This window comes from Idiotropiscis lumnitzeri, chromosome 2 (assembly GCF_059441095.1).
Source record: "Idiotropiscis lumnitzeri isolate Australia: NSW breed Sydney's pygmy pipehorse chromosome 2, RoL_Ilum_1.0, whole genome shotgun sequence".
Lineage (NCBI taxonomy): Eukaryota > Metazoa > Chordata > Actinopteri > Syngnathiformes > Syngnathidae > Idiotropiscis > Idiotropiscis lumnitzeri.
In genome coordinates this window covers 30,812,362-30,956,540 of record NC_142392.1, presented here as the reverse complement: position 1 = coordinate 30,956,540, position 144,179 = coordinate 30,812,362, and the positions used below count along the sequence as shown (strand labels likewise).

Sequence of the window (144,179 nt, the reverse complement as noted above, 5' to 3'; positions counted from 1 at the left end):
AGAGGAGCCAGACTTGACTCACATCAAAAAGGAGGAGGAGGAGGAGGAGATCAACAAGTCACCAGTGAACGTTGTCCATATAAAGACTGACAATGAAAACAAGGATGAGAGTGAGGACAAGGGAGGGGCGGAGCCTCCAAACAACAGCTCAAGTCATCACGTGACAAAAGAAGGTGATGAAGACCACTGGGGGCCATCACAAGCACATAATGAGGACCCATTACCAGACGCTCATGATGATGATGATGATGGGCAAGCCAAAGGTGAAAGGGCACGTCACACTGACAGTTGGGTATGTTCTCACTGTGGGAAATCATTAACTTCAAAATTCTCTTTAAAACTGCACACAAGAACACACAGTGGAGAAAAACCTTTTTCCTGCTCAATTTGTGGAAAATGCTTCTCTCAAAAGGCAAATTTAACAAGTCACGCAAGAACACACAGTGGAGAAAAACCTTTTTCCTGCTCAATTTGTGGAAAATGCTTCTCTCAAAAGGCGAGTTTAACAGAACACACAAGAACACACACTGGAGAAAAGCCTTTTTCCTGCTCAATTTGTGGAAAATGTTTCTCTCAAAAGGCGAGTTTAACAGAACACACAAGAACACACACTGGAGCAAAGCCTTTTTCCTGCTCCGTTTGTGGCAAGAGTTTCTCTCATAAGATAAGTTTAACAAAACACACAACAACACACAGTGGTGAAAAACCTTTTTTCTGCTCCGTTTGTGGAAAGAGTTTCTCTCAAAAGGCAAATTTAACAAGTCACACAAGAATACATAGTGGAGAAAAGCCTTTTTCCTGCTCAATTTGTGGCAAAAGCTTTTCTGGAAAGTCAATTTTAACAGAACACACAAGAATACACAGTGGTGAAAAACCCTTTTCCTGCTCAGTTTGCGGAAAATGTTTCTCTCGAAAGTCACAATTAACAGCGCACTCAAGAATACATACTGGAGAAAAACCTTTTTCCTGCTCAGTTTGTGGTGAAAGCTTTTTTATAAAGGCAAGTTTAACAAGCCACACAAGAAAGCACACTGGAGAAAAACCGTTTTCCTGCTCAGTTTGTGCCAAGAGTTTCTCTCAAAAGTCACATTTACAAAGCCACACAAGAACACACAGTGGAGACAAGCCATTCAGTTGCAGCGTTTGTGCTAAAAAATTATTTTCCAAAAAGGGTGCTGAGAGACACAATTGTGCTGCTGAGAATTGCAGCGATCATTGAAGCTTAAAAAAAGACAACAAAAAACTGAAGGAACTGACTCTTTGTGGTAAGATGAAAATTTTGATTTTGAATAAATTATGATGTATTGAATTTTGCAAAGCTTTTTTATTGACATTAAGCCAATGTGATCATTGCCAGAAGAACCATTGTGTCTGAGTGATGATCTTTTTTTGTTTTTACATCAAGCATTATGAATAAAATTAATTGCCTTTCCCTGGACCAACGTTTTTTAACATGCTTTTCAGTTGTCTTTTTAATCGTACTTAATGGAAAAGGTGTGAGAAGAAACGGTGCTTATGAAATCGGTGCCTTCCACAATCATCAATAAAATCACTTGTTCCACTTGCTCAACTGGCCTGAAAGGGTGAAAAACTGAACTAGAAGTTGAACCAGACAGAGAAACGCAAATCGTCTCAGTTTCTCTCAACGGCAGTTAAGTTGAATATGTTTGTCAAGTTCATATTTGGGAACTGTCAGAGAAGTTTCTGCAAAACAACCAGACATGACTTCTGACTGTACAACTAAATCAACCAGCCAAGATTGTCTTTGTCACTTGCGAGGAGCGGTCCGCCAAACCTCTCAGTGAGAAGGCCCAGAGAAAAGTTATGTTTTCTAGTGTATAATCGAACATCAACCTGCTACAGGGACAACGGATGCAAATTAGCCATTGGCTATAATCTGGCATATTTACAGGAAACTGTTTGATTAATATGCACTGTCCCTGTATACTTTCAAAAAATAAAAACAAATACAAGTACAAAATACAAAGCTTTCCCACTCCTGTGCGGCGTTTTATTGAAGCACAGCAAAGTGTGACCCACGAAATATGTGGTCACAGTTTGGTTCATTTGGGATGCTTGATGTGGTGAAGGGAAATTCATTTTCCAGGTTGATTTGACAGGTGTGCGTGTTTCGAAAGCAGAGGGCAGTAAAGGAACAGCACAGTACCAGCGATGTGATTGTATCTTCACAACAGGCTGCAGTAAAGTGGCGTTGTGTCGTAGTACCTATGAGTTCGCGATTCTGACAAGATCCGTTGAAAAAGAACAATGATCTCCGTTCTCATTATTTTTCCTGCATTTGCAGGATTATTATCTGTCAACACGCCTGCCAACCTGGGGCCTGGAACAAAAGCAATTTGAATATGTAAACTCAAAGAATGGAAAAACATGAACACTTTGACTTTATCACACCCGTCCACACTCTTCCTGTTGTTCGAACGGTTTCAGCTTACAAGACATGCTTGGGTCACACTTCTGTTCAATGCGAGCTAAACGGTTTCCTGTCAAACACGGTTCAAGACGTGCATCTGTTTTGTGGCTTCCTGGTAAGCTGCCAGCATAGTAAAGGATTTGATACGATTGACTACAAGTTAAATGTATTCAGTTGAATGCAATCAAGATATTTACTGACTGGCCTTTAATTCAATGTACAATAAAAGGTCAGAGCAGGCTGTGTGAAATGCATAGGTGGCAGATGTTTTGTACCGGACGAGCCGCACTTCTGAGAACTGGGTGTGCTGACGCAGAAGTTCCAGACATCAAGGACATCAAGGCGCTGTTGTGTGAGATTGGTAAAATGGTGACCGCAAAAGCAGAATAACAGATCCAGTGGCTCATTGGCAGTTGAGCACAAACAACTGCCTTGGCGCGCACATGGGAAGAGCCGACACGCCATCCTGCGGGGAAGACAACCAATAAGAGAAAGCTAAAGTTTGTTGCAGATGACACATAGCAAATAGGAGAGTAGTAGGATGTCTTTGCTTTGTTTGTTGAAATATATAAATGATCCTGGGCAACTCGGGGGGGGGGGCACAGAACGTGCACCGCCGGAGTAGGAGCCTGAGGAGCTCACGAGGGGCCGGCACTAGAGGCGGCAGCAGGCGAGGGGCCGGAAAGGGAGACTGCAGCTGGCGAGGAGTTGGCTGTGGGGGCTGCAGCTGGCGAGGAGACGGCCCGTGGGCCTCATCCCTATCAGTCTGCCGCCATAGGGATTTAGGGGAACGAGAGACACGAGGGACAGAGACTACAGGTGCTGATGAACGTGGTCTACAAAATGTGGGTGGAACTGGACAAGGTGCAGAAAATGATAGTGGATGAGGTGAACAAAGTGGCTGTGAAGAATGTGCCTCAGGGTGTGAAAAGCGGGTGTTCCGATGACTGGTGGCAGTTCCTTTACTTGGGCACCGACATTGACCACCCCGCGGAGGTCCGGGATAGATGGCCAAACGTGTGCCCAAGTAAAGGTCTGATGGGATAGACTCAAAGGAATCAAAAGAAAAAGGTAACAAAAACTAATAGTGGGTAGGAAACTGACTGGGCCTAACAAAATCTGTGTCGCACTGGGAATCTAGAAGGTTGTAAATGTATTCAAAATCAGAATCTACAAAAATGTGGGGAGGTGAAATGGCAGGGTGCTGTGAGTCATAACTAGACGAAGAGGGAGAAACAGGCGTGGAATAAAAAGCACGTGAAGGGTTTGGGGTTGGTCGGCAGGCTGAGGGGGGTACCAGCTAGAGCGGCGACGGCGAACTCGTCGGCGTGTGCTTCCTGCTGGGTCCGTTGTTGGTTCTGTCATGTTGCGCTGGAGGTTGAGGAGGACCCAAACGCAGGGAAGCGAAGAGTGGGAAACTTAAAGCGTATTTATTAAACAAAAACAAAAGGCAAACCTAGAACTTGGAAAAAATAAAATATCAAAAAGTATAAAACAACAGGCACGAACAAAACATAACGATTTGACAAAACTAAACTTGACTGCGAGACAGGTATGAAACCAGGAACATAAACATCAGACAACTACGACAGCGACAGGGACAAGCGACAATGGACCAACAAGAAATGAAAGCAACCAGGGAACTAAATACTAACAAAGTAACAAGACAACGAGGAGCACCTGGACAAGACACAGAGGGTTGGAAGGACCTGATTGGTTAACACAAGGGCTTGGGTAAACGAACACAGGTGGACACAATCGACTTGACGGGACAGAAGACACAGGATCATAAGGACAAAACATGAAACTAAATACTAAACCAAAACCAACCAATACAGAACATGACAATCTGTAATGAACTTGAGAATTGTAATATTAAGACAATTTCTCTCACAATATTATTTTTTTTAATAATGTAATCTTGCAAATATAGCCCCACAATAATTACTACACACATTTTGCAACCATTTAGGCACTGTTTGGGCAAACAGGAAGTAGATTATTTGAGTCGGTTACCCCCCCCCCCTGTGGTGTTTTATTTTGGCGGGGACTGGTTCCTGTGCTCCACCTTATCTGTCTTGTAGGGCTTCACATTTCCGGATGGGCGTGGCTCTTTCCGGAGGCCACACATTCGCACGTGCATGCGATCCTCAAATCAACACTGTTTAAGAGCCAGTCAGACCATCATGCAGGTGCCAGATGATTCCCGCTCTCAAAGTGGTACCTCGGCTTACACTACAGTCCTTACTATTAAGTATTTTGAATATCTACTTCCCTTGTCTTCCCTTTGCTTTCGCCCTCACAGTGCGGACCTCCAGAAGATTCTGGAAGCGCTCCTTTTCCAGCCTCCCTCACCACGCCATTGCTAGGCCGACTCGTCTACCAAAGATCCCTTGGGTCATGTTGGACTTGAGTCACCGTGGAAATGAGAAGTAGTTAGTAAATCAACCTTTAAAAGCCAAACTTACTCCAATGCGTGTTCGTTTTTTTGTACTCAAGAAGAAAAGGGTCAAATAAAGACTCAACAACTGATTAGAGTTCCGATATTTAGTTTCTTCAATTTCTGGAGCTCAGGAAATAGTACAAAGACAGATATCTGGGCGGCTTTTTCTTAATCTCACGAGAAAACTGCACTCGGGCGAGTACAGTCAAAAAATGCGCCCCATCTTTCATCCCAACTTCAGTTTTTATAGGAGTTTTTTATGTCAAGGGTAATGTAGGTTGAATAAGTCATCCTCGCTCCCTCCCACGGCACGGGTCCACGTCCAAGGGAAGGTCCTCCCCAGGTTAGTCATCGTCTGGATAAGTTGATTGCCGTCTGGTCCCGTAGACTGGCATGCCAAGGCTGGCCTTCTCCGGCGGGCCGTCTCTCCGGCTCTCTCTCCGCTGGCATTCTTCTGTAATCTTGTCAGTGTGCATGTGTGCGTGTGTGTGTGCAAGTGTATGTGTGTGTATGTGCATGTGTAGGTGCAGGTGTATGTATCCGTGTCTGTGTGCACGCGCGTGTATGTGCAGGTGTATGTATATGTCTGTGTGTGTGCATGTGTATGTGCATGTGCTCCGATCTCCAATTGTCATGTCTTTCGGAATGTGTTTTTTTATAGCGTCTGTGTGAGTCCTCCAGTGCCCAATTTGGTATGTTTGCATCTCTACAGCCAATGTGGAAAATGTGCTTCGTCATCTTTGTCCGTGAAGTGCTGTGACTGTGAGTGCAGGTCATGGAAATGCCACATGTGCAAGTTTCTCTTACTACTGAAGACTTCAATAAAGTTCACACATTTAAACTAAGTACTCTAAATTTAGCATATGAGGATAATATAATAATAGATCAGTAACCATCAGGACTCCCAACTCCAGTCATTCTCATGACTGGGGCCTCTAGCTTCATTTGATAACTGCTTCTTGTTTAATCAATGTTTAACATACTCTGTAAATATGAACCTGCTAACTTTAATAATCGACATTCTGTCCCGAATGTGTTTAAAATAATGCCAGTAATCGTAATACAATCCTTCACTCATAAATAAATATATTATTCATATATTCATATATTATTCATCCACACATTGTTCTTTTTTTTCTTCCTTTCCTAATTTTTTTGTTCAACTATGCAGATTTTGTATCCAATATGTGCCATAGTTGTTTGCATATGGATATTTTGAAATGTATTTTTAGAAAAAAAACTACCATGGCGCCATGACGAAGACGCAAATGCAGAACTCAGAGTGGTGGCGCTTGCTTATGAGAATAAATAAATAAATAAATAAAACAAACAAAAAACGTTTATAGAAGCATATAGAACTCAAAGGACAATGTTATTGAACCAAACAATGATATTTGAAAACAAAAAAATATTTTGAATCATTACAAAAACAATAAGAGCAGCATGTTAGAATGCAGAAGACCCTTCTATCGACTGTGTTTGAGTCTTCCCGGACGTCGTACTGTTGTAAGATGCGATTGGACAGTAAACAGCCAATCAGAATCAGCCCTAGTGTCCGACTCCTGATTGGTTAATAATTGGGGCATAGTTTGCATTGTAAGCGTAAAAATGTGTTTCGTCCCGGAGAGGAGAGAGAAGCCTGAAGAGTTGCTCTTTTTGTGGAACCCACGCAGAGAGAGTTTGTTGGAGTTGAGCCACAGAGAAATTGAGAATCGTTTAGTTGATGAACCTTAAAAGCCAAACTTACTCCAATGTGTGTTTGTTTTTTGTACTCAAAAAGAAAAGGGTCAAATAAAGACTCAACAACAACTGATTAGAGTTTCCATATTTTAGTTTCTTCGATTTCTGGAGTTCAGGAAATAGTACAAAGACAGATTTTTCTTAATCTGACGAGAAACTGTACTCGGACGAGCACAATCGAAAAATGGCGCGCTGATCTCAGTCCAGCCTCACATTTTATAGGAGGTTTTCTATGTCAAAGGTAATGTAGGTTGAATCGGTTGTCCTTGCTCCTTCGCCCGGTCCACGTTCCACGTCCAAGGCTCACCTTCTCAGGCAGGCGCGTGTCATGTAATGGTGCTAAATTTATATTTGCAACTATGTTGCACCTTTACGGTAACTGAGTGTCACAATTGTCTCGCAGGGGTCTCGCGAGATTGTTCATGCAAGTGGGGAGTTGTTGGAGTGGTATCACCATTAAAACGTGTTACAAGACAAGAGCCTCGTTGCCATCATTTACATGGTGTCAGAAGTGAACTCGAAACAATGGCCAAGTTTAATCCCCCGACGGGTTTCCCCTTTGATAAGCCACGAGAGTGGCCGGACTGGAAGCAGCGATTTGTGAGATTTAGGACCGCCACGAAACTCGACAGAGAAGAGGGCGCGGTGCAGGTGAGCAGCCTGATATACGCCATGGGTAGCGAGTCCGAGAACATCTACAAGTCGTTTACATTCGCCGAAGATGGACACAGAAATGACTTTGAACGAGTACTTGGCAAGTTCGACGACTATTTCGTGCCACGACGGAATGTGATACATGAACGCGCATGCTTCCACCAGCGCGCACAGCGGCCGGGCGAGAAGGCGGAGACTTTCATTCGGGTGTTGTACGAGCTCTCCGAACATTGTGACTTCGGCGCGACCCGAGAGGAGAACATTCGTGACAGGATCGTCGTGGGAATATTGGACAAGGAGGTTTCACGTTAACTGCAGCTGATAAACGACCTAACGCTGGCGCGGACAATTGAGTCAGGCAGTGTGAGGAGGTAACGTCCCAAATTAGCATGCAAGGAGAAGCAGCTGGGATGGTACATGAGGTGACCAATAAATTTAAAAAGCGTACCAAGCAACACTTCAAGCAGAGGGAGAGCTGTTATGGACAATGTGGAAAATGTGCGAAAGCCAAGCATAAAAAGGATGAAATATGTCCTGCGAAGAAATCCACAAGTAACTCGTGCAACAAAGTGTGACATTGGAGCAGAGTGTGTAGGAATAAAAAAGCGGCGGTGAGTGAAGTCACAGAGCAACCGGAGCAACAGCAACCGTATTTCCTTGGGTCAGTGAGAAAAGCAAATGGGACTTCACAGCAATGGGCCGTGAAGTTGTTGCTGGGATCTACACCAGCAGAATTTAAAATTGACACAGGGGGAGACGTGAACGGCATCTGCGAACAGACCTACCATTCGCTCACTCCCAAAACACAATTGCAGCCTGCTGACATTCCACTTGATAGTCGAGGTGGTGAATTGCAGTGCTTAGGTCTGATCCAAAGCACAGTTACCGATAAAGGCAAAACCTACCCTCTCGCAGTTTATGTTATTCGTGGTCGCACGGTGAATAACCTCCTCAGCCGACCAATGTCTGTGAAAATGAACCTGGTGAGGCAAATAGATAAGTTGGAGACCAACAGAGGCCACATACAAGCATACGGTGAACATGGGACTTTAAAGACTGAACCGGTGCGAATACAATTAAAAGACAATGCTCAACCATATGCCGTACACACAGCGCGACGTGTTCCTCTGTCCATGCTGCAAAAGGTGAAAGAAGAGTTACAGAGGATGGAACAAAATGGCATAATAGAGAGGGTTACGCAGCCCACTGACTGGTGTGCACCCATGGTGCCAGTCCTGAAGAAAAGCACAGGAAAAGCCCGCATCTGTGTCGACCTCAAAAGGCTGAATGAGGCTGTTAAACGAGAACGATACATTTTGCCCACAGCTGATGACATCATAGCGAAACTAAGCGGAGCTACAGTCTTTTCTTCCTTGGATGCAGCCAGCGGGTTCTTCCAGAAACCTCTCCATCCAGACTGCTGTAGGCTCACAACATTCATCACTCGTTTTGGCTGCTTCAACTTTAAACGTCTCCCGTTTGGAATTACAAGTACACCAGAGATCTTCCAGAGAAAGATGATGGAGACTCTACAGGGCCTTGAAGGGGTTGAGGTCTTCATGGATGACATCCTGGTGTACGGGGCTACTGAGAAGGAGCATGACGACAACTTGGAGAAGGTGATGCAACGCATCAAGACTGCTGGCCTGAAGCTCAACAAAGATAAGTGTTCAATTAAACAGAGCCAGGTGCGATTTCTTGGACACCTCATCGACAGGTCTGGCATCCGGCCAGACCCAGAGAAGGTGGAAGCTGTACGGCAGTTGTCGCCACCAGGTGATTTGAAAGAGCTGAAGAGGATATTGGGAATGGTCAATTACCTAGGAAGGTATATTCCAAACCTCTCAACGGTGGGTCAGCCAATGCATGAGCTCCTGAGGAATGATGCCGTCTGGACTTGGAGTCACGCTCAACAAGCAGCTTTTGAGAACATTAAGGAATTGCTAACAACTGCACCGGTGCTTGCCTACTACAATGTGGGGATGCCAACTGCTGTGTCGGCTGATGCGAGCAGTTATGGACTGGGTGGTGTGTTACTGCAACTCCATGGAGATCACTGGAAACCTGTAGCTCAGGGGTGTCAAACTCCAGTCCTCGATGGCCGGTGTCCTGCATGTTTTCCATCTCTCCCAGCTGCAACCCACCTGATTCAAATGAGCAGGATACTTATCAGGCTTCTTCAGAGCTTGCTGATGAGCTGATCATTTGAATCAGGTGGGTTGCAGCCGGGAGAGATTGAAAGCATGCAGGAAAGCGGCCCTCCAGGACTGGATCTTGACACCCCTGCTGTAGCTTATTGCTCCCGAAGGCTAAGCGATGCAGAATCTCGCTACGCACAGATAGAAAAGGAAGCATTGGCTGGTGTCTGGGCGTGCGAGAAGTTCAACAGATACCTTAACGGACTGGAACAGTTCAAGTTGGTAACTGATCACAAGCCGCTTGTACCTCTCATCAACAATCGAAGCTTGGATAATGTACCCTTGCGTTGCCAGCGTCTTCTCATGAGACTAATGAGATTCAACCCTATCGCAGAATATGCTCCTGGGAAAACCCTGATTGTTGCGGACGCGCTGTCACGCAGCCCGCTACCTAACGCAAACACTGTAAACGAAACGCATAGCGATGTGGCCTGTTATGTGGCTAGTGTGGTGGAAGGGATCCCGGCTTCTACAGGCAAGTTGGAGGAAATTAGGGTTGCGACAGCCGCTGACCCCAAACTTCAATGTGTTGCAGGACTAATAGAGAGAGGATGGCCTGAGCACATCAGTAAAGTGCCAGTAGTTGCTAGAGCATATGTTCAAGTTAAATCAGAGCTGTCAGTGCACGATGGCCTAATTCTGAGAGGGTGTAGGATTGTTGTGCCACGATCAATGAGAGGGGAAGTACTTCAGAAAGTTCATGAGGGACATCAAGGCCTCATCAAATGTAGACAGAGAGCGGGTTCATCCGTGTGGTGGCCCGGACTTTCATCAGAAATATGCAAGCTCGTGGCATCATGTCAAGTGTGCTACGAAATGAGAAGAAGTCAACAAAAGGAGCCACTCCTATCCACACCGCTTCCGGAGCGACCTTGGAAGAGAGTAGCCATGGACATCTGTGAATTTAAACAACATAACTACCTTGTAATCTCGGATTACTACTCAAGGTTTATTGAAATATTACACCTGCCATCTACAACGAGTGCACAAATAATAAAAGTTTGAAAACCGTTTTCACTAGATTCGGCATTCCAAGTGAGATAGTGAGTGACAATGGTCCCCAGTTTACAAGTGCTGAATTCCAGCAGTTCGCTAAACAGCTCGGCTTCCAACACTACACGTCCAGCCCTCATCATCCAAAAGGAAATGGACATGCAGAAAGAGCAGTGCAGACAGCTAAGAGGATCCTGAAGCAGGAGGACCCTGTCATGGCGCTCATGTGTCATCGAGCTACTCCCTGTTCCACGACAGGCTACAGCCCAGCTGAGCTGTGGATGGGGAGGAAAAATAGAACGACACTTCCAACGCTGGAGGAGAACCTCAAACCTAAGTGGCCCAGCAGGACAGATGTGGAGGAGACAGATAAGAAGGAAAAGGCTAAACAGACTCACTACTTCAACCGTCGCCATGGAGCCAGAACTTTGCCTTCTTTACATCCAGGTGACCAAGTGTTTTCCATATTGGATCACGAGAAGTCATGGTGTTTGCCAGCTGTGGTTTCATGCGAGAGTACAACACCTAGGTCCTTCATCATCCGGACACCACAAGGAGCAGAACTGAGGCGGAACCGCCGTCACCTCAAGCCTGGGCCAGTTCCCCAGTCAGTCCCAGCAGCGTCCGAAGACTACAAGCTGACGGACATCCACCCTGTCAACACCGGCATAGACGACCGGAGCGAGTCGACATCCTCGACTTCCCCACCTACTCAGGTGGTGACCCGTTCTGGACGGGTGTGCAAACCAGTTGACAGACTTGACCTGTGAGACTGAGACTCATGGTCTTTGGCGGGGGGGATACAAAAGAAAAAGGGGAGTAGAAAGGAAAAAAAATACATTGGAGAATTGTATGGAAATTAAGTAGATTGTTGAAGAAAACAGTGGGATTGTTTGTTACCGATGCCAAAATTACTCATGCTGTTGGGATTTGTTTGATTGGTGCATATTTCTGGTTAACTTGATTTCTGAGAGGCATCTTTATTTTATTTTTTTTTTGCATTTTGCAGCCCAGTTGGGGAAATAAATGCTTGTTTTGGTGTTATTGAAAATAACACAAAAGAGGGGCGATGTCATGTAATGATGCTAAATTTATATTTGCGACTGTGTTGCACCTTTACGGTAACTGAGTGTCACAATTGTCTCGCAGGGGTCTCGCGAGATTGTTCATGCAAGTGGGGAGTTGTGGGGAGTGGTAACGCCATTAAAACGCGTTATAAGACAAGAGCCTCGTTGCCATAATTTACAGCGGGAGTCTCTCCGTCTCTCCTTCCCCTGTAATCTTGTCGGTGTGCAGATTGTGTGGTGTATGTTTTCCCAGATCAAATAGTTATGTTTTTTGTTCTTGATCGTGTCCCTGTGACGTCCTCCCCGGCCCAATTTGATATGTTTGTATCTTCTATGGCCTATGTGGAGAATGTGTTTTATCGTATTTGTCCATGAAGTGCTATCTGGTTTGTGATCAGTTTGACCTGAGCAGACTGAATCTGTTTGTTCTGAATGAGTGTGTGGGTCATGAAAATACTATGTGTGCAAGTTTGAGTCCTTACATTTAACCCATAAGACCCCCACCCTACGTTAGAGAAATTTAGCATATGAGAATAATGTTGCGACTATGGTGACAAGCAGTAGCCCTCTAGACTGCCCCGAACCACCTATTCTCCATCTCAAGGCTCCAAACAAGGAAATGTGCATAGCCGTGCGCCTTTACGAGCTGGAAGTGTGCGCTGTTCTGGATAGCGGAGCCCGGAGTGTGCTGCCACTGCACTATTACAACGCCATTCGCCCCGACATGAGGCCCCCTCTGCAGCCCTCAACTGTCGAGACCTTGATCGGTGTAGGCCCTGGAGACGTGCCTGTACTGGGCGAGGCCCAAATACCTGTCGATATCAGCAGCCGTCAAGTGACCATTGATTTTGTTGTAGCAGATATATCTGGAAATGAAGTGCTGCTGGGTCATCCCTTTCTCGTTCGAGCCGAAGCTCGCCTTGACTTTGGCCGTCATCGCATCATCTTGTTTGGCGAAGAAGTGCCCTACTACCTAGCTGAAGCTAGCCCAAAGTCACTTGCCGTGAGAGTATCCAGGTCCGTTGTTGTGGAGCCGGGGCAGGAATATGTCGTGAAGGGCAGTGTGGATCTAGGCGCAGCCACCTTCGGGAACCTGATGCTCAGTCCCACGAAAGGATTCGTCGAAAGCACAAGGTGCTCGTTGCTAGAGTGCTGATCGTTGCCCAGTCTTCCAAAGTGGTCCCCCTTCGACTTTTCAAACCGTGCAACAAAGCTGTGACTGTTAAAGAAGAATCCATTGCTGGGCTCCTCCAGCCAGCCGAAGCCATGCAGCCGTCCAGTGTACCCTCGGTGAAGGACACACTTGTTGGCCCGCCAGTGGTTCCTCTGCACCTGCAAGAGCTCGATGCCCAGAGTTCCCAAGACCTTGATGACCATGAGCAGCTCCAACTTAAGCGTTTGCTGTGCACTTATGGCCACACATTTTCCACAGGGCCTACAGACTTGGGCCGAACCAGCCTTGTCCAGCACGACATTATGACCCGTCATGGTGCTCCAGTCAAACAACCACCAAGGAGAATGGCAGGAGAAAAGCAGCAGCAAGCAGACCAGCAGATCCACGACAGCCTGCAAAGCGGTGTTGCTCAGCGTAGTCACAGTAGCTGGGCCTCACCCATTGTTATGGTGCGTAAAAAGGATGGATGCATCGACTACAGAGCCCTCAACGACCGTACCATCACCGATGCATATCCCCTACCCCGTATCCAGGATACGCTGGACACGCTCTCCACTGCTAAATGGTTCAGCACGTTGGATCTTGCTTCGGGCTACTGCCAAGTGGAGTTGACCCCAAGAGCACGCAAAGACGCCGCTTTTTGTACCAGAAAGGGCCTCTTTGAATGGAATGTCATGCCATTCGACCTTTGCAACGCTCCAGCGACGTTCCAACGGCTGATGGACCGCGTCTTGGCTGGCCTGCAGTGGGAGACCTGCTTGGTCTATTTGGACGACATCATTGTGCTGGCCAGGGACGTGACGGAGATGCTGCAACGGTTGGGCAAGGTGTTTGACCGACTTCAGCACGCGAACTTGAAGCTGAAACCCTCTAAATGCTGCCTCTTTCGACGCAAGGTTGCCTACCTTGGCCACATAGTATCTGAGCACGGTGTGGCCACCGACCCGAGCAAGGTCCAGAAGGTCCAGACGTGGCCCACCCCCACATCAATCCAGGAGGTAAGACGATTCATCGGTCTAGCCTCGTACTATCGTCGGTTTGTAAAAGACTTTGCATCAATAGCCGAGCCCTTGCACAACCTGACTAAGAAGAACGCTCACTTCCAGTGGCATGCAGAGCACCAAGCGGCTTTTGACGAGCTTAAGTGCCGCCTGACTTCAGCCCCAGTCCTTGGATATCCGCTTGACTGCAGTGAAATGATACTGGACACCGATGCGAGTGACACGGGCGTCGGTGCTGTACTGTCGCAGATTCAACAAGGTGTGGAGCGAGTGCTGGCTTATGGCAGTCACAAACTGACGAGAACCGAACAGAACTACTGCACGACGAGACGTGAACTCCTAGCCATTGTGGACTTCACTTCACATTTTCGCCAGTACCTCCTTGGACGACGCTTCAAGGTGCGCACCGACCACAGCAGCCTGCGCTGGCTGACCAGAATGAAAGAGCCAGAAGGGCAGTTGGCTCGGTGGCTCGAAAAACTTGCTGAATACGACTTTGAGATTGTTCACCGCCCAGGGCGTGTGCACGCCAACGCTGATGGCCTCTCCAGAAGGCCCTGTCGCCAGTCCTGTGCCTGCAAAGTGCCAAGTCCTTCCTCGCAACCGACGGGCGTCACACATCGGGCGGTCCAGTGCGAATTGGACTCTGCCCCCGGTTCCCTGTCGCTGAGTCCAGTGGGGGTAGAGGGACGACCATCCACCATGGTGTCGGGTCTAGTGGGGGTAAGTCAAAGCGCCCCTGCACCCGACACACATACTGTAGACCAAGGCAGTCACACCAATGTACACATTGTCAATATGACCGAGAATGTCCATGTGACGAGAACCCCTGATACTGCTTCGTTGTTTCATGGCTGGACAATGGGGGAGCTGAGCCAAGCCCAGGACGCAGACGCTGACATTGCACCAATACGCGCCTGGATGTCAGCCAGCAGTGAGCGCCCCCCTTGGACTACAGTTTCATCATGCAGTCCAGCCGTGAAGACGTACTGGTCCCAATGGAAACGACTCTACTTCAGAGATGATGTTTTGGTCCGTCGTTTCTACTGCCTTGACGACACCCAATTCTACCCGCAAATTCTGCTGCCTCACAATTTACGGCCCGAGGTGATGAAACAGATGCATGACGGTGCCGTGGGTGGACATTTTGGGGTTGAACGGACCGTGGCCAGACTGCAAACCCGATACTACTGGTACCACATGAGGGAGGATGTCACCCTCTGGTGCCGGACCTGTACCAGCTGTGCGTCCAGGGCCCGCCCCGTCAAGAGACCACAAGCCCCAATGGGAACTGTCCGGGTAGGGGCCCCGATGGAGCGCATTGCCTTGGACATTATGGGACCACTTAATGAGACTGAGCGCAGAAACCGGTATGTGCTTGTCATACAAGATTACTTCACGAAATGGACAGAGGCGTTTCCCATTCCTGATGAGCGAGCTGTGACCGTTGCCGAAGTTGTTGCTTCTGAGTGGGTGTGCCGCTACGGCATACCTCATGCACTGCACAGCGATCAGGGACGCAATTTTGAATCTGAAGTATTCCAAAGCATGTGCCGCTTGTTTGGCATTGACAAGACTCACACTACACCATTTAGACCCCAGTCAGATGGCCAGGTTGAACGCTTCAACGCTACTCTCCAGAAGATTCTGGCCTCCACCGCGGAACGTTGCCATTGGGACTGGGACCTTATGGTTCCTTATGCTGTCATGGCCTACAGGGCAACTAAACACAGTTCCACCGGGTTCACTCCAAATTTCATGATGTTCGGCAGAGAAGTGAGCGAACCAGTGGACCTAGTTGCCGGATTGCCACCCGACCCAGACATTCAACCGTCCGTTCCAGAGTACGTCAAACAGCTGCGTGAACGGCTGGAGCTGGCCCATCTGATCACCAGAGAAGCTCTGGGTGAGTCTGTTACGCGTGAAAAAAGACAGTACGACAAAAACTGTTGCCATTCGCAGTACAAGATTGGAGATCCTGTGTGGTACCTTGTAAAAGGTACGCACCACGTCAAGAACAAAGTGAGGAAGTTCCTTCCGTCATATGAAGGGCCATTCTTTGTCCTTGGACAATTGGACGACCTGGTCTACCGTATTCAGAAGAACCCGAGATCCAAGGTGAAAGTTGTTCACCACGATCAACTTAAACATTATCGCAGCCGTGAGCCCCTGGACAACACCTGGGCTTTGGACCGAGCTCAGAGGTGGGCACCTACCGAGGTTCCTCCGCCAGCTGTGGAGGATGGCCCAGCAGACCATGATCTAGGCCTGCGTGATTTGTTCTCAAGCGTGACTGACGATCCTGGCACCATTTCACCATCTGCATCTGACCCCACACCGGTTGTGCTCATTCCATCCTCCCCTTCCCATGGAGACCATGAAAATGGTGGGGGCGCGGTGGGTGAGTCACTCCAGCTGGGCCTGCCAGTCCAACGACCAGGACGTCCCCGCAGGGCACCTGACCGTTATGGTGCCTGGGTGACTTAAATGGTGTGAGGAGCACTTGAATGTTCTAGGCAGTTCTCAGGGCCTTACCTAAATTTTATACAATTTTTCTACTTCGTCCATGTTTGAATGGAAGTTGTTTACATATGCGATTTTTCAATGTGTTTCGCTGTTGAAAAAAAAAAAAACCCTGCCAGTGCTCCGCTTCTGACCTGTCACTGTAAATTGCTTTATCTCAGGAATTCCGCCGGTCGCCTTAAACTGATTACTTAGGAGTGGATTTTCAGCTCCTTCCTCGTGGCGCTTATTTTCACCGTGGTTAATATGTATTTTCTTATATGAACCTATTATTGTTACCAAGCTGTCATTTACCATACCTCGCTTGTATAAGAGAATGATAATCACAACTGTCTTTTGGGCTCCAAGCCTCTTATAGATGTTGTAGGTCAGCTCGTGTTTCTGTGCTGGAGTGGAATTGTTTAAATACCATCCAGAGTGGGGGTAGTGTTGCAAGTATGGTGACAAGCTTGCGTGACGTGTGGGGTGCGCATGCGTGGAGGAGGGAGGGGGCGGATGTTGTTGGAGTGTTGAATGAATGAAAGGAGGAAGTGAAAAATGGAAGAGGGAAGAGCATGAAAACAATAAAGCGAGGCTACAGGTACACCACTGTCTCCCTGCTGGCGTGTTATTATTGATTGGGAGGACTCCGCATTTCGACGACGTGCGCCGATCACGATCCCCGGGCAACTCCGGCCGCGAAGACGGACTCCGCATTCCGACGACGTGCGCCGATCACGATCCCCGGGCAACTCCGGCCTTGGAGACGAATCTCCCCTGCGCCCCCCCGACCACGGTCAGGAGGAAACCGAGCAGGAACGGATAACACAATTGTTTGATGAATAATAAAATTATAATAAATTAAATGACAAATAATATTTTGGCAGTTAAACTGAGATCATTCGCGTTTCTCTTTCTGGTTCTTTTTTTAGTTCAACTTCGAGATCTGTTTTTCACCTTTTCACACAGCGTAATGAAGGCCAGTTGAGCAAGTGGAACAAGTGATTTTATTGATGATTGTAGAAGGCAACGATTTCATAAGCACCGTTTCTTCTCACACATTTTCCATTAACTACGATTAAAAAGACAACTGAAAAGCATAACGTTAACAAATGTTGTTCTAGGCAAAGGCAATTAATTTCATTTATAATGTTTGATGTTAACACACAAAAAAACTCATCATCACTCAGACACAATGGTTCTTCTGGCATGGATCACATTGGCTTAGTGTCAATAAAAGAGCTTTGCAAAATTCAATTTCATCATATTTTATTGAAAATCACATTTACATTGTAGACGCCAAATACAATCCGTTCCAGAATCCTGTTTGAAAAGCGATTTGTTCCAACACCGAATTAAATGCAATAGTTGTACGCACTGTTTATCTTTTTTCGCTACTAGCAGCTTTGTTGCTTGCACTGACCTTCTTAGGAGGCATGATTAGGGGCTAAAATACTTCGCAGCACGTAGCACGTCCGCACGTGACAACAATTGGTCAATTGGCCGCTCAGCATCCCACCCTCGCGTGCGCACTCACGCGTCATACCGGTGTCGTTCCAAAGTTCTATTCCCCCCTGCCAAAATCTGTATCCCCTGTCGCGGGAGCGCGCACGCATTGACTGAAGACGGCGCGATGTTACTACGTTTGTTTTCATTGAAAGGCACGAAGAATGTATGAGTTATTGTTTTTGATTTGCTGGAATTTAAACTAGGGTTTCCATAAAAGTGGTAGTCTTCGTCGGTGTTGTTTTCAGCACACCATTTGATACAATTTAACACGTAAAGTAAGCGTTTGACTGCGCCGAAATCGGGGGGAAATTCCCTGCATTTGCATTAGTTAATCCAAAGGAATTTTGCAATCAATGAAGCGACCATAAGGGAATTTAAGTGATCAAAACACGATGGAAAGGGGAGAGGATGAGTGAAGTGGGCTATATCGTGTTTCCAGCGAGATCAAATTAAGTGGCAAAATACAGATCGGTGGAATCCTGTTAGAGAACGCGTAATTGTATTCCAATTGACTGATTTGTTTATTTTTTATAACCATCGATAGCCGCGTCAAGAGTAGCAAAAGAATAAAAAAATAAATAAAGTCACTCGCGTTCTGAGTCGGACTCGAGGTGCATTCACAGACCACTTACGCAGTAGGAAAGTTACCAGGAGGGACTGATTCTGGCAGCCTCTGCCACAATAAGTACCCCCCCCCTCTACTCACCTGCTTTGATAAATGCAGTAATCAAATTAATGCATATGCAAACAATCACAAACACACATTTACATATTTATTTAAGTGCTAATACTATAACAAATAAATTTCACAAAGTAATAATACTGTATCATAAAACTTTACATACTGTAATAGTGCAGTCCTTATGTAATATTTATGTTGTCCTCAGTATAAATTGTGTCAGTTGTTTTATAATTGGAATTCTATTTCTATGTGTAAGTTTGTTTATTGTTTGATCCTCAGTCGGTTACTTTGTGGCTTTTTGACTTTCTTTGCATGTAGGCTTGATATCAGTCCTGCGACACCTGGACCGAATTGAGTGTGTGGACACACTTGGACTGAAGAACTTCAGGGGGGGACATCCTGAACTGGTTGCCAGCCAATCGCAGGGCACACAGAGGCGAACAACCATTCACGCTCACATTCATACCTCGGGGCAATTTCGAGTGTCCAATCAACCCATTATGCATCTTTTTGGAATGAGGGAGGAAACTGGAGAACGAGTAGGAAACACACACAGTCATGGGGAGAACATGCATACTTACGTTGTCTTATTTTTTCATGGTTCATTATATTTACTTGAGGAACCTATGAATAAATCTTGTTAATCTTTGTGCGATTCATGTATCATGTACTGCCCTCCTGGTAAAATTATCTAGAGGGTGATTGTAAATTTCATTTGGTGTAAGCATCACATTATTTGTCAGGTTTACACGGAAAAAAAACCCTTAAATGTTGTATTCAGTACATGAAGGAAGGGCATATACGGTGCTGGTTTTTTATTAACATGTACATGCCGCACAAAAAAATGTCCCCTCTGGTGGAGAAGCCCCAATACACGTGTGGTGGAACCACCTGTCACACTTGTCACACTGGATCTGGTAAACAAAGAGATATTATTATTAAAATATTTCCTATTTGTCACATGCATTCGTTAACAAGAACTGATGTTGTTACCCAAATCTGGTCTGGGTCATGGTCAACTTCCCCGCAAAAATGACATATTGGAATAGGGGGTACTTATTGTGGCAGAGGCTGCCAGAATCAGTCACCCCTGGTAACTTTCCTACTGCGTAAGTGGTCAGTGAATGCACCTCGAGTCCGACGCAGAACGCGAGTGACTTTATTTATTTTTTTATTCTTTTGCTACTCTTGACGCGGCTATCGGTGGTTATAAAAAATATAAACAAATCAGTCAATTGGAATAAAATTGCGTGTTCTCTAACAGGATACCACCTATCTGTATTTTGCCACTTAATTTGATCTCGCTGGAAACACGATCGCCCACTTAACTCATCCTCTCCCCTTTTCATCGTGTTTTGATCACTGAAATTCCTTTATGGTAGCTTCATTGATTGCGAAATTTCTTTGGATTAACTAATGCAAATGCAGGTAATTCCCCCCGAGCCAAACGCTTACTCTACGTGTTGAATTGTAGCGAATGGTGTGCTGAAAACCGCACCGACTAAGACTACCACTTTTATGGAAACCCTAGTTTAAATGACAGCAAATCAAAAACACAAATTCATACATTCTTCGTGCCTTTCAATGAAAACAAACGTAGTAACATCCAGTCCAGGATAGGGCAAAATTTTGTTGGATTGTTTAGACGTTTCCATGTAATATGGCACCACAGCAGTGATACTTGAAGTTAATGTCAGTTAAGTGGGGAAGTTGCGCTGTTTTCATGAAAAATTACTCACTTAATGCGAGGGTAGGTCCTCCGTAGGGGGATGCGAGAGTTACATTCGGGACAAAATTTACTTGTCAGGAACTGTCCTCACTTGAGGCCGAGGCCAGACTTACAGACCAGCATGATGGTCATCGGCTGAATGGGGACACCTCAGGTGAGATTGGCCGTGCCGTGCATCAGATATTTCTGGCCCCGTTGGGGCCGATGTTGCTGTATCTTTCAGGTGGGGAGCGGAGGAGACAGGCCTGGTCTATGTGGCCAGGACGAGACGTGAATGGAGTGAGCCTTCCGGAAGTGACCCGTCCAATAATGTCGACATTACACAGCTGTTCCAGTGGGCCGTCCTCATGGGCGTGCCCCTTCCGGGTGCAGACATCATGCGAAACAGTCCATCAATGAAAAAATGCTAAATCGGTCTAAGTAGAGCACATTTTGTACATAATTTTGCACAACATCAGAAAAGGAAAATATGGGAGTGGATTAAGGAGCGTTACTAAAAATTGTTGTACTTGCAGGTTAAGGAGGCCAAGAGAGATAAAAAAAAAAAAAAAAAAAGGTTTAATTTGGTATCTGCGTTATTATAGTTTAAATGGTTACTATTTCATTTGGGTTGCTTTAAATATTTGTCAAAAAACAGTCAAAATTAGAGCGTTAGCTCGAGGCTTAAATTGTAATCTCTAAACACAATTAGATATTTGAACTCAGTGAACTAAATTTTATTTAATTCAGGAATGATTTGCCCATGTTGCGAAGCCAGATTCTAGTGTTGTGCCATATTAGCTGGATATCATTAGGACATTAGTGCGAACCAACACTGCTTGTGGTGATTATCAGCAAAACTAAATTTATACGTTGGAGAATTGTTTCTGGGGCCAATGCCTGTGAGGATGACACGGTCTAGATTATATTCGAAGAAAGCTATTGCAACAGTCTGGGAATTGAAATAGATATAATATTTGGTGGGTTTACGTTAATTAAAATATATTATTCAAGTGACTGATACAAGCTTCACAAACAAATTGAAAAAGGTGATTGAATACAATTAATTAGGGTATTATTGCGATTATTTAGCATGCATTTTTTGAAGGATTGTATAACGATTGCTGGCATTATTGTAAACACTTACGGGACAGAAGGTCAAATATTTAATTTAGCAGGTTCATATTTACTAAATATGTTAAACATTAATTAAACAGAAAGCATTTATCAAATGAAAATACGGTGCAGTTAGATACAAAAGGTTGTAAGTGGTTCTATTACACACAACTTCAACCCGCACCGGAGTTCTTTCCCCGATATGGTGAGCCTGAAGGTTGACCGCCCGGACGGGCAGGTCAAGAGAGGGGGAGATACTGACCAATTGAAACACATACAAATCAAACATAAAAATGGACACGGCTGTCCTTTTCCTTATTATTTCTGAATGATAGGCTTGCTTTCTACGCTTTTAGTATGTTTGCTTCTAATCTATGAGACTGTTTTTTAGACAGACGGAGGGGAGACAAAAATTGTGATGTTACAGTACCACTGCAACCAGACGGTCATGTACGAGGAACGGGAGGACAGCTCGGATAGGTTGACAGACGCACAGGTGATATTGTTTTATAAAATTTGTGACCAAGACCCCGAGGTTGGTATATATGCGGAATTATTCAATCACACAATTTTACGTGTTTGAAGTTGAATGGAGCAGGACACACAATTGGACAAATACCGTGGGATTGGTGTGAAACGAATGTGTCTCTTCCAGCAGGACCCCCGCTTTCCCGTGCAGACGTCTGGTTGTGTTATGGTGGAAAATTTCTATACGACAGGCTGCCGACCAATGCCTCTGGCAGGTGTGCCCTGGTGACTTTAATTATGCCGGTGAGTGTGACACCTGTAGATTTGGACCAGTTAAATTGGGATCAATTAGAGGCGGTACATAAACAATTGTCAAAAACCTTATTAATAATGTTTCAAAATAGGATTGCTTTAGATAGGTTATTGGCTGAAAAACAAGGAGTGTGCGGGATATTTCGGGATCAATGTTGTAGTTTCATCCCAAACAACACGGCACCGGATGGGCGTCTCACCAAGGCATTGGAAGGTTTGCAAACTTTGAACAAAAAGATGAAAGAACATTCAGGTGTAGATTCGGAAATGAGGTCAGGATGGTTGAATGTCTTTGGTAAATGGAAAGGTCTGATTAGCTCTATATTAATCTCAGTGGCAGTATTTACAGCTATTATGGTGCTTTGCGGATGTTGTTGTATACCTTGTATCAGATCTCTTACAGTCAAAACCCTCGAGCGCACCTTGGGCCCGTTGCGACCGGGTGGCAAGTACATGATGATACCCGTGTCGGACCCACAGCCGGTTCCTCTGGCAGCCAGCAGGTCCATGGGGTTCAGCGGAGTAAGTGGTAATGGCCTCAGTTGTCTGAGGCCATGAGAGGGAATACAATTTTAGATATCATTCTACATTTTTTACTGTTATTATTTTTCTATTATTATTTTGGCGGGGGTGATGGCCTCAGTTCGCTGAGGCCATGAGAGGGATTAAAGGATTTTATAAGCTTGACTACAAGTGACATGTATTCAGTTTAATGCAATAAAGATATATACTGATTGGGCTTTAAATCAATGCATGAGAAAAGGTCAGGCCAGGCTGTGTGAAATGCATGGGTGGCAGATGTTTTGTGCAGGATGAGCCGCACGTCGGAGAACTGAGTGTGCAGACGCGAAGGGTCCCGGACTTCGATCAAGGCCACCCGTCTGTTGTTGTGTGAGATGGTCACACGGTCGACCGTGAGAGCAGAATAACAGATCCAGTGGTTCATCGGCAGTGGAGCGCACAAACAACTGCCATGGCGCGCACCGTGGGAAGAGCCGACACGTCACCTTGCGGGCAGAAGACGTCCACCAAGAGAAAGCTAAAGTTAACTGCAGATGACACATAGCCAATAGTAGAATAGTAGGATATCTTTGTTTTGTTTGCTGAAATGTATAAATGATCCTGGGCAACTTAGGGGGGGCGTTGTTTTTTCCTGTTGGTTGCTGTAACCGGGCCTCTCAGACTTTGTACTAGATCTCCTGTTAAGAATAAATCCGCTCCCGTGTGAAGTTGCCGGCATCCTGGTCATCTTTCTCTCAAAACGAGCGCGCATAATTGTTGGATGAATGGAGCTTGTGTTTGGTTAACCATTAATGGAGTCAGATAATTAATTCGAACTATTTTGGTAAACTTTTGGTACATTTAAAGTTAAAAACTCCAACAACACACACAGACATATACTTACACCTGCACATACACATGCTCATACACGCACAGACACTTGGACATACACAAGCGCACACCGACAAGATTACAGAGGAATGCCTGCGAGGAGAGAGACGGAGAGACTGCCCGCCGGAGAAGGCCAGCCTTGGCGTGCCAGTCTACGGGACCAGACAGGAATCGACCATCATCAACTACCCAGACGATGACTAACCTGGGCAGGACCTTCCCTTGGACGTGGAGCCGTGCCGTGGGAGGGAGCGAGGACGACTGATTCAACCGATTCAACCTACATTACCCTTGACATAAAAAACTCCTATAAAAACTGAAGCTGGGCTGAAAGATGGCGCACATTTTTCGACTGTGCTCGCCAAGTGCAGTTTCTCGTGAGATGAAGAAAAGGCCGCCCAGATATCTGTCTTTGTACTATTTCCTGAACTCCAGAAATTGAAGAAACTAAATATCGGAACTCTAATCTTTATTTGACCCTTTTCTTCTTGAGCACAAAAAACGAACACGCATTGCAGGAAGTTTGGCTTTTAAAGGTTGATTTACTAACTAGTTCTCATTTCCACGGTGACTCAACTCCAACAATAACATGCCAAATATTTGTCATCTCATCAATATTTGCACAACAGAGTACTGAGTTTCGAGATCCTCACTATAACTGTTCTCAAAATTATATTTCTTCTCAATTTAGCTTAGTTAAGGGATATTTTATTGACAATCTAACATCAGTACACTCAGACAAAAATATAATGGTGGTTGGGGGGCGCGAATCTTTTTCTTCTTGGTAGGGGCGGGCGTGAAATACTTGAGAACCACTGTTAGTATATGCAGACATTATATTCATGCAGCCCGAGTGAACCACAGCATTGTTGCAAGTTTGGTCGGAGAAACGTAAACGTCCCACTGCTGGAGCAGCAGCGGCTTCTCCGGACAAAGGCGGAAGTGACGTAAGAGCTGACTCGCCAATGTGGCGTTAATTTAGTTATTTAGTTATTTTTTTTCTATCAACCGAATTAAAATATTATATAAAATATATATTAAAATAGAACAGCCTAGTGTAAAAACAAACACAGAGGCAAAGAAATATATTTGAAAAAATACGTGTTTAAATCATGACGTCATAAGCAAGCGCGCAGCTTCCGAAGGACCTCGACCAGATCCACCGACTCCTCCACACCGGAACAAAAGCAGTCCACCGCTAAATTCTTCTGATTTAGTGTGGAACTGACTGTAATTTTCTCATAGGATGTCCAGTGCTACTCTAAAGGACTACGACATAATTCGTTAAGCCTTTGTGTCCCGATAACTTCATCTTTGCGCGTTGATGCTTTTTGGCGTAGTTAGCTTAGCTTGCGAGCTAGCTAGCCGCTAACGAAAAGAGGCACATGACTCATCGCCAAACAGAGATCAAGTGCGGATTTTTTGGAATTATCATTTGAAAATGTGTGCAAGAACGACACCCAAGTGCAAAGAGGAACTTTGTGGAATAAAAGAAGAGAACGAGCAACATCTTCAACTGCTGGACGAAGTTTGCAACCAGCCTCGTGCTGTGCCACTCAAAGCAGGTTTGTACACGAGTGGGTTGATCTGAATCAGAATGACTCGACCAAACCAAATGTGTGTTCGTCTTTTTGTGTCCTGCAGACGTCAGTGAAAAATATTTCTGTTCTGTGAAAGAGGAGCCAGACTTGACTCACATCAAAAAGGGGGAAGAGGAGGAGATCAACAAGTCACCACTGAACGTTTTCCCAATAAAGAGTGAAGATGAAAACAAGGGTGAGTGTGAGGACAACAGAGGGACGGAGCCTCCAAGCAACAGCTCTATTCATCACATGACAACAGAAGGTGATGCAAACCACTGGGGGCCATCACAAGCACATAGTGAGGACACATTATCAGACGATGATGATGATGATGATGATGATGGGCAAGCCAAAACTGAAAGGGCATGTCACACTGACTCATTAACCTCAAAGTTGTCTTTAAAACGACACACAAGAAACCACGGTCAAGAAAAACCTCTTTTTTGCTCAATTTGTGGCAACATTTTCTCTCGAAAGTTTCATTTGACAATTCACACAAGAACACAACGTGGAGAAACATCTTTTTGCTGCTCAGTTTGTGGCAAAAGCTTTTCTTTAAAGTCAAATTTAAAAACACATACACGATTACACACTGGAGAAAAACCTTTTTCATGCTCAGTTTGTGGAAAATGCTTCTCTCAAAAGGCAAGTTTAACAGAACACACAAGAACACACAGTGGCGAAAAAACTTTTTCCTGCTCAGTTTGTGGCAAAAGCTTTTCTTTAAAGTCAAATTTGACAAGTCACATAAAAACACATACTGGAGAAAAAAACGTTTCCTGCTCAGTTTGTGGCAAAAGCTTTTCTTTAAAGTCAAATTTAACAAGTCACATAAAAACACACACTGGAGAAAAACGTTTTTCATGCTCAGTTTGTGGCAAGAGTTTCTCTCAAAAGTCAAGTTTAACAGAACATATAAGAACGCACTGTGGAGAAAAAAACCTTCGCCTGCTCAGTTTGTGGCAAAGGATTCTCTCTAAAATCAACTTTAACAAAACATAGAAGAATACACAGTGGAGAAAAACCTTTTTCCTGCTCAGTTTGTGGAAAATGCTTCTCTGTAAAGTCAACGTTAACAAGCCACACAAGAACTCACAGAGGAGAAAAACCTTTTTCCTGCTCAGTTTGTGGTAAAAGCTTCTCTCAAAACTCAACGTTAACAAGCCACACAAGAACACACAGTGGAGAAAAACCTTTTTCCTGCTCAGTTTGTGGAAAATGCTTCTCTGTCAAGTCAACGTTAACAAGCCACACAAAAACACACAGTGGAGAAAAACCCTTTTCGTGCTCAGTTTGTGGCAAAAGTTTCTCTGATAAGTCAAGTTTAACAAAACACACAACAACACATACTGGAGAAAAACCTTTTTCCTGCTTGGTTTGTGGTGAAAGCTTTTCTATAAAGGCAAGTTTAATAAGCCACACAAGAAAGCACACTGGAGAAAAACCTTTTTCCTGCTCAGTTTGTGGTAGACGCTTCTCTGTAAAGTCACATTTACAAATGCACACAAGAACACACAGTGGAGAAAAACCTTTTTCATGCTCAGTTTGTGGCAAGAGTTTCTCTCAAAAGTCGAATTTAACAAGCCATACAAGAACACAGTCGAGACAAGCCATTCAGTTGCAGCGTTTGTGCTAAAGATTTCGCCACTAAACGGCAGGCTGAGAGACACAATTGTGATGGTGACAAAAGCAGCGATGCTTGAAGCTTAAAAAATGACAAAAAAAAACTGAAGGAACCGACTCTTTGTGGTAAGATGTGAATGTGATTTTCAATAAAATATGATGAAATTGAATTTTGCAAAGATCTTTTATTGACACAAAGCCAATGTGATCAGTGCCAGAAGAACCAACGTGTCTGAGTGATGAGTTTTTTTGTGTGTTAACATCAAACATTATAAATGAAATTAATTGCCTTTGCCTAGAACAACATTTGTTAACATTATGCTTTTCAGTTGTCTTTTTAATCGTATTTAATGGAAAAGGTGTGAGAAGAAACTGTGCTTATGAAATCGGTGCCTTCCACAATCATCAATAAAATCACTTGTTCCACTTGCTCAACTGGCCTTCATTTCGCTGTGTGAAAAGGTGAAAAACATAACTAGAAGTTGAACTATAGAAAGAACCAGAAAGAAACGCGAATAGTCCCGGTTTCTCTCAAAGGTTTTGATTTGTCAGGAGTTGGCAACTTTATGGCGACTGGAGTCAGCGCTGGTTTTCTCGCTGTGTTTGGCTGGCTCGTATATGAATGGTCCATTGAACAAAACTCAAACTCTTCGAATATACCCTCACATACATTTAATATTTCACTTTCTGAATAAATTTCTGACTTGCTAAAAACACTTTCTAGGTTGAGCTCTATCAAGTGTTTGGGGTTTGTTGCTAAGCAGAATCTCACTTTGGAAAAACTATCATTTTGTCAAACATACCAAATATTTTTTTTCATGCTATATTATATTTTTTATACATTGGATTATTTATATAATGAAATTGGAAACCACATACAGACTTAATTAAATTAATAAGAAATATAGAAACATTTTATAAATATTGAACTAATTGAGAAGAGTCCTAATCTTGAAATAAATATTGAATTATAAAAAATACTTATATATTAAATAAATTAAATTACCCGACCCCGGATGAGCGGCAGAAAATGGCTGGATGGATGGAATAATTTAAAATGCATACATATTCAAATGAACAAATTTGTTCAGAAATATTCAAGAGTTAAATAAAAAGGTTTAAATTAATATTTATATAATTTCACATATTAAAATAATTGAATAAATATTGTAGTATTACATAAGCAAGCTTAAATATACATTGAAATAAATAAAAAAAAGTTGTGTATTTTTAAATGGCCTAATATAGATATGGGAAGTAATTCTCTTTATGAAACTATGAAGGGACTGGAGCTCACAGTCGTGACCAGTCTTGGTTCTGAAGTTCCGATGTAACCAGATACTGCCCTGAGAGAAAATAGGCCTGAGCATTGTTTATGGTGGGGGCAATTCTCTCGCCAGGTCAGTGACCTTCCAGCATATGAGAGTAATTTAAGGTGGTCACGAGTAGACTGGTCGTATCAACGGGGAGACGCATCTGCTCTCCCTCTGGGGGACTTTTGGAGGGAAATCCCAAAGACGAGCGGGATGGGAATGCATATGCAACAAGGGAAAATTAGAAATTCATGTCCTATTTGGGCATTCCGTATAACAAGGGAATGTCTGAGAGGGGGCTCGCACGTTTTTGGGGAGACTTCTTTTGACATCAGCATGTGACGAGAATAAAATCTTTCTTCTTTCTTTTGTTCTTTTCCATCACCAATCCAGCCTTGCTCGGCTGCCTCTCCTGAAGGCAGCAAGGACCCACACTTCAAAGACAAAATATACTACATATTGAAAGAAAAATAATACTCAAATATTGAAATAAGTATAGAATTTAATGAATAAGCAACAAAAAATATATACCTCCTGGAAAATATCATTATTTTCAACATTTGTCAAAGCACAACATTTCGATCAGATTGAGTTCTTGCTTGCACATTCTTCAACAATCTAAATTTTTTTACTTTTAATTTTTAAGTTACTTCAGTGCATGTCACACCTGAGCCTTCAGTGAAGTCCTACTTTCTCCTTCTTGAATGAATCCCCATCAAAACACCATCATTTATGACACCACGGCTGGACAAATAATATACAGAAACACACTTACGCACCACTGAGTGAGTGTAGACGCCAAATAGGGGTCAAATGTATGTGTGTATGACCTTTGTTGAGCACTGTGTGGCGCTCTGACTGATTATATAAAACGGAAGTGGAAGAAAGTGTGCTCAGGTACGGACTTAAAGGGCATACAGGTTTTTGACGGCTTGGGCGGAGCGTGTACAACTTTATGGATCGTGTTTTAGATTGATTTTAAGATTGACGATTGATAAATAAACCTAACCTTTTAACAAGCTACTCATGGACTCTTTGTTGAATAGCAAAGCAATCACAGGTAACAAAGCCGCCAGCGCGTCAAGCCAAGCCAATCTAGGCGAACAAGCAGTCAATACCTCACTAGCCTACTAGTATACTGGCTAGTACACTGTCAAAAACCTGCCCAAACACAAACTGTGTTGGAGAAAACGACGGATCAGTTGGAGTAACGCAGACGGCGTGGGACGATCGGGGAAGCCGGTGTGTGGAGGAGCAGCTGGGGTTGATCGACTTCGCAGGCAGCCGTGATGGTTGCTATCATGGCTGATCCAGATGAGTGCTGCTGACCACCGAGTGGATTGGAGCACCGACGCCATCGTGTGGATTTACAATTAAGGCGCCCAACGAGAGGTATATGTAGCGCTACACTGTCGATGGCCAATTGTGTGCACACTTAAAAAAATTAAAAAATCCAATGCATTGGTAACGCTGCGTGCGTTAAAATTACTTCGAACGTCGCGGTTCTACAAATTGCGCTGGATCACGTGACTCACTGACCAACCTTCGCGTGATCACCTGAGCTGAACTTTGCGTTGCGTTTACTGCCAGCACGTACAATGGAAGCCTGTGCAGCGGACATGGACACAAATAATGAAAATGAAGTACTTAATGATTCGGGAACTCAAAAACGTATTGTTAAATTAACAGAAAAGGGTTTGGTTGATAAACTTGAAAGGTTACAAAACAATAGGAAATGTAAACTTAACAATGTAAGTAAAATTAGAAGCGATTTGAATGCATTCATGTCTCATGGTGATAAAACCAAGGTGATAAATGGTCTTGATGAGTTGAAAGGGTTGTGTGTTGATGCTAAAAATGTACATGATTCAATGATGGGTTTGTTGTCTGTTGAAGAGGGTGAAAAGCACGAAATATGGTTTCAAGCCAAAATGATCCCAAACAATGAGTGTTTTTCAAGGGTCAATCTATGGCTTTCTCAAGGTTCAACACAAATACAAGAAATCATAAAAGAAACCGATAAAGGTTATGCTAATGATGAAATCTCTCCTGAAGATAGTGTGTCAAACGTGAGCAGCAGGGTTAGCAAAAAAAGTACCAAGTCCTCTGCTTCATCTGCTAAACTAAAGGCAGCAGCGGAAAGAGCTGCAGTGCTGGCTCGTGTGAAAATATTGGAACAACGACATGCTATTGAAGAAGAAGAAGCAAAACTAAGGAGAAGAATGGAGATGCTTAATTTGGAGGCGGAACTGGTGGCATTTGAAGCGCGGATGGACATTTATAATGCCATTGAAGAGGGCCAGTCTCAAGCGCAGTCAACTGTAAAGAAAAATGGAGCAATGAATGGACAAGGTTTAAACCCCACAGTCCAAGAGTTTAAACCTCATCATGATGATATGGAAACAGCACAACAAAAGGAGAGATTCAGGATGCCACAAATGGAAAACAAAACAACGAATGTGAGGCCAAAGAAATTGATTGCATCAAATATAAAGCAACAGCATAACCTCCTGGAACAAAGGAAATGGAACACAAATCAGGAGCACCCTTTGGTGGAGCAAGATGGAAAAGCAATGGAAGTAAAGGTACGGTCAACACAAAGTGATGCGCAAGCTCATTCATCAACCACTTCACAGGTTCCTGCAGACCTTTTGACCATTATGAGTAGACAAACTGAGATTACAGCAGCCTTAATGAACCAACAGCGTTCAATGACACTTCCACCAAGAGACATTCCAATATTTGATGGTGATCCATTGCACTACAGAACTTTCATTAAAGCATTTGAGTAAGGAGTGGAAAGTAAAGCAGCCGCAGCAGACAGTTTGTATTATTTGGAGCAATACACCCGAGGGCAACCTCAGGAACTTGTGCGAAGTTGTCAACACATGGCTTCAGATCGTGGTTATGCCGTGGCCAAGGCTTTGCTCCAGGATCATTTTGGAAATCCTTACAAAACGGCCACTGCATACATTAGTCAGGCTCTGTCATGGCAAGCAATAAAAACAGATGACACAAAGGCACTGCACAGTTACTCCTTTTTTCTCCGCGGCTGCTGTAACATCATGGAGGAGCTGGAGTATGTGCAGGAACTGGACATGCCTGCGAACTTGAGGGCAATCTTGGCCAAGTTGCCCTATAAATTACGAGAACATTGGCGTGGCAAGGCTCATGACATCATGGAATCAACAGGATACAGAGCTGGATTTGCTGACTTGGCACAGTTCATAGAGCGGCACGTAAGAATTCTTTCGGACCCCTTCTTTGGAGATCTGCATGATTACAGCCCTAACTCAACATCAATAGGTCAAGGCAGGTCATATGCGGGCAGTAGAGTGAAGGGGAACGTGGTGGCCAGTACCGTGACTGAGACAGATCCTCCCAAGGTTAAGCAGCCACACTCCTTCGAAGACTATGAAAATGGCCGTTGTATTTTTTGCTCACTGGAACATTTGCTGGAAAATTGTAAGCAGTTTGGAAGAAAGAAACACATGGACAAGCTGTTTATTTTGAAGAAAAGAGGTTTATGTTTTGGCTGCCTTCGTCATGGACATGTTAGCCGTGACTGTGATATGAGATTGAAATGCGACATTTGCAAGCAAAATCATCCAACAGTGTTGCACATAAATAGACAGGCAAGTGCTCCTCAACAAGAGTTGGAAACACCAGAGCTTATTCCCATTTCTCACACGACTTGTGGACATACAGGGGCCGGCAATTGTCGCACCATGTTGTCAGTGCTGCCTGTTAAAGTAAAAGCTGCCAAAGGTGACTGTGTGATCTTAACATATGCATTCTTGGATCCAGGCAGCACCGGAACATTTTGTTCTGAACAACTGATGAATCGCTTGAACCTCTCTGGAAAGAGAACCCAAGTCCTGCTACGAACAATAGGTCAAACAAAGATGAGTCATGCCTTTTCACTTTTTAATCTCGAGGTGGCCGGCCTGGAAAGCTCTCAGTTCCATCCACTGCCGGAAGTGCTTACACAGGCGCAAATGCCAGTCACTACAGACGATATGGTAACATCTCAAGACCTCCGTAAATGGCCGTATTTGTCAGGTATACAGGTACCGTCCATTCAAGCCAAGGTTGACCTGTTGATCGGGATCAATGCACCCAAGCTATTGGAGCCATGGGAAGTTATTAATAGTCAAGGTAATGGTCCGTATGCTGTCAAAACTGCGCTCGGCTGGGTGGTTAATGGCCCACTGGATGGGAATAGTAGGATGGAAGCTTCTGTCGTATCTGTGAATAGAATTGGTGTCAGCAGGCTGGAGGAGCTGCTAATGAACCAGTATAATCATGATTTCTGCGAGAAGCTCATGGAAAGCCAGGGAATGTCAAGAGAAGACCAGCAGTCTCTCAATATAATGGAAACATCTGCCAAGTTACAGGATGGAAAGTATACGATGAACTTACCTTTCAAGAAGAAAGATGTCTTCTTGCCAAACAATTTTGCTGTGGCCCAACAACGGTTACAAGGTTTGAAGAAGAAATTTAAGTTTATTCAGCAATTCCATCAAGAATATGTGAAGTACATGACTAATATAATCACTTGCAATTATGCAGAACAAGTACCTGATGATCAAAGAGACCTTGATTCAGGAAGAGTTTGGTATATTCCCCATCATGGTGTCCATCATCCCAGAAAGGGAACACTGCGTGTCGTGTCTGACTGCGGTGCCACGTTTAAGGGCTTGTCCCTGAATACGGAGCTGCTGCAAGGGTCCCTTCTCACAAGCACGTTGATGGGCGTCCTCATGAGGTTTAGACAACAGCCAACAGCCTTCATGGGAGACATTCAAGCTATGTTCCATCAAGTCTGTGTGCCAGAGGAGGATCGGGACTTTCTACGTTTTTTGTGGTGGCCTAATGGAGACACAACACAACAACCAGTCCCTTACAGAATGATGGTGCATTTATTTGGAGCCATCTCATCACCAAGTTGCGCAGCTTATGCTCTGAGAAGAATGGCTCAAGACAATCAGTCTAAGTGCCTACCGGTTGTTATAGAAGCTGTTCAACAGAACTTTTATGTTGATGATTGTATGAAGAGCACAGCCACTGTCACCGAAGCTATCCAGCTGATACAGGGCCTCATTGCTCTCTGTCAACAAGGAGGCTTTGCTTTGGAAAAGTGGATTTGCAACAGTCATGTTGTTTTGCAAGCCATCTCTGAAGAATGGAGAGCCAAAGAGCTGAAGATGTTGGATTTGGACCGTGACAAGCTTCTAGGAGAAAGAGCGCTTGGTCTTCAGTGGTGTGTGGAGACGGAGGCTTTCGTCTTTGGATCGGAAATAAAGCATCGGGCTCTGACCAGACGTGGGATGCTATCAGTCAACAGTTCTGTTTACGACCCACTGGGGTTCCTGGCGCCAGTGGCCCTTCAGGCCAAAATAATGCAACAGGAGCTGTGTAGAAGGGGCTGCAGTTAGGATGATCCTTTGCCACAAGTTATTTTAAAGCGATGGAGAAGGTGGTTGGAGGACTTGGGCCAGCTAGCTACATTTAAAGTTGACCGGTGTATTAGACCAGCTGGGTTTGGAGCTGTAAAGCAGGCACAATTACATAATTTTTCTGACGCCAGCGAAGGAGGCTATGGAACTGTCACATATGTTCGTTTAGTGAGTGACGAAAACCAAATTCACATCTCTTTTCTCCTTGGTAGTGATTGGTCCAGCGACACTGAGGAGTCGATGCGCGCGCCGAGCTTCCAGGGCAAACCCCGTGTCGGTGCGCGTACCGCTTTAAGAAAGTCACGTGACCACTGCCGGAATGGTGTTGACACAGCGGTCGCGCGCCAAACTGTGTTCATAAGGAAGCGCTTCTGTCAACAGGATGGACGCTCAAAACAAGCATCGAGTTATTGGCACGTTACTTTGCATTAAATATCCGCAAGATGGAAGACGTCACTGTTGATGCGCACTCGGAGGTGCAGCGCTATATGTCAGCAGGACACGTTGCACGTACGGAAGACTCGCTCTTACACTGGAAGTCCATGGAGGCAACGTTCCCTCACCTATTTATATCAGCCACACAGGCGTTGTGCACACCGGCCTCTTCAGTGTCTTGTGAGAGGATCTTCTCAAATGCGGGGGAAATTGCCTCAAAAAAAGAAATAGACTGAATAACAAAACGCTGGAGAAACTATTTTTTTTAATAAAAATCTTGAATTACAATGAGTACATTGTCATTCACAACACTTTTACTTGGGCATTCAGACAGATGTTCACTTAATTTATCAACTGCGTCTCGAATATCAAAGATTTTTTGATGAAATTGCGTGTATGTAAAAATAATGTGAAAGAAAATGCCTAATCAGAATCAGAAATCCCTTTGTCATTGTACTCAAGTGTGCAACGAGATTCGAGAGCTCCCCTCTCCAGTGCAATACAACAATAATTCAGTTAAATATATAAATTAGATAAATGAGAGAATAATTAGTGTGATGGAAAGTAATACGAAATAGGATATATAAAAACAGATCCCGTCGCTAATCAATGGAATTGGATCAAATTAGTTTGACAGATCAGTGTCAGATGACCCTGTCAAATGTTTCCTGCAAGTCCACCAGGTGTCAGTATTCAGCAACACAGTGTCAACACAGTGTCAATACATTGTGTCACTGTGTTGAAACGATACAGGATGCCTCATCTACCCATCACTATTGGTTAGAGTCATTGTTAATGATAGCGATTGTCAATGGTGTAATGTTCTGCCTTCTATTTTATAAGAAGTCACGCAGGAACAGTGATGCTGCAAGCTTGTCTCTTTATTAACTGGTCCGCATTCTCGTCTCCGTGCATACTCACTTGTTCGTCTGGTAACCACAACACACATAACAGGCAATACTGCCAACTAGTGACCAATGATATAACTGCTATCATTACATCTCCCTTTCAAACGTTAAACAATGCCTATGCCTTTTTATTTATTTATTTAAATATATATTTTTATATTATTATTATTATTACAATTTTGTTCAGTTATCAATTATTTCCACTTCGTATCACTAATCCTTTTTTTTTTTTTTTTTAATTACAACAAACAGCTCAATTTTCTTAGCAACAATAACACAACATTAAACATTTTCAATAAGCCTGTCCGGTGGTCGTCTAACTCTTTTTGATCTTCGAAGAGGTTCAGTCATCCCAGAAGTTGCTGGTGGTTGAGGTCTGTGCTCCTTCGATGTATCCATCTGCTTTGCAGCCTCAGCCTTATCAGAAGATTTCTCACAGTCCTCTGGAACCTTCAGCAAACTCCTCCTGTTCCTCCTCACTCTTTGTCCATCCTTCGTTTCCACAATGTAAGATCTCGGTCCGGCTTCGCTGAGGACAGTTGCTTTTCTGTCCCAACAATTAGGTCCCTCGATCCTTACAGTGTCTTTCTCTGAAAGAGGATCCAGATGTTTTGTAGCTCTGTCATATGCGATTTTCTGTTTGAGTTTGAGCATTCTCCTCTTTTCAGTCCAAATGTTGTTGTCATGTCCTTGTGGTATTTGTGGAAGCGTGGTGCGAAGCTTACGGCACATGAGTAGGTCAGCAGGCGAAGAAGCTCCCCACTCCAGATGTGCAGCTCTGTAACTCAATAGGGCAAGGTAAGGATCAGATGCATCATCCTTGGCCTTCCTTAGCAGTCTCTTGATGATTTGCACTCCCTTCTCAGCCTGGCCATTTGCCTGTGGGTGTAATGGGCTTGAAGAAACATGCCTGAATCCATATTGCTTTGCAAACTGTTGAAATTCTCCACAGTCAAATTGCGGACCGTTGTCACTCACAACACACCGCGGAATTCCGTGTCTTGCAAAGAACCCTTTCATGTGCACAATAATGGACTGTGCAGTGGTGCTGGTGAGTTGGGCAATCTCAGGATAGTTAGAGTAATAGTCAATAACGATAAGAAAGTCTTTGCCGTGCAAATGAAACAAATCAGTGCCTACCTTCTGCCAGGGAGTTGTGGGAAGGTCAGCAACCAGCATTGGCTCTTTGACTTGTTTGTGTTGATGTTTTTGGCAAACTTGGCATTTTTGAATCATTTCTTCTATGTCTTTGTTAATGCCCGGCCAGTAGATGGCCTCTCGTGCTCTTCTCTTACATTTCTCCACACCTAGGTGTCCTTCGTGAAGACGCTTAAGCATGTCCTTGTGCATAGTTTGTGGAACTACAATCCTGTCCTTCCTCAGCAGGAGGCCGTCCGCCATGCACAACTCCGCTCTCATCGGGTAAAACTGAGGGCAGTTCCCTTTTGACCATCCATTGTTCATACATTGTGACACTTTCTCCAAGACTGGGTCCTTAGCCGTCTCTGCACCTATTTGTTGCAGCATAGCGTCAGTAGCAGGAAGCGCGGCTGTGACCATGTTGATGTGAGCCTCAGCCTCCTCCGCTGTAACGCTGTCTTTGATGTCACTGTTAGGGTGCGGCGCTCGGGACAACGCATCAGCAAGCACTATGTATTTACCAGGCGTGTATATTAGCTCAAAATCATAGCGCTGCAACGTCATCATCATGCGTTGAATTCTGGGCGTCATGTCATTGAGATTTTTCTTCCTAGTTTAAATCAGTGGCTTATGATCAGTCTCTGCTATGAACGTGGGCAGTCCATAAACATACGTGTGAAATTTGCCACATCCAAACACTAAACCCAGTGACTCCTTTTCGATCTGAGCATTGCGTTTTTCAGTCTCTGACATTGACCTGGATGCATAGGCTACAGGTTGCCATGTGTCTCTCGCCTTTTGCAGCAGTACGGCACCTAGCCCATCTTTTGACGCATCCGTGGAAATTTTAGTTGGTTTTGACGGATCAAAGTAGGCAAGGACTGGCTCAGCTGTCACAGTTCTCTTTAGATCTTGCCATTCTTTGTCATGTTTTGTCGTCCACTCAAAGGCGACGTTGTGATGCAGCAGCTCTCTAAGGGACTTTGTCCTTGACGAGAGGTTTGGAATGAACTTGCCCAGGATGTTTATCATCCCCATTGCTCGCAGAAGTCCTTTTTTTTCGGTTGGAGCTGGCATGTCCAGTATTGCTTGCACTTTGGTCCCGTCAGGCACCACTCCATCTGCTGTGAGCTTGTCTCCCAAGAATGTCAATTCTGTAACTCCAAACAGACATTTCTCTCGTTTTAGTTTAAGTCCATTCATTTTAACTCTTTGTAGCAGTTTCTCCAGTCTCTCATTGTGTTCTTGTTCTGAGTTCCCCCACACAACCAAATCATCAATGAAGACACGGGTTCCTTCCAGACCTTCTATGATTGACTCCATAGCTCTGTGAAAGATCTCAGGCGCAGACTTTATGCCAAATGGCAGTCTCAGAAAACAGAAACGCCCAAATGGTGTGTTGAAGGTGGTGTACCTGCTGCTTTCGGTGTCCAGCTTCAGCTGCCAAAATCCATGCGATGCATCTAATTTGCTGAAGAATTTAGCACCTGCCATGTCACTCAGGATTTCTTCACGCTTGGGAATCTGATAATGTTCTCTTTTAATGTTTTCATTCAGATCTTTAGGGTCGAGGCAAACACGCAACTCTGGGGAGTTTCTCTTTTTAACACGTGATGGAATTTACCCAGTCGGTGGGTTCTTCCACCTTCTCTATGACTCCAATCTGTGTCATTCTGCTCAGTTCCTTTTTTAATCTTTCTTTGAGAGGGGCTGGAACTCTTCTCGGGGCATGTACTACAGGTTTAGCATCTTCCTTGAGCTGTATTTTGTAAGTGTAAGGTAGCGTACCTTGTCCTTTGAAGACAGAAAAGTATTTGTTCACTATACTCTTACTACCTTCACTCTGCAAGTCTTTGTTGTTCTTATTGACATCCTTGCCGTCGACTTGGTAAATTCTTTTCACCAGTCCAAGCTCTTCAGACGCCTTGTCTCCGAGGATTGACTCCAGTCCACTTGGAACAATTGTGAATGTTAATTTGTGTTGTCTTCCCTTTGCGGTCACTTTTAGCCTACAACATCCCTTTGTTTTTATTGGCTGATTGTTGTAGGTTTTCAATTTCATGGCCTTGTCTGTGACTCTTTCCGGTTTCTCTTCAAGTGAATTCAAGTCTTTCTCATTAATTATGTTTGCTTTTGCTCCTGTGTCTATTTTAAAAGTAACCAGAGTCCCATTGACAAGCAGTGGTGCAATCCATTTGTCTTCTTTTACTGCATAAACAGCTTGCTCTGTGTCACCTCTATTTTGTTGCTGCGCTTCGCTTTCGCCATGTGACACTATTTTGATGAAAAACGTGTCACTTAGGTCATCACTATCATCCGTGTCTTCCTGCACGGTGTGCACTTTGTTCTTGGTGTAGCACATCTTAGCATAGTGATTTTGCTTTTTACACTTAGCACAGGTTCTCCCAAATGCAGGACATTGTTTTGGCCCGTGCCTTTCTCCACACTTTTTACAGTTGAATGGAGCTGGATCATTTTCATTGGTTTTGGTCTTTTTCTTGAATTGCAGTTTACCTTTCCTCGTCACTGCCTTCACGGACTCTGCTTCTTCATAAGATGGCGCTGCTTGGAAAGTCAGCACATGCTGTTTTGCTAGCTCATTAGCTTGGCAAGTCTTTATTGCACTTTCCAATGTTAGGTCCGCCTCCCTCAACAGCCTCTCTCTTAGTTTCTTTTCGTTAGTCCCGAACACAATCTGATCCCTTATCATTGAGCTCTTCAGATCACCAAAGTTACAAGACTTGGCTTTAATTTTGAGATCGGTGAGGAAATTGTCAAAGGACTCACCGGGCTGTTGGAGTCTTGAACGAAACACGTATCTCTCATAAGTTTCGTTTTTCTTGGCAAGACAGTGTTCATCAAATCTTTGCAGGACCTTTTCAAACTTGTCTTTATCTTCAGGTTCATCATATACAAAGGTGTTGAATACCTCGATGGCCTCGGCTCCGGCAATGGTTAGCAAAAGGGCTATTTTTCTTTCGTCCGCTCTGTTACCGACTCCCACGGCGGCAAGGTAGAGCTGGAATTGTTGCTTGAAAGCCCGCCAACTCGCGTCCACATTTCCCGTCATTTTCAGCGGTTCTGGTGGCCTCACGGAGTCCATCTCGCGTCAGTCCTATTCTTGACCCGCGACCTGGTACCATGTAATGTTCTGCCTTCTATTTTATAAGAAGTCACGCAGGAACAGTGATGCTGCAAGCTTGTCTCTTTATTAACTGGTCCGCATTCTCGTCTCCGTGCATACTCACTTGTTCGTCTGGTAACCACAACACACATAACAGGCAATACTGCCAACTAGTGACCAATGATATAACTGCTATCATTACAAATGGTATCATGGCAACTCTCTTTGAAATGTGGCGATTGCTTATGGTATTGAGGCAAGGTGAATTGCCATGGGCTGAGTCAGTGCGAGCTATTGCTATGCTAAAAGCAGCTGAGCTAGCGCCTTGTAAGGCGGTGCGCCCAGTGTGTGTTTCAAAGACAGAAATAGCACCTTCAACAGGTGTTGCGCTCTTTGAAGCAGCGCGTCCTATGACTGCGAAAATATGGTAACTTAAAAATTAAAAGTAAAAAAATTACGATTAAGAATGTGCAAGCAAGAACTCAATCTGATCGAAATGTTGTGCTTTGACAAATGTTGAAAATAATTATATTTTCCAGGAGGTATTTATTTCTTTGTTGTTAATTCATTCAATTCTATACTTATTTCAATATTTGAGTATTATTTTTCTTTCAATATGTCGTATATTTTGTCTTTGAAGTGTGGGTCCTTGCTGCCTTCCGGAGAGGCAGCCGAGCAAGGCTGGATTGGTGATGGAAAAGAACTGGTTCGAAAAAGATTTTTTTCTCGTCACATGCTGATGTCAAAAGAAGTCTCCCCAAAAACGTGTGCGTGTGCGCTCCGCACACGTGCGAGCCCCCTCTCAGACATTCCCTTCTTACAAGGAATGCCCAAATAGGACATGAATATCTAATTTTCCTTTGTTACATATGCATTCCCATCACGCTAATCTTTGGGATTTCCCTCCAAAAGTCCCCCAGAGGGAGAGCAGGTGCGTCTCCCCGTTGATACGACCAGTCTACTCGTGACCACCTTAAATTACTCTCACACCCTGGAAGGTCACTGACCTGGCGAGAGAATTGCCCCCACCATAAACAATGCTCAGGCCTATTTTCTCTCAGGGCAGTATCTGGTTACATCGGAACTTCAGAACCAAGACTGGTCACTTCTGTGAGCGCCAGTCCTTTCATAGTTTCATAAAGAGAGTTACTTCCCATATCTAAATTAGGCCATTTAAAAATACATGACTTTTTTTTCATTTATTTCAATTTATATTTAAGCTTGCTTATGTAATAATACAATATTTATTCAATTATTTTAATATGTAAAATTCTCAACAATTTAAACCTTTTTATTTCACACTTGAATATTTCTTAACATATTTGTTCTTTTGAATATGTGTGCAATTTAAATTATTCCATCCATCCAGCCATTTTCTGCCACTCATCCAGGGTCGGGTTATTGAATTAATTTTTTAGTATTTTTTATAATTCAATATTTATTTCAAGATCAGGACTCTTCTCAATGAGTTCAATATTTATAAAATGTTTCTATATTTGTTATTAATTGAATTAAGTCTGTATGTGATTTCCAATTTTACATTTTAATATTTCCCTTTTTCACTATATAAATAATCCAATGTATAAAAAATATAATAAAGCATGAAAAAAAATATTTGGTATATTTTTCCGAAGTGAGATTCTGCTTAGCAACAAATGCCAAACGCTTGATAGAGCTCAACCTAGAAAGTGTATTTAGCCAGTCAGAAATTTATTCAGAAAGCGAAATATTAAATGTATGTGAGGGGATATTTGAAGAGTTTGAGTTATGTTCAATGGACCATACATATACGAGCCAGCCAAACACAACGAGAAAACCAGCGCTGACTCCAGTCGCCATCAAGTTGCCAACTCCTGACATTCCAAGACCTTTGAGAGAAACTGAGACGATTTGCGTTTCTCTTTCTTGTTCTTTTTATAGTTCAACTTCTAGTTACGTTTTTCACCTTTTCACACAGCGTAATGAAAGCCAGTTGAGCAAGTGGAACGAGTGATTTAATTGATGATTGTAGAAGATACCGATTTCATAAGCACCGTTTCTTCTCACACCTTTTCCAATAGGTACGATTAAAAAGACAACTGAAAAGCATAACGTTAACAAATGTTGTTCCAGGCAAAGACAATTAATTTCATTAATAATGTTTGATATGAAAACAAAAAAAAGATCATCACTCAGACACATTGCTTCTTCTGGCAATGATCACATTGGCTTTGTGTCAATAAAAAAGCTTTGCAAAATTCAATTTCATCATATTTTATTCAAAATCACATTTACATCTTACCACAAAGAGTCAGTTCCTTCAGTTTTTTGTTTTATTTTTTTTAAGCTTCAAGGATCGCTGCTATTCTCACCAGCACAATTGTGTCTCGCAGCACCCTTTTTAGAAAAGAATTTTTTCGCACAAACGCTGCAACTGAATGGCTTTTCTCCACTGTGTGTTCTTGTGTGGCTTCGTAAATGCGACTTTTGAGAGAACCTCTTGGCACAAACTGAGCAGGAAAAAGGGTTTTCTCCACTGTGTGTTCTTGTGTGTGCTTTTAAACTTGGCTTTTGAGAGAAGCATTTTCCACAAACTGAGCAGGAAAAAGGTTTTTCTCCACTGTGCGCTCTTGTGTGGATTGTTAAATTTTTCTTTTGAGAGAAACTCTTGCCACAAACTGAGCAGGAAAAAGGTTTTTCTCCACTGTGCGCTCTTGTGTGGATTGTTAAATTTGTCTTTTGAGAGAAACTCTTGCCACAAACTGAGCAGGAAAAAGGTTTTTCTCCACTGTGTGTTCTTGTGTGGGTTGTTAAATTTGTCTTTTGAGAGAAACTCTTGCCACAAACTGAGCAGGAAAAAGGGTTTTCTCCACTGTGCATTCTTGTGTGACTTGTTAAATTTGACTTTTGAGAATAGCTTTTACCACAAACTGAGCAAGAAAAAGGGTTTTCACCACTGTGTGTTCTTGTGTGTGCTTTTAAACTTAGCTTTTGAGAGAAGCATTTTCCACAAACTGAGCAGGAAAAAGGTTTTTCTCCACTGTGCGCTCTTGTGTGGATTGTTAAATTTCTCTTTTGAGAGAAACTCTTGCCACAAACTGAGCAGGAAAAAGGTTTTTCTCCACTGTGTGTTCTTGTGTGGGTTGTTAAATTTGTCTTTTGAGAGAAACTCTTGCCACAAACTGAGCAGGAAAAAGGTTTTTCACCACTGTGTGTTTTTCTGTGCCCTTTTAAAGACAGCTTTGAAGTGAATGAGTCAGTGTGACGTGCCCTTTCACCTTTAGCTTGCCCATCATCATCATCATCATCATCATCATCGTCATGAGCGTCTGATAATGTGTCCTTATTATGTGCTTGTGATGGCCCCCAGTGGTCTTCATCACCTTCTGTTGTCACGTGATGACTTGAACGGTTGCTTGGAGGCTCCGCCCCTCTCTTGTCCTCACTCTCATCCTTGTTTTCATCGTCAGTCTCTATACGGACAACGTTCACTGGTGACTTGTTGATCTCCTCCTCCTCCTCCTCCTTTTTGATGCGAGTCAGGTCTGGCACCTCTTTCACAGAACGGAGATATTTTTCACTTACGTCTGCAGGACACAAAAAGACAAACACACATTTGGTTTGATCAAGTCAAAGCTCATGCAGCGACTTTTGTCTTATATTGTTTCTACAGTGCGGCACGGTGGCCGACTGGTTAGCGCGATGGCCTCACAGTGAGAGACATCATCGGGCGTGGGTTCAATCCCGGCTCCGGCCATCCTGTGTGGAGTTTGCATGTCCTCCCCGTGCCTGCGTGGGTTTCCTCCGGGTACTCCGGTTTTCTCCCACATTCCAAAAACATGCATGGCAGGCCGATTGAACACTCTAAATTGCGCCTATAAAATCCTCGCTCTTCCTCTACGCCGTTCTACACTCGCAAGATGCAAACTACCAAAGCCACGTGTTCCGCCTCATCGGAGTGCACTTTCAGATGTAAGTACAAGTTATTTATATGTAATATTAAGACAGCACTCATGAGAAATATTGGGCAGCAATGTTTGGATATTTAGCTCCAGCTTAAGATAATTTTGTTAGTTGCGAAATCGGCCAAATATAACTAAGGTAGCTCTAAGAACTATTGCATAGGAGGTACGGCTGAAACATTTGAATTGTCTTATTTCTGCATGTTAGCATTATTTTATTTAATCTTTTCCTTACGTTTTAGGGAGCAAGGAGATGACCGCGCTGATCAAGCTGCGCGGGGAGTACGACGGCCTCTTTACGGGGGCCAAGTTCTCCGCAGCCACAGCATGGAGGCAAAAATACAATTTCTAGCGGGAAAAATATTTGACGGGTTATTGTCTTATTTATTTCCATCCATTTAAACTCAAAATATCAAGAAGAAAACGCATAAGAATGGCGAGACCCACTATAGCAATTTTATTCCATTCATCAGCCATTTGTGTTTGAATTAGATTTGCGCGAACACGCAGCTGTTTATTCTAGCACAGAATGTGCCCTGTATAAATTCCATGTACCCCCGACAATGTGCTCCCCAATTACTGATATTAATGAATAATATAATCTGCATGTTACCCATAACACCAGGATTTCTGACTAATGTTTGCATCTTTTTTTATCCTTTTTTTCAACCTTTATTTTTGCATGCATTTTTATTTATTTAATACAGGACCATCGTGAAAAAACTTGAGCTGCAGGGCAAAGTGACGCCCCTGCAGGCAAAAAAAAATGGGGTAATTTAAAAATGAAGTATAAAGTATGGAAGTCCACATTTTTTTTCTTGTGTGTGAAAATGAAGATATAATTGTTTTATCTTTTTGCTTCTTTTCAGATAAAGGATTGCAAAAACCCAGGGATTGGCGAAGGGTGTCAGGGAGAGCTACTGCCGATACTTGGCCCTGGTTCGAACTTATGGATGGAGTGCTCGGACAGAGACCGTCCATCACCCCCCATGTCCTAATTGCCTCCATCCCTGAGGAAAGACCAGGGCCAAGTCAGGCCAGCCCGGAAGAACTCCCAGGGCCAAGTCGGGCCAGGGTGATGCAAGAGGCGGAGGAGGAGGAGGAAGAAGAAGAAGAAGAAGAAGTAGAAGAAGAAGAAGAGCGAGGCCAACAGCCGGAGCAACGACAGAGAGGGAGAAAGCGAAGGAGAGAGGATGAAATTATCAGACTTTACAGACTCGATTTAGCAATGCGGAGACAGGAATTGGAGAGACAGAGGTTGGCAGAGGAGGGAAGGGCAACTGAGAGGAGGGAGACGAAGGTTTTTCAGTTTAATGAAAAAAATGATTGATCAAAATAAAAATCAATGCTTGGTGTTCAAGACTAAAATTTAGATAACATTCATTTAAAATTAAACAAAAACCGGGATACTTTCAAAACAGATGAACTAGTTTGTATCCCAGTCACACCTTGAGATCAGCTTCTTCAGACAAAAGTGAAAAAGCCCAGGTTTTTGAAAGACCAAAACCTTTACAATAATATGAAGACTCCACCATGTCTGTTTTGCTTACAAACTATTAATTCATTGAAAAACTGGTGGACAAACAAGGCATAAATTAAGTACATTATAATTCACAGTAACTATTCACAGTAAATAAAAAGCATTCCCCAGTTCATAACTGTTGCAGGATAAACCTGAGTGTGTCAGTGCAGTTTTGCCAATTCTCGCCTGAGCAGGGACTCATTTGGAGCATGGATGGAACCTTTCTTCCAGGACCCATGACATGGATGGGGCACGAGCAAGAGTCCTGATCTTCCTCTCGTGACTTGAAGTGGGGCATCATACCGGTTGCAGTGTCCACTACGTCATCCATTACGTGGGGGTTTGCAGGGATGGTTGGGGCAATAGATGGCTGCCATGTCACTCCAAAAGATGGGATAGATTTATTAACCATTCATTACATTGTATATGCATCTATTTTTCCATCTTCTCATATTTTGCCATGTTTGTGTGTCTGTGCTCTTTGATGATTCAGTTAAAGATTATTTTGTGCCAAAGGTGTGGTGCACCTCCAGGGTGTGGAAAAAGATGGCCCGGAATCTCACCTTCATCATTCCAAAGGCACGCTCAATAATAGAGCGTGCCTTGGAATGATGAACGTTGAAGCGCTGGGCCCACACACCCTGCACCGGCCGCTTGTAAGGAGTGATGACGGGGAGTGGTCGTTGGAGGTACGGGTACCCTCCATCTGCCAAGATGAAGTGCCCTGGAGGAGGATACAACCCTCTTTGGTAAAGAGGGCTGTGCCGGAGGACCCTGGAGTCGTGGACTGATCCAGGCCAGCCCATGTAGATGTCCAGAAAGCGACTCTGATGGTCACATACAGCTTGCATAATTATGCTGCTGAAAAGCTCGCGGTTCTTATAAGTCGTGACCATCAAGGTCACTTGGAGGCTTGATTCGGACATGACAACCATCTATTGCTCCAGCAACTTTTGCAAATGCATGGTGCCTCGCCAGCCCTGCAAATGCCTGGGTCACTGCCTGAAGGTCTCCCGCAGTGTTGGGGAAGTGGATGACTCTGTGGCGAAGAGCCACCACTTCCCCAGTGACCCGGTGGATGATGTAGTGGACGGTGGACCGCGGCATCCCAAATGCTCGTGCCTGCGTTAAATGAGTATTTTTTTTCATAAAAACAGCGCCCCCGCCCCCTTAACTGAAATTAACTTCAAGTATCACCGCTGTGGTGCCGTATATTTTGGAAAAGTCTAAACAATACACCAAAATTTTGCCCTATCCTGGACTGGGTGTGTGTTATCAAGTCGCGCACCCAATGTGAATAATAAAACCTGCGAGGCACATGAGCAGGCTAAAGCGACAACTATATCTTAATCTGTTTTTGTGGACCCTAAATTACAATATCTTATATCTCCTTCCTTGTTGAGGAGAACCTCCAGGATGGGCGTGATGCGGCGCTTTTTGAAGCGTTCTCTGGCCTTCTGGTCACACAGGTCACATGTCACCTCAAACCTGTGGAGAGAACTGGAGGAGTGGCACTTGCAAGCGAGAAGGGGTAAATTACCTCCATTCTGACACTTTCAGTTTTGCATAAATTTTGTGTATTAACGTCAATCAATCATTCACTTGATGCTTGAATTTAATTAGTCCAATCTGCCTCCAATAGCAATTTGAAAATCAGTACTTGGGAGTGCAATAGGGATTCAGGTTGATCAGGCCTGTCCGTCCATTGCATCCTACGTGCTGTTAGGGCTTGCCGGTGCCCTCAATCAGGTTTCTTTCCTGAGGCCCGTCCCTTAAACATTCTCTCAAACCTCATAGACATGCAAACCCTTTTTCTTTCACACTTTCATTCACCAAAAATGTACTTTCCAATTCCACACAAAGACCCCTCCCTCTGCGCGTCCGCCTTGATTACACTGAGATTTGTGCTGGCAGAACCTTAATTTTGCCTCAATTTAGCCAGAGTATGCCAAAGTTTACAACTGTGGGTCTCTTGCTTTTCCCATTCAGTCCCCGCGATGTAGTTTCTCCTGTTCCTCCTGGACGTGGCTGACGATCCTGCACCTGTGACGTCAAACAGCTCATAGATGTGGACGTTAGCATTCTGGTATTTATGGAATGCTGTCTTGGCCCTTAAAAGTCGTCATGTCAGGGCTGGTGTCGCATAGTCATAAAACATCTGTCGTCCACCTTTGTTACATTTGATACACATCAGTTAATAAATCAGCTGCCGAACTATTTAATCCAACTTTATACTTGGCAAACCTCTCATCAATTGCTAGACATCTCCTGTTCTAAAGATTTTCTTTAAACATGATCAGAAAATGCTTCAAGTAAAACCTATCCCAAAAACCTAATCCTTTTGTGTCATGGTCCGTCTTATCCTGTCATGTTTTTGTTTTGTGTTTGCCCAGCTGGAGTGGGGGCGTTTCCTTCTAGCGCTTCTTCCTGTTCATGTCGTCATGGCTGGAGAGACACGCCCACCAGCCACGCACCTGTCACTCGTCAAGTCATTGATTACTGCACTATTTAAACACTCCACGCTGACTACTCAGCGTCGGAATATTCATCTTGCTCATGTCCCAAGTTGTGAATTCTAGACACCTCGTTATTGCATTCCGTGTCACTTGTTCCCGTTCATTGTTAGTGTTTCCGTTTTCTTTTATTGATTTTCTCGGTTGAGCTCGCTCATCAATTGGTTTTCCTTGCCCTTCTGTGGTAAGCGATTTTTGTTCATTTTGTTCCTTGCCTTTTGCAAGCCTTTTTCGTTCCCGTCGATATTCCCCTGGTGTCAGTTTTTCCACTCGCGTCTTTAGTTGCACTTTGTCGGTATTGCGTATGATTTTATATATATATAGTGTTCCTGTTTTTGTAAAAATAAATATCTTTGTTAAAATTCGTCTCTCTGTGTCTGCGCTTGAAGAGTCCTGATCCTATTTTCCAGCTGTGATGGAAAATACCATAACAAAATATTCCGACCATGGACTCTGCGGACACAGAGAAGATTTACAAGGCTCTGGCCAGCCAAGGACGATTGGTGGGACAGCAGGAGACTGAGCTTGCGGACCCCGCAACGCAGTTGGCCAGCTGGCCCACCGTTTTGAGAATTTCGATGCTCGCATAGGTAGCCTGCTGTCACGCACTGTCTCGGGTTCCGACCCGATTGCCTTTGCGACCGGAGCTCTCCCGCCCGGCTACCACAGTCGCGAGCCAAATTTACCTCACCCCTCCCATTATGGGGGGGAACCTGGCCTTTGTGGGTAGTTTATTCATTAATGTAGGTTAAATTTCGCTCAAGAGCCCCTCACGTATGTTCATGACAGCACCAAGGTAGCATTTATGATGAGTCTATTGACTGGCCAAGCTAGTGCTTGGGCCATGGCTGTGAGCAATGCCCGACCAGACCTCCGGTCTTCTTTCCCTGCTTTCCTGGCTGAGTTTCAGCGGGCCTTCCGTCACACAGTTGAGGGAAAGGAGGCTGGAGGTGAACTGTTAGATTGCACTCAGGGCAGCCGATCGGTGGCTGACTATTCCATTTCTTTACGCATTTGCACGGCGGAAAGTGGTTTTGATGACTGTGCCTTACGAACCGTGTTCCGCCGAGGAATAAACTCGGCTTTAAAGGATGAGCTCGCCGTCCGCGAGGTTACGGCATCACTGGAGGAGCTTATCAGCCTGGCGATCCGTCTGGACAAACGCCTGAGAGAGAGAAACCGAGAGAGAGGAGCAGAGCAGCTTCACACTGAGCCAGCGCACCCCCGGGTCCTAGTGCCTCTTCCTTCTGATGAACCTATGCAGCTGGGAGGAGGTCGGCTGGATGCGGTGGAACGACAGCGATGGCTCAGGTCGGGGTCTTGCTTCTACTGCGGCTTACTGGGCCACCGGGTGTCTTCATGTCCGACACGACCCTCACGCCGGGCACCACCACAGAAGCAAGGATAATTCTGTAAGTCGGCTATCCGCCACCTCGAGCACCCCGACTCCGGGGAAGAGAACTCAAGCCTCGAGGTCAGAGGACAAATGGACATACGACCTGGGGACACTAAAAGACTTGAGATGGACGGGGAAATTATTGGACTAAGTACTAGTATCCACATTCGTGCCCTCGTTGATTCGGGAGCAGATGATTGTTTCATTGACCCCAGCCGGGTTGGTCGCTAAATTAGGTTGCTCGGTCAGAGAATTAGAAAAACCGAGAGAGTTTGCGATCTCGACGGGCGACTCCTGGCGGATATTAAACGGGTAACGCAAACGTTAACCTTAAAATTATCAAGTAACCACGTAGAGAAATGGTCCTTTTTTTGTCATGCCCTCCAGAGCAGCCCCGATTGTTCTTGGGTTACCCTGGTTGAGGTCTCACAAACCGGTAATAGATTGGGGTAGGCTGTCTTTTGAAAATTGGGGCCCTTATTGTTATGCCCATTGTTTACGCTCAGTGGAAGAAGGACTAAGTACCCGTGCCACGCCACTTGAAATTATTTGCTTAGATAATGTTCCTGAAGTTTATCATGACCTCCGCTCCGTTTTCAGCAAAGATAGGGCTCAACCCTTACCCCCGCACCTTCCATATGATTGCGCCATTGAGCTCCTTCCGAACTCGACCCTTCCTTCTGCTCGCCTGTATAAGTATCCCAGCCCGAGCAAACAGCAATGAAAGAATATATCACCAACTCCCTTGCGGTGGGATTGATTCAGCCTTCAAAATCCCCGGTGGGATATGGATTTTTCTTTGTAGAAAAGAAGGATAAGACATTACGCCCTTGTGTGGACTACAAGAGTCTGAACGATATCACATCGCGGTTAAAAATCGCTGTCCACTTGCGTTGCTGGACTCCGCTTTTGCTCCGTTGCAATCAGCAACAGTGTTTTCCAAATTAGATTTACGAAGTGCTTACCATTTGGTGAGAATACGCGAGGGGGATAAATGGAAGACAGCCTTCAAGACGTCCTTTAGGCATTTTGAATATTTGGTAATGCCTTTCGGATTGACCAATGCCCCCGCAGTTTTTCAGAGCCTAATCAATGACGTCTTAAGAGATATGTTGTTTTGTTTCTCTTGATTTCCGTGGAGAACACCAACGACACGTCCGGGCCATCTTGCAACGTTTACTTGAAAACAAGTTGTGCGTCAAGGCGGAGAAGTGTGAGTTCCACAAGAATTCAGTTCAGTTCTTAGGCTTTATTATCAAGAAAGGGCAGATTTAGGCCGACACCCACTAACCCTAAACAGCTGCAGCGTTTCCTGGGTTTCGCGAATTTTTACCGCCGCTTCATTTAGAATTACAGTCACCAAGCATTACCCCTCACTCGTCTCACATCCGTCAAGACAATCTTTATCTGGGATCAAAGGGCTGAAACCGCGTTCCGTGGCCTCAAACGAGCCTTCACCAACCCGCCTATATTGCGTCACCCTAACCCTGAGTTTCCTGTTGTTGTAGAGGTGGACGCTTCTGATTCAGGAGTGGGGGCGGTGCTATCTCAGCGTTCTCCAGTCGACCAGAGACTCCATCCCTGCGCCTTCTTATCCCGCCGGCTCAGTCCGGCTGAGGCCACTACGATGTGGAGAATCGGGAACTGTTGGCGGTGGTCCTCGCGCTTCAAGAATGGAGACACTGGCTAGAAGGCTCCATAGAACCGTTCACCGTGTACACTGACCATAAGAATCTCTCATACATCCGGACTGTAAAAAGACTTAATCCTCGCCTAGCACGTTGGTCCTTGCTCCTCAGCCGATACAATTACACCTTAACATATCTCCCTGGGTCCAAAAACACCAAGCCGGACGCCCTGTCACGCATCCATGATCCAGTGGAGGAAAGGCCGGGACCTGACAGCCTGGTGCCAGACCATTGCTTGGTGGGATCCTTGCAGTGGGAGAAAGAGCAACAAATCCAAGGGGCACAGGACGATGCCAACAACCCGTCCGGGTGCCCAGTGGGCCGGTTTTTTGTGCCGGCCCAACTTCGCACAGAAGTACTAAAGTGGGGCCAATCCTCCAAGGTGGCATGCCATCCCGGGGTTCGTCGTACCCTCGGGCTCATCTGTGCATCGAGTAAAGCAACGCATCAGCCTCCAGCGGGGCTTCTGCACCCTTTGCCAATACCTCCACGACCTTGGTCACACATAGCCCTGGACTTTGTCACGGGTCTGCCTGCCTCTCGGGGCAACTCCGTCATACTCACCATTGTGGATCGCTTCTCCAAGTCTGCTCACTTCGTCGCCTTGCCTAAGCTTCCGTCTGCCCTAGAGACGGCCAACCTGCTTGTGCTTCATGTTTTTAGGCTTCACGGAATCCCGACGGACTTGGTGTCCGACCGAGGCCCACAATTCGTGACCCGGGTGTGGAAGCGATTCTGCCGGTCCCTGGGGGCTACGTCAAGCCTGTCATCCGGGTACCACCCTTAGTCCAATAGACAGTCTGAAAGGACAAATCAGGACCTGGAAGCTGCTCTGCGGTGGATGTGTCTCGATCGGCCATCCTTGTGGGCCGACCATCTGCCATGGGTGGAGTATGCGCACAACACGCTGGTCTCGTCTGCCACGGAGCGCTCTCCCTTCATGACCGCCTATGGCTACCAGCCTCCGCTGTTCCCATCCCAGGAGGGGGTGGTGGAGGTTCCGTCCATCCAGTTCCATCTTAAGCGGGCGCATTGCGTCTGGAGGGAGGCCAGGGCGGCCCTGTCCTGCACCGCTGAGCGCAATCGGCGGATCGCTGACCGCCGTCTGCGTCCCGCCCCGGTCTACAAAGTGTTCTGTTCTGCTTCAGGGTTGCATTCACTCACACAATCGCTTGAACTTTCACATGATATATTGAATGCACCACACCTTACTTTCAGCATGTTTTGTTGTGAGTGTGGGACGCAAACCCCACTTTCTCCTTTTTATCATCACTCACCAGACATTAACACTCTACTTTCTTCTACACACCCTAACATTAAACCAATTGAGCATCATAAGACATAACCGGGAATTATAAACATGAGACACAACAACCCAGTAGAACGCAGCACAGAAAGGGCCACAAATTGCCACGGGACACACACAACGTATAGACAATTGCACAACAAATACATGTCACAATTAACATACAGACAACAGCACAAACACACAAAAGAGCAAGTGAACCACATTGGAACACCCCGAAATCAAGAAACTGTCAACAATATCGGAACACCTTAAAATCTATTCTATATTCCAGCAACCGGAACGCTCCATGCCTCGGTCAACCACGTATACCGTGACTGCCCGCTCTTTTACCGTGACTGCCCGCTCTTTTACCGTGACTGCGCACTCTTTTTTGAGGTTGCAGTGCGACCATCAGCTCGTCAGCTGTGCACTTCCCTCCACCGTGTATGCCTCTGCAGCGACAAATAATGGCGGTCCGAAAGATCCAATCTTTCCCAGCCTCAGGCCACTTATATACTATACTATACTAACTATACTGAGCGTCACTTTATTGGGATCGCCGTGCACACGTTCTGATAGTCAGCTGTGCAAATATATATATATATGTATATATATATACATATATACATATATATATATATACATATACATACATACATACAGTGGAACCTCGGTTCTCGACCATAATCCGTTCCTGAACCCTGTTCGAAAAGCGAATTGTTCGAACACCGAAACCATTCCTTTGCTGCTTGCATTGACTTTCTTTGGAGGCATGATTAGGGGCTAAAACACTTCGTACACCTATATAAAACGCGAGAGCAAAACGCAGCACGTCCACACGTGACAACAGTTGGTCACGAAGAGAGCAAGAGAGCGATCTACACCCGTACGCCGCTCAGCATCCCACCCTCGCGTTGGCACTCACGCGTCGTACCGGCGTTCGAACTCCGATGTTTGTTCGAACTGCGAACACTTTATATATATCAGGGTTCGCGGTTAACCACTTCCCGATTGCCCGGGGCAAGTGAAATCTGGCCACGGGCAAGGTAAAATTATGGGCAACTTGCCCGACCGGGCAAGCATTTTTTAAAGCAGCCAAATATCTTTAATTCCGACGAAAACTGTGACGTGATCTGTTTGTGTGCACTGTATGGTGATGGTTTAACCCAGACACCCCCTTATGTTGTGGTATGGTCCATTGGCCTTATCGGGGGTAATGGGCGGGCGCTACGGGGATCAGTTAGTTCAGTGAAAGTCGAGTTAAAGTGGACGACAATAAATCCCGCAGTATTGGAACTCGCTGTAGTTGCATCCTCATTTGAAGTTTGAAAAACACAACAAAAACCTACGATATTTCGGCCGAAAATTGACAGTCGGAAGTTTTCTTCCCTTCTGCGCATGTTTACAAGTGGCGACGAGTTCGTCCGAACATTTCGGATTCCTCTGACATGACTAAAATAGCTCAAATATTTTTAAGTAGACAATTCAGTTGTGAGTAAGGAAGGGAGTAATATTTGATTATTGGCTGTTAATTCATTAGCTCCATGATGTGACCTGACATAGTGTCAGTGACTGTGTTCTGTTTATGCTATGAAACTTATGGAGGCAGCGCCACAGGCACTGGTCCTAAAGGAATACACAAATTTCCCACACTCACAATTTACTCATGTGATTACTCAATTAATAGGCTCTCCTGGACTTAAAATTGATAATCGGGATTGCTGTCATATCGTTTTCCCAATTTATTTTAATTATTAAAACTACAATTAACGTTTTCAATAACTGCACAGGATGATACATGCTGTTGTGAGTAGGGTTTCATGGTTGATGATGAAAACAAGATTAATTTATGTTTATCAGATTATATGTTTATTTACATTTGTGGCGCACATTTTACAACCATAAACATTTTATTCTTAGAGAAAAAAAATTGTCACTTGGCCAAGTCGGGCACGTAATTTGGCCACTCGGGCAAGTCAAATTTTAGTGGCACTTGCCCTATGGGCAAGCAGTTTTTAAAGTTAACCGCGAACCCTGCATATATACACTTTACGCAAGTGTCCAAATTCACGTGGCCTCCGAGAACTAGCCTTATAATCTGTCCTCGTTTCCATGGAGTTTCCATGGAGACGGGCCCTGAGTGAAGGCTACGAGAATGCAACCTTCGCAGCCTTAAAATCCTCGCTCTTCCTCTACGCCGTTCTACACTCGCAAGATGCAAACTACCGAAGCCACGTGTTCCGCCTCATCGGAGTGCACTTTCAGGTGTAAGTATAAGTTATTTATATGCAATATTAAAACATCACTCATGAGAAATATTGGGCAGCAATGTTTGGATATTTAGCTCCAGATTAAGATAATTTTATTAGTTGCGATATCGGCCAAATGTAACTAAGGTAGCTCTAAGAACTATTGCATAGGAGGTAGGGCTGGGCAATAAACCGAAAATTTACCGTTACCGAAATTTAGTACAATGACCGAAATCATTTTGCCCATGTCGGTAAATTCGGTGTTTAAAAAAAAGAAAAAAGAAAAGCCTTTTCTGTCTGCGGCAATGTTCATGCCCCTTTAAGACCGCAACAGCGCCTCTAGTCACGTGACTCCAACAGTCTGCTCGAGAAAGAAAACAGACGTCGCTGTCGTAGCTGGGATTCAAATCCAGAAGCTTTTTCACCACCCACAACACAACCATGCTGTGCTGAAAGTTCAAAGTGAGAAGCAAGGTTCGACAAGTGACAACAGCCCATGAACGGAGGCGACACCATACGAGAGAACGTCTCAGAGGTGGACGCGATAGCCTAGCACATAGCTAAAGATAAAGCTCCTCTAGTTACAGAGGAGCGCACAGGATTTAAACGCTCCATGGAAGCCATATTTCCCGATATGGACAACATCGGGCCGGAAGCTTAGACATGTCAAGCATTTTGCATCTACATCCGACTTGTGGTCGGGTCGCAACATGGATCCCTGATTGAGCCTGACTGTGCATTACATAGATGACAAGTGGCGACTGCGCACCAGAGTACTCGAGACGGCACATTTTCCCCGATGATGCACACTTGTTTATTTGTCTTGCATTGACATTTTCTTTCATTTTATTTAGCATTTTTTTATTTGACATTATTTACATCATGAGAGCATCTTGGCGCAATCTATTTGCAGAAAAAGATTTTGCAAGAGGTACCCTTTTTTTGTGACATTGTTCAAGTCATGCAAAGCAAGCTATTTTGGAATTTATACAAATGATTTTTGTACTTTTATTTTTCATTGAAAGTAATGTGTACCAGTTGGTCAATAATAAAAACAGTCAATATGCATTTCCTGCATTTATTTTGATTTTTTTTAGTCCACAGGGGGAATTTATCGTGCATTAATCGTTATCGAGGTAAAATTGGTCAATTTCTCGCGATATTGATTTGAGGTCATATCGCCCAGCCCTAATAGGAGGTACGGCTGAAACATTTGAATTGCCTTATTTCTGCATGTTAGCATTATTTTATTTAATCTTTTCCTTACGTTTTAGGGAGCAAGGAGATGACCGCGGCTGATCAAGCTGTGCGGGGAGTACGACAGCCTCTTTACAGGGGCCAAGTTCTCCGCAGCCACAGCATGGAGGCAAAAATACAATTTCTAGCGGGAAAAATATTTGACGGGTTATTGTCTTATTTATTTCCATCCATTTAAACTCAAAATATCAAAAAGAAAACGCATAAGAATGGTGAGACCCACTATAGCAATTTTATTCCATTCATCAGCCATTTGTGTTTGAATTAGATTTGCGCTAACACGCAGCTGTTTATTCTAGCACAGAATGTGCCCTGTATAAATTCCATGTACCCCCGACAATGTGCTCCCCAATTACTGATATTAATGAATGATATAATCTGCATGTTACCCATAACACCAGGATTTCTGACTAATATTTGCATCTTTTTTACCCGTTTTTTCTTCCTTTATTTTTGCATGTATTTTTATTTATTTAATACAGGACCATCGTGGAAAAACTTCAGCTGCAAGGCAAAGTTACGCCCCTGCAGGCAAAAAAAAAATGGGATAATTTAAAAATTAAGTATAAAGTATGGAAGTCCACATTTTTTTTTCTTGTGTGTGAAAATGAAGATATAATTGTTTTAATCTTTTTGCTTCTTTTCATATAAAGGATTGCGAGCGAGCGAGCCTGCGCATGTATTTTAAATGTTTGGATGAGGTGAACTACGCACATGTGCACAAAACTGTGCAGGGCCACCCGAGGTTCATTGACACTCACCCGACTACGCCAGTACAAAGTTCATAAATAATTAAGACCAATACGTACTTTTTTTTTTAACTTATTGTGTTTTATCCACTAAAATTGATCAACCGCCATTAATGTTTTCGCCGCAGTGTGCACATATTTTAGATTCAAGCAGAATTCCTTCCATAAGGAATTGCTTGAACAAGATATAAAAAACAGTAAATGTAAAATGTTAAATAATCAGTTCGAATTTTATACTGGTTAAAACATGGAGTTCACCCCCCACTATTGGTTATTCTTTGGCATATATTTTCTGCACTGATGATTTGGCATAAACAAATGTTCAGCAAACCGACAAGTAAAAGGCAATATTTAAAAATAAAACGTTAATAACCTTGAACGATTTCCCCAAACAACTTAATGTTGTGATGCATATTTTTAACGATAGAAAGTCGTTCTTTACAAAGCAAATGAGAGTAAGACGTGTACAAACCTGCTTTGTGTAGCACAAGATGAGGCTGGTTCCAACCTTCGCCCAGCAGTTGAAGATGTTGCTCGTTCTCTTCGTTTTTTCCACAAAGTTCCTCTTTGTACTTGGGTGTCGTTCTTGCGCACATTTTCAAACGCCAATCTCAACAAATCCGCACTTGATCTCTGCTTGGCGATAACTCGTGTGCTTCTCTTTGTTCGACGAGACGAATGAAAGATGGCGTCGTTTTTTTTTTTGTTTTTTTTTAATAACAAACTTTATTGAACATTTTAAATAGACAGTACAACACAACAGTATCACAAGTTCACTTCAGGTATTAAACTAACATATACATTTTCATCTTTAAATATAATTTACAACGAAGGGTAATGAATGTAGAAAAACATGTATATTATAAAATAAAATAAAAATACACAGTAAAACAGGAACAATGTCTCTGGATATATGTAATTAAGGTTTTTAAAGGAAAAAGGCATTCAAAAATGTCAATATCTTGTTGCTTTTCTTGTTGTTAATTAATTTAATCGAGTTAAATATGGATTTCAATTCGATCAGGAAAGGGGTAAATCTGGGAGAGGATCTTGAGAATTTGTTTGTGGATAAAAAATTTTGCATAAAGAATGATGAAATTAATTAAGTATGCAAAATTGTTATCGTTTGGGTTACTATAATCGCAAACAATATCCTTCAGATTAAGAACACAGGGGGTTTCAGATGGTTTAAAGAAATGAAACGTTAAATCAGCCCAAAATTGCTTTGTGATCAGACAGTCAAAGAATAAATGAGATATTGTCTCAGTTTCATTCCCACAGAAAGAGCAAATATTGCTCATATCAATAAATTTGGAAATTAAGGAATTAACCGGATATATATTATGTAAGATATTAAAATGTATCACCTTGGCTTTATTAGTAATACAGTATTTATAAGGTAAAAGCCATGCTTTTTTCCAATTTACGTCCACAATCTGAGAATTCCAAAAAGATTTCCCTCTGGGCACAATTTTGTTATTTTTTAATAGAATTTGTCGTATATGCTGATTATTACATTTTATGTCTATTAATTCAATTCCGTCTAGTGTTAAAATAGAATCTGTAGGAGCAGCTTTACTATATTTTAAGTGGTTTGCCATAAACTGAATCAGACCATTAGGAATGGCACGTATTACTAAATTAAAGATTTTAAAAGGAATTGGAAAGTTGTGTACAGACATGAATTGCTCATAAGATAGCATATTACCCAATTCATCAAATAAATTTAGGAGGTGATTAATTCCTTTTTCGTGCCATTTGGGAAGAAATAGAGACTTGTTTCGAACAAGTATATTGGAGTTGTTCCAAAGGAGAGTTTTGTGAGGTGAGAAATTGTGGACAAAGGCCAATACCCACGCAAGCAGGGCCTGTTGATAAAATTTGGAGAGTTTGATAGGTAATTTGGTTGGCACAAAATTACACTGAAGAAGAAAGTGAAGTCCTCCAATTTTGCTGAAGATGTAATTAGGAATAAAATACCAGATTGAATTTGGATTCGAGAGACACTTCCTTAACCAGGTGATCCTAAATGTGTTAAGAACATCACAGAAATTCAGGACTTCAAGACCCCCCTCCGCTTTGCAATTAGCTAGTACTCTATTCTTGAGTTTGTGGGATTTATTTTTCCAAATGAAATCTAAAAATATCTTATTTATTTCAGTGACTGTTGACTCTTTCACAAAAAGAGACAAAAATGGATAAACAAGACGAGACAAACCTTCTGCTTTTGAGAGGAGTACCCTTACTATTATAGATAAATCCCTTTGGAGCCATAAACCAAATATCTGTCGAGATTTTTTAAGTCTGTCTGAAAAGTTTAAATGCTGTCTAACTCTAAGATTTTTAGATATGAAAATTCCTAAATACTTAACTGACGATTTCAAAGGGATATCATCCAATACAGAATCTTCGTAGTCATGTAAGGGTAGAATTTCACATTTGGTTTTATTTAGTTTTAATCCCGAAGCCTTGGAAAAGTCATCAATCAATGCTATAGAATGAGCTATCTGGTTTTTGTCTTTTAGGAATAAGGCGGTGTCATCTGCAAGTTGAGAGATTCTAAGTTCCCTGCCAAAAATGGTGATCCCTTCCAGTATTCTGTCATTACGAATATAAATAGATAATAGCTCTGAAACAATAATAAACAAGAAGGGGGAAATTGGGCAGCCCTGTCTGACCCCTCTGTTGACAGAGAATCTATTAGATGTTTTCTGATTTACTATCACAGAGCTATTGATATCTTTGTAAAACATACGGACAACGTTAACAAAGTTATTCCCAAAACCAAAAGCCCGAAGAGATTGGAAAAGAAATGCGTGTTCAACCGTGTCAAAGGCTTTATAAAAGTCCAGGAACAAAATAAGAGCCTTAGATTTGACATCATCGGCGTCATCTAGCAAATCCAAGACTAGTCTTATATTACAGCTGATGTGGCGATTTTTCATAAATCCTGTTTGTGTTTCTGCAATGATGGAGTTCAGGTCTTTCTTCAGCCTGTTTGCATAAACTAAAGCCAAGATCTTATAATCTATTGTTAATAGTGTAATGGGGCGCCAATTTTCTATTAATAAAGGATCTTTATTAGGTTTGGGAATAAGCGATATAACTCCTCGCTTCATTGTAGTTGTCATCTCTCCCCGACTGACGCACTCGCTGTACATTAAATTTAAAGGAATATTGATATGATCCCAGAAATGGACGTAGAATTCAACAGAGAGTCCGTCAATTCCGGGGGATCTCCCCTTTTTCATGGATACGAGAGCATCTTGAATTTCTGCCAAGGACAAATTTGAGTCACAAGATAATCTAAAATCCTCTTTGATCATAGGAATACTGTAGAGTTTCTTCATAAACCTCTCACAGTCGTTTTCGTGAAATTTTGTTTCATATAAATTTTTGTAAAATTTACTGATAAAATCAGATATCAACTTTTGATCTTGGGAGGGAGTTCCATCAATATTAAGAGCAGTAACTGAGTTTCTTTTAATGTTTCTTTTCTCAAGAGCAAAGAAATAACAAGTATTTCTTTCCCCATCCTCTAACCACCGGGCCCAAAATGCTCCTTCTGCCATATCTAAATACACTTGGTCCAATTGTAGTTGAATCTTTTTCAATTCAAGTTGTTCTTCTTCGGTTAGATTGTTATTTTTTAATAAATAGTCAAGCTTATCCAGCAGATCAGATTCATGGAGGTTTTTCTCTTTCTTTAATTCTTTACTTCTTTTTATAGAAACACAGCGGACCTTAAATTTGAAAAACTCCCATTTCCTACTAAAGTTGTTGTCCGCCCGATCATTTAGAATGTCATTTATTAAGGATTTGATGGAGTTATTGAATGAATCGTCACTAAGTAAAGAGTTGTTAAATTTCCAGTATCCTCTTAAACCAGGGTTTTCTTGGGTTTTACCCAATTTTAAAATTATTTGCATGTGATCTGTTAATGGGGCATATTGATGATGAACTTCTTTTACAAATTGAAGAATAGATGATGATATTAAAAATAAATCTATTCTAGATTTCAGTGTTGCATTTCTATTACACCAAGTGAATTCCACCACATTGGGGTTAAAAAATCGCCAAGCATCAGTCAGGGAGAGATTAGAGCAAAGTAATGACAGAAGGTTATTTGTTGATCTCTGGGATAATCTAGGAGGATCTCGATCCTTTGTGTAGACGACACTCGTTAAAATCTCCACAAAGAATAGTGACAGCTCCTTGGTATTTTTTGTTGAGGTCCTTTAATTTTGAATTTATTAATTCAAATAATATTTTATTAAGAGTGTGAGAGTTAAATCCGTATATGTTGCAAATGATAAATTTAGCATTGTCTTGTTTAACTATCAACAGAATCCATCTACCATCACTAGCAGATATTGTCTCAAGAACTTCTCCCTTGAATTTATGCAAGAAAATCAAGACCCCTGCAGAATGATTAGTGCCGTGGCTAAAATAAGATAGATTCATCCATTGTGTTTTCCAAAAATTAACGTCTGACTCGCCAGAATGTGTTTCCTGAAGCAAAATTAAGTCAGCTTCTGATTTTTTACAAAACAAAAAAATTGCCTTACGCTTAGTAATATCCCTCAGACCTTTAACATTTAAGTTAAGTATTGTAATTTAAGGACACAACATTAAGAGACTTAAACAAATGATCCATGAAAACAGAGTAGAACACTTGAAATTTTGAAATACCAGACAAGAAATGCGCTTTTAGAAAATAAAGATCTGAAGAGGTGGCGATTAACAACCATTTAAATTATCTAAGCATTTAGTAAAAGAACATTTTGCTCTCACGGCACAATCGTGAGTTAAACAAATTTGAAGAATAAAGGATCTAAAGTATGTGTAGACTATTTAGTGATTGAAGATGTCAGACAGTTGTAGGACGAGTGATTAGTGCAACAAAGTATAGGAATGGTTTGTAGAAAAAAACGAGTTTCGTAATAATAAATAAATATATAAAAAGAAAATAAATAAATAATAAATAAATGAATAATAATTAAATAAAATGTGTATATTAATATATATAAATAAGTAAGACAGAAGATATATTAAAAAAAACAAACAAACAAACACAAACACACATACACGCACACACACGCACATAAATATAAGGAACCTTTTGTAATCAAAACGAATCTTTTCTATAAAATTCAAAACAACCTTGTATTCGAAATATACTAGTGTAGAAATTAAATAAATTATAAACTATAAAACAACCAAATAATTAAAATAACAAATTATTTAAAATCAAGTTCACATTAAATAATAATTGTCTCCAAAAGGGGTCCCATGAAAGTCTGCACAGTCTCAAACATTCTACAGTTTTGTTCCGGATTAGCCCACTTTAGTCAAAAAGACCAATTTATTTTAAGTTACCTGTGGAAAGTCCATCTTCTTCCCATTTATGAAGACGAAAGGACCACGGAAAACAGCTTTTCCCCCTCTTTCTCTTGCTTTCTGAACCAAAGGCCAAAGCTTTTCTCTTGCAGCTTTATCCTCTGGGGACAAAGCTTCGGTGATCCTCAGCTTGTTGTCAAGAAGAAACTTGGAACCTCTCGCCTCCTTCCAAACAGCATCCCGGCGTCGTCGCAAAGCAAACAGGACTATAGTTGAGCGAGTCGAGCCGTCTGGACGTCTCTGTCCAATGCGGTGAACGATGTCAATCCCCTCCTTCAAGCAACCTCGGGTGGATGGTGCAGTTCCCTCCAGGATGGTGATAACTTTGGACCGGATATTCTCGTTGTCTTCTTCCTTTATTCCGTGAATCTTCAATGACCAGCGACGGCTGTAGCGATGGCTCTCTGCAATACTTGCTTTCAGGAGTTTATTTTCAGCCTGGAGTTTCTTAATTTCCTTCTCCATTTGTACTGCTTTTTCTTTTTGTTGTCCAACATCTAACGTTAGTTGTTGGACTGTCGCATTTAGTTTTGCAAGCTCTTGTGAAGTGGCCTCCGTTGTTTTCTCAATGGTTGAAATTTTCTGAAAGGTCTCATCGTGTTTAGCAGATAGAGCTTTAATTGCCGCTAGTATACCACCTTCATCTTCGCTTTGCTCTTTTCGGTGCCGGTTTTTTTGGAGTACCGTTCTGGGGCAATTTAAAGCTTGAAAGTTCCATATTTCCATCAACTTCTTCCATTGTTACCGCGGCAGTTGTGTCGTCGCTGGGCATGACTGAGGACTCCGCTGTCGACAAGTTATTGCTTTTCTTCCTTTTCTTCCCTTTAACTCCCTTTCCCATCCAAAAAAAAACGTGTCTCACTTCAAAATACAAGGTTGGATGCGTGAAAGCTTAAAAAAATCAACTTGTACTTACATAACTTGGTGTTAATCACAAAACCCCTTGACTATCTGAACAACATACGTTCTCTTACGTCGCAGCCATCTTGGCTCTCTCCCTGCATTCGTTATTTTTATTTTATTTTTTTTCTTTATTGCAAACTGCAGAAAATACAACAATTAGACAAATGTAAAAGTCATTATAGTAAATCGAACAATTGGACAAGAAAACGATCATGAATATAGTGGAAAAGAATAATATAACTATTAAGTAAAAATACAGATAGATTAACGGAGAAATAGAAACAAATAAAATAAATAAATAAAGAATAAATAAAGATATTAGGGAACAACTTGCTTGGGGCAGAAAAAATAGGACTATATAAACACCTTCAAGTTTTTGCAGATCTCTATTGTTTTATGAGCCTTTTGTTTAAAAGAATATTTGATGGAATGGATGTACTGTTGAAAATCGTTGTAAAAAACAATAAAGCATGGTTTCTTTCCACGAAATTTACAGGAGTGAATATGGTATTTTACCATTATAATCAAAAGATTTATCAAATAAAATACATTTCTTTTGTCCATGTTATCCTCAAAGAAACCAAACAACACATTTTTCCAAGCAATTCTTATATCACTTTCAATATTATTATGTATAAAATCACATAATTTCTGCCATAACAAATGAACATAAGGGCAATACCAAAATAAGTGAGTAACAGATTCAGGGCACTTGTTACAAAAACTACAGTCCGTGTTAATACCGATCTTAAATAGTTTGTTTATATCCATTTTGGATGGGTAGAATTTATGTATCAATTTAAAAGATATTTCTTTAATTTTGTTTGTGATTAGATATTTGCTTGATTGGAGCCAGACTTTTTTCCACGGTATATCATTAACAAACATATTCCAGTGTGGAATAACATAGGGTAATGTTGTAACGTCTTTCTGGAGCATGTTCCTTATGAGCCTATTGTTATTAATGGAGCCGCTAAGTAAACACACCTTCCCCACGGTTATGGTAGTTGGGGAGAGATAATCGGTTTTGTAATAATCCAAACGCTTCTGACCTTTGAAAAGCATGCAAACACCAGTGGGGATGGCTCCAAAGACTTTGGCAAAATCACCAGGTGTCACAGGTATACGATATTTCCTAAGAAATTCCTCATATGTAAACAGAAGTCCTTCATTATTAAACAGCTGATCGACCCAGATGATTTTGTTTTGGAACCAGTACTCCAGAAAGAGTGACTTATGCTTATAAAGAATATCCTTGTTATTCCAGATCAAATACTTATGGGGTGAAAAATTGTGTTTGTAGATAAGTGACCAAGAAAGAAATGCCTGGCGGTGAAAAGCTGACAATTTAACAGGGATTTTATCAATGTTATAATTGCTGACAAGAAATAAATCAATACCACCCAGCTTTGATAACATATGGAGAGGAATAAGATTCCATATTGAGTCGGAGTTTTGATACATTTGCTTGATCCAATTGATCTTAAAAGTATTATTCAGTGTAAGAAAATCCAAAAAGTTAAGGCCACCAGTTTCATAAGAATTCATAACGACAGTCTTTTTTAGATGATGATGTCTGTTTTTCCAAATAAAGTTATATAGTATTCTGTCAATGTCTTTAAGGATCTCCTTATTGACATGTAATGCCATCGCCGCATATATAAGACGAGAGAGTCCTTCTGACTTGGCAAGCAAGATCCTACCTCTCAAAGACAGATCACGAAGAAGCCATTGGTTTAATTTGTTATGGGTACTTTTAATAATTGGAGAGAAATTTGTAGCGCATCTCATTTTTTGATCTTTTGTTATCAAGATACCTAAATATCTCACTTCATTTCTTATGGGAATGTTATACAGCTCAGAATTATCACAGTTTTTAATAGCAATAAGTTCACATTTTTTAATGTTCAGGCATAAACCGGAGGCCCTTGAGAATTCCCCGATTGTTTTGATAGCAATAGGAATTTGGTTTTCATTTTTCAAAAAAAGTGTTGAATCGTCTGCTAGTTGTGTCAGTATTAATTCTTTGCCGAGGAGAGAAATGCCTTCAACAGCACTACTTTGGATATGATAAGCCATCATTTGTGCCACGATTAAAAACAGATATGGAGAGGCAGGACAGCCCTGCCGTATACCTCTAGAGATTTTAAATCGAGGGGACGTGCCACCTGATAGTTTAATGGAGCTATTACCGTTTTCATAGAGAGTTTTCATAGCTGAGCAAAAATAATTACCAAAGCCAAATTTAATTAATGAATGAATTATGAACTGATGTTCAACTGTATCGAAGGCTTTATAAAAGTCAAGAAATAAAATAAAGCCATTAAGGTCCAAAATATCAGAGTAATCTAGTATGTCCATAACTAGTCTTATGTTGTTTGTTATGTGTCGTTTGGGCATAAATCCTGACTGAGTCTCATCAATAAGAAAGTTCAAAATTCTTTTCAGTCTTCTGGCAAATATCAGAGCAAAGATTTTGTAATCATTATTAAGCAACGAAATCGGACGCCAATTATCAATCAGAGTATTATCTTTGTTTGGTTTGGGAATTAATGTCGTTAAACCTTGAGTCATTGTTATAGGAAGTGTTCCTCTTTTTAGACTTTCTACATAAACTTCAAAAAGGAATGGAGTCAACTCAGATTCAAAGGATTTGTACAGTTCTGAAACTAATCCATCACTACCTGGAGATTTGTTATTCTTTAGGAGAGTAATTGCTTCTTTTACTTCTTCTGGTGTAATAGGTTTATCACATAAGACCATATCAGCTTCCGTAATTGTTTTAACAATTAAAGGATTCAAAAGGGCCTCGGTTGACGCCTGACAAAATTTAGAACTGTATAAATTTGTATAAAAACGGCAACAGTATTTCGCTATAAGATTGTGGTCTTCTGTAAGTGTTCCATCAACATTTAATTTATTTATTTTATTAATAGTGGCATGACGTTTTTCTAAATTAAAAAAGTAATGCGAGTTCTGTTCCCCTTCCTCCAGCCATCTTGTTCTGGACCTAATAAATGCTCCTTTAGCTTTTTGAACGTAAAGTTCATCTAATTTCGTTTGCAGAGTAGATAGTTCCACTTTTTCTGCCGCTGTCAAATTATCAAAGGGTTTGGAGGATAAGCAGGTGATTCTTGATATCACATTCGATTCTTCACCCCTTCTGGATTTAGCCAACTCACTACTAAATTTCCTGAAAAACTTACCAAGTTCAAATTTCAAAAGTTCCCAATTAGTGCAGAATTGTTTTTCATTTATAGCTTTAGACATGAAGTGAGAAATTAATTTTTTTACCTCCTTTTTAACAATATCATCTGTGAGTAATGAGCTATTAAGTTTCCAATATGCCGAGCGTGCATTACCAAGTTGAGATGTCGACAAGTTAATCTTAATGTATATAGCCTTATGATCTGTGAGAGGGGTAGGATGTATGCCCACCTCAATATTGTTTTTATTAACACTCTTTGATATTAGCCAAAAGTCAATTCTTGATTGGCTCGATCTTGTTTTATTACTCCATGTAAATGTTCTGTTCATGGGATATTTTACTCTCCATATATCATCAAGGTCAAATTTATCCATAAAGGAAATTAAGTTAGAGTTTGTCCGATTAGACGAGCTAGGCGGCCATTTATCCATGTTATTATCTAATATAACATTAAAATCACCCCCTATAAGTAACACAGCATTAGGAAATTTAGTTAACCAGTTAATCAATAAATCATCAATTGACCTAATAAGATTATCATTTTCCGTTTTTTTATTATAACCATATATATTACTTATTATGTATACTTGATCATTAACTTGGATAGCTTGGCAAACACAGTGACCAGCTGGATCATATTCAGTAAGCAAAACTTCCCCGTTAAATCTGTTCTTTAAGGTAGCAACTCCAGCAGAATGTTCAGTGCCATGAGCAAGCCACATACTATTGCCCCATTGTGATTTCCAGAATTTTTTATCATTTGTGACTGAGTGAGTTTCCTGTAAATAGACCAGGTCTGTTTTGAATTGTTTGGCAAAAAGAAACAAGGCTTTGCGTTTTGTAGAATTTCGTAAACCCCTAGCATTTAGAGAAAGAAAAGAAAGATTCAATAACATTAAACAAACAGTTGAAAACAATTAGAGCTAAAGATAAACCTTTAAGTAAACCTGAAGATAGATCAAGTATATTGTCGAGATCAGCACTTGTAAACATGTCATAAAGACCAGGTAATAATAGCTACATATTAAATAAATATAGCGTTGCTATAAACACTAAGTATGTAACCGTTTAATAATACCAAAAGAACAGTCCCTTTTTTTTTTTTTTTTTTAAATGAACCCTGAGTTAGAAAAGTATTTCAAGAAAATAAGAATGGTTAGGAGCATGGTTTCAACTCAAACTTGATCCCAAGAAGATTGAGAAAAAAGAGAAAAGTACTGCAATACACCTGAGAGAGTCCAGGTCTCCTCTTTTGAGGAAACAATGACCCAACCCTTCTATATGCGAACTTCTGAACCATTGATGTATCCCTTTCCACCCACAAAGTAGGCCATCTTGCCCTCTTCTCGAGCCTTTTTAATTCTGGGCCACAGTCGTTGTCTATTATCGCGGTCCTCCTTTGTCAGGTCCTCAGTGAAGCGCAGTCCCTTTGCCTGAAGAAATGCATTGTTCTTTGCCGCTTTCCAGAGTTCCTCTTTGATCCGACGAGAGATGAACCTGATGATGATATTGCGAGGCTTTGCATTGTCTTGAAATTTTCTTCCTGCTCGATGAGTCACATCAACAACATCGGGAAACTTCTCTTTTTCAGATGGTAGTACGTGTTGGCAAACAGCGATAACCTCTGCGCGTACATCTTCCTTCTCTGCTTCTGGTAGTCCGTGTAGCCTCAAGTTCCATCGTCGCCCGTAGCTATCCAAGTCAACAACACGCGTCATGTATGTCAAGACAGCCTCCTCATTTTTGTCAAGACGTTTTTCAACGAGGGTTATTTTTCCATTCATCTCTTTTATTTCTGAGCGAACAGTGTCCACCATTTTTTCAATAGCATCACATCTTGAGTTAATCAAGTTGGCCAAAGTGCGGACAGCATCGTCGGAAGAAAGAGCACTTTCTTGAGCGAGGGTGTAGGACAAAATAGGTCTCTTGGCAAGCGGAGGCTTACTTGGAGTAACAGGCAGCAGCGGAAAGTCATCATTCGTCAAATGTACAGCGTCGTCCATCACGTTGCTAAAGATGTGGTCGCTAGCATTAGCAGAGGCTTGTTCTCCACATTCCCCGCTTTTTTCACTTCTTCTCCCCGACTTTGGCATTTTCAGCGGTTCAATAATTCAAATCGGGTTCAATTGACGTCGGACTGGCTCTATTGTATACCTTAGTTTTACCCGGGAATGTCTTATAAATCCGTTTTATGCTGAGAGCTCGACATTCACCGTCTCTTCAAGCCGCCATCTTAGGAGCCCCATGTGGTCGAGGTCCTTCGGAAGCTGCGCGCTTGCTAATGACGTCATGCTTTAAGCACGTATTTTTCAAATATATTTCTTTGCCTCTGTGTTTGTTTTTACACCTGGCTGTTCTCTTTTAATATATATTCTATGTAATATTTTAATTCGGTTGATTAAAAAAATGTAACAAAATAATTAAAATAACGCCACAAAAGCGAGTCAGCTCCGACGTCACTTCCGCCTATGCCCGGAGAAGCCGCTGCTGGAACAGCAGTGGGACGTTCAAGTTTCTCCTACCGAACTTGCAACAATGCTGTGGTTCACTCGGGCTGCAAGATTGTATGAATATAATGTCTGCATATTCTAGCAGTGCTTCTCAATTATTTCACGCCCGCCCCTACCAAGAAGAAAAAGATTCGCGCCCCCCCACCACCAATTTGTTTTCTGTCTTTGTATATTGAGATTAGATTGTCAATAAAATATCCCTTCACGAACCTACATTGATAAGAAATATAGTTTCGAGAACTATTATCGTGAGGATCTCGAAGCTCAGTACTCTGTTGTGCAAATATTGATGAGATGACAAATATTTGTCATGTCATGTCATTATCCTCACCGCTTATCCTGAACAGGGTCGCGGGAGAGTGCTGGAGCCAATCCCAGCTGACTTCGGGGCGAAAGGCACACGACACCCTGAACTGGTCGCCAGCCAGTCACAGGGCAGACATAGACACCGTCACTGAGTGGGAACTGAACCCACGTTGCCTGCACACAACTCAGGGGAGTGTACCACTACACCATCAGTGACATGATAAATATTTACTAATACGTTTTTTGCCAAAAACGTTATTAACATTAACAAACACAGTTATTAATACGTACATAATATAGAAAAGACAAAGAGAATAACATAAAGCAACAGCTTTAGTATTGTTGGAGTTGAGTCACCGTGGAAATGAGAAGTATTTAGTAAATCAACTTTTAAAAGCCAAACTTACGCCAATGCGTGTTCGGTTTTTGTACTCAAGAAGAAAAGGGTCAAATAAAGACTCAACAACTGATTAGAGTTCCGATATTTAGTTTCTTCCATTTCTGAAGTTCAGGAAATAGTACAAAGACAGATATCTGGGCGGCTTTTTCTTAATCTGACGAGAAACTGCACTCGGGCGAGCACAGTCAAAAAATGTGCACCATCTTTCAGCCCAGCTTCAGTTTTTATAGGAGTTTTTTATGTCAAGAGTAATGTAGGTTGAATCGGTCGTCCTCGCTCCCTCCCACGGCACGGGTCCACGTCCAAGGGAAGGTCCTCCCCATGTTAGTCATCGTCTGGATAGTTGATTCCTGTCTGGTCCCCAAGACTGGCACGCCAAGGCTGGCCTTCTCCGGCGGGCAGTCTCTCCGTCTCTCCAGCTGGCATTGCTCTGGAATCTTGTCGGTGTGCATGTGTGCGTGTGTATGGGCACATGTATATGCAGGTATACATGTATGTGCAGGTGTAAGGGTGTGTCTGTGTTTATGCATGCGTATGTGCTCTGATCTCCAATTGTTCCGTCTTTCAGAATGTGTTTTTTTATAGCGTCTGCGTGAGTCCTCCAGTGCCCAATTTGGTATGTTTGCATCTCTACAGCCAATGTGGAGAATGTACTTTGTCGTATTAGACCATGAAGTGCTCTGAATGCAGCTCATGGAAATGCTATGTGTGCAAATTTGTTCTCACTACCCACAATTTCAATAAATTTCACACATTTAAACTAAGTACTATAAATTTAGCAGATGAGAAAAATATAATAAATCAGAAAACAGGACTACAATCCCAGTTATTCTTGTGACCCGTGCTTCTACTTTCATCTGATAAATGCTTTTTGTTTCATCAATGTTTAACATATTCCGTAAATATGAACCTGCTAAATTAAATAATTGACCTTCTGTCCCGTAAGTGTTTAAAATAATGCCAGCAATCATAATACAATCCTTCATTTATTGCAGTCGTCTTATCATTGCAGTTGTCAGGGTCGCCGGTCGGCGAGGAGGAGGTGGACCCAGAATGCGAGGAAGCTGGAGAAGGTGTAACTTAAGCAATTTATTAGGGGACCAAAATAATGACAGACAACGGGGCAGGGTGCAAAATAAGAAAGGCGAACTTAACGTGGCAAACTGGATCACAAGAGTGAGGAGCAAGGACAGGGACAAATGCTAGGGGGCGAGAGCGGGGGCGAGAGCGGGGGCGAGAGCGGGGGTGAGAGCGGGGGCGAGGACAAGAGCATGAACGAGATCAGAGAGCGGTCGTTACAGTCTGTAACGGAGCAATGCACTGAAAATGAGTTGTCGGAGTGAGGTGTTCATATAGTCCAGTAATTAGGGGAGCAGATGGGCATCAGGTGTGTGAGGGTAACGGGGAACAGGTGCGTGGCTGGTGGGGAACGAGTGCTGGAGGGAACGCCCCACTCAGCTGACTAAATAAACAGAATGAGCACATGGCAGGAAGGTGAAGAAAATAATAACAAAAACACTGACATGACCGACACGGGTTATGACAGCAGTATTTTTTATCATTGCAGCATTTTATTAATTTTCTCTCTCTGAGTGTTTCCTTACACTTGTAAATGTTGTGGGATGTAAGTGTGTATATACACATGGGGATTTGTGTGTTTACGTATATACTGTGTATATTCGCATAGGTTTGCTTTTTCTGAATGTCTGCTGCTAATGTTATACATTAACGGCCACATTGCTCCAATGCGTGTTCGTTTTTTGTACTCAAGAAGAATAGGGTCAAATAAAGACTCAACAACAACTGATTACAGTTGCGATATTTTAGTTTCTTCGATTTCTGGAGTTCAGGAAATAGTACAAAGACAGATATCTGGGCGTTTTTTTCTCAATCTGACGAGAAACTGTACTCGGACGAGCACAATCGAAAAATGGCGCGCTGATCTCAGCCCAGCCTCACATTTTCTAGGAGGTTTTCTATGTCAAGGGTCATGTAGGTTGAATCGGTCGTCCTTGCTCCTTCCCCCGGCCCGGCCCACATTCCACGTCCAAGGCTGACCTTCTCAGGCAGGCGGCAGTCTCTCCGTCTCTCCTGCTCACATTCCCCTGTAATCTTGTCAGTGTACAGATTGTGTGGTGTATGTTTTCACAGATCAAATTGTGTGTTTTTGGTGTTCTTGATCGTGTCCCTGTGACGTCCTCCCCGGCCCAACTTGATATGTTTGTATCTTCTATGGCCTATGTGGAGAATGTGTTTTATTGTATTTGTCCATGAAGTGCGATCTGGTTTGTCATCAGTTTGACCTGAGCAGACTGAATCTGTTTGTTCTGAATGAGAGTGTGGGTCATGAAAATACTCTGTGTGCAATTTTGAGGTCTTACATTTAAACTAAGTCATATCAATTTAGCATATGAATGCATCAGTGAACACCATGACTACAATCCCAGTCAATCTTATCGATGCACTGTACTTCTACTTTCATTTGATAAATGCTTTTTGCTTAATCAATGTTGAACATATTCAGTAAATATGAACCTGCTCAATTAAATAATTGACCTTCTGTCCCGTAAGTGTTTAAAATAATGCCAGCAATCATAATACAATCCTTCAATATTCATGTCAGGTGTGGCCATTCCCTATAACAGGGGTCTCAAACTCGCGGGCCATTTGCGGCCCGCGCGATGATAGTTTGCGGCCCCCGCCTTATTATGAAAGTTTAATGTTCGTGCGGCCCGCGAATTTGATATGACTGGCACTTTACAGTGTTTTGTGCGGAGCTGAACGAACCTACCACATCTTCAGCTTTAAAACGAGGGTAGGATTGTAATTTTTTTTTCCATGTTTTAGTAGGGGTTTGATTGATGAATGTTCGGATTTTGTGGCGTCTGAAAATTACTTCCGGTTTTTATTTCGTGAGCAGGCTGGTTGAAAACTTTATCGAAATATAAACTGAGTTTTTATAATTTACTTTTGTTCGTGGCTCAGCTATGCGAAAGGAAGCGCTGCCAGGTCTCTAGCAGCAAGATGTAGGCATGAGAAGCCATGTTCAGAAGATCAGTTCATGTTCAATGTTCCACTCATGTTCATGACAATTCATGTTCAGAAGAAGATTAAAGAACTGTGAAGACAGACATTTGACTCATTATTATTATTTATTACGGATTAATTTTCTTATTAATTTCTTATTTATTTTCTTATTAATTGCTTATTTATTTTTAAATCCTATTTTGTGTTAAAAAATAAAAATAAAGACATTTGAGAAGATTAGATTTTTTTTTTTTTTTTCTTGCGGAAAACCTGATGCGGCCCAGCCTCACCCAGAGTCTGCCTCTAGTGGCCCCCAGGTAAATTTAGTTTGAGACCCCTGCCCAATAAGAAGGGAACGTCGGAGAGAAGGGTACACCTTTCCCTTTTTTCTTTTTGGGGAGACTTCTTTTGACATCAGCATGTGACGAGAATAAAATCTCTTTCTAACCAAAATGGCTGTGTCAGAGAATTTTTTTCCATCACCAATTCTGCCATGCTGGGCGACCTGTCCGGAGGGAAGCTGAGCCAGACCCACACATCAACAACAAAATATACCTCATTTTTGGCATTTTGCTCCATTGAGGGTCTCAGGGTGCTGGGGCGCAGGCGTTCAACAGCCGACCGGCTGAACTTTAGGTGAGATGCTTTTACTCACAATGGGTGTTGTGCGCCTGTGTCCAAGCGGTCGGGGCTTTTGGGGTCGTTTAAGAGAGCTTGTGCGTGTGGGTCTGCTGGCTGATTGGTCATGGAAAATGTCCCTGTGTTAGTTTCAATTATTGTTTAAACAAGAGGCCTCTATAAATGATTAAAAAAATGATGATGGGAACTCAGTAAATGGGGACGAGTGTGGGAGAAATGTGCAGAAGATAAAGAAAAGAAAGGTCTTGTGGTTAAAGAGATGAGAAATAAGAAGTGTACAATTATAGCTATAGACAACATAGTCGTGAATAAGCTCAGTTTGAGCACAAACCCTGGCCATGGTGTAAATTTTAGCAGGAAAATTATGAGCTGGAAATAGAAATAATGAAGAGAAGCGCGCTTCCACGTATCGTATTGGGCACTTTGTGGCATGGAACACAGTAAGGATCGAGGCGTACCGTTGTGTGGAGGTCCCGACGGTTTCGCTGCTACGTAGCAAGAGATACGCTGTTCAGATACGTACCCTGTGATTACTCGTGTTCTGGTCAAGGCCACGCAAAATCAAAAACCTGGCTGCGGTCCGCCCTGTATTGGCACAGGATGTACGCAGGGGTTTGTGAAGAGATGAGATGAAAGTACGTGGAAGTTCGGCCTAATTAGGGGGGTTGCTGCTTCGTTTGTTTTTATTGTTATTTGTGTTCACACATGTGGGGCATGTGTCAAAGGGGGGAGATAGGTGCAGTATTTTGTTTTCATAATTGTTTTTTGCATGTAAGGATTTTTAATATGACATGTCAACAATGATCATGCAGAGGTGAAAGAGTTGAAGATTGGGCCCAGCAGGAAGAATGCAAGCAGAGCGCTGTGGTCTCACCTCCATCTACTGTGGGACCAGGAAGTCAGGCAGCCCCCACGCAGGAGATAAGGGGTGATAGTTATAAACCAGTGCCAGTCCCTCCTTTGTAGAAAGAATTGCCCCTTCTAAAACCCAAATGTTATTGCATTAATATTCCGTTTTATCAGTTCAACTAACGCGTGTGCGTCTTAGTGTGCATTGAAAGATCCAGCATAAAAAATTTTAAAAATTTTGGATAATAACTAAAGCAAAATTAGAATGAGAAAGATAATTGGCTACATAATCATTGGGGTGAAATTATTCTTCACTGCAAGAAGCGGTGATTTAAATAGAGAAATCTAAGATCATAAAAGGATGAATGCATGTTCTGTGGAATGTGATTTGTCAACATGGAAAAGCTCTGACTGATGAAAACGTTAACATATGGTTAAGGAACAGGTCTGTTTGACGGCAAAAGTCTGACTATGGTAAACAATTGATAATTAGACCTCAATGAAGTGATTGTGCAGTTGAAAAAGTTCATATCTTGACTGTGAAAAGCTAAAGTGAGAAACTAGGATTAACTATTTGGCAAACACGAGAACGTATTCAGTCTCGAGGAAGATTGAATGCAGTAAAATTGCAATAAGAAGAACAACAAACCAGCCCAGAGTGTTACAATGTCCTGGAAACAAAAGTTTGGGATTGCCCCTGAGGGTGAAATTCCTCTCTGAACCCCTTCTTTTTGCCCCCGGCAGCAACTCATGAAACAGGGATACTGATAAGAGATACAATTTTGTTGAAACAGAACATGCAAGGTTAAAGGTCATGTAAAACAAAAAAAAAAACATACTTCAGTTTGGCGACGGATGTACTACAGTAATTCAATTAATGGAACGACATTTTCAGATGGAAATGACAGGAATGTCATGAATTATCATGTTATGAGGGGACTTTTGATATACAGTAAATTGATGTAAATTAAATTGGAAATTTTTAGTCTGCGCATAATCCACTTCAAATTATACTGACTCATTGGTTGAGGAAAACGGGGTTATATTAGTTCAGTGGTTCTCGATTATTTCCTGTCACGCCCCCCCTACCAAGAAGAAAATAAATTTGCGCCCCCCCACTACAGTTTTTTTTACATTTCGTACTCATGTACATGTTCTTTGTATATTAATGTTAGATTGTCAATAAAATATCCCAAACAGTTATTAATACGTACCTAATATAGAAAAGACAAAAAGAGCCATGGGGATTTGAAACAAAAATTCTATATAAATAACATAAAGCAATTTGTTGACTATACATTTTTTTTTATGTTCACAATCTGTTTGACGTCGAACCGCTTCGTTGTGATGACGTCAGCCATTTCCGTGTTCCAGCCTGAGAGCGTCTGCTAAAGTGCTCACGTAGCCATCGTCTTATTTTTTTGGATACGTAATGGTTGCAATCCAACATTTCTGTTCATAGCTGCTGGCTCTCCGCCCGAACGCGGTTTGAGTCAGACTTCTTTTCAAAGTTGAGCGTCCATCGAAGCAATTCATTTTAGCGATTAGCGCGCTTCGCGCCTCCTTGCTCGCTCTGCTGCGCCGCAAGATAGCTTGGCATTTAAAGAGCGGCGAAAGAAATCACTTCCGGGTCAACGAGCGACGGGGCGACGCTTTTTGTTTTTGTTAATCAGTACTGCGTGACAGGGCGACACGTTTTTTTTTTTTAAAACCAGTACTGCGTGAACTCGGGGTAAAAACAGCTTAGACGAGCTCAAACTCGCGTTGTCTGAGATCGCCTTTTTCGGTCCCAAAACCATGCAAAAAATTATGTTCCCCAGGGTCCCACGCGCCCCCCCCAGCATCGCACCGCGCGCCGAATCACTGGTGTAGCACAACACGAGGCTGCTTGCAAATTTTGCCCAGCAGTTGAAGATGTTGCTCGTTCTCTTCTTTTATTCTACAAAGTTCCTCTTTGTACTTGGGTGTCGTTCGAGCACACATTTTCAAACGCCAATCCCAACAAATCCGCACTTGACCTCTGCTTGGCGATAACTCGTGTGCTTCTATTTGTTCGACGAGACGAATGAAAGATGGCGTCGTTTTTTTTTTAAAGTAGCGTGGAATGGATTTCCTTTGTGAAAACTGCAGTCTGTTCTGCACTAAAGCGGAAGAACAGGACACACCCCGCTGTGATATGATTGGCTGCTGGCTATGTGGCGCACTGTCATCAACCCACGCGCCCCCCTCAGCATCGCACCGCGCCCCATTATTTGAGAATCACTGTATTAGTTGGTTAAAAAAGAGGAGCTAAATTATAGTTGACGTGTTCATGGGGATTGAATATGAATCATAAACAGAAGACAAAACAAATTGGCATTTGTAAAATATGATGAGGGATTAAGTTGGTGAGCTCTTATGGGAGACGGGGCGAGACGCGAATGGATTGAAGCTTCCGCCAGTGACACGTCCAATAGTGTCACCACCACTCAGCTGTGCCGGGTGGTCGTCCTCGAGGGCGTGCGCCTCCCAGTTACTGACATCAAGCGAAACAGTCCGTCAATGAGAAACTGCTAATCAGTATGAGTAGAACCCCCGTTTTTGCATCGATGAAAGAAAATATTGGATTGGATGGAGAAAAAGAATTGTTACACTCGCGGGTTCAGGGGGCCAAGAGTGCTAATTCACCGGGAAAGGAAAAAAGAATATGGGGGGAAAAAAATTTAATAAAACGGGGCGGAAGCAGCTCATGCTGCAGCCGACGCACACAGCTCCCATTGCTTCTGCTCTTTCCGTTTCCGCTGCTCCTTGGCCAGATTCTGGTGACGCAGTGCCACAGCAGGATTGTTGTCCGCACCGGCCAGTCAACAAGGTCACGTAACAGAAGTAGGGGTGGTTATAGACATGGGTTGTGAGTGGGACGTGCTCTTGCTGTGGGGTCACTGGGTGATGAGCGGTCCAAACCGAGCCACTTCCTGAAATGTGCCATCCTGTGGTCCAGCACCATGCCAGTCACAAAGAGCTCCACTAGCACCGGGGCGCCATCGCTACCCCCTCCTCCGACAACGCTTCTATGGCTTCCAAACGCACAGTTGACGCCTCAACCCGATTGGGACCACATTCCACGATAGGGGTGCCCGCGGAGCCTCAGCATTCAAGGACCGGCAATTCTTGGCATTCCGGTGACGATTGATGGACAACAGTTTTTGATGGTGGAACAAGATATTCCACGCTTTGCAAGTTCCTTCTGCATATCCCAGTGAACAACAACACTGTTACGCTTGTAGGCCTCTTGAGATTGGCGAGTCACTGCCATGCACCGAAACCGCACCTGTGAAACAAACACTGGAATTCGAGTGGGACTGAATTTCAAGAAGGGACTGAATTTGACTGTGCACGTCCGCCGGGGGAAGCATATGTTGTCCTCCGTTCCAGTAGACTGGGCAGCTCTGAGACCAGGGTCTCCATCCTCCCGCGGGTGGTACGTCCTGTTCCTGCTCTGGTCTGCGCGGTGTAGCCGCCTCCACCCTTTCAAACCACCAATTGGTCCTTTGCATTGAACACTGAGTTCTGATGATTTGGTTTTTCAGGATGCATTCACCCAATTTCGAGTGTCAGAAGTGCGTCTTGCATTAGGATTATGTATTTGTGATGTCTACCGGTGCTGCCTCGCATGTGTGCCTTGCCCCAGAGCAGAGGAAACGGTATGAATTGTCTATGTTCGCTGAGCCACAAATCACATTAACTATGGGTGCGCATCATCATACTAAAGATTTCGGCCCATTGGTGAAGACTTTTGGCAGAGTTAATTTAAGATGTAGAATACTCCATGTCACTAGCAGGGTGTGGTGTTTCAGCACCCATTCCGAATTCTTCTCTTATGGAACATTTTCCGAATTTCTCGACAGTATGGTAGACAGTGAATGGGTCACTCTGAAGCGAAAGCTCTGTTTGCGTCTCTGCCAGAGGGCTTGTGGACCCGGGGTCTGACTGATGTTGTGCTCTGCTCCACTGCTTCTCCAATTTGTTTTTGCTTTATCTGCGAAAGTTTTTATTTTATTGTGAAAGAAATTAAGTTTGTCATGTCATCATGTTTCAAAACTATGCTTACGGGTTAATAGAAGGTCACAAAAACATGGACCTCTTAAACAGGAAAACGTGAGTTCAGTGGTAACAGAGTTGTGTCCATGCTGGCAGTTTAGCAGGAAGCCACAAAAACAGATGCACGTCTTGAACAGTGTTTGACAGGAAACCGTTTCGCTCGCATTGAACAGAAGTGTGACCCAAACATGTCTTGTAAGCTGAAACCGTTCGAACAACAGGAAGCGTGTGGACGGGTGGTATAAAGTCAAAGTGTTCATGTTTTTCCATTCTTTATGAGTTGACATACAAATTGCTTTCCTGTGCTTCAATGAAACGCAGCACAGGAGCGGGAACGCTTTTCTCTTTGGCGGACTGCTCCTCGCAAGTGACAAAGACAATCTTGGCTGGGTGATTCATTTATGAAGGCTTGTCTCGTTTTTGACAATAACTTCTCTGACATATCTAGTTCAAGCAATTCCTTATGGAATGATTCGACCTGACTCTCAAAACTGTGCACACTGCGGCAAAAAGATCAAAGGCGGTTGATTAATTTTAGTGGATAAAGCACAAAGGATTACGTTTTTTTTAATAAATCAAGTACGTATTGGTCTTATTTATTTATGAAACTTTTACTGGCTCTGTCAATGAAACTCCGGTGGCTCTGCATTGTTTTGTGCACATGTGCATCGTTTCACCTCATCCAAACATTTAAAATACATTTAATTCATCCATCCAAGGTTGCACGGATCTCATCAGTGAACAAGCGCATGCTCTAAGGAATGCATCTGCATCTTTGGCTTGCTATGGGCTTAAAAAGGGAAAACGTCACATCCCCCTTTTCTACCAACAAGCCCAGGAACATTTAGTTCCTGGTAATAAAGTTCGTGTGGCCCAGGTGGTTTGCATCTCCCTCACAACTCATAGTTCCTGGTAATTTTTGCAAATGACAATGATGACGGAACAATGGGAGGTTTTGTGTTACTTTGTTACTCATTACTGACACCCTATGGCTGTTATACATCATTGCAGGTACAAAATAATTCAATGAACTCGAATAATATTATGGTGTTTCTTAGTCTAATTTTAATACATATTGGATAACTTTAAAATATACAGTCATTATTCAAATATGTCAACATGAAAGTCAGAGTGAAAGTGTTGTTGCTTAATACTTATGTGTAAGAACTTTTACTCTTCAAACGTAATTTTGTTTTAAAATTTATTTCAAAACAGAAATTTTATAAAAATAAAAAGGGTAATGTCATAACTTACTCGCAGGATAAATGTCATTTTGGGTAAAAAAAAAAACCCAAACGTAAATCATACAATAAATCACGACTCTGATTCCAGGGCCCCTTTAATTCTTTTAGGGATCCAGATTATAATGGAAGCAAAAAGTACCCACGATGAAACTATCTATCAATGCAAAATGAAATACTTGAAAACATATTTCGCTTGAAGGATTCCTATTCTATCAATGACATAATGTTGTGTTGGAATTTATCTTTAAATCAATTTTAGAATTTAATTTTAAACCAATGTAAACTCAAATTAATAATCTGACTCCAATTTGTGACTTTACCCAACTCTCACTCATCCAACAATATGCGCGCTCGTTCTGCAATAGAAAGGTATCAGGAAGCCGGCATTTTCACACACGAGTGGATTTATTCCTAACACACAAGTCTACACTTTGGGCTTGGGTCCCTCTCAATACAGCTCTCTCTGTCTTCGCTGTTCAGCATTAATTTATAGACACAATATGCAAATGACACAGAGACTAAGGCATCCTGGCATGATTCTATTGGCTATGTGTACGCTGCAGTTAACTTTTGCTTGCTTTTCTTGGTCTTTCTTCAAGTGGTGGCTCCTCCTGCTTGTAGTTGAAGGGTCCAGTTTCTTGTCGACCCCTTCCCCCTCGAGGTATCTGTCTCCGCCAGGCACCAACCTAAAACCTCCCAAACCTTCACATTCTTTCACTTTCTTTGTCCAGCTTCACCAGCCACACACACAGCATTCCACAGAATAACAGTGACACAAGATGCAGGACATTGAATAAAACTAGCCAGGTTTAAACTCTTCCACTCCTTTAGTTGCGATGGCCCCCATTAATAAGTTAGGGTCCCACAACAGGTGTTCCATCAGACGCACACAATAGCCTGTGTGTGCTAACTTCAGCTCGCTTCCAGAAACGTCTGTGACTATGTCAGGAATTAAATCGGGCATCAGCCGCAACGTGCTTCCCTTTTCAATACTCGTTTATCACTGTTGTGCTGCTAAAAGGAGGTTTACATCGTAGGATGTCTGTGACCATGTCAGGAATGAAATCGGGCATCAAAAGGGAGGTTTATTTTATCGATGACATTATGTTGCGATGGCCCCCAGTGGTCTGCATCAATATGTTCGGGTCCCACAACAGGTGTTCCATCAGACGCACACAATAGCCTGTGTGTGCTAACTTCAGCTTGCTTCCAGAAACGTCTGTGACTTTGTCCAGAATGAAATCGGGCATCAGCCGCAACATGCTTCCTTTTTAAATACTCGTTTATCACTGTTGTGCTGCGATAGGGAGGTTTACATCGGAGGATGTAATTTTGTGAAATGCCCCCATGGTCCGGTCCAAGTTGGGGTCGCACGCATTGCTCCGTATGAGGAAGGCACAAGTCAAGGTAGCACGGGAGAAACAATATAAGACAAAGTCGCCGCCTGAGCTTTGACTTGACCAAACCAAATTTGTCTTTTTGTGTCCTGCAGACGTCAGACAAAATGATCTCTGTTCTGTGAAAGAGGAGCCAGATTTGACTAACATCAAAAAGGAGGAGGAGGAGATCAACAAGTCACCAGTGAACGTTGTCCCTATAAAGACTGAAGATGAAAACAAGGACAACAGAGGGGCGGAGCCTACAAGCAGCAGCTCAAGTCATCACGGGACAAAAGAAGGTGATGAAGACCACTGGGGACCATCACAAGTACATAATGAGGACACATTATCAGACACTCATGACGATGATGATGATGATGGGCAAGCCAAAGGTGAAAGGGCATGTCACACTGACTCATTATCTTCAAAGTTGTCTTTAAAAGGGCACAGAAAAACACACAGTGGTGAAAAACCTTTTTCCTGCTCAGTTTGTGGCAAAAGCTTCTCTCGAAAGTCTTATTTAGTAAGGCACACAAGAACACACAGTGGAGTAAAACCTTTTTCCTGCTCGGTTTGTGGCAAAAGCTTCTCTCAAAAGTCTCATTTAGTAAGGCACACGAGAACGCACAGTGGAGAAAAACCTTTTTCTTGCTCAGTTTGTGGCATAAGCTTCTCTCGAAATTCAAGTTTAACATACCACAAAAGAATACACACTGGAGAAAAGCCATTTTCCTGCTTGGTTTGTGGTAAAACCTTTTCTCTAAAATCAAGTTTAAAATACCACACAAGAACACACACTGGAGAAAAACCTTTTTCTTGCTCAGTTTGTGGCATAAGCTTCTCTCGAAATTCAAGTTTAACATACCACAAAAGAATACACACTGGAGAAAAGCCATTTTCCTGCTTGGTTTGTGGTAAAACCTTTTCTCTAAAATCAAGTTTAAAATACCACACAAGAATACACAGTGGAGAAAAACCTTTTTCCTGCTCAGTTTGTGGCAAAAGCTTCTCTCAAAAGTCTCATTTAATAATTCACACAAGAACACACACTGGAGAAAAACCATTTTCCTGCTTGGTTTGTGGTAAAAGCTTCTCTCAAAAGTTTGATATAACAATCCACACAAGAACGCACAGTGGTGAAAAACCTTTTTCCTGCTCAGTTTGTGGCAAGAGTTTCTCTCGAAATTCTCATTTAACAAGGCACACAAGAACACACACTGGAGAAAAACCTTTTTCCTGCTCAGTTTGTGGCAAGAGTTTCTCTCGAAGGTCTCATTTACGACGCCACACAAGAACACACAGTGGAGACAAGACATTCAGTTGCAGCGTTTGTGCTAAAAAATTCTCCGCTAAACAGCATGCGGAGAGTCACAATTGTGCTGGTGAGAAAAGCAGCGATCCTTGAAGCTTAAAAAAAAGAAAACAAAAAACTGAAGGAACTGACTCTTTGTGTAAATTTTGATTTTGAATAAAACATGAAACGTTGAATTTTGCAAAGCTCTTTTATTGACACCAAGCCAATGTGATCATTGCCAGAAGAACCATTGTGTCTGAGTGATGATGATTTTTTTTGGTGTGTTTACATCAAACATGTAAAGGAAATTAATTGCCTTTGCCTGGAACATTTGTTAACGTTATGCTTTTCAGTTGTCTTTTTAATCGTACCTAATGGAAAAGGTGTGAGAAGAAACAGTGCTTATGCAATCGGTGCCTTTCACTATCATCAATAAAATCACTTGTTCCACTTGCTCAACTGGCCTTCATTACGCTGTGTGAAAAGGTTAAAAACTGATGTAGAAGTTGAACTATAAAAAGAACCAGAAAGAGAAACGCAAATCGGCTCAGTTTCTCTCAAAGGTTTTGGTATGTCAGGAGTTGGCAACTTGATGGTGACTGGAGTCAGCGCTGGTTTTCTCGCTGTGTTAGGCTGGCTCGTATATGTATGGTCCATTGAACAAAACTCAAACTCTTCAAATATCCCCTCACATACATTTAATATTACACTTTCTGAATACATTTCTGACTGGCTAAATACACTTTCTAGGTTGAGCTCTATCAAGCGTTTGGGGTTTGTTGCAAAGCAGAATCTCACTTCGGAAAAAAAATATCATTTTGTCAATTATACCTGTTAGAATAATATTAAGAGGTATACATTTGTCGTGACACAGCTTTATTTTAATACGTAGTGCATATAAGCATATAACATGTTGCAATCTAGTGAAGTAGATTATGCTTGAGTGTTTGCAGTTTGAGTGGAAATGCAGGAGAAAAGCTGATGCAAGCAGCATCGTGCTGAATCCTGATAAGAGATGTTTGCTGAAGTCTGCTGCTACTACGACGACACCTATGCTAAAAAAGAATGTCGAGAATAATAAAGAAATTCTTATGAAGTGGCTACAGAGAAATAACATAAGAACAATTATTAACAAATGTAATCAAGAGAAGTTGATATCACACGGCACAACATTAACTACACGGTATAGGTTTTGTTGCTAATTTTGGTTCACACATTAACTCACAACTCTGGGAACAGCCACCTGCACCCAGGTTAAGTCGACTCCAAATCAACATGAAAGAAGTGCGGACGTGAGCAGGATCAACAACAGCTGCGACCAGAATAAACATACCCTTGATCTGTTGTGTAAACCTGTATTGTGATATAACTCGTGATTTTCAATAAAAGGCCCAGGGAGGTGCAGTAAGCTTCAGAGATTCGACAGGATCACTGGGGTATCATCTCTCCTGGCTGCCAGACTCTTGCCACTTGGTGTCCGTGTCTATTTTGTCTCTGAATTTCCTACTTGTCATGGTAAGCATCACTTCACCACATTTGATGTGATTCTCCCGCGACATTTCAAAGTTCGGGCTGGATGGTGACTGGATTGAGCGGAGGGAACAGTGATGGCTGGAGAAAGACTGTGCACAGCAACTCGTATTAAAACCCTCATCTCGAGGTCAGCCTCTCTAGAACATCCCGACGCGCGGCTCGGTCACCGTCCGACTGAACCAGCAGGGACAACACGGAACACCAGGGGTAAGATAAACTTTAAAAATAAATTGATTGATGAACCTGACAAAAATGTTTCTTCATGTGCATACGGTTCAAATCGTACGTTTTTCCAATGTTTAGAAGAAGATAACAATGATTTGCATCGCAAATGGTGACATCTGTCGGTGAGTTGGTGACAGTGCTCTACAAAGCCAGCAGCCAATCATATCACAGCGGGGTGTGGCCTGCTCTTCCGCTTTAGTGCCGAACAGACTGCGGTTTTCTCGAAGGAAATCCTTTCAGTGCGACTTTGAAAAACGATGCCATCTTTCTTTCATCTCGTCGAACAAAGAGAAGCACACGAGTTATCGCCAAGCACAGATCAAGTGCGGATTTGTTGAGATTGGCGTTTGAAAATGAGTGCAGGAATGACACCCAAGTACAAAGTGGAACTTTTGTCAGGACCGCTTCCCAGCCGAGGCTGGAAAGCGGTGGAAGGTGGATCCTTAATCGCAGACTCAGGAGGAATTGATTGACAGGATGTTTATTGGAAGCCGTCAAGCAATACACAATAATCACTATGATGCAGTATCTATAAATTTAGTAACCGCAAGGGTTCTATGAGTACAGCCGCCGGAGAGGCGAAACACAAAACGCTGGGAGACCGAGTCACTCCAGGAAAAAATAAGGAATCAACAGAAAACGCTTGCAACGCAAGAAACCGAAAAACAATGCTTACCACGAAAGGGTGAAGACAAAATCCAATTGAGACGATAAACTTAAAGCGAGCCGAAGAGTAGCTGGTGAAATTCAAAACATGAAAACGCAAACAACAGAACGAGAGCAAATCGCGAGCAGAACAATCTGTGAACGAGAGCATGAGCAATAGCATGAGCAACGTGGGACAATAATCCGACGCGGGTATGTCCGCGTCGGCTGCTTAAGTAGTACAATGATTAGTGTCTAAATGACATTCAGCTGTGGCGATCGGGAGCGCGTCTCGCTCGTGGCCGCTTCCCGGAGCGGAGCCGCCGGGCCACGCCCACTTGCTGGAGACGCCGCAGACGGATCGTGACAGTACCCCCCCCTCAAAGGACGCCCCTTGGCGGACCACCTGGCTTTGACGGGTTGGCGTTGTGGTAGTCGCGGAGCAGGTCTGGACACATGATCCAGGAGCGGGGGATCCATTGCCGCTCCTCTGGACCGTAGCCTTCCCAGTCAACCAGGTACTGGAACCCTCTCCCCCTGCGCCTGGAGTCCAAAATCTCTCGGACGGTGTAGACCGGGTCGCCGTCGACGATCCTAGGAGGTGGCGGCGGGGCGGAGGGCGGCACGAGCGGGCAGGTAGGTGCAGGCTTGAGGAGCGAGACGTGGAACACCGGGTGAATCCTCATGGTGGGGGGCAGCTTTAACCGGACGGAGACCGGGTTGATCAACTTGTCGATCGGGAAGGGACCCACGAATCGCGGCCCCAGTTTGCGGGATGCTCCTGCCAAATTTAAGTCACGGGCGGACAGCCACACTTGGTCACCGACCTTGTAAGCCGGGGCCGCGCGCCGGCGGCGATCAGCGATCTTCTGGTTGCGCTCGGCTGTTCGGGTCAGCGCCGCCCGCGCCTCCCTCCAGACCCGGTGGGCCCGCTTGAGGTGATGCTGAACCGAGGGGACTTCCTCGGCGCTGGCCTGCGTCGGGAACAGGGGGGGTTGATAGCCGTACGCGGTCATAAACGGTGACCTACCGGTTGCGGACGACACCAAGGTGTTGTGGGCGTACTCGATCCACGGGAGGTGGTCGACCCAGGATGCCGGCTGGTCGCAGCACACGCACCGGAGGGCTGACTCCAGGTCCTGGTTGGCCCGCTCTGACTGCCCGTTGGTCTGGGGGTGATAGCCGGAAGACAGGCTCGGGGTGGCCCCCAGGGACCGGCAAAAGAGCTTCCAGACGCGGGAAATGAACTGTGGCCCGCGGTCGGACACCAGGTCGTCCGGAATCCCGTGTAGGCGGACCACGTGCTGAACCAGAAGGTGGGCGGTCTCCAAGGCGGACGGCAGCTTGGGCAGGGCGATGAAGTGGGCAGCCTTGGAGAATCGGTCCACCACGGTGAGAACGACCGTGTGGCCCTTGGAGGCGGGCAGTCCCGTTACGAAGTCCAGCGCGATGTTTGCCCATGGACGCGCCGGGACGGGGAGCGGCCGGAGCAGGCCCGCCGGTGGCTGGTGGGACGCTTTGCTGGCGGCACATGCGGGGCAGGCCTGGATGTACTGGGTGACATCGGTCTTGAGGGACGGCCACCAGAACCGCTGCCCGATCAGTCCTAGAGTGCGGCGAACTCCCGGATGGCAAGCCAGCTTGGAAGCGTGTCCCCACTCGATCACCTCCGACCGTGTTGCGTGGGCACGTACAGTCTTCCAGAGGGGCATCCCGCTGGAGCGCCGCCGTCCTCCTGCGCCTCCTGGATCCTCTGCTCCATTGCCCACTGCACGCCCCCCACCAATCGGTGGGCTGGCACCACGCTTGGAGGACCTTCCTCTTCCTCCCAGGGGTCGTGGATGCGGGACAACGCGTCGGGTTTGGTGTTCCGGACGCCGGGGCGGTAGGTCATGGTGTAGTTGAAGCGACTGAGGAGAAGCGCCCAGCGCGCTAGTCGGGGGTTGAGTCTCTTCATGAAGCGGATGTAGGATAAGTTCTTGTGATCGGTGAAGATGGTAAACGGTTCCTTGGTGCCCTCCAGCCAGTGCCGCCACTCCTGGAGAGCCAGAACCACGGCCAGAAGCTCCCGGTTGCCCACGTCGTAGTTCGCCTCCGCAGGCGTGAGTCGGCGAGAGAAGAAGGCGCAGGGGTGGAGTCGCTGGTCGACCGGAGACCGTTGGGAGAGGACAGCCCCCACTCCTGAATCAGAGGCGTCCACTTCTACGACAAAGGGAAGATCAGAGTCAGGGTGGTGAAGCACAGGCGGGTTAGTGAAAGCCTCTTTCAGGCTCGTAAACGCTGCTTCGGCGATACCGTCCCCTGTGAAGCGAGTCTTTGTGGACGTGAGGCGGGTGAGCGGCAGGGCCTGGCGGCTATAATCTTTAATAAATCGTCTGAAAAAGTTCGCGAAGCCCAGGAAGCGTTGGAGTTGTTTGCGGATGGCTGGCACCGGCCAGTCCACCACCGCACGAGTCTTGGCCGGGTCGGCCTTGAGCTGTCCATTTTCTACTATGAACCCCAGGAAGGGGACGGAGGCTTGGTGGAATTCGCATTTTTCGGCTTTTACAAAGAGCTTATTTTCGAGCAGCCGCTGCAGAATGGCGCGAACGTGCCGTTGGTGCTCGCCAACGGTGCGGGAAAAAATCAGGATGTCGTCCAGGTAAACGAAGCAACATGTGTTTAGCATGTCCCTCAGGACGTCGTTTATGAGCGCTTGGAATACGGCTGGGGCGTTGGACAAGCCAAAAGGCATAACTAAATATTCAAAGTGCCCTAGGGGGGTTTTGAACGCGGTCTTCCACTCGTCGCCCTCCCTGATCCGGACCAAGTGATAGGCGCTTCGCAGGTCTAGTTTCGAAAAGATGGTAGCGGACTGTAAGGGGGCGAACGCGGAGTCCAGTAACGGCAGCGGGTATCTATTCTTGATCGTGATTGCATTTAACTCCTTGTAATCGACGCATGGTCGCAAGCTCTTATCCTTTTTCTCCACAAAAAACATACCCGCCCCGACCGGGGACGTGGAGGGGCGAATCAGACCCGCGGCCAGCGATTCGGTGATGTAGTCTTTCATGGCGCCTTGCTCGGGCTGGGAGATCTTGTAAAGGCGAACTGAGGGAAGTACCGGATTCGGAAGGAGATCGATCGCGCAGTCGTACGGGCGGTGTGGAGGCAAGGATTTGGCGCGCTCCTTGCTGAACACGGCGCGGAGGTCATGGTAAATTGCCGGCACGTTTTCGAGATTGACCGCTTTGTTCGGAACTACATTAATTTGGCGGCCCTCTTCGGCCGACCGTAGGCAATGAGCGTAACAGAAAGGGCTCCAGCTTTGGACCGCTAGCCGACCCCAGTCGATGTCCGGGTTATGCGCCTTCAGCCACGGAATCCCTAGGACGACCGGGGCTGCTCTAGCCGGCATAACAAAAAACGAGCGCCTCTCTAGGTGGTTACCGGAAAGTTTTAGCGTTAGGGGCTCGGTTAACCGCCGAATGTCGGCTAACAAGCGACCGTCGAGGTCGCACAGCTTCTCGGACCGGTCGAGGTCCGTGACGGTGCACTCGAGTTGGCCGACTAACCCTGCATCTATGAAGCAGTCATCCGCGCCCGAATCGATTAACGCCCGGATTTTAATGGTGGTGTTTCGACCTATGAGTTCCGCCTCCACCTCCAACCTCCGAGTGTTGCCGGTCTGGACCGGCCCGTTCTCTGGGACCTCAGGCTGCTCCTCTCGGGGGTTGGAGCTCGCGGTGGAAGCGTCCGCGGACTCGCAGCACTCCTCGCGGCGCGCGGGCGACCCTCGACGGTTGGCCCGACGGGGGCAGGCGACCGCTCGGTGACCCTGGAGACCGCAGTAGAAGCACGCCCCGGAACCACGGCGTCTCTCTCGCTCCCGGTCGTCGAGGCGGCTGGCTCCCAGCTGCATCGGCTCGTCGGCTGGCAGCGGCTCGGGCACCAGGTAGCGTGGCGGCTCGTGGCGTCGCAGCTCCAACCCTCGCTCGCGGCGGCGCTCTCGCAGACGATTGTCGAGCCGGATGGCCAGGGTGATGAGCTCCTCCAAGGTCTCGGCGTCGTCTCGCGCCGCCAGCTCGTCCTTGAGGGCGGGACTCAGCCCTCTCCGGAACACCGTCCGCAGGGCGCAGTCGTCGAAGCCACTCTCGGCGGCGCGGACCCGGAAGGCGATTGAGTAATCCGCTACCGAACGGGAGCCTTGCGTGCAGTCCAAAAGTTCCGCTCCTGCTTCCTTTCCCCGGATCGGGTGGTAAAACACCCTCTCGAACTCCGCAATGAACGCGGGGAACGAAGAGCGGACTTCCGGGCGCGCGTTGCTCACAGCCATTGCCCAGGCGCTAGCTTGGCCAGTCAGGAGGCTCATCATGAACGCTACCTTCGCATTATCGTGAGCGTAAGTAAGGGGCTGCTGGTCAAAGATCAGCCGGCAATGATGGATAAAGGGACCGCATAGGCCGGGTTCTCCGCCGTAGCGGTTGGGATGGGACAAACTGGGCTCTCGGAATGGCATGCCCGCGACCGGTTGCCCGGTCGGGACCGCCACGGGGGTCGGGGCTACAGGGGCTGCCAAGGTGCCCAGATGGGCACCGAGGCTCGTGAGCTGGTGGGTCAGCTGGCCGACCGCATCGCGGAGCGTCGCGAGTTCGGACGCCTGCTGCCCTATCATGCGTCCTTGACTGGCTATAGCTGAAAATACCTTCGCTGAGTCAGCGGGATCCATGGTCGGATTATTCTCTCAGGACCGCTTTCCAGCCTCGGCTGGGAAGCGGTGGAAGGTGGATCCTTAATCGCAGACTCAGGAGGAATTGATTGACAGGATGTTTATTGGAAGCCGTCAAGCAATACACAATAATCACTATGATGCAGTATCTATAAATTTAGTAACCGCAAGGGTTCTATGAGTACAGCCGCCGGAGAGGCGAAACACAAAACGCTGGGAGACCGAGTCACTCCAGGAAAAAATAAGGAATCAACAGAAAACGCTTGCAACGCAAGAAACCGAAAAACAATGCTTACCACGAAAGGGTGAAGACAAAATCCAATTGAGACGATAAACTTAAAGCGAGCCAAAGAGTAGCTGGTGAAATTCAAAACATGAAAACGCAAACAACAGAACGAGAGCAAATCGCGAGCAGAAAATCTGTGAACGAGAGCATGAGCAATAGCATGAGCAACGTGGGACAATAATCCGACGCGGGTATGTCCGCGTCGGCTGCTTAAGTAGTCCAATGATTAGTGTCTAAATGACATTCAGCTGTGGCGATCGGGAGCGCGTCTCGCTCGTGGCCGCTTCCCGGAGCGGAGCCGCCGGGCCACGCCCACTTGCTGGAGACGCCGCAGACGGATCGTGACAACTTTGTGGAATAAAAGAAGAGAACGAAGCAGGTTTGTACACGTCTTACTCTCATTTGCTTTGTAAAGAACGACTTTCTATCGTTAAAAATATGCATCACAACATTAAGTTGTTTGGGGAAATCGTTCAAGGTTATTGCCGTTTTATTTTTAAATATTGCCGTTTACTTGCAGGTCTGCTTAACATTTGTTTATGCCAAATGAAATCAGTACCGAAAATATATGCCAAAGAATAACCATTTGTGGGGGGTAAACTCCGTGTTTTTTTCCCAGTTTAAAGTTTGAACTGATTATTTAACATTTTACATATTCCAGTTGTTATATGTTGTTAAAGAAATTAAGTTTGTCATGTCATCATGTTTCAAAACTATGCTGACAGATGTAGTGTATTTTTATATCCACTGTTGGAGTTGAGCCACCGAGAAAAAGAGAAACATTTAGTAAATGAATCTTAAAAGCCAAACTTACTCCAATGCGTGTTCGTTTTTTGTACTCAAGAATAGGGTCAAATAAAGACTCAACAACAACTGATTAGAGTTCCGATATTTTAGTTTCTTTGATTTCTGGAGTTCAGGAAATAGTACAAAGACAGATATATGGGCGGCTTTTTCTTAATCTGACGAGAAACTGTACTCATACGAGTACAATCGAAAAATGGCGCGCTGATCTCAGCCCAGCCTCACATTGTCAAGGGTCATGTAGGTTGAATCGGTCGTCCTTGCTCCCTTCCCCCGGCCCGGCCCACGTTCCAGGTCCAAGGCTGACCTTCTCAGGCAGGCGGCAGTCTCTCCGTCTCTCCTGCTCACATTCCCCTGTAATCTTGTCAGTGTACAGATTGTGTGGTGTATGTTTTCACAGATCAAATTGTGTGTTTTTGGGTGTTCTTGATAGCGTCCCTGTGACGTCCTCCCCTGCCCAACTTGATATGTTTGTATCTTCTATGGCCTATGTGGAGAATGTGTTTTATTGTATTTGTCCATGAAGTGCGATCTGGTTTGTCATCAGTTTGACCTGAGCAGACTGAATCTGTTTGTTCTGAATGAGAGTGTGGGTCATAAAATTCTATGTGTGCAAGTTTGAGGTCTTCCATTTAAACTAAGTTATATAAATTTAGCATATGAATGCATCAGTAAACACCATGACTACAATCCCAGTCAATCTTATCGATGCACTGTACTTCTACTTTCATTTGATAAATGCTTTTTGTTCAATCAATGTTGAACATATTCAGTAAATATGAACCGGCTAAATTAAATAATTGACCTTCTGTCCCGTAAGTGTTTAAAATAATGCCAGCAATCGTAATACAAACCTTCAATATTCATGTCCGGTGTGGCCATTCCCTATAAGAAGGGAAGGCCGGAGAGAGGGGACACCTTTCCCTTTTTTCTTTTTGTGGAGTCTTCTTTTGACATCAGCATGGGACGAGAATAAAATCTCTTTCTAACCAAAATGACTGGGTCAGAAAATTTTTTACCATCACCAATTCTGCCATGCTCGGCGACCTGTCCGGAGGGAAGCTGAGCCAGACCCACACATCAACAACAAAATATACCTCATTTTTGGCATTTTGCTCCATTGAGGGTCTCAGGGTGCTGGGGCGCAGGCGTTCAACAGCCGGCCGGCTGAACTTTCGGTGAGATGCTTTTACTCACAATGGGTGTTGTGCGCCTGTGTCCAAGCAGTCGGGGCTTTTGGGGTCGTTAAAGAGAGCTTGTGCGTGTGGGTCTGCTGGCTGATTGGTCATGGAAAATGTCCCTGTGTTAGTTTCAATTATTGTTTAAACAAGAGGCCTCTATAATGATTAAGACATTAAAAGATGTCAAAGTAACCGCACTATGAAAGAACATTAGAAAAAGTATAAAAAAAATAAATAAATAAATGAAAAAAAAATGATGATAGGAACTAAGTAAATTGGGACTAGTGTGGGAGAAATGTGCAGAAGATAAAGAAAAGAAAGGTCTAGTGTTTAAAGAGATGAGAAATAAGAAGTGTAAAACTATACCTCTAGACAACATAGTCGTGAATAAGCTCAGTTTCAGCACAGACCCTGGCCAGGGTGTAAATTTTAGCAGGAAAACTATGTACTGAAAATAGAAATAATGAAGAGAAGCACACTTCCACGAATCGTATTGGGCACTTTGTGGCATGGAACTCAGTAAGGATCGAGGCGTACCGTTGTGTGGAGGGCCTGACGGTTTCGCTGGTACGTAGCAAGAGTAATGAATTAAGTTTGGGCCGGTTTGACTCCGCTGTTCAGATACGTACACTGTGATTACTCTTGTTCTGGTAAAGGCCACACAAAATCAAAAACCTGGCTACCATCTACTGTGGGACCAAGAAGTCAGGCAGCCCCCACGCAGGAGATAAGGGGTGATAGTTATCAACCAGTGCCAGTCCCTCCTTTGTAGAAAGAATTGCCCCTTCTAAAACCCAAATGTGATTGCATTAATATTCCGTTTTATCAGTTCAACTAACGCGTGTGCGTCCAAGTGTGCATTGAAAGATGCAGCATAAAAATTTTTTAAAATTTTGGATAATAACTAAAGCAAAATTAGAATGAGAAAGATAATTGGCTACATAATAATTGGGGTGAAATTAATCTTCTTTGCAAGAAGCGGTCATATAAATAGAGAAATCTAAGATCATAAAAGGATGAATGCATGTTCTGTGGAATGTGGTTTGTCAACACGGAAACGCCCTGAGTGATGAAAATGTTAAGATATGGTTAAGGAACAGGTCTCTTTGACGGCAAAAGTCTGACTATGGTAAACAATTGATAATTAGACCTCAATGAAGTGATTGTGCAGTTGAAAAAGTTCAAAAAAGAAGAGCTAAATTATAATTGACGTGTTCATGGGGATTGAATATGAATCATAAACAGAAGACAAAACCAATTGGCATTGGCATTTGTAAAATATGATGAGGGATTAAGTTTGTGAGCTCTTATGGGAGACGGCGCGAGACGCGAATGGATTGAAGCTTCCGCCAGTGACCCGTCCAATAGTGTCACCACCACTCAGCTGTGCCGGGTGGCCGTCCTCGAGGGCGTGCGCCTCCCAGTTACTGACATCATGCGAAACAGTCCGTCAATGAGAAACTGCTCATCAGTATGAGTAGAACCCCCGTTTTTGCATCGATGAAAGAAAATATTGGATTGGATGGAGAAAAAGAATTGTTACACCTGCGGGTTCAGAGGGCCAAGAGTGCTAATTCACTGGGAAAGGAAAAAAGAATATGGGAAAAATAAATAAAATAAAACAGGGGGAAGCAGTTAATGCAGCAGCCGACGCATGCAGCTCCCATTGCGTCTGCTCTTTCCGTTTCCGCTGCCACCGCAGGCTTGTTGTCCGCACCGGCCGGTCAACAAGGTCACGTAACAGAAGTAGGGGTGGTTTTAGACATGGGTTGTGAGTGGGACGTTCTTTTGCTGTGGGGTCACTGGGTGATGAGTGGTCCAAACCGAGCCACTTCCTGAAATGTGCCATCCTGTGGTCCAGCGCCATGCCAGTCACAAAGAGGTCCACTAGCACCGGGGCGCCATCGCTACCCCCTCCTCCGACAACGCTTCTATGGCTTCCAAACGCACACTTGACGCCTCAGCCCGATTGGGACCACATTCCACGATAGGGGTGCCCGCGGAGCCTCAGCATTCAACGACCGGCAAGTCTTGGCATTCAGGTGACGATTGATGGACAACAGTTTTAGATGGTGGAACAAGATATTCCACGCTTTGCAAGCTTCTTCAGCATATCCCAATGAGCAACAATACTGTCATGCTTGTGGGACTCTTGAGATTGGCCAAGTCACTGCCGTGGACTGAATTTGACTGTGCACATCCGGCGGGGAAGCATATGTTGTCCTCCGTTCCAGTCGACTGGGCAGCTCTGAGACCAGGGTCTCCATCCTCCCGCGGGTCGTACGTCCTGTTCCTGCTCTGGTCTCTGAATTGTCTCTGTTCACTGAGCCACAAATCACATTCACTATCGGTGCGCATCATCATACTAAAGATTTAGGCCCATTGGTGAAGACGGTTGGCGGAGTTAATTTCAGATGTAGAATACTCCATGTGACTTGCAGGGTGTGGTGTTTCAGCACCCATTGCGAATTCCTCTGTTATGGAACATCTTCAGAATTTCGACACTATGGTGGACCCGGGGTCTGACTGATGTTGTGCTCTGCTCCACAGCTTCTCCAATTTGTTTTTGCAATATCTGCGAAAGTTTTTATATTATTGTGAAAGAAATTAAGTTTGTCATGTCATCATGTTTCAAAACTATGCTTACGGGTTAATAGAAGGTCACAAAAACATGGACCTCTTAAACATGAGTTCAGTGGTAACAGAGTTGTGTCTATGCTGGCAGTTTAGCAGGAAGCCACAAAAACAGATGCACGTCTTGAACCGTGTTTGACAGAAAACCGTTTAGCTCGCATTGAACAGAAGTGTGATAAAGTCAAAGTGTTCATGTTTTTCCATTCTTTATGAGTTGACATCTACAAATTGCTTTGCTGCGCTTCAATAAAACGCCGCACAGGAGCGGGAACGCTTTTCTCTTTGGCGGACTGCTCCTCGCGAGTGACAAAGACAATCTTGGCTGGGTGATTCATTTGTGCACACTTGTCTCGTTTTTGACAAAAACTGTGCACACTGCGGCAAAAAGATCAATGGCGGTTGATGAATTTTAGTGGATAAAGCACAAAGGATTTTTTTTTTTTTTTAAATAAATCAAGTACGTATTGGTCTTATTTATGAAAATTTTACTGGCTCGGTCAATGAACCTCCGGTGGCTCTGCACTGTTTTGTGCTCGTGTGCATAGTTTCACCTCATCCAAACATTTAAAATACATTTAATGCATCCACCCAGGGTTGCACGGATCTCGATCAGTGAACAAGCGCATGCTGCAAGGAATGCATCTGCATCTTTGGCTTACTATGGGCTTAAAAAGGGAGTACGCCACAACCCCCTTTTCTACCAAAAAGCCCAGGAACATTTAGTTCTATCTCTAAATGCAAAAATAAATTGTCATGATCCGTGTCGGTCATGGCAGGGCTTTGTTGTCATTTTTCACGTCCCATGCCTTGTCCTTGTTTTTGTTTACCCCGGTCAGCTGAGTAGGGGCGTTTCCCCTCAGCTCTCCGTTCCCTCCAGCCACGCACCTGTTCCCCCTTAGCCCCGCACACCTGACTCCCATCTGCTCCCCTAATCAATGGACTACTTAACCACCCCGTGCCGACAACTCAGCGTCGGCGCATTGCCCCATTTGCGGACAGCACTGCCATTGCTTTGCCCTTTCCTCATGCCACCGTTACTCTTTGCTGTCATTCCTGATCATAGCTCGTAGTCACTTGTTATTGTCCCCGTTTCACAGTCTAGTTCAGTTCTGTCCTGTCGCGCCCTTGTTCGTCCTCATTGTTTTGTTATTTTGTCCCTAGTACCTTGTTGCCTTTTGGTTTCGTTTTGTTGAATAAATTCCCTTTAGGTTACCCTAATCCCGGCTTCCTCGCATTTTGGGTCCACCCCCTCCTCGCCGACCGGCGAACCTAACAGAAATACTTGGAAACATATTTCACTTGAAGGATTCCTATTTTATCAATGACATTATGTTGCGATGGCCCCCAGTGGCCCCCAATTATATGTTAGGGTCCCACAACAGGTGTTCCATCAGACGCACACAATAGCCTGTGTGTGCTAACTTCAGCTCGCTTCCAGAAACGTCTGTGACTCTGTCAGGAATTAAATCTGGCATCAGCCGCAACGTGCTTCCTTTTTAAATGCTCGTTTATCACAGTTGTGCTGCTAAAGGGAGGTTTACATCGTAGGACGTAATTTTGTGAAATGCCCCCATGGTCCGGTCCAAATCGGGGTCGCACGCATTGCTCCGTGTGCGGCGAGCACAAGTCAAGGTAGCATGGTAGAAACAATATAAGTCGAAGTCGCCGCCTGAGGTTTGACTTGACCAAACCAAATTTGTCTTTTTGTGTCCTGCAGACGTCAGACAAAATGATCTCTGTTCTGTGAAAGGGGAGCCAGATTTGACTCACATCAAAAAGGAGGAGGAGGAGGAGGCGGAGATCAACAAGTCACCAGTGAACGTTGTCCCTATAAAGATTGAAGATGAAAACAAGGATGAGAGTGAGGACAACAGAGGGGCGGAGCCTACAAGCAGCAGTTCAAGTCATCACGTGACAACAGAAGGTGATGAAGACCACTGGGGGCCATCACAAACACATAATGAGGACACATTATCAGACGCTCATGACAATGATGATGATGATGATGGGCAAGCCAAAGGTGAAAGGGCATGTCACTCTGACTCATTCACTTCAAAACTGTCTTTAAAAGGGCACAGAAAAACACACAGTGGTGAAAAACCTTTTTCCTGCTCGGTTTGTGGCAAAAGCTTCTCTCGAAAGTCTCATTTTGTAAGGCACACAAGAACGCACAGTGGAGAAAAACATTTTTCCTGCTCAGTTTGCGGAAAAGGTTTCTCTCAAAAGGCAAGGTTAATAGCACACAAAAGAATGCACAGTGGAGAAAAACCTTTTTCCTGCTCAGTTTGTGGGAGACGCTTCTCTGTAAAGTCAAATTTAACTTGTCACACAAGAACACACACTGGAGAAAAACCTTTTTCCTGCTCAGTTTGTGGCAAGAGTTTCTCTCAAAAGTCGCATTTAATAATTCACACAAGAAAACACAGTGGAGATAAACCTTTTTCCTGCTCAGTTTGTGGCAAAAGCTTTGCTTATAAGCCAAATTTAACTTGTCACACAAGAACACACACTGGAGAAAAACCATTTTCCTGCTTGGTTTGTGGTAAAAGCTTTTCTCAAAAATCAAATTTAACAAGTCACACAAGAACACACAGTGGAGAAAACCCTTTTTCCTGCTCAGTTTGTGGAAAATGTTTCTTTCATAAGGCAAATTTAACAAGCCACACAAGAACTCACAGTGGAGAAAAACCCTTTTCCTGCTCAGTTTGTGGCAAAAGCTTTTCTTATAAGTCAAATTTAAAAAGGCACACAAGAACACACACTGGAGAAAACCCTTTTTCCTGCTCAGTTTGTGGCAAGAGTTGCTCTCGAAAGTCTCATTTGATAAATCACACAAGTACACACACTGGAGAAAAAACATTTTCCTGCTTGGTTTGTGGCAAAAGCTTCTCTCAAAAGTCAAGTTTAACAGAACACACAAGAACACACAGTGGAGAAAAACCTTTTTCTTGCTCAGTTTGTGGAAAATGCTTCTCTCAAAAGGCACATTTAACAGAACACACAAGAATGCACAGTGGAGAAAAACCTTTTTCCTGCTCAGTTTGTGGAAAATGCTTCTCTCAAAAGGCACATTTAACACAACATACAAGAACACACAGTGGTGAAAAACCATTTTCCTGCTCAGTTTGTGGCAAAAGCTTCTCTGTAAAGTCAAGTTTAACAGATCACACAAGAACACACACTGGAGAAAAACATTTTTCCTGCTCAGTTTGTGCCAAGAGTTTCTCTCAAAAGTCGTATTTACGACGCCACACAAGAACACACAGTGAAGACAAGACATTCAGTTGCAGCGTTTGTGCTAAAAAATTCTCCACTAAACAGCATGCGGAGAGTCACAATTGTGCTGGTGAGAAAAGCAGCGATCCTTGAAGCTTAAAAAAAAGAAAACAAAAAACTGAAGGAACTGACTCTTTGTGGTAAGATGTAAATGTGATTTTGAATAAAATACGATATATTGAATTTTGCAAAGCTTTTTTATTGACATTAAGCGTGTGATCCGTGCCAGAAGAACCATTGTGTCTGAGTATTTGTATTTGTATTTGTTTTTATTTTTGAAAGTATACAGGGACAGTGCATATTAATCAAACAGTTTCCTGTAAATATGCCAAATTATAGCCAATGGCTAATTTGCATCCGTTGTCCCTGAGTGATGATGATCTTTTTTTTGTTTTCATATCAAACATTGTTAATGAAATTAATTGCCTTTGCCTGGAACATTTGTTCACATTATGCTTTTCAGTTGTCTTTTTAGCCGTACTTAATGGAAAAGGTGTGAGAAGAAACTGTGCTTATGAAATCGTTGCCTTCCACAGTCATCAATAAAATCACGTGTTCCACTTGCTCAACTGGCCTTCATTACGCTTTGTGAAAAGGTGAAAAACGTAACTAGAAGTTGAACTATAAAAAGAACAAGAAAGAGAAACGCAAGCAGTCTCAGTTTCTCTCAAAGGTTTTGGAATGTCAGGAGTTGGCAACCTGATGGCGACTGGAGTCAGCGCTGGTTTTCTCGCTGTGTTTGGCTGGCTCGTATATGAATGGTCCATTGAACATAACTCAAACTCTTCAAATATCCCCTCACATACATTTAATATTTCGCTTTCTGAATAAATTTCTGACTGGCTAAATACACTTTCTAGGTTGAGCTCCATCAAGCGTTTGGCATTTGTTGCTAAGCAGAATCTCACTTCGGAAAAATATACCAAATATTTTTTTTCATGCTTTATTATATTTTTTATAGATTGGATTATTTATATAGTGAAATAGGGAAATATTAAAATGTAAAATTGGAAATCACATACAGACTTAATTCAATTAATAACAAATATAGAAACATTTTATAAATATTGAACTCATTGAGAAGAGTCCTGATCTTGAAATAAATATTGAATTATAAAAAAATACTAAAAAATTAATTCAATAACCCGACCCCGGATGAGCGGCAGAAAATGGCTGGATGGATGGAATAATTTAAATTGCATACATATTCAAATGAACAAATATGTTAAGAAATATTCAAGTGTGAAATAAAAAGGTTTAAATTAATATTTATATAATTTCACATATTAAAATAATTGAATAAATATTGTAGTATTACATAAGCAAGCTTAAATATACATTGAAATAAATGAAAAAATAAGTTGTGTATTTTTAAATGGCCTAATTTAGATATGGGAAGTAATTCTCTTTATGGAACTATGAAGGGACTGGAGCTCACAGAAGTGACCAGTCTTGGTTCTGAAGTTCCGATGTAACCAGATACTGCCCTGAGAGAAAATAGGCCTGAGCATTGTTTATGGTGGGGGCAATTCTCTCGCCAGGTCAGTGACCTTCCAGGGTATGAGAGTAATTTAAGGTGGTCACGAGTAGACTGGTCATATCAACGGGGAGACGCACCTGCTCTCCCTCTGGGGGACTTTTGGAGGGAAATCCCAAAGACTAGCGGGATGGGAATGCATATGCAACAAGGGAAAATTAGATATTCATGTCCTATTTGGGCATTCCGTATAAGAAGGGAATGTCTGAGAGGGGGCTCACACGTTTTTGGGGAGACTTCTTTTGACATCAGCATGTGACGAGAATAAAATCTTTCTTCTTTCTTTGGTTCTTTTCCATCACCAATCCAGCCTTGCTCGGCTGCCTCTCCGGAAGGCAGCAAGGACCCACACTTCAAAGACAAAATATACTACATATTGAAAGAAAAATAATACTCAAATATTGAAATAAGTATAGAATTGAATGAATAAACAACAAAGAAATAAATACCTCCTGGAAAATATCATTATTTGCAACATTTGTCAACATTTTTCTTTCTTGCACATTCTTAAACAGTCGTAATTTTTTTTTTTTTTTACTTTTACTTTTTAAGTTACTTCAGTGCATTTCACACCTTAGCCTTCGGGGAATTCCTACTTTGTTCTACTTGAATAAATCCCCATCAAAATACCATCATTTATGACACCACGGCTGGACAAATAATATCCAGAAACACACTTACGCACCACTGAGTGAGTGTTGGACGATATAGCTTCTCTTGAAAGGTCCGACTTGAAAATGTCCTTGCAAGTGTATCTGCAATTAAATCCACGCTTATCCCTCCTTCGGCCATTGTGGTTTAAAAAAAAGCAAGAATATATTTCAGATTTTCGAACGGTTGCCAGTTACGACTTTTTGGTGTGTTGATTCGGCAGAACGCTGCCCCCTCACGAGTGAGTATCCAATCACAAAACGCGTTCATCACCCTCAGCATAAGGCCAGCGAAAAGGCTCACTGTAACCAACTCGTGATCTGATTGGCTATCGCAACCGTCGAACAAATATGAAAGCTCATTGACTTTGACAGAAGAGATGCTCGCACAATTGCATCTTAAGGCCTCGGAATGCATAATGCCCGCTCCCCGTATTGTGAAACCTGCCTGGCAACACGAGCGAGCGGAATTCCGATTGGATTCAAAACCCTCACCTAAAAATACAACGCTCAGCTATAATATTACATCAATGCGACGATTATGATATTTTTTTTTTATTGATTATGTTTGGCCAGCAGAGAAGGCATTGAAGGCCCAACACTGAGTTACTTAATAGCCTAAATTAAACTTTACTTTCATCAATAGAGTTAAAGTTATGCTTTATTGTAGGCGTTATGTAATTAATAGTGAAGGATTGTGTAGCGGCCCCTTGGTCTTGAAATAATGGCGGAGAGTTTCAACTGGTGTCGAGAAACTTTTATTGCTGAGCAATGGTCACATATACTGCACCGTGAAAACTATTAAGCAGAAAAACAAACACAAACTGTAACAGTAGTATATAAAGTAATTCACATTTTAGTAAATTTTGTATTTTATTGCATTGTCATACCTCGTTACGCTTTCCAAGGGCGCTAATAAACTGTTGTCTTTGCCTGGGCAGACGTTGATACACTGAGCGCGCCACCGGTAACGTATCAGGACACGATTTGTGACGTCGTGACCCGGAAGTTAAATAGACAAAACGAAGAAGAAATGAACCCCCTTAAACAAACACGGAAACGCCACTAGGTGGCACTGCAGGTCCACGACCTCCCATCCACACACATAAACAAAACAACAGCAATGCACCTTATCGGGCATTTACACTCCCACCAAATCCTAATACAATGAATGAACAATATACAAAGCGTGAATGAGTTGTACAGGATTTTCTTACATCTATTAAACCTGTCTGGTTAACTATGTGTGTGGGTTATCGAACAGACGAACCAACAAACAAAATGTCTCATTTAGTCACCTAAAAGAAGCACTAATTTTTGGATAGGTCTCTCAATAATTGAAGGTCTAAAAGAAGGGTCTGTTTGCTTTTGAGATTTTCGCTCTCCAACTTGCAATTTAACGCGACGCACCAAGCCATCACTACTTTGAACCGTCTCAATCACTCGTCCAAGTTGCCACAGATTCCTTGGGAGGTTATCATCCTTAACAATGACAATGTCATCTACTCGGAGGTTGCGACGAGGTGAGTGCCATTTCTGTCTTGTCGATATGTTCATCAAGTATTCCTTTTTCCAGCGGCTCCAGAACTGTTCGATAAGATATTGGACTCTTCTCCATCTCTTATTGGCATACAGGTCTTCCTTAACAAACATCCCAGGGGGAGGAAGAGCTACTTTGGATTTCATCATAATGAGGTGATTCGGTGTTATTGGTTCAAGTGCATTTGGATCATTAATTCCGTCTACTGACAATGGGCGGCTGTTCACAATAGCCATGGCCTCATAAAATAGTGTTCGGAGGGAGGGATCATCAAGTCGACCTGGGCATTGTGCAAAGGTGCTGTCCAACACATTCCTGACAGTCCTGATCTGGCGTTCCCAGACACCACCTGCATGACTGGCAGAGGGGGCATTAAACACAAACTCACACTGCTTCTCAGCCAGGAAGATTTCCAGCAGCTTAGCGTCACATTGTTTCAGCCCTTCCTTGAGTTCGTTTCTGGCACCTACAAAATTAGAACCTTGGTCACAGTGGAGTTGTCGAACAGTTCCCCTAAGACTAATGAAGCATCTCAATGAGTTGATGAAAGAGTCTGTTGACAAATCTTCAAGCATTTCGATATGAACAGCCCTCGAGTACAAACATGTGAAAATCAAGCCGTATCTTTTGTGTTCCTTCCGGGCTTTCTTCACAATGAAAGGACCAAAACAGTCCATGCCGCTGTACGTGAATGGTGCTGAGGCTTCAACTCGTTCTTTAGGTAGTTCTGCCATTTGTTGGGTCTCTGTTGGCCGCCTAAGTTTCCTACATAACACGCAGGCATGTATTAGCTTGGAAACCAGCTTGCCTCCTCCAATTACCCAGAATCCGTTTGCCCGAAGCTCATTTAGCGTCTGGCTCCGACCCTGATGGCATGTTTTAGCATGGAAATGGGACACAATCAGCTTGACAACGTGGCTGTTAGCTGGTAAGATGACTGGGTGCTTGACTTTGTGACAGAGCGAGGAGCCTTTTAATCTTCCACCAACACAGAGAAGTTCGTCAGACCAGATGGGGTTGAGACTGAAAAGAGTGTTTGTGTTTGGAAGATATTGTCCATCCTGAAGTATCTTGATCTCAGAGGCAAAGGCTTGTTGCTGAACAATCTTAATCAATCCTTTTGCAGCCCTTTCACGCTCATCAACCGTCACATGTTCGCTGTGCAGTTTCTGCTTAGATCCTAGTCTCTTGATTCTTGCAACTACCTTAAGAATCATTGTCCAAGAAGAAAACTGATCCAGACGTCTGAGGATGTCACTATAGTTCTTCGTTTCAGTTGCAAGTACTTGAATAATCTTCACCTCTGGATCGCCAACAAGCAATTCTGGTGGGCTGCTGGCCGTTAGATGCAATTCACGCTCCCAGAGAAACTTCGGCCCTCGCAGCCAGTTTGTTGAATGTATATCTGAGGCACAAAGACCTCGAGATGCATGATCAGCAGGATTTTCAGCAGTATCCACATAATGCCACTGACTGGGATCAGCGTTATCCCTTATCACTTGCACTCGATTCGCAACAAATATGTGGAACCTACGAGCATCGTTGTTAATGTATCCAAGCACGACTTGAGAATCTGTCCAAAATACCTCTGCATCAATTTTCATGTCAAGCTCACATTTTAACATGGCACTGATTTTTGTAGAAACCACTGCTGCGGCAAGTTCTAGCCTAGGAATACTTGTCACCTTTGATGGGGCAACCCTTGCCTTTGCAAACACAAGACTGCAGTGTACATCATTCTTGTCGTTTGTGTACCTTAGGTAAGAACATGCACCGTAACCGACGCAGCTGGCATCCGAAAAATGGTGCAACTCTACTTTCACAATGTTATGCAGGTCACATGGATGGTAACACCGTGGAATTGAAATTTCTTTCAACTTGTGAAAACCATTTAACCACCCCTCCCACCGTGGGGTAACATCTTCTGGGAGAGGATCGTCCCATCCGATGCCTCTGTGACAAAGTTCTTGAAGGATAAGCTTTCCCTTCAGACTGAATGGTGCGATGAATCCAAGCGGATCATAGAGAGAGGCAATGATGGACAGGCAACCGCGTCGGGTTGAAGGCTGATCTTGCAAACTAATATTGAAGCAGAAAGCGTCCGTTTTAATGCACCATTGAATTCCGAGTGCACGCTCTGAAGGGGATGGATCTAATCCAAGGGGTTCGATGGTTGCTGCTCTTTCCGAAGAATTTAAGAACGTGAGGGCTGCTTCCTTATTCGAGTTGAATTTACAAAGGCGCAGGCCTCCTCTACTGCACAATTCTTGTGACTCAATGATCAGTTTCTTGGCTTCTGCGACTGATGGAACGCTGACTAAACCGTCATCAACGTAAAAACCTTTCTCCACAAATGTCGAAGCTAGTGGAAAGAGGGATTTGTGTTGTCGTGCCAGATGTTTCAAACCAAAGTTGGCGCATCCTGGAGAGGAGGAGGCTCCGAAGAGATGAACTGTCATCCTGTACTCCTGTGGTTCCTTCTCCAAATCTCCACCTTTCCACCAGAGAAATTTCAAATAATTTCGTGATTCAGGAGTAACAGAGAACTGATAGAACATTCTTTCGATATCGCATATGATTGCTACTGCTTCCTTCCTGAAACGACAAAGGACACCTACCAAGGGATTAATTAAGTCAGGGCCGGTTAACAGCGTGTCGTTTAAAGAAATACCATGGAATTTGGCTGAACAATCAAATACGACTCTTAATTTGTCCGGTTTTCGGGGATGAAAGACGCCATGGTGCGGAAGGTACCACTCACTCTCTCCCTCAGATGCTGCCGGGGCAGGCTCCGCTTCACCTTTGTTAATAGTTTCTTCCATTGATTTGACGTATTGATCACAATATTGTTTATTGGCCTTTAACTTCTTCTTAAGACACTGTAGTCGAATTGTAGCTAGTCTCTTATTGTTTGGTAGGTTCGGTGGACCGTTACCTTTGAAAGGAAGGGGAAACTCATAATGTCCGTCTTTCTTTTGTGTGATGCGATCACTGAGGAACTGTATGAAATAGACATCATCCTGCGAAACATATTTATCTTCAGAATTTCTGTCGATGAAGTCTGATTCGAGAGCCTTCAGAACATCTGTAGTTGATGGACTTGGGATTTCCTTTACTGTCAGCCGATGCACAAAACTTTGACTTCCTTGTCTGTCTAGGTGGGGGTTTGATGAGCCAACAATACTCCATCCTAGTTCTGATCTCTGTGCATACGGTTGCATTTTGTCACCAATAACAACTTCAAGAGGAGCTAGTGCAGATGGACAGTCATGTCCAATCAGGAGTCCCACATCACAGTCTTGAAGTGGTGGTAGCTTATCTGCCAAGTGTCTGAGATGAGGCCACAATAATGCTGTTTCTTGTGTTGGTACATAGGACTTATCCACTGGGATGAAGTCTCGGCTGTAAGCCTTTTGCAGTGAGATGTGATTCTTGGAGTGCAGTCCTCTAACTTGAAGACCTTGGACGTTTTTGCTTGGTATGATTGTGTCAATAGCTGTCATAGTACTAAGTTTCAATTTTATTGGTCGTGCATCCACCTTCAGTTTGTCCAGTACATCCCTTAAAACAAACGTTGAGTCACTCTGTGTGTCCAGTATTGCATATGTGAGAACTTCTCTGTGTGGTTCTAGTACTGAAGATACAAAGACGGGGACAATACTCGAGGTGGCAGAAGCATGTCGTGTTGATGTATGAGACACAACATTGTGCAATTCCTGGTTCAGAGGTTCATTTGCGGAAGTGGAGTTATTGCTTATTGCTTCCACAGGTCTTTGGTTTCTGTCTTCGTGCAAACAGGTAGGGTGACGACGACTGCATATCTTACAAGTATGCCGTTTCTTACAATCTTTGGTAATGTGACCTTTTCTTAAGCATCCAAAGCAGAGGTGATTTTCATAAATGACTGCCCTTTTTTCTTCGCCACTTTTTGCTGCAAAGACGGGACATTTTGCGATCCCATGCTCTTCACTATCACAGACTGTGCAGGGCGGCTTTGCTTTAGTGCTGTTTGCTTCTTGATTCTCTTGAGCATATGTACTTACTTGTATATTTGTGTTTAGAGCGCTGGCTTTCTTCTGCGATTTTTCTTCTGTAGATTTGAAATTTATCAACAACGGAGAAGCAATGGGGTTACAAGCAATCCGTGCTTCTGTGTTCAGGAACTCAGTGAAGCATGCGAGATCTGGATAGTCTCCAGAGGTGTCAAGTTCTGCGACAACTATTCGACTCCACCTGCGCACAATCCATTCTGGTAATTTTTGGAGCAACTTGTGGTTTTCTTCGCAATCATTAAGAATAGCTAGTCCTTTAACATGTGGGATTGCCTCTGTGCAGCCTTGGAGGAAGTCTGCAAACTCCCGTAGTGCTTGTGAATTGTTAGCACCGATCTTTGGCCATCTCGCAAGCTTATCTCGGAAAGCCCTTTGTATGATGAATGGGTTCCCATATCTGTCCTGTAAGACTTTCCAGGCTCCTTTGTATGCATTCTCTGAATCTCGATAAAAGAAACTTTCTACAGCTGTGAGCGCCTCTCCTGTGAGATAATTTTTTAAATAAAACATTTTTTCACTCGGTGGGAGGGGTTTCCTATCAATAAGAGCAATGAATGACATCTTCCACTCTGTAAACCTTAAAGGGTCACCACTGAACACAGTTGGTTCAGGTGTTGGCAAGCGACTCATGCTTATTGAACTTGCGATTGCTTGGGCTAGGCTGCCAGATTCCCGAGTTATTGAGATTTCAGGGGGAGCTGCTTGATGAGGATGGAATGACACAGCATCTGGATTCAATTGAGGTTTAGTTTCTGTTCCATAGTAAGCGGGGTAAGTTTGGTCATGAAACTCTTCGTGTTTCTCAAAACCTCCGAAACTGTCATATGCTTTCATACGAGCTGCTGCTATAGCTACATCCTTTTCTGTTTGCAACTGCTGCAATTTTGCTCTCTCTTGTTCCAACTGTTGTTGCATTTCCACCTCCTTTTGTTTCATTTCTGAAAACATCTTTGCCTCTTTAAGTTTCCATTCACACTCTAGCTTGTGGAGATGTGCTTGTTGTGCTTGAATTTCTTTCATCGCCTTCGCTTGCTCTACCTTTGCAAGAAGCTCTGCTTGTGCGTCTGCTCTACTGCTGTGAGTAGCTGTTGAGCTGGAGTTGTTCGAGCAGCCTGATGACTCTGAGACGATTGTTTCGGTTTGGGTGTGGCCAAAAATAGATCCATACTCATCTTTGCTTAATATTTCTCTCACCCTTTCCTTCTCAAGCTGGTCATTAAATTCTTGGTTAACAGTCTCGAGACGTTTCGTAAGAAGATCACATATTTCCCCTGTTAGCATCACGCAGGCATCCATTTTTTTGACAATCTCGGGCGTAGTGTTACAATTACGTAGGATGGGTTCATACTGCTGGCTTACATCATTATGCTTTGCTTGAATGTGTTGCTTGAAGATGAGAAGGTCTTCCGATGAACAGAGGGTTTTTAGTTTTGTCCTTGTCTCCTTTGCGGCCAGCTTCCAATGATCAAAGGCCTTGTTAAAAGCCTTCTCACGTTTTTTAGTACCTTGTTCATTCATCTCTTGGCCTTTCTCTGTTAACTTTCTTTCGCGAGAGCTGGATCTGAGCTGTGTGTCGGTAGGACTGACTGCACCCTCTGCTGGAAGCGACATACTGTTTGTTTGTTCGTCTGCTCTAAGTCAAGTAGCCTTTGATTGTGCTATGCCTGAATTAACACATTTAAGCTGTAGTTACACCTTACTACAGAGTAACATTTACATCAAGCATTAACAAATAATGCACAACCCAAAGGATTCTTAGCATACAAGCAGGATGTCAGAAATAAAGGGTGTGCAGATTAACGGAAAGAGATGAAGAGGTGTAACATTAATTATGCAAAAGCACATGTACCTTGAACTCATCACCAATTTTAGAAACATGAGCAGTTGTGAATTAGTTCACAACATTTACCTTACAACAGCAAGTTATTATCAGGAAAGTTCAAATCTGCTAAATTTGCATGTCCATTTGAATTCTTGCCAGGTTATGAGAGCTGATTCATGGCAGTGTAGACTGGTTGGTACCGGGTTGATGGGTGTCTTTGGTTGATGGTGATTAACTCTTCACCAGGGATGGCAAGGCTTTGTGTTGCGTCGAGTTTTCACTGTAGCGGCCCCTTGGTCTTGAAATAATGGCGGAGAGTTTCAACTGGTGTCGAGAAACTTTTATTGCTGAGCAATGGTCACATATACTGCACCGTGAAAACTATTAAGCAGAAAAACAAACACAAACTGTAACAGTAGTATATAAAGTAATTCACATTTTAGTAAATTTTGTATTTTATTGCATTGTCATACCTCGTTACGCTTTCCAAGGGCGCTAATAAACTGTTGTCTTTGCCTGGGCAGACGTTGATACACTGAGCGCGCCACCGGTAACGTATCAGGACACGATTTGTGACGTCGTGACCCGGAAGTTAAATAGACAAAACGAAGAAGAAATGAACCCCCTTAAACAAACACGGAAACGCCACTAGGTGGCACTGCAGGTCCACGACCTCCCATCCACACACATAAACAAAACAACAGCAATGCACCTTATCGGGCATTTACAAAGAGACTCATCATAAATGCTACCTTGGTGCTGTCATGAACATTCGTGAGGGGCTCTTGATCGAAATTTAACCTAAATTAATGAATAAACTCCCCACAAAGGCCAGGTTCCCCCCCATAATGGGAGGGGTGAGGTAAATTTGGCTCGCGACTGTGGTAGCCGGGCGGGAGAGCTCCGGTCGCAAAGGCAATCGGGTCGGAACCCGAGACAGTGCGTGACAGCAGGCTACCTATGCGGGCATCGAAATTCTCAAAACGGTGGGCCAGCTGGCCAACTGCGTTGCGGGGGTCCGCAAGCTCAGTCTCCTGCTGTCCCACCAATCGTCCTTGGCTGGCCAGAGCCTTGTAAATCTTCTCTGTGTCCGCAGAGTCCATGGTCGGAATATTTTGTTATGGTATTTTCCATCACAGCTGGAAAATAGGATCAGGACTCTTCAAGCGCAGACACAGAGAGATTAATTTTAACAAAGATATTTATTTTTACAAAAACAGGAACACTATATATATATAAAATCATACGCAATACCGACAAAGTGCAACTAAAGACGCGAGTGGAAAAACTGACACCAGGGGAATAGCGACGGGAACGAAAAAGGTAGTGATGGGTCCAGGGACACCGAGGCGTCGATGCGCGCGCCGAGCTTCCAGGGCAAACCCCGTGTCGGTGCGCGTACTGCTTTGAGAAAGTCACGTGACCACTACCAGAATCGTGTCGACACAGCGGTCGCGCGCCAAACTGTGTTCATAAGGAAGCGCATCTGTCAACAGGATGGACGCTCAAAACAAGCATCGAGTTATTGGCGCATTACTTTGCGTTAAATATCCGCAAGATGGAAGACGTCACTGTTGATGCGCACTCAGAGGTGCAGCGCTATATGTCAGCAGGACACGTTGCACGTACGGAAGACCCGCTCTTATACTGGAAGTCCATGGAGGCAACGTTCCCTCACCTAATTATATTAGCCACACAGGCGTTGTGCACACCGGCCTCTTCAGTGCCTTGTGAGAGGATTTTCTCAAAGGCGGGGGAAATTGCCTCAAAAAAAGAAATAGACTGAATAACAAAACGCTGGAGAAACAAATTTTTTGGAATAAAAATATTTAATTACAATGAGTCCATTGTCATTCACAACACTTTTACTTGGGCATTCAGACAGATTTTCACTTAATTTATCAACTGCGTCTCAAATATCAAAGATTTTCTTTATTAAATTGCATGTATGTAAAAATAATGTAAAAGGAAATGCCTAATCAGAATCAGAAATCCCTTTGTCATTGTGCTCAAGTGTGCAACGAGATTAGAGAGCTCCCCTCTCCAGTGCAATACAACAATAATTCAGTTAAATATATAAATTAGATAAGAGAATAATTAGTGCGATGGAAAGTAATACGAAATAGGATATATAAAAACACATCACGTCGCTAATCAATGGAATTGGATAAAGTTAGTTTGACAGATCAGTGTCAGATGACCCTGTCAAATGTTTCCTGCAAGTCCACCAGGTGTCAGTATTCAGCAACACAGTGTCAACACAGTGTCAATACATTGTGTCACTGTGTCGAAACGATACAGGATGCCTCATCTACCCATCACTAGAAAAAGGCTTGCAAAAGGCAAGGAACAAAATGAACAAAAATCGCTTACCACAGAAGGGCAAGGAAAACCAATTGATGAGCGAGCTCAACCGAGAAAATCAATAAAAGAAAACGGAAACACTAACAATGAACGGGAACAAGTTACACGGAATGCAATAACGAGGTGTCTAGAATTCACAACTTGGGACATGAGCATGAGCAAGAGGAATATTCCGACGCTGAGTAGTCAGCGTGGAGTGTTTAAATAGTGCAGTAATCAATGACTTGACGAGTGACAGGTGCGTGGCTGGTGGGCGCATCTCTCCAGCCATGACGACATGAACAGGAACAAGCGCTGGAAGGAAACGCCCCCACTCCAGCTGGGCAAACACAAAACAAAAACATGACAGGACAAAACGGACCATGACACAAAAGGATTAGGTTTTTGGGACAGGTTTTAATTGAAACATTTTCTGATCATGTTTAAAGAAAGTCTTTAGAACAGGAGATGTCTAGCAATTGATGAGAGGTTTGCCAAGTATAAAGTTGGATTAAATAGTTCGGCAGCTGATTTATTAACTGATGTGTATCAAATGTAACAAAGGTGGACGACAGATGTTTTATGACTATGCGACACCAGCCCTGACATGACAACTTTTAAGGGCCAAGACAGCATTCCATAAATACCAGAATGCTAACGTCCACATCTATGAGCTGTTTGACGTCACAGGTGCAGGATCGTCAGCCACGTCCAGGAGGAACAGGAGAAACTACATCGCGGGGACTGAATGGGAAAATCCACAAACGCACAGTGGTAAACTTTGGCATACGCTGGCTAAATTGAGGCAAAATTATGGTTCTGCCAGCACAAATCTCAGTGTAATCAAGGCGGACGCGCCGAGGGAGGGGTCTTTGTGTGGAATTGGAAAGTACATTTTTGGTGAATGAAAGTGTGAAAGAAAAAGGGTTTGCATGTCTATGTGGTTTGAGTGAATGTTTAAGGGACGGGCCTCAGGAAAGAAACCTGATTGAGGGCACCGGCAAGCCCTAACAGCACGTAGGATGCAATGGACGGACAGGCCTGATCAACCTGAATCCCTATTGCACTCCCAAGTACTGATTTTCAAATTGCTATTGGAGACAGATTGGACTAATTAAATTCAAGCATCAAGTGAATGATTGATTGACGTTAATACACAAAATTTATGCAAAACTGAAAGTGTCAGAATGGAGGTAATTCACCCCTTCTCGCTTGCAAGTGCCACTCCTCCAGTTCTCTCCACAGGTTTGAGGTGACATGTGACCTGTGTGACCAGAAGGCCAGAGAACGCTTCAAAAAGCGCCGCATCACGCCCATCCCGGAGGTTCTCCTCAACAAGGAAGGAGATATAAGATATTGTAATTTAGGGTCCACAAAAACAGATTAAGATATAGTTGTCGCTTTAGCCTGCTCATGTGCCTCGCAGGTTTTATGATTCACATTGGGTGCGCGACTAGATAACACACACCCAGTCCAGGATAGGGCAAAATTTTGGTGTATTGTTTAGACTTTTCCATAATATACGGCACCACAGCGGTGATACTTGAAGTTAATTTCAGTTAAGGGGGCGGTGGCGCTGTTTTTATGAAAAAAAAAACTCATTTAACGCAGGCACGAGCATTTGGGATGCCGCGGTCCACCGTCCACTACATCATCCACCGGGTCACTGGGGAAGTGGTGGCTCTTCGCCACAGAGTCATCCACTTCCCCAACACTGCAGGAGACCTTCAGGCAGTGACCCAGGCATTTGCAGGGCTGGCGAGGCACCATGCATTTGCAAAAGTTGCTGGAGCAATAGATGGTTGTCATGTCCGAATCAAGCCTCCAAGTGACCTTGATGGTCACGACTTATAAGAACCGCGAGCTTTTCAGCAGCATAATTATGCAAGCTGTGTGTGACCATCAGGGTCGCTTTCTGGACATATTCTTGGGTTGGCCTGGATCAGTCCACGACTCCAGGGTCCTCCGGCACAGCCCTCTTTACCAAAGAGGGCTGTATCCTCCTCCAGGGCACTTCATCTTGGCAGATGGAGGGTATCCGTGCCTCCAGCGACCACTCCCCCTCATCACTCCTTACAAGCGGCCGGTGCAGGGCGTGGGGGCCCGGGGCTTCAACATTCATCATTCCAAGGCACGCTCTATTATTGAGCGTGCCTTTGGAATGATGAAGGTGAGATTCCGGGCCATCTTTTTCCGCACCCTGGAGGTGCACCACACCTTTGGCACAAAATAATCTTTAACTGAATCATCAAAGAGCACAGACACACAAACATGGCAAAATATGAGAAGATGGAAAAATAGATTAATATACAATGTAATGAATGGTTAATAAATCTATCCCATCTTTTGGAGTGACATGGCAGCCATCTATTGCCCCAACCATCCCTGCAAACCCCCACGTAATGGATGATGTAGTGGACACTGCAACCGGTATGATGCCCCACTTCAAGTCACGAGAGGAAGATCGGGACTCTTGCTCGTGCCCCATCCATGTCATGGGTCCTGGAACAAGGATTCCATCCATGCTCCAAATGAGTCCCTGCTCAGGCGAAAATTGGCAAAACAGCACTGACACACTCAGGTTTATCCTGCAACAGTTATGAACTGGGGAATGCTTTTTATTTACTGTGAATAGTTACTGTGAATTATAATGTACTTAATTTATGCCTTGTTTGTCCACCAGTTTTTCAATAAATTAAGTTTGTAAGCAAAATGGACATGGAGTCTTCATATTATTGTAAATGTTTTGGTCTTTCACAAACCTGGGCTTTTTCACTTTTGTCTGAAGAAGCTGATCTCAAGATGTGACTGGGATACGAACTAGTTCATCTGTTTTGAAAGTACCCCGGTTTTTGTTTACTTTTTAATGAATGTTATCTAAATTTCTGTCTTGAACACCAAGCATATTTCACTCATTTTTTATTTTGATCTATCATCTTTTCCATCAAAGTAAAAAACCTTTCAAAAGTCTCCCTCCTCTCAGTTGCCCTTCCCTCCTCTGCCAACCTCTGTCTCTCTAATTCCTGTCTCCGCATTGCTTAGTCAAGTCTGTATAGTTTGATCATTTCATCCTCTCTCCTTCGCTTTCTCCCTCTCGGTCGTTGCTCCGGCTGTTGGCCTCGCTCTTCTTCTTCTTCTTCTACGACTTCTTCTTCTTCCTCCTCCTCCTCCTCCTCCTCTTGCGTCGCCCTGGCCCGACTTGGCCCTGGGAGTTCTTCAGGGATGGCCTGACTTGGCCCTGGTCTTTCCTCAGGGATGGAGGCAATTAGGACAGGGGGGGTGATGGACTCTGTCCGAGCACTCCATCCATAAGTTCGAACCAGGGCCAAGTATCGGCAGTAGCTCTCCCTGCCACCCCTTCGCCGGTCCCTGGGTTTTTGCAATCCTTTATATGAAAAGAAGCAAAAAGATAAAACAATTATATCTTCATTTTCACACACAAGAAAAAGAAATGTGGACTTCCATACTTTATACTTCATTTTTAAATTATCCCATTTTTTTTTTGCCTGCAGGGGCGTCACTTTGCCCTGCAGCTCGAGCTTTTCAACGATGATCCTGTATTAAATAAATAAAAATGCATGCAAAAATAAAGGAAGAAAAAATGGGTAAAAAAGATGCAAATATTAGTCAGAAATCCTGGTGTTATGGGTAACATGCAGATTTGTGTACTTCAGTACATTAGTTCTTGACCTTTTCAGTGCGTTTTATCATGTTAATGTGGAGGGTGATTCGTATATTATTCATTAATATCAGTAATTGGGGAGCATATTGCAGGAGGTACATGGAATTTATACAGGGCACATTCTGTGCTAGGATAAACAGCTGCGTGTTAGCGCAAATCTAATTCAAACACAAATGGCTGATGAATGGAATAAAATTGCTATCGTGGGTCTCACCATTTTTATGCGTTTTCTTCTTGATATTTTGAGTTTAAATGGATGGAAATAAATAAGACAATAACCCGTCAAATATTTTTCCCGATAGAAATTGTATTTTTGCCTCCATGCTGTGGCTGCGGAGAACTTGGCCCCTGTAAAGAGGCTGTCGTACTCCCCGCACAGCTTGATCAGCGCTGTCATCTCCTTGCTCCCTAAAACATAAGGAAAAGATTAAATAAAATAATGCTAACATGCAGAAATAAGACAATTCAAATGTTTCAGCCGTACCTCCTATGCAATAGTTCTTAGAGCTACCTTAGTTATATTTGGCCGATATCGCTACTAATAAAATTATCTTAATCTGGAGCTAATTATCCAAACATTGCTGCCCAATATTTCTCATGAGTGCTGTCTTAATATTACATATAAATAACTTATACTTACATCTGAAAGTGCACTCGGATGAGGCGGAACACGTGGCTTTGGTAGTTTGCATCTTGCGAGTGTAGAACGGCGTAGAGGACGAGCGAGGATTTTAAGGCTGCGAAGGTTGCATTCTCGTAGGCCTTCACTCAGGGCCCGTCTCCATGGAAACTCCATGGAAACGAGGACCGATTATAAGGCTAGTTCTCGGAGGCCGCGTGAATTTGGACACTTGCGTAAAGTGTATATATGCAGGGTTCGTGGTTAACTTTAAAAACTGCTTGCCCATAGGGCAAGTGCCACTAAAATTTGCCTTGCCCGAGTGGCCAAATTACTTGCCTGACTTGGGCAAGTGACAATTTTTTTTCTCTAAGAATAAAATGTTTATGGTTGTAAAATGTGCGCCACAAATGTAAATAAACATATAATCTGATAAACATAAATTAATCTTGTTTTCATCATCAACCATGAAACCCTACTCACTGTCACGATCATGCCTTGTGTTGCAGTAGAGTGGGCGTGGTCAATGGCGCGTTGCCCGGCGACGCGTTACGAGACTCCGCAGCTGCAACCCATCACCTCTTGATTGTGGACTATTTAAGCCTCCGACACGCGAGTGAGCGTGTCGGATTATTGACCAACTTGCTCTCGCCTTGTGCCTTTGCTATAGTCTTTGCCAACCTTTGCTCCGTGTCTTGATCGTGCTTATTGTTCCCTTGTTTATGTCTTCAGCTACGTTTCGGCTCGCTTTGTGTTTTTCGATGATTGGATTAAACCTTACCCGTTGGAGGAAGGACATTCTTGTTTTCGGTTTTCTTGCGTTGCAAGCTCCTTTTGTTAATCGTTCTTCTTTTCCTGGGGGAAGGTTGTTCCCCCAGCGTTTTTCGTTCACGTCGCCCGGCGTCTATAAGTATAGTTCCACTATTGTCTCTGATAGCAACTCCCCTTGCCTATCGACTGTCAATTGTTTTTTGCCGGCCACAATAAATATTGTCTCCACCCTATTTTCCCTTGCCTGCGATTTTAGAGTCCACCCACACCGCTTCCCAGCCCCGGCTGGGAAGCGCCCCTCACAACTCACAACAGCATGTATCATCCTGTGCAGTTATTGAAAATGTTAATTGTAGTTTTAATAATTAAAATAAATTGGGAAAACGATATTACAGCAATCCAGATTATCAATTTTAAATCCAGGAGAGCCTATTAATTGAGTTATCACATGAGTAAATTATGAGTGCACTCGGATGAGGCGGAACACGTGGCTTTGGTAGTTTGCATCTTGCGAGTGTAGAACGGCGTAGAGGAAGAGCGAGGATTTTATAGGGGCAATTTAGAGTGTTCAATCGGCCTGCCATGCATGTTTTTGGAATGTGGGAGAAAACCGGAGTACCCGGAGGAAACCCACGCAGGCACGGGGAGGACATGCAAACTCCACACAGGATGGCCGGAGCCGGGATTGAACCCACGCCCGATGATGTCTCTCACTGTGAGGCCATCGCGCTAACCAGTCGGCCACCGTGCCGCACTGTAGAAACAATATAAGACAAAGTCGCTGCATGAGCTTTGACATGATCAAACCAAATGTGTGTTTGTCTTTTTGTGTCCTGCAGACGTCAGTGAAAAATATCTCCGTTCTGTGAAAGAGGTGCCAGACCTGACTCGCATCAAAAAGGAGGAGGAGGAGGAGGAGATCAACAAGTCACCAGTGAACGTTGTCCGTATAGAGACTGACGATGAAAACAAGGATGAGAGTGAGGACAAGAGAGGGGCGGAGCCTCCAAGCAATCGTTCAAGTCATCACGTGACAACAGAAGGTGATGAAGACCACTGGGGGCCATCACAAGCACATAATAAGGACACATTATCAGACGCTCATGACGATGATGATGATGATGATGATGGGCAAGCTAAAGGTGAAAGGGCACGTCACACTGACTCATTCACTTCAAAGCTGTCTTTAAAAGGACACAGAAAAACACACAGTGGTGAAAAACCTTTTTCTTGTTCAGTTTGTGGAAAATGCTTCTCTCAAAAGGGAAATTTAACAGAACACACAAGAACACACAGTGGAGAAAAACCTTTTTCCTGCTCAGTTTGTGGCAAGAGTTTCTCTCAAAAGACAAATTTAACAACCCACACAAGAACACACAGTGGAGAAAAACCTTTTTCCTGCTCAGTTTGTGGCAAGAGTTTCTCTCAAAAGAGAAATTTAACAATCCACACAAGAGCGCACAGTGGAGAAAAACCTTTTTCCTGCTCAGTTTGTGGAAAATGCTTCTCTCAAAAGCCAAGTTTAAAAGCACACACAAGAACACACAGTGGTGAAAACCCTTTTTCTTGCTCAGTTTGTGGTAAAAGCTATTCTCAAAAGTCAAATTTAACAAGTCACACAAAAATGCACAGTGGAGAAAACCCTTTTTCCTGCTCAGTTTGTGGAAAATGCTTCTCTGAAAAGGCAAGTTTAACAGAACACACAAGAAAACACAGTGGAGAAAAACCTTTTTCTTGTTCAGTTTGTGGAAAATGCTTCTCTCAAAAGGGAAATTTAACAGAACACACAAGAACACACAGTGGAGAAAAACCTTTTTCCTGCTCAGTTTGTGGCAAGAGTTTCTCTCAAAAGACAAATTTAACAACCCACACAAGAACACACAGTGGAGAAAAACCTTTTTCCTGCTCAGTTTGTGGAAAATGCTTCTCTCAAAAGCCAAGTTTAAAAGCACACACAAGAACACACAGTGGTGAAAACCCTTTTTCTTGCTCAGTTTGTGGTAAAAGCTATTCTCAAAAGTCAAATTTAACAAGTCACACAAGAATGCACAGTGGAGAAAACCCTTTTTCCTGCTCAGTTTGTGCCAAGAGGTTCTCTCAAAAGTCGCATTTACGAAGCTACACAAGAACACACAGTGGAGAAAAGCCATTCAGTTGCAGCGTTTGTGCTAAAAAATTCTTTTCTAAAAAGGGTGCTGCGAGACACAATTGTGCTGGTGACAAAAGCAGCGATCCTTGAAGCTTAAAAAAAATAAAACAAAAAACTGAAGGAACTGACTCTTTGTGGTAAGATGTAAATGTGATTTTGAATAAAATATGATGAAATTGAATTTTGCAAAGCTTTTTTATTGACACAAAGCCAATGTGATCAGTGTCAGAAGAAGCAACGTGTCTGAGTGATGATCTTTTTTTTGTTTTCATATCAAACATTATTAATGAAATTAATTGTCTTTGCCTGGAACAACATTTGTTAACGTTATGCTTTTCAGTTGTCTTTTTAATCGTACCTAATGGAAAAGGTGTGAGAAGAAACGGTGCTTATGAAATCGGTATCTTCTACAATCATCAATTAAATCACTCGTTCCACTTGCTCAACTGGCTTTCATTACGCTGTGTGAAAAGGTGAAAAACTGAACTAGAAGTTGAACTATAAAAAGAACAAGAAAGAGAAACGCAAGCAGTCTCAGTTTCTCTCAAAGGTTTTGGAATGTCAGGAGTTGGCAACTTGATGGCGACTGGAGTCAGCGCTGGTTTTCTCGCTGTGTTAGGCTGGCTCGTATATGTATGGTCCATTAAACAAAACTCAAACTCTTCAAATATCCCCTCACATACATTTAATATTTCGCTTTCTGAATAAATTTCTGACTGGCTAAATACACTTTCTAGGTTGAGCTCCATCAAGCGTTTGGCATTTGTTGCTAAGCAGAATCTCACTTCGGAAAAATATACCAAATATTTTTTTTCATGCTTTATTATATTTTTTATACATTGGATTATTTATATAGTGAAAAAGGGAAATATTAAAATGTAAAATTGGAAATCACATACAGACTTAATTCAATTAATAACAAATATAGAAACATTTTATAAATATTGAACTCATTGAGAAGAGTCCTGATCTTGAAATAAATATTGAATTATAAAAAATACTAAAAAAATTAATTCAATAACCCGACCCTGGATGAGTGGCAGAAAATGGCTGGATGGATGGAATAATTTAAATTGCACACATATTCAAAAGAACAAATTTGTTAAGAAATATTCAAGTGTGAAATAAAAAGGTTTAAATTGTTGAGAATTTTACATATTAAAATAATTGAATAAATATTGTATTATTACATAAGCAAGCTTAAATATAAATTGAAATAAATGAAAAAATAAGTTGTGTATTTTTAAATGGCCTAATTTAGATATGGGAAGTAATTCTCTTTATGAAACTATGAAGGGACTGGAGCTCACAGAAGTGACCAGTCTTGGTTCTGAAGTTCCGATGTAACCAGATACTGCCCTGAGAGAAAATAGGCCTGAGCATTGTTTATGGTGGGGGCAATTCTCTCGCCAGGTCAGTGACCTTCCAGGGTATGGAAGTAATTTAAGGTGGTCACGAGTAGACTGGTTGTATCAACGGGGAGACGCGTCTGCTCTCCCTCTGGGGGACTTTTGGAGGGAAATCCCGAAGACTAGCGGGATGGGAATGCATATGCAACAAGGGAAAATTAGATATTCATGTCCTATTTGGGCATTCCCTGTAAGAAGGGAATGTCTGAGAGGGGGCTCGCACGTTTTTGGGGAGACTTCTTTTGACATCAGCATGTGACGAGAATAAAATCTTTTTCGAACCAGTTCTTTTCCATCACCAATCCAGCCTGGCTCGGCTGCCTCTCCGGAAGGCAGCAAGGACCCACACTTCAAAGACAAAATATACTACATATTGAAAGAAAAATAATACTCAAATATTGAAATAAGTATAGAATTGAATGAATAAACAACAAAGAAATAAATACCACCTGGACAATATTATTTTCAACATTTGTCAACATTTTTCTTTCTTGCACATTCTTAAACAAACAATTTTTTTTTTTACTTTTAATTTTTAAGTTACTTCAGTGCATTTCATACCTGTGCCTTCAAAGAAGTCCTACTTCGTCCTACTTGAATAAATCCCCATTAAAATACCATCATTTATGACACCACGGCTGGACAAATAATATCCAGAAACACACTTACGCACCACTGAGTGAGTGTTGGACGATATAGCTTCTCTTGAAAGGTCCGACTTGAAAATGTCCTTGCAAGTGGATCTGAAATTAAATCCACACTTTTCCCTCCTTTGGCCATTGTGGTTTAAAAAAAAGCAAGAATATATTTTAGATTTTCCAACGGCCGCCAATTACGACTTTTGGGTGTGTTGATTCGGCATAGCGCCGCCCCCTCCCGAGTGAGTATCCAATCACAAAACGCGTTCATCACCCTCAGCGTAAGGTCAGCGAGAAGGCTCACTGTAACCAACTCGTGATCTGATTGGCTATCGCAACCGTCTAACAAATATGAAAGCTCATTGACTTTGACAGAAGAGATGCTCGCACAATTGCGTCTTAAGGCCTCGGAATGCATAATGCGCGCTCCTGGTTTTGTGAAACCTGCCCAGCAACACGAGCGAGCGAAATTCTGATTGGATTCAAAACTCTCACCTAAAAATATAACGCTCAGCTATAATATGACATCAATGTGAAGATTATGATCATTTTTTTTATTGATTGTTTGGCCAGCCGAGAAGGCCTTGAAGGCCCACCACTGAGTTACTTGATGGCCTAAATTAAACTTTACTTTCATCAATAGAGTTAAAGTTATGCTTTATTGTCGGATTTATGGAATTAATAGTGAATGATTGTATTACGATTGCTGGCATTATTTTAAACACTTATGGGACAGAAGGTCAGGTTCATATTTACTGAATATGTTCAACATTGATTGAACAAAAAGCATTTATCAAATTAAAGTAGAAGTGCAGTGCATAGATAAGATTGACTGGGATTGTAGTCATGGTGTTTACTGATGCATTCATATGCTAAATTTATATGACTTAGTTTAAATGTAAGACCTCAGACTTGCACACATAGAAATTTATGACCCACACTCTCATTCAGAACAAACAGATTCAGTCTGCTCAGGTCAAACTGATGACAAACCAGATAGCACTTCATGGACAAATACGACAAAACACATTTTCCACATAGGCCATCGAAGATTCAAACATATCAAGTTGGGCAGGGGAGGACGTCACCGGGAAGCTATCAAGAACACCAAAAAACACGTAATTTGATCTGGGAAAACATACGCCACACAATCTGCACACTGACGAGATTACAGGGGAATGTGAGCAGGAGAGACGGAGAGACTGCCGCCTGCCTGAGAAGGTCAGCCTTGGACGTGGAACGTGGACCGGGGGAAGGAGCAAGGACGACCGATTCAACCTACATGACCCTTGACACAGAAAACCTTCTATAAAATGTGAGGCTGGGCTGAGATCAGCGCAACATTTTTCGATTGGGCCCGTCCGAGTACAGTTTCTCGTCAGATTAAGAAAAAGCCGCCCAGATACTATTTCCTGAACTCCAGAAATCGAAGAAACTAAAATATCGCAACCCTAATCAGCTGTTGTTGAGTCTTTATTTGGCCCTTTTCTTCTTGAGTACAAAAAACGAACACGCATTGGAGTAAGTTTGGCTTTGAAGATTCATTTACGAAATGTTTCTCATTTTCTCAATGGCTCAACTCCAACAGTTTTGGTGACCCCGACGTGATTTTCTCAAGGAGGGAGTCCTTGCGGCTTGTTCTTCACACTCTACAATATTCCAGGCCTGGACAATCAGAACAAAGGTAGGGGAGAGCCTGTTTATTCAAAGTCTCCTGATTTGTTATACAGTGGAACCTCGGTTCTCGAACGACTCTGAGGTCGAACATATCGGAGTTCGAACAAAAAAATAGAGAAATTCTTGCTTCGCAGTTCGAACAAACATCGGAGTTTGAACGCCGGTATGACGCGTGAGTGCGTACGCGAGGGTGGGATGCTGAGCAGCGTACGGGTGAAGATCGCTCTCTTGCTCTCTTTGTGACCAACTGTTGTCGCGTGCGGACGTGCTGCGTTTTGCTCTCGCGTTTTATATAGGTGTACGAAGTGTTTTAGCCTCTAATCATGCCTCCAAAGAAAGTCAGTGCAAGCAGTAAAGGAATGGTTTCGGTGTTCGAACAATTCGCTTTTCGAACAGGGTTCAGGAACGGATTATGGTCGAGAACCGAGGTTCCACTCTATTGTAGAGTGGAAAGATGTGGCCGATTATTAGACCGTTAAATTTTGTCAGTGTTTCTGGATATATTGTTTCTGGACTTCAGGAATGCTTTGTATCGAATGTAGATTGCGCATGGATTACTCGTAATATTGGAAGCGTACGCAGGTGAAATAAGGAGGGGGCTCCTGTTGTCGGCCGGCAACAGAAATTAGCACCCAGAGTCAAAAAGGGGGACTCCTGCTCCGGCAGTCGAAGAAGGGGATGCACAGCTGACTAGCAGAACGTGTGCACGGCGATCCCAAAGTGACGCTCAGTATAGTTAGTATAGTATAGTATATAAGTGGACTGAGGCTGGGAAAGATTGGATCTTTCGGACCGCCATTATCTGTCGCTGCAGAGGCATACACAGTGAAGGGAAGTGCACAGCTGACGAGCTGATGGTCGCACTGCAACCGCAGTCACGGTAAAAGAGCGCGCAGTCACGGTATATGTGGTTGACCGAGGCGTGGAACGTTCCGGTTGCTGGAATATAGAATAGATTTTAAGGTGTTCCGATATTGTTGACAGTTTCTTGATTTCAGGGTGTTCCAATGTGGTTCACTTGCTCTGTTCTGTGTTTGTGCTGTTGTCTGTGTGTTAATTGTGACATGTATTTGTTGTGCAATTGTCTATACGTTGTGTGTGTCCCGTGGCAATTTGTGGCCCTTGCTGTGCTGCGTTCTACTGGGTTGTTGTGTCTCATGTTTATAATTCCCGGTTATGTCTTATGATGCTCAATTGGTTTAATGTTAGGGTGTGTAGAAGAAAGTAGAGTGTTAATGTCTGGTGAGTGATGATAAAAAGGAGAGAGTGGGGTTTGCGTCCCACACTCACAACAAAACATGCTTAAAGTAAGGTGTGGTGCTTACAATATATCGTGTGAAAGTTCAAGCGATCGTGTGAGTGAATGCAACCCTGAAGCAGAACAGGGGGAAACCTAACGGTGATAAAATAAAACTGCCTGATTGGTTGGAGTGAATAAATAATGAAGTTGTGGATATTTTGTTAGTACAGAGAGGAGAATCCAAAACACGGAAAAATCTGTGATAGGATGGACCTTGCTCCGGTGAGAGTTCCACACTGCTTGAGTCGTAGTTGATTAAAAATGGGGAAATGGTGGGAGTGTAAAATTATGATTGGTATTAAAATTTCAGGGGATGATTTGCAATTAAATTACGGGAGAGGATTGGCGATGAAATTACTTGAGATAAAAAGTTATGAAACCGAAACACAAAGGCTTTATTGAGCATGTGTCTTTCGGACGTACGAAATGTGACTATTGGGAACTCTGAGTTGATTAGGAAATTGAAAAAAAAAGTCAAAGCAAGCAGGGAGAGATTGGTGGGGAAAGTGGTGGGAGCAGTTGGATGAGCAGGGGGAGTTGCAGATATGAGGTTGGAAAGATGGGGGTCGAGTGGCCGATGGACGGAAGCTGTTTGTGAGGGTTGGAGATGGGGAGGCGTGGCTGGGGTGCGGACAATATATATAAGATATATAATCATACCCAATACCGACAAAGTGCAACGAAAGACGCTGGTGGAAAAACTGACACCAGGGGAATAACGACGGGAACGAAAAAGGCTTGCAAAAGGCAAGGAACAAAATGAACAAAAATCGCTTACCGCAGAAGGTCAATAAATGAAAACGGAAACACTAACAATGAACGGGATCAAGGTACACGGAATTCAATAACAAGGTGTTGTTGGAATTTATCTTTATATCAATGTTAGAATTTAACTTTAACCCAATGTAAACTCAAATTAGTAATCTGACTCCAATTTGCGACCTTACCCAACTCTCACTCATCCAACAATATGCGCGCTCGTTCTGCAATAGAAAGGTATCAGGAAGCCGGCATTTTCACACACGAGTGGATTTATTCCTAACACACAAATCTACAACTTGAGTTTGGGTCCCTCTCAATACAGCTCTACACCTCTCATACCACCAGCGAATGTGTTCTACCCCCGAGTTGCCCAGTCCTGATTCATACTATACAACATGCAAAATGGCACAGACAAAGGCATCCTGGCATGATTCTATTGGCTATGTGTATTGCAGTTAACTTTAGCTCGCTCTCATTGGTCTTTCTCCTCCCGCCGAATCCCGTGGCTCCTCCTGCGTGCGATCCCCCGATGGCCGCTCCTTCCCGGAGTCATCTCGTCTCGCTCAGCGCCTTCTGCTTCTAAAACATTCCATTCTTGCACAACCCCCGCAACCAGTTTCGCGCCACCAGTCACACTCTCAGCATTTTACAATATCACATTTTCATACATTGGATGCACCAACATCTAATGAACTATGTTAAGCTCAAACTCTTATATTCCTTTAATAGTCAAAAGTATGAAATCCTTTAAGTGTAACTGAAGTTTAGACCATGCTAATGACCAGACACTCAGGAGAGGAATGCAGGAAGATTAGATCACAGCTGCACCACAGGAGGTGTGAACGAGACCCCTCTGAAACAATGGACTTCCATGCCAGGATCACAAAAGTGGCTCCGAGCAGTCTAACCTTTGTTCAGTTTTAAATTGACTGCCATTTACATTATCCTTTAGTGTCTAGAATTCACAACGTGGGACATGAGCATGAGCAAGAGGAATATTCAGACGCTGAGTAGTCAGCGTGGAGTGTTTAAATAGTGCAGTAATCAATGACTTGACGAGTGACAGGTGCGTGGCTGGTGGGCGCGTCTCTCCAGCCATGACGACATGAACAGGAACAAGCGCTGAAAGGAAACGCCCCCACTCCAGCTGGGCAAACACAAAACAAAAACATGACAGGATAAGACGGACCATGACACAAAAGGATGAGGTTTTTGGGATAGGTTTGAATTGAAACATTTTATGATCATGTTCAAAGAAAATCTTTAGAACAGGAGATGTCTAGCAATTGATGAGAGGTTTGCCAAGTATAAAGTTGGATTAAATAGTTCGGCAGCTGATTTATTAACTGATGTGTATCAAATGTAACAAAGGTGGACGACAGATGTTTTATGACTATGCGACACCAGCCCTGACATGACGACTTTTAAGGGACAAGACAGCATTCCAGAAATACCAGACTAACATCCGCATCTATGAGCTGTTTGACGTCACAGGTGCAGGATCGTCAGCTGAGTCCAGGAGGAACAGGAGAAACGATTTCATGGAGACTGAATGGGAAAATCCACAAACGCACAGTGGTAAACTTTGGCATATGCTGGCTAAATTGAGGCTAAATTAGCGCCGAGGGAGGGGTCTCTGTGTGGAATTGGAAAGTATCTTTTTGGTGAATGAAAGTGTGACAGAAAAAGTGTTTGTATGTCTAAGTGGTTTGAGTGAATGTTTAAGGGACGGGCCTCAGGAAAGAAACCTGATTGAGGGCAACGATAAGCCCGAACAGCACGTAGGATGCAATGGGCGGACAGGTCTGATCAACCTGAATCCCTATTGCACTCCCAAATACTGATTTTCAAATTGTTATTGGAGACAGATTGGACTAATCAAATTCAAGCATCAAGTGAATGATTGATTGACATTATTACACAAAATTTATGCAAAACTGAAATTTTCAGAAGGGAGGTAATTTACCCCTTCTCGCTTGCAAGTGCCACTCCTCCAGTTCTCTCCACAGGTTTGAGGTGACATATGACGTGTGTGACCAGAAGGTCGGAGAACGCTTCAAATAGCGCCGCATCACGCCCATCCCGGAGTTTCTCCTCAACAAGGAGGGAGATATAAGATATTCTAAGTTAGGTTCCATGAAAACAGATTAAGATATAGTTGTTGCTTTAGCCTGCTCATGTGCTCCGCAGTTTTAATATTCACATTGGGTGCACGAATAGATAACACACACCCAGTCCAGGATAGAGCAGAATTTTGTTGTATTGTTCAGACTTTTCCATAATATAGGGCACCACAGCGGTGATACTTGAGGTTAATTTCAGTTAAGTGGGTGGTGGCGCTGTTTTTATGAAAAATACTCACTTAACGCAAGGGTAGGTTCTTCGTAGAGGGGATTACAGAGTTACATGCGGGACAAAATTTACTTGTCAGGAACTGTCCTCACTTGAGGCCGAGGCCAGACCTGCTGACCACCATGATGGTCACCGGCTGAATGGGGACACCTCAGGTGAGATTGGCCGTGCCGTGCATCAGATATTTCTGGCCCCGTTGGGGCCGATGTTGCTGTGTCTTTCAGGTGGGGAGCGGAGGAGACAGGCCTGGTCTATGTGGCCAGGGCGAGACGTGAATGGAGTGAGACTTCCGGCAGTGACCCATCCAATAATGTCGTCATTCCGCAGCTGTTCCAGTTGGCCGTCCTCAGGGCGTGTCCTTCCGGTTACGGACATCATGTGAAAAAGTCCATCAATGAAAAAATGCTAATCAGTCTCAGGAGAACACATTTTTTTTTACATCATTTTGCACGACATCAGAAAAGGAAAATGTGGGATTGGATTAAGGAGCGTTACTAAAAATTGTTGTACTTGCAGGTTCAGGTGGCCAAGAGGGCTAAAAATTATAAAATGAAAAAAAAGGGGTGGGGCAGCTAATGCATGCAGCTCCCATTGCACCTGCGCCTTCCGCTTCTGCTGCTCCTAGGCAAGGTTCGGGTGACGCGGCACCACAGCAGATTGGCTGTCCGTACCCGGCCGGTCAACGAGGTCGGGATTGCAGTAACAGAGGTAGGGGTGGTTATAGACGGGGGTTGTGAGTGGCGTGTGCTCTTGCTGCGGGGTCACTGGGTGATGAGCTGTCCAAGCCGAGCCACTTTCTGGAATGTGCCATCCTCTGGTCCGGTGCCATTCCTGTCGCCCAGAGCTCAACCAGCGCAGGGGGCGCCACCGTTACCCACTCCCAACGCACTCTTCACACCAACCCGCTGGTACCCCATTCCATGACAGGGGGCCGGGGAGCATATGTGGTGCTCTCCTCTATTCCAGTGGCTGAACTGAAACATCTGAGGGCAGCTCTGAAACCTGGTTCTCCATCCTCCCGCGGTGGGTATGCCCTGTTCCTGATCCAACCTCCACCCATTCACCAATTGACCCAGTACATTGTACACTGTACATATGATCGCACACATGATTTGGTTTCTCAAAATGCATTCATCCAAATTTAGTCAGGAGTTCATCTTGCATTAGGATTATATATGTGCTATGTCTACCGGCGTTGCCTCGCATGCGTGCCTTGTCCCTGAGCAGCAGAAATGGTATGAATTGTTTACTTTCGCCAAGCCACAAATCGCATTGACTATTGATGCGCGTCTTCATACTAAAGATCTAGGCCCCATGGTAAAGCGGTGTGTCGAGGCGGTTGGCTGGGTTCAGACGTCTATTACGAATGTTGAATACTCTGCGTCACTAACAGGGTATCATACTTCAGCACCCACTACAAATTCTTCGGTTTTGGGAACGTGACTAAATTTCAAAATTTCACAAAGCGGGTCACTCGGGAGAGGTAGTTCTGTGTGCGTCTCTGCCGGAGGGGTTGTGGACACGGGGCCCGACTGATTTTGGGCTCTGCTCCACAGCTCCCTCAATTGTTTTACTGTCTCTACACCCTCGCCCAGTTGACAGAATCAGAGTTGGCACAGCCTGGAGGTGGAGGGAGGCATTCGGGAGACAATAGGAGGTGAAGACTGCAGCGGTCTTGGAGCTGTCTACATCTTGGAGAGCACCTATTCTTCCCGTAAAAAATGGTTTAATTTGGTATCTGCGTAATTCTAGGTTTGGGATTTTTATTTATCATAAATGGTTACTATTTCATTTGGTTTGCTTTAAAGATTTGCCAAAAAACTGTAAAAATTGGAGCGTTAGCTCAGGGCTTAATTTATAATCTCGAGACAGTTAGATATTTGAACTCAGTGAACTAAATTTTCTTTAATTCATGTCGGGGGGCTCGCCTTACAGCGAGGAGGAGGTGGACCCAAAAGGCGAGGAGGCCAAGAGGTGGGTAACGTGAAGGGAATTTATTAAATGAAACAAACAACGTGGCAGGGTGCTAGGTATCAAGGGCAACCAAAACGTGACTAACAGAAAAGGAGGACGAGGAACAGAAGCCGGGGCAAAACGCTGAGGGACGTAACGGGAACGAGGACGTGAACAAGAGCATGAGCTTGACAGGAACAAACGTGGTCGTGGAAGTCCGGAAAGTGTGGCAATGACCCGACGCTCAGTAGTTGGTCTGGGAAGCTTAAATAGTCCGAGTAATCAGGGGAGCAGATGGGAATCAGGTGCGTGATGGTTGACAGGGAACAGGTGCGTGGCTGGTGAGGATGAGACGGCTGAGAGGGAAACGCCCCTACACAGCTGACAAAACAATAACAGAAAAGCACATGGCACGAAGGAGGGAAGAAAATAACAACAAACACACTGACATGCCCGACACGGGTCATGACAGTACCCCCCCCCTCAAGGGACGGATTCCAGACGTCCCAAATAAAGCCATAAAAAAAAAAACAACAACCCAAAGAACAAAGTCCAAAAACGAGGGTGGGCGGAAGGGGTCGGGAGGTGGGACCACCACCCGTGTTCAGGACCGGTCTGGCGGGTGTCCGGGAGGCCAGACCAGCAAGTCCTTTCGCGGCCCTTCAGGAGGGCGTGCGGGCGGCCAGACCAGGACGTCCCATTGTGGCCATTCAGGCGGACGTCCGGGGCGACCCGAACGCCAAAAGGAGTCCGCCGACGGGGCTGAGACGAGAGGCGGCGGCGCGACGCTGGGTGCAGCAGAGGACGGGGCTTGGGCCGGCGTTGAGGTGGGCGCAACCGAGGCAGTAACTTGGAGCGACGGTAGGACGTTGGACACCGCCGCCGAGACGGAGACGAGACACGGTGGATCGCCGGACGCCGCCGGAGCAGGGACGAGACGCGGCGGTGGGTCGTTGACCGCCGTCGAGGCAGGCACTTGGGGCGGCGGCTGGTTGTCGAACCCCGCCGAGACAGGAACGTGGAGCGGCGGCTGGTCGTCGAGCCCCGCCGAGACAGGAACGTGGAGCGGCGGCTGGTCGTCGGACGCCGCAGAGACGGGGACGAGACGCGGTGGATCGCCGGACGCCGCCGGAGCAGGGACGAGACGCGGCGGTAGGTCGTCGAGCGCCGTCGAGGCAGGCACTTGGAGCGGCGGCTGGTCGTCGAACCCCGCCCAGACAGGAACGTGGAGCGGCGGCTGGTCGTCGAACCCCGCCGAGACAGGAACGTGGAGCGGCGGCTGGTCGTCGAACCCCGCCGAGACAGGAACGTGGAGCGGCGGCTGGTCGTCGAGCCCCGCCGAGACAGGAACGTGGAGCGGCGACTGGTCGTCGAGCCCCGCCGAGACAGGAACGTGGAGCGGCGACTGGTCGTCGAGCCCCGCCGAGACAGGAACGTGGAGCGGCGGTTGGTCGTCGTCCACCGCCGAGGCAGGAACCGGGAGCAGTGGCGGATCATCGGACGTCGCCGAGACAGAGGCGAGGAGTGGCGGTGGTTCCTCTGGCACCGCCGGGACAGAGGCAGGAGGCGGCGACGGTTCATCAGACGTCGCCGAGGCAGAGACGAAGGGCGGCGGCGCGTCGTTGACGACCGCCGAGACAGAGGCGGGAAACGACGGCGGTCCTTTGGACGCCGTCGCGAACGTGACTTGGGACGGCAGGGAATTGTTAACCGCCGTCGAGGCAGGAACTTGCGACGGGTGCAGGACGAGCGCCGTCGGATCAAAGACCTGAGGCGGCTGCGGGACGTGCTCTGCCAGAACAAGAACTTGGGACGGGCGCAGGACGTGCTCCGCCGGGACATGAGCTTGAGGCGGACGCAGGACGTGCTACGCCGGGACGTGAACTTGGGACGGATGCAGGGAGTGCTCCGCCTGAACGTGGACTTGACCTTGAGACGGACGCAGGACGTGCTCCGCCGGGACGTGAACTTGGGACGGATGCAGGGAGTGCTCCGCCTGAACGTGGACTTGACCTTGAGACGGACGCAGGACGTGCTCCGCCGGGACGTGAACTTGGGACGGATGCAGGGAGTGCTCCGCCTGAACGTGGACTTGACCTTGAGACGGACGCAGGACATGCTCCGCCGGGACGTGAACTTGGGACGGATGCAGGGAGTGCTCCGCCTGAACGTGGACTTGACCTTGAGATGGACGCAGGACGTGCTCCGCCGGGACATGAGCTTGAGGCGGACGCAGGACGTGCTCCGCCGGGACGTGAACTTGGGACGGACGGAGGGAGTGCTCCGCCTGAACATGGACTTGAGGCGGGCGCAGGACGTGCTCCCCCGGGACATGAGCTTGAGACGGACGCAGGACGTGCTCCGCCGGGATGTGAACTTGGGACGGATGCGGGATGTGCTCCGTCTTAACGTGAACTTGGAACGGACGCACAGCGTGCTCCGCTGGATCGGGAACTGGGAGCGGATGCAAGACGTGCTCCGCCGGAACGTGGACCTGGGGCGCTGGCAAGGCGCCGGAACGGGGCTCAGCAGCTGGCGGGGAGCCGGGACGGGGCTCAGCAGCTTGCGGGGAACGGAAATGGGACTCAGCAGCTGGTGGGGAGCCGGGACGGGACTCAGCAGCTGGCGGGGAGCCGGGACGGGACTCAGCAGCTGGCGGGGAGCCGGGACGGGGCTCAGCAGCTGGCGGGGAGCCGGGACGGGGCTCAGCAGCTGGCGGGGAGCCGGGACGGGGCTCAGCAGCTGGCGGGGAGCCGGGACGGGGCTCAGCAGCTGGCGGGGAGCCGGGACGGGGCTCAGCAGCTGGCGGGGAGCCGGGACGGGGCTCAGCAGCTGGCGGGGAGCCGGGACGGGGCTCAGCAGCTGGCGGGGAGCCGGGACGGGGCTCAGCAGCTGGCGGGGAGCCGGGACGGGGCTCAGCAGCTGGCGGGGAGCCGGGACGGGGCTCAGCAGCTGGCGGGGAGCCGGGACGGGGCTCAGCAGCTGGCGGGGAGCCGGGACGGGGCTCAGCAGCTGGCGAGGAGCCGGGACGGGGCTCAGCAGCTGGCGAGGAGCCGGGACGGGGCTCAGCAGCTGGCGAGGAGCCGGGACGGGGCTCAGCAGCTGGCGAGGAGCCGGGACGGGGCTTCGCAGCTAGGGAGGTGCCGGGACGGGGCTCAGCAGCTGACGGTGAGCCGGAGTGGGACTCTGGAGGTTGCAGCTGGTGAGGGACCGGCACTGGAAGCTGCAGCCGACGAGGGAGCGGCGTGGGTTGCTGCAGCTGACGTGGAAGCGGCGTGGGTTTCTGCAGCTGACGTGGAAGCGGCGTGGATTGCTGCAGCTGACATGGAAGCGGCGTGGATTGCTGCAGCTGACGTGGAGGCACCGTGGGTTGCTGCAGCTGACGTGGAGGCGGCATGGTCTGCGCAGCTGGCGTGGAGGCGGCATGGGTTGCTGCAGCTGGCGTGGAGGCGACGTGGGTTGCTGCAGCTGACGTGGAGGCGGCGTGGGTTGCTGCAGCTGACGTGGAGGCGACATGGGTTGCTGCAGCTGACGTGGAGGCGACATGGGTTTCTGCAGCTGACGTGGAGGCGACATGGGTTGCTGCAGCTGACGTGGAGGCGACTGCGGGCCGGGCGCAGCATTCGGACCGGGCGCAGCCGAGACGGGGGACCTGATCCCCATCAGCCTTCTTCATGTCGACCAGCTGGGCTTGAAGTGAGGAGACCTGCTTCTCCGCGTTCCTCTTGCCCTCTTCTGCCTCAGCCAGCATCTTCCGCAGAGCGTTCCGCTCGTCCTCCTGCTGCCGCAAGCGAGTGGAGAGGCTCAGCTTTTGGCGAGTCTCCTCTTGGAGCATCTCCTGTGCATCCTGCAGCTGCGACTCCACTGAAGACAGGTCTTGGCTGACTTTGATGTTTCTGCCCTCGGCTTCAGTCAGCAGACTGTTGACATTGTCCAGCTCCGACTGCATCTTGGCCAACTTGTCAGCCATCTCCCGCCTCTGCTGTTCGCTCTCTCCAAACTTGACCTGCAGCTCTTGCTGTGCTGCAGTTGAGTCTAAAGTGTCCTCCAACTCAGTCTTGAGAGCTTCCAGCTCCTCTCCAAGGTCTCTGCGCGCCTCATCTGCCTTGTTGCGCGCCTGTCTCTCCGATTCCAGATCCTCCTGCAGCTCCGAGATCTGAGCTTCCAGTTCCTGGTTCCTCTTCTGGGCGAGGTTCTCCTCCTCCCTCTTTGCCAGTACAGCCAGCATCTCCTTCTCCTTCTGGGCCAAGTGAGCTTCCATTTTAGCAAAGTGGGCCTGAAGTTCAGAAATCTGGTCACTGATTGAGTCCGGGTGCGCTGGGCGTCTGAAAGACGGTAGATATACTCGAGATCGTCCTTTTGATCCGAGTCGATGATCAGATGGGGTGGAATGACGGGTAAACCGTCGATGACGTAATCTGGAGACGAGGGGAGTGTAGCAGACGTGGCGCTGAGCTGATCGGCAGGTTGAGGGAGGTTGTCCGTGTGGCGGTGTCCATGACGCCGCCGCGAGCCCCTCGCTGGGTCCTTCTTTCTAGGTCGGGTCATTCTGTCGGGGGGCTCGCCTTACGGCGAGGAGGAGGTGGACCCAAAAGGCGAGGAGGCCGAGAGGTGGGTAACGTGAAGGGAATTTATTAAATGAAACAAACAAGGACAAACAACGTGGCAGGGTGCTAGGTATCAAGGGCAACCAAAACGTGACTAACAGAAAAGGAGGACGAGGAACAGAAGCCGGGGCAAAACGCTGAGGGACGTAACGGGAACGGGAACGAGGACGTGAACAAGAGCATGAGCTTGACAGGAACAAACGTGGTCGTGGAAGTCCGGAAAGTGTGGCAATGACCCGACGCTGAGTAGTTGGTCTGGGAAGCTTAAATAGTCCGAGTAATCAGGGGAGCAGATGGGAATCAGGTGCATGATGGTTGACAGGGAACAGGTGCGTGGCTGGTGAGGACGAGATGGCTGAGAGGGAAACGCCCCTACACAGCTGACAAAACAATAACAGAAAAGCACATGGCACGAAGGAGGGAAGAAAATAACAACAAACACACTGACATGCCCGACACGGGTCATGACAATTCAGGAATAATTTGCCCATCTTGCAAAGCCAAATTCTAACATTGTGCCATATTAGCTGGATATCATTCAGACATTATTGCGAACAAACACTTCTGGATTGTGGTGATTTTCGGCACAACGAAATGTATACGTTGTAAAATTGTTTCTGGGGGCAATGCCTGTGAGGATGCCACTGTCTAGATTATATACAAAGAAAGCTTTTACAACAGTCTGGGAATTGAAATAGATATAGATATAAAATTTGGTGGGTCTACGTTAATTACAATATCTTATTCAAGTGCCTGATACAAGCTTCACAAACAAGTTTAAAAAGGTGATTGAGTGCAATTAATGGTTACCAGACGAACAAGTGTGACTGCACATAGACGAGAATGCAAGTCAGTAAATAAAGACACACAAGCTTGCAGCATTACGTTACCTGCGTGACTTCTTAGAAGACAGAACATTACATGGTACCAGGTCGCGGGTCAAGAAAAGGACTGACGCGAGATGGACTCCGTAAGGCCACCAGAAGCGCTAAAAATGAAGGGAAATCTGGACGCGAGTTGGCGGGCTTTCAAGCAACAATTCCTGCTCTACCTTGCCGACGTGGGAGTCGGAAACAGAGCGGACGAAAAAAAAATAGCCCTTTTGCGAACCAATGCCGGAGCCGAGGCCATCGAGGTATTCAATGAACCCGAAGATAAAGACAAGTTTGAAAAGGTCCTGTGGATTTAATTAATAATAATAATAATATTCCCTTTATTAGTCCCACAATGGGGAAATTCGAGATTCGAACCCAGGCCTCCTGGGGAGACTGGGTCCTGAACGCGGCGCCTTGTAGATACACTTGCAAAGACATTTTCAAGTCGGACCTTTCAAGAGAAGCTATATCGTCCAACACTCACTCAGTGGTGCGTAAGTGTGTTTCTGGATATTATTTGTCCAGCCGTGGTGTCATAAATGATGGTATTTTGATGTGGATTCATTCAAGTAGGACTTCACTGAAGGCACCTTAAATTACTTCCATACCCTGGAAGGTCACTGACCTGGCGAGAGAATTGCCCCCACCATAAACAATGCTCAGGCCTATTTTCTCTCAGGGCAGTATCTGCCTTCATCGGAACTTCAGAACCAAGACTGGTCACTTCTGTGAGCTCCAGTCCCTTCATAGTTTCATAAAGAGAATTACTGCCCATATCTAAATTAGGCCATTTAAAAATACACAACTTATTTTTTCATTTATTTCAATTTATATTTAAGCTTTCTTATGTAATAATACAATATTTATTCAATTGTTTTAGTATGTAAAATTATCAACAATTTGAACCTTTTTATTTCACACTTGAATATTTCTGAACATATTTGTTCTTTTGAAAATGTGTGCAATTTAAATTATTCCATCCATCCAGCCATTTTCTGCCGCTCATCCAGGGTCGGGTTATTGAATTAATTTTTTAGTATTTTTTATAATTCAATATTTATTTCAAGATCAGGACTCTTCTCAATTAGTTCATTATTTATAAAATGTTTCTATATTTGTTAATTGAATTAAGGCTGTAGGTGGTTTCCAATTTTACATTTTAATATTTTCCTATTTCACTATATAAATAATCCAATGTATAAAAAATATAATACAGCATGAAAAAAAATATTTGGTATATTTGACAAAATGATAGTTTTTTCCAAAGTGAGATTCTGCTTAGCAACAAACCCCAAACACTTGATAGAGCTCAACCCATTAAGTGTATTTTGCAGAAATTTATTCAGAAAGCATAATATTAAATGTGAGGGGATATTTGAAGAGTTTGAGTTATGTTCAATGGACCATTCATATACGAGCCAGCCTAACACAGCGAGAAAACCAGCGCTGACTCCAGTCGCCATCAAGTTGCCAACTCCTGACATTCCAAAACCTTTGAGAGAAACTGAGACTATTTGCGTTTCTCTGTCTGGTTCTTTTTATAGTTCAACTTCGAGTTCTGTTTTTCACCTTTTCACGGCATAATGAAGGCCAGTTGAGCAAGTTGGACAAGTGATTTTATTGATGATTGTGGAAGGCAACGATTTCATAAGCACTGTTTCTTCTCACACCTTTTCCATTAAATACGATTAAAAAGACAACTGAAAAGCATAACGTTAACAAATGTTATTCCAGGCAAAGGCAATTAATTTTATTGACATGTTTGATGTAAACACAAAAAAAAATCATCACCACTCAGACACAATGGTTATTCTGGCGCTGATCCCATTGGCTTAATGTCGATAAAAGAGCTTTGCAAAATTAATTTTTTCATATTTTATTCTAAATCACATTTACATCTTACCACAGTCAGTTGCTTCAGTTTTTTGTTGTCTTTTTTTTAAGCTTCAAGGATCGCTGCAATTCTCACCAGCACAATCGTGTCTCTCAGCAAGACGTTGAGTGAAGAATTTTTTAGCACAAACGCTGCAACTAAATGGCATGTCTCCACTGTGTGTTCTTGTGTGGCTTTGTGAACTTGACTTTACAGAGAAGCTTTTGCCACAAACTGAGCAGGAAAAAGGTTTTTCTGCACTGTGTGTTCTTGTGTGGGTTGTTAAATTTGACTTTACAGAGAAGCTTTTGCCACAAACTGAGCAGGAAAAGGGTTTTTCTCCACCGTGCGTTCTTGTGTGGCTTCGTAAATGCGACTTTAGAGAGAAACTCCTGGCACAAACTGAGCAGGAAAAAGGTTTTTCTCCACTGTGCGTTCTTGTGTGGCTTCGTAAATGCGACTTTAGAGAGAAACTCCTGCCACACACTGAGCAAGAAAAAGGTTTTTCTCCAGTGTGTGTTCTTGTGTGGCAAGTTAAATTTGACTTTACAGAGAAGCGTCTACCACAAACTGAGCAGGAAAAAGGTTTTTCTCCACTGTGTGTTTTTGTGTGTTTTGTTAAACTTGACTTTTGAGAGAAGCATTTTCCACAAACTGAGCAAGAAAAAGATTTTTCTCCACTGTGTGTTATTGTGTGTTCTGTTAAACTTGACTTTTGAGAGAAGCATTTTCCACAAACTGAGCAAGAAAAAGGTTTTTCTCCACTGTGTGTTCTTGTGTGTTTTGTTAAATTTCCCTTTTCAGAGAATCCTTTGCCACAAACTGAGCATGAAAAAGGCTTCTCTCCATTGTGTGTTCTTGCGTGCCTTACTAAATGAGACTTTTGAGAGAAGCTTTTGCCACAAACTGAGCAAGAAAAAGGTTTTTCTCCACTGTGCATTCTTGTGTGGATTGTTAAATCAAACTTTTGATAGAAGCTTTTGCCACAAACTGAGCAAGAAAAAGGTTTTTCTCCACTGCGCGTTTTTGTGTGCCTTACGAAATGAGACTTTCGAGAGAAGTTTTTGCCACAAACCGAGCAGGAAAAAGGTTTTTCACCACTGTGTGTTTTTCTGTGCCCTTTTAAAGACAGCTTTGAAGAGAATGAGTCAGTGTGACATGCCCTTTCACCTTTGGCTTGCCCATCATCATCGTCATGAGCATCATCATCGTGATGAGCATCTGATAATGTGTCCTCATTATGTACTTGTGATGGTCCCCAGTGGTCTTCATCACCTTCTGTTGTCACGTAATGACTTGAACTGCTGCTTGGAGGCTCCGCCCCTCTCTTGTCCTCACTCTCATCCTTGTTTTCATCTTCAGTCTTTATAGGGAGAACGTTCACTGGTGACTTGTTGATCTCCTCCTCCTCCTCCTCCTTTTTGATGTGAGTCAAGTCTGGCTCCTCTTTTACATAAAGGAGATCGTTTTCACTGACGTCTGCAGGACACAAAAAGACAAATTTGGTTTGGTCAAGTCAAAGCTCAGGCGGCAACTTTGTCTTATATTGTTTCTGCCGTGCTACCTTGACTTGTGCCTGCCGCACACGAATCAATGCGTGCGACCCCGATTTGGACCGGACCATGGGGGCATTTCACAAAATTACATCCTACGATGTAAACTTCCCTATAGCAGCACAACAGTGATAAACGAGCATTTAAAAAGGAAGCACGTTGCGGCTGATGCCCGATTTCATTCCTGACATAGTCACAGACGTTTTTGGAATATGTATTCGAATTCAACTAAGATACACCATAATATTTTAAGAGTTTACTGAATTATTTTGGAACTGCAATGATGCTTAACAGCTATTAGGGTGTCAGTAATGAGTAACAAAGTAACACAAGACCTCCCACTGATACATCATGATTGTCATTTGGATAAATTACCAGGAACTATGAGTTTCGGGGGAGATGCAAACCACCTGGGCCACAGGAACTTTATGACCAGGAACTAAATGTTCCTGGCCTTGTTGGTAGAAAAGGGGGTTGTGGCGTACTCCCTTTTTAAGCCCATAGTAAGCCAAAGATGCAGATGCATTCCTTGCAGCATGCGCTTGTTCACTGATGAGATCCGTGCAACCCTGGATGGATGCATTCAATGTATTTTAAATGTTTGGATGGGGTGAAACTACGCACACGTGCACAAAACAGTGCAGGGCCACCCGAGGTTCATTGACTCTCACCCGACCAAGCCAGTAAAAAGTTCATAAATAAATAAGACCAATCCGTGCTTGATTTAAAAAAAAAAAAACTTAATATTTTGTGTTTTATTCACTAAAATTGATCAACCGCTATTGACGTTTTCGCGGCAGTGTGCACATTTTTCGAGTCAGGCGGAATTCCTTCCGTAAGGAATTGCTTGAACAAAATATAAAAACCAGAAAATGTTATTTTGTTATTTTAAATGTAAATTTTATACTGGGAAAAACATGGCGTTCACCCCCCACTATTGGTTATTCTTTGGCATATATTTTCTGCACTGATTACATTTGACATAAACAATTGCTCAGCAGACCTGCAAGTAAAAGGCAATATTTAAAAATAAAACGGCAATAACCTTGAACGCATTTCCCCAAACAACTTAATGTTGTGATGCATATTTCTAATGAAAGAAAGTCGTTCTTTACAAAGCAAATGAGAGTAACACGTGGACAAACCTGCTTTGTGTAGCACAACACGAGGCTGGTTGCAAACTTCGTCCAGCAGTTGATGATGTTGCTCGTTCTCTTCTTTTATTCCACAAAGTTCCTCTTTGTACTTGGGTGTCGTTCTTTCACACATTTTCAAATGATAATTCCAAAAAATCCACACTTGATCTCTGCTTGGCGATGAGTCATGTGTCTCTTTTCGTTAGCGGCTAGCTAGATAACAAGCTAAGCTAACTACGCCGAAAAGCATCAACGCGCGAAGATGAGGTTATCGGGACACAAAGACTTAATGAATTATGTCGTAGTCCTTTAGAGTAGCACTGGACATCCTTTGAGAAAATTACAGTCAGTTCCACACTAAATCAGAAGAATTTAGCGGTGGGTGTTTTTGTTCCGGTGTGGACGGGTCGGTGGATGTGGTCGAGGTCCTTCGGAAGCTGCGCGCTTGCTAATGACGTCATGCTTTAAGCACGTATTTTTCAAATATCTTTCTTTGCCTCTGTGTTTGTTTTTACACCTGGCTGTTCTCTTTTAATATATATTCTATGTAATATTTTAATTCGGTTGATAAAAAAAATGTAACAAAATAATTAAAATAACGCCACATAAGCGAGTCAGCTCCGACGTCACTTCCCCCTATGCCCGGAGAAGCCGCTGCTGGAACAGCAGTGGGAAGGTTACGTTTCTCCTACCGAACTTGCAACAATGCTGTGGTTAACTCGGGCTGCAAGATTGTATGAATATAATGTCTGCATATACTCGCAGTGCCTCTCAATTATTTCACGCCCGCCCCTACCAAGAAGAAAAAGATTCGCGCCCCCCCACCGCCATTTTTTTTCTGTCTTTGTATATTGAGATTAGATTGTCAATAAAATATCCCTTAACTAACCTACATTGATAAGAAATATAATTTCGAGAACTATTATCGTGAGGATCTCGAAGCTCAGTACTCTGTTGTGCAAATATTGATGAGATGACAAATATTTGTCATGTCATGTCATGATCCACACCGCTTATCCTGAACAGGGTCGCGGGAGAGTGCTGGAGCCAATTCCAGCTGACTTCGGGCGAAAGGCGCACCAAACCCTGAACTGGTCGCCAGCCAGTCTCAGGGCAGACTTAGACACCGTCACTGAGAGGGAACTGAACCCACGTTGCCTGCACACAACTCAGGCGAGTGTACCACTACATCATCAGTGACATGATAAATATTTACTAATACGTTTTTTGCCAAAAACTTTATTAACATTAACAAACAGTTATTAAAACGTACATAATATAGAAAAGACAAAAAGAAGAGCCAGGGGGATTTTAAACAAAAATTCTATATGAATAACATAAAGCAACAGCTTTAGTATTGTTGGAGTTGAGTCACCGTGGAAATGAGAAGTATTTAGTAAATCAACTTTTAAAAGCCAAACTTACGCCAATGCGTGTTCGGTTTTTGTACTCAAGAAGAAAAGGGTCAAATAAAGACTCATCAACTGATTAGAGTTCCGATATTTAGTTTCTTTCATTTCTGGAGTTCAGGAAATAGAACAAAGACAGATATCTGGGCAGCTTTTTCTTAATCTCACGAGAAAACTGCACTCGGGCGAGCACAGTCGAAAAATGTCGCGCTGATCTCAGCCCAGCTTCAGTTTTTATAGCAGTTTTTATGTCAAGGGTCATGTAGGTTGAATCAGTTGAATCGGTCGTCCTCGCTCCCTCCCACGGCACGGGTCCACGTCCAAGGGAAGGTCCTCCCCAGGTTAGTCATCGTCTGGATAGTTGATTCCCGTCTGGTCCCCAAGACTGGCACGCCAAGGCTGGCCTTCTCCGGCTAGCAGTCTCTCCGTCTCTCTCCCCGCTGGCATTCCTCTGGAATCTTGTCGGTGTGCATGTGTGCATGTGTATGTGCGTGTATGAGCACGTGTAGGTGCAGGTGTAGGGGTGTGTCTGTGTGTGTGCATGCGTATGTGCATGTGCTCCGATCTCCAATTGTTCCGTCTTTCGGAATGTGTTTTTTTATAGCTTCTGTGTGAGTCCTCCAGTGCCCAATTTGGCATGTTTGCATCTTCTACAGCCAATGTGGAGAATGTGCTTCGTCGTCTTTGTCCATGAAGTGCTGTCAGTGTGAGTGCAGGTCATGGAAATGCTATGTGTGCAAATTTGTTCTCACTACCCAAAATTTCAATAAAGTTCACACATTTAAACTAAGTACTATAAATTTAGCATTTGAGAAAAATATAATAAATCAGAAAACATCAGGACTACAATCCCAGTTATTCTTGTGACCCGTGCTTCTAGTTCCATTTGATTAATGCTTTTTGTTTCATCAATGTTTAACATATTCCGTAAATATGAACCTGCTAAATTAAACAATTGACCTTCTGTCCTGTCAGTGTTTAAAATAATGCCAGCAATCATAATACAATCCTTCATTTACCATTGCAGTCGTCTTATCATTGCAGTACTTTTTTATCATTGTAGCATTTTATTAATTTCCCCTCTGGAACATGGACAGACATTCGGAGAGTTTACCTTACACTTGTATATGTTGTGGGATGTAAGTGTGTACATACACATGGGGATTTGTGTATTTACGTATATACTGTGTATATTCGCATAGGTTTGCTTTTTCTGAATGTCTGCTGCTAATGTCATACATTAACGGCTACATTGCACCACCGCCTCTGTGTGATCTATATCTTTGCTGCTGTAACACTGCCAATTTCCCCATTGTGGGAATATGAATGGACATCCTTATCTTTATCTTTAAAAACCTTGTGTTGGTGCTTAATAAATAATTTTCCATAAGATTAAGATTGAACAAAATGGTGAAACAAAAATTTAAAAAGTAAATTCTGTAACAATTAAACATTGAATACTAAATTATTCCTAAAACAGTTCAATGAATCTTGAAATTAATAGTGAATTATTGTAGTTTAATGAATACTAATACAAATAATGAAATATTAAAGTACTTAAATAAATATCGAAATCATTTTCGAACACAATAACAGTAAAGTAATAAAACAGTGACATATTTTAATTTAAAATTCGCAACCACATCACAACCTGGTTAAAAACCCTGTAAAAAGGAAAAGGTGCAAATATGTTGACATAAAGTATCACTTTATCATGTCAACTGTTAATAATAGGGAAATACATTTGGAATACTATCCAACCAACAACATGGTGTCAGATGTATAAACAAAACCAGCAACAAAAGTAAAATTCAATACATCTCTCAAGTTCATATTTGGGAACTAAAATGTTTGTTCATGTGCATACGGTTCAAATCGTACGTTTTTCCAATGTTTAGAAGAAGATAACAATGATTTGCATCGCAAATGGTGACATCTGTCGGTGAGCTGGTGACAGTGCTCCACAAAGCCAGCAGCCAATCATATCACAGCGGGGTGTGTCCTGTTCTTCCGCTTTCGTGCGAACAGACTGCGGTTTTCTCGAAGGAAAAAAACGACGCCATCTTTCATTCGTCTCGTCGAACAAAGAGAAGCACAGGAGTTATCACCAAGCAGAGATTAAGTGCGGATTTTTGGGGATTATCATTTGAAAATGTCTGCAGGAATGACACCCATGTACAAAGAGGAACTTTGTGGAATAAAAGAAGAGAACGACCAACATCTTCAACTGCTGGGCGAAGTTTGCAACCAGTCTCGTGTTGTGCCACACAAAGCAGGTTTGTACACGTCTTACTCTCATTTGTACGGAGCCCCTCTGGTGCCACAGTATGAGAAAAAAATATTTTTTGCTAATCTGTACCCACAGTTTACTAAACTGTACCCACAGTTTACTAATCTGTACCCACAGTTTACTCATATGTACCCACAGTTTACTAAACTGTACCCACAGTTTACTAAACTGTACCCACAGTTTAGCTAATCTGTACCCACAGTTTACTAAACTGTACCCACAGTTTAGCTAATCTGTACCCACAGTTTAGCTAATGAGCTAGCGTTCACGCCCATGCCATGACGTCAAACGTTTCTGGGTGTTGCTTGATAGAGCAGTACCCACAATTCAGCAAATGAGCTCACGTTCCGTCGTATACACGTCGAGGTAAATTCAATTTGTTTTTTTATTGATAGTATTAGAGTGTAGTGTAGTGTTCTGTCGAATCGGCATGGTGTGATTTACTTTCACTTTCGTTCCCTCATATTATATGATGGTAATATTGCTCTAGTTCCTAGTTCATATAGCAGTTTTAGCAGCGAACGGCTACAATTAGCCAGCGCGTTTCTTTTCATTTTTCGTGCGTCATGTTTTGAACATTCGCTGCGTTTTTAAGCAATCGCCCGGCGCAAGCAATCATCCAGTCCTCGCTGGAGAAGGAGACACTCACTCGGTCGCATTACAAGAGGATACAATTACCGTATTTTGGCACCCAAAAGACGCGCCGTGTCAAAGGGCGCAACACCTGTTGAGGGCGCTATTTCTGTCTTTGTAACATATACTGGACGCACCGCCTGACATGACGATAGCACAGCTGCTGTTAGCATAGCATGAACTTGGCAGAGCTGCCCACACTGACACAGCCGATAGCAGCCTACTATGCCCCAATAACATAAGCAATCACCCCATTGTTGCAGCAGACGCCAAGTCTCCATTGACAATAGCTGACATTGACAATGGCTCAGGCAAATATTAGGTGCATTGGCAATAGCCTACAAAGCAACGTCAGGGGAGGGACTTGGCTGCTTACCACACTCCTTAGAGTCACGGTTTCAAAAAAAAATAAAAAACTCATTATACAAGCAAACAATGAAACATAGAAATAAGATTAACACAAACATGTATCTCTCATGCCATCAATATACCCCAAAAAAATGAAAATAACACAAAAGCCACTCAGCCTTAGCTAATTCAAGCAATGCATTCTGGGAGCAGAGACCCACAATCCTATAGCTGTTTAGAGAGATTTGCATGGCTGTTTAAAGAGATGTGCTGTTATGCTTTGGACTTTTTGTCTGTTGTCTAAACATGGGACGTTTCTTGCTTGCAATAACATAAATGATAAGACAGACTAAAACATTGTGGACAGCTGCCCTTTGTCCAGCTTTTTCCAACACCATCACCCAAACATTATAGTCAGATAGTGTATTTGTCACGGTCGATTGTAAGCATGAACAACTCACTCTTTGACCAGCAGGGTGTGCTAACATGCACTCCGAACAGCTGACTTTAAAGTGCGCCTTATGACTATACGGTACCTAAAAAAACACAGAAATATTTCTTAACACTCTAACATTTACATAATAAAACAGCAACATATTTCAATTTAAAATTCACAACCACATACTGAGTTAATTAAATTCATAATAAATATAGAAACATTTAATAAATATTGAATGAATTTTGAAAGATAAAAAATAATGAATGAAATTCTAAGTATTAATAAATGCAATAAATAAATAAAATAATTGCACACATATTTAAATGAACAAATATGTTGACAAATATTCAAGATTTAAATAAAAATAATTAAAAAATATTGAAATCATTTTTATGTATTAAAAAAATTGAATACATATTGTAGTATTACATAAGCAAGTTTAAATAATTCCATGAAAATCAAATTAAATACTGATAGAGGTAAAGAATAGTAAAAGAAAAAAATACTTAAATAGTGACATGCAAATAAATGAAAAACAACAGACAAATCCCGAATGAAAAATACAATTTATCAACATTTGACAAACGACAATGTGAAATGTTGAGCTGAGAGATTTCTTTCTTGCATATTCATATTCTTAATGAACCTTAATTATTTTTTTCTTTTACTTTTTTAGTTACTTAAGAGCTCAATCCACGTGAAATATCCCCTTGGGAGATAAAAAAATATCTCATGCAAAAAATAAAGAGCGACTAATTGTTTTTGAGGACAATCAAGGCACCATCGCACTGGCGAAAAAGCCTGTAAAAAGGCAAAGGTGCAAATATGTTGACATTAAGAAACACTTTATCACGTCAGCTCCAGCACCCTCCCGCGACCCAGTACAGGAAAAGCGGTGTGGATAATGACATGGCATGACATTTGTAATATTGTCCAACTGACATGGTGGCAGATGTTTCAACAAAACCAGCAACAAAAGTTAAGTTTAATTCATCTGTCAAGTTCATGTTTGGGAACTAAAATGTTTGTTCATTTGCATACGGTTTAAATCTTAAGTTTTTCCGATGTTTAGAAGAAAATGACAATGATTTGCATCGCAAGTGGCGACATCTGTTGGTGAGTTGATGACAGTGCTCCACATAGCCAGCAGCCAATCATATCACAGTGGGGTGTGTCCTGTTCTTCCGCGTTCGTGACGAACAGACTGCCATTTTCAAGCAGGGGATCCATTCAGCGCTACTTTAAAAAACGACGCAATCTTTCATTCGTCTCGTCCAACAAATAGAAGCACAGAGATCAAGTGCGAATTTGTTGAGATTGTCAGGGGAGGGATTTCACTGGTCACCACACCATAGAGTCATGGTTTCAAATCAAAACCAAAAATATCTCTGAACAGCTTACAAGCAAACAATGAAACAAAGAAATAAAATTATCACAAAACGTGCATCTCTCATGCCATTCATATCCTCATAAGAAATAAAAACAACACAAAAACAGTACTGATGCATTCCGGGAGCCTCAGCCAATCAGATGGCTGGTTAGAGAAATATGAGTGGTGTGCTTTGGGCAGTGTGTTTTCATCTATTTTTGTGCAGTCTGTTGTCTAAACCTGTTATGTATCTTGCTTGCAATAACATGAATGATAAGACAGACTACAACATCGTGGACAGCTGCCATTTTGTCCCGCTTTCTCCTGCACCATCAGCCAAAGAACGTATTCACATAATATATATGTCACAGTCAATTTGAAGCATAGATGTCTCAGACTTTGGCCAGCAGTGTGTGCTAAAATGCCCTCTGAAACACCTCAAGGGGAACAAGCCCATGGTCGAGAGAGTTTCTCAGTCCATATAATTGGCGTGTCACATTACAAGGCGTCTCGTTTGTTTTGGGGAAGATTTAAGACTTTGAAGTGTGCCTTATGGTCGTGAAAATATGGTACCCACAATGAAACTATCTCTAAATGCAAAAAGAAATACTTGTAAACATATTTCACTTGAACGATTCCTATTTTATCGATGACATTATGTTGCGATGGCCCCCAGTGGTCTGCATCAATATGTTTGGGTCCCACAACAGGTGTTCCATCACACCCACACAATAGCCTGTGTGTGCTAACTTCGCTTAGCTTCCAGAAACGTCTGTGACCATGTCAGGAATGAAATCGGCATCAGCCACAACGTGCTTCCTTTTCAGATGCTCGTTTATCACAGCTGTGCTGGTAGAAAAGGGAGGTTTACATCGTAGGACGTAATTTTGTGAAATGCCCCCATGGTCCGGTCCAAATCGGGGTTGCACACATTGCTCCGTATGCGGCAGGCACAAGTCAAGGTAGCACGGTAGAAACAATATAAGACAAAGTCGCTGCATGAGGTTTGACTTGACCAAACCAAATGTGTGTTTGTCTTTCTGTGTCCTACAGATGTCAGTGAAAACGATCTCCGTTCTGTGAAAGAGGAGCCAGACTTGACTCACATCAAAAAGGAGGAGGAGGAGGAGATCAACAAGTCACGAGTGAATGTGGTCCCTATAAAGACTGAAGATGAAAACATGGGTGAGGGTGAGGACAACAGAGGGGCGGAGCCTCCAAGCAGCAGTTCAAGTCATCATGTGACAACAGAAGGTGATGAAGACCACTGGGGGCCATCACAAGCACATAATGAGGACACATTATCAGACGCTCATGACGATGATGATTATGATGATGATGGGCAAGCCAAAGGTGAAAGGGCATGTCACTCTGACTCATTAACTTCAAAGTTGTCTTTAAAACCGCACACAAGAACACACAGTGGAGAAAAACCTTTTTCCTGCTCAGTTTGCGGCAAAAGCTTCTCTCAAAATGCAACGTTAACAAAACACACAAGAACGCACACTGGAGAAAAACCCTTTTCGTGCTCAGTTTGTGGTAAAAGCTTCTCCCAAAATTCTCATTTAACAAGGCACGCAAGAACACACAGTGGAGAAAACCCTTTTTTCTGCTCAGTTTTGAGGAAAAGTTTCTCTCAAAAGTTACGATTAACAGAACACACAAGAATACACGCTGCAAAAAAAACCTTTTCCTGCTCAGTTTGTGGAAAGAGTTTATTTCGTAAGTCGCATTTAACAAGCCACAAAAGAACACACAGTGGAGAAAAACCTTTTTTCTGCTCAGTATGTAGGGAAAGTTTCTCTCAAAAGTCACGATTAACAGAACACACAAGAATACACGCTGCAGAAAAACCCTTTTCCTGCTCAGTTTGTGGAAAGAGTTTCTATCGTAAGTCGCATATAACAAGCCACACAAGAACACACAGTGGTGAAAAACCCTTTTCCTGCTCAGTTTGCGGCAGAAGCTTCTCTCAAAACGCAACGTTAACAAGACACACAAGAACGCACATTGGAGAAAAACCCTTTTCGTGCTCAGTTTGTGGTAAAAGCTTCTCCCAAAATTCTCATTTAACAAGGCACGCAAGAACACACAGTGGAGAAAAACCTTTTTTCTGCTCAGTTTGGAGGAAAAGTTTCTCTCAAAAGTCACGATTAACAGAACACACAAGAATACACGCTGCAAAAAACCCTTTTCCTGCTCAGTTTGTGGAAAGAGTTTCGCATTTAACGAGCCACACAACAACACACACTGGAGACAAGCCATTCAGTTGCAGCGTTTGT

General features: G+C 43.8%; 4 protein-coding genes and 1 long non-coding RNA gene across 5 annotated transcripts; 3 read left to right on the top strand and 2 right to left on the bottom strand.

The window, feature by feature from the left end:
• Nucleotides 1-25,564: 25,564 nt before the first annotated feature.
• On the top strand, nt 25,565-26,609 carry LOC148342292 (uncharacterized; the record flags this gene model as incomplete). The annotated part of the gene is made up of 2 exons (XM_088288121.1): nt 25,565-25,896; nt 25,979-26,609. Coding segments are annotated over 2 exons (963 nt in total), but the record flags the coding sequence as incomplete, so codon positions are not given.
• A 21,186-nt stretch (nt 26,610-47,795) lies between these two features.
• On the top strand, nt 47,796-81,228 carry LOC148342291 (uncharacterized). The gene is made up of 6 exons (XM_088288120.1): nt 47,796-47,901; nt 48,948-49,037; nt 50,125-50,417; nt 50,823-51,184; nt 79,451-79,551; nt 79,637-81,228. Exons 1-6 carry the CDS (start codon nt 47,796-47,798, stop codon nt 80,926-80,928), a joined length of 2,244 nt encoding a protein of 747 aa, XP_088144246.1. The 3' UTR covers nt 80,929-81,228.
• A 7,223-nt stretch (nt 81,229-88,451) lies between these two features.
• Nucleotides 88,452-99,252, top strand: LOC148342290 (uncharacterized). The gene is made up of 3 exons (XM_088288118.1): nt 88,452-88,464; nt 94,812-96,124; nt 99,238-99,252. Exons 1-3 carry the CDS (start codon nt 88,452-88,454, stop codon nt 99,250-99,252), a joined length of 1,341 nt encoding a protein of 446 aa, XP_088144244.1.
• Nucleotides 98,999-100,685, bottom strand: LOC148342289 (uncharacterized). Its single transcript, XM_088288364.1, has 2 exons — nt 99,187-100,685; nt 98,999-99,094 (listed from the first exon to the last, which is right to left on the bottom strand). Exon 1 carries the CDS (start codon nt 100,568-100,570, stop codon nt 99,587-99,589), a length of 984 nt encoding a protein of 327 aa, XP_088144490.1. The 5' UTR covers nt 100,571-100,685; the 3' UTR covers nt 98,999-99,094; nt 99,187-99,586.
• Nucleotides 100,686-105,734: 5,049 nt separating this feature from the next.
• On the bottom strand, nt 105,735-106,426 carry LOC148342288 (uncharacterized). The gene is made up of 2 exons (XR_015842311.1): nt 106,184-106,426; nt 105,735-106,091 (listed from the first exon to the last, which is right to left on the bottom strand). It is a non-coding gene; the product is annotated as an uncharacterized LOC148342288 (long non-coding RNA).
• Between the last annotated feature and the right edge of the window lie 37,753 nt (nt 106,427-144,179).

Excerpts from the sequence above, each read along its gene's own strand:
- LOC148342291 (XM_088288120.1), top strand. The coding sequence starts at position 47,796 with ATGGCTGTGAGCAATGCCCGACCAGACCTCCGGTCTTCTTTCCCTGCT. Across the intron at positions 47,902-48,947 it reads TGAGGGAAAGGAGGCTGGAG|CAAAGATAGGGCTCAACCCT; the intron begins GTGAACTGTTAG and ends CTCCGTTTTCAG. Across the intron at positions 51,185-79,450 it reads GTGTTCTGTTCTGCTTCAGG|GGAGGTTTACATCGGAGGAT; the intron begins GTTGCATTCACT and ends GTGCTGCGATAG.
- LOC148342289 (XM_088288364.1), bottom strand. The coding sequence starts at position 100,570 with ATGGCAGAACTACCTAAAGAACGAGTTGAAGCCTCAGCACCATTCACG.